This window comes from Lutjanus erythropterus, chromosome 20 (assembly GCF_056507025.1).
Source record: "Lutjanus erythropterus isolate fLutEry1 chromosome 20, fLutEry1.hap2, whole genome shotgun sequence".
NCBI classification, from domain to species: domain Eukaryota; kingdom Metazoa; phylum Chordata; class Actinopteri; order Lutjaniformes; family Lutjanidae; genus Lutjanus; species Lutjanus erythropterus.
The window spans coordinates 17,908,467-18,052,645 of record NC_139336.1 but is presented as its reverse complement, the minus strand read 5'-3'; the positions used below and the strand labels follow the sequence as shown (position 1 = coordinate 18,052,645).

Sequence of the window (144,179 nt, the reverse complement as noted above, 5' to 3'; positions counted from 1 at the left end):
ATTATTGTCTGCAAAAATAGCATATGTATGAGCATAATACAACAGCATAACAATTTGCAGTTTTAACCCTCAGTAAAAGACATTGTTCAGAATCAGATTTCTAAAAAGTGCATTTCCGTTTTATTTTGGACTACAATGCAAACTACTATTACCTCACCTTAATTCCCCTTATCCATACTCTTCTCTGCTGGGCTCGGATGTTCGGAGGTTCTCCACAAGCATGATCACAAAAAAAGCAAAACAGTTCCGCAGCATGTAGTGCAAAAGGAGGACTCCATCCACTGGAGTGGTGCAGCCAAATAAAACCCATGGACATGAGGAGTACAGCCAATTCATGTTATAATGTGGTCATGAAGAGAAAGGACATTCAATTGCATACATGCTTTGTGATTGCACATTGACCATTCTGAGGAAAATATTGGGGAGCCATGAATTGGTTTAGGTTGGCTGCTGTGGCAACCCGAGAAGTGAGCAGTAGCGTTTGCATGGCAATGGAGGTCAAGTTCAGAGGATCTCTGCCATGAAAAGCATACACACAAAAAAAAAGCGCTTGTGTGGTTCATTTATTTAGCTTTATGTGATTCCAGATGGCAGATAATAGCAATAAGCACTGCCATATTATTGGCTAATTCACTGCTCTGTTTTGCACACTGCTCTAAAACCTTATCTTCAGAAATGCAAAGTCATATTTAATGGATAATTCTTTATTAGAAACCCAAATTCCAAAATTAAAATTCCAAAATTGTTGGGATGTTGTGTAAAAAATAAATAAAAACAGAATGCAATGATTTGCAAAGACTTGTTCATCCATAATCAATTGAATACAGTACAATGTTTACCACTGTGTTACATCACCTTTTCTTTTGACAACACTCACTAAGCGTTTTGAAACTGAGGACATAAATTGTTAAAGATTTGAAAGTGAGATTCTTTTTCATTCTTGCTTGATATAGAATCTGACGGGCTCAACAGTCCAGGGTCTCTGATGTTGTATTTTATGCTTCATAATGCACCACACATTTTCAGTGGGGGACAGGTGTGGACTGAAGGCAGGTCAGTCTAGTGCCTGAACTCTTTTACAGTGAACCCACGCTGTTGAAACACATGCACTGTGTCAAGACATTTTATTGCTGAAATAAGCAGGGACGTCCCTGAAAAAGAAGTTGTCTGGATGGCGGCATATGTTGCTCCAAAACCAGGAGGAAACATGTTCATGAATTCCAAATTCAGTCTGAAATGTGGACTCATCAGGCCACAGCACACTTTGCCGCTCTCTACCTGCAGTGTCTCTGGATGCTGTTGATATATGACTTTTAATTTGCACAGTAGAGTCTGAACTTTTGTAGATGCATTGACAAACTCTATAATGCAGTTTTCAATGCGGTGCTGCCTAAGGGTTCAAAGGTCACATTCAATGTTCAATGTTGATTTTCTGTCTTGCCCCTTATGTGCAGAGATTTCTCTGGATTCACTGAATCTTTTAATGATATTATGGATCGTAGATGACAAAATCCCTAAACTCCTTGCAGCTTTGTGTTGAGAAATGATGTTCATAAACTGTTGGATTACTTGCCCGTGGCGTTTTCCACAAAGTGGTAAACCTCGTCCTGTCCTTGCTTGTGCCTTTTGAGGATTCCCTTTTTAAAGCCTAATCATGATGTCACCTGATAATTAACCTTTGAATGTTCCAAACGGGTGTTTTTTGAACATTCCACAACTTGTCCCAACTTTTGGTACATGTTGCTGTTATATTTACAAAAAACAAGGATCATCATTTGAACATAGATGTCTTTGCGCTGAACTAATTCAACTGAATATATGCTGAAATCTATTTGCAAATCATTGCATTCTGTTTTTGTACAGTGTCACGACATTTTTGGAACTGGGGTTTGTAGTTTAAACCAGCTGAAATCAAGCAGCTCTTCCTTGATGGTGTGTGACATGGCTTGAGCTGCTGCAACAATGAGAAGATGCAATTTGAGCCACACAGAAAACATGATACCTGTGTGTATGTGTATACTACAAGTGTGTAGTGTGTGTAGTAATAAGCACAAACACACACAGTACACACTCACAAACTAGTAGCAAATGCACTCGCACATACACAAATCAAAAAAACAAACATAATGCTTACACTCTCAGCACAGTGGTGGCAGGTGCTTGTTCTAAATTTAGTTGTAATGTCAGTGTCTTTGATCAGTGGGGCTGCTGATGGAGGCCACTGAAGGTCAGTGTGTGTTTTCATAAAAGATGCGGGGAGAGAACAGACAGCGTGTCGCATAAAAGCTTGTTGCTTTGTTGGAAAAGCAGATAGGAGGAAGTGAATAGTGAAGTGTGAAGTAATGAGGAGGGTGTTGAATCTTCTCAGGCAAAGCATAAGCAAATGAGAAACTGCACAGATGCTCACACACACAATGTCACCTTCTATCTATTACGAGAACACACAGGAACCAACAGAGGGTGGATTAAATAGGAAAATTTAGTTAGTCCAATGAACAACCTTATCTACTGTACACACAGAATATGTTGATCCAGCACTAATTTACTTTGCAAGATATGTTTCGCAGGAAACACAATTGCAGTTTTGTTAACATTTGTATTTTATTCCAGTCAAGAGAGAAGACATAGACAACAAAATGTATTTCTTCAATGAAGCGATAATATACAACGGGCTGTATGACTGCAACACAAATTTCTGCTGGTGGATTGATGTTTTTACATTTCATTTTTTGGACGGATTAAACAAACAAAATATAATTTGTTAATTAGTGAAGTTTAGAGCTTAGCTGTATTCCTATGTTAGCTTTTTTTTCTACGCAAAGCTAAGCTAACTGGCTGTGGCTTCTTCTTCTTTTGGCAGCTCCCCAAATTAGGGGTTGCCACATCAGCATCTGCCAAACCGGGACATGCGCAGCCTGGCATGGCAATTAAATTTTTGTGATTTCTCATTCCATTCAATCTCATTTTCTTTCTGTTCCTGACACAGTCCTCCCCATTTATCTGGGCTTGAGGCCAGCAATTAGAAACGCGCTGGTCTGTGCATCCCCAGTTCTGGGGTTCAGTGTCTTGCACAAGGACACCTGGACATGTGGACAGGATGAGGTGGAATCAACCACCAGTCCTGCTATCGGTAGATGACAGGCTCTACCTCCTGAGCCACACTTAACATACAACTACTATGCTTTTTCTTCTTTTCTGTGATTTATACATGTTACAATGTTAAATGTTCATATTAAACGGGGCAAAAGTTTGAAAAAACATTATAACAATATGTAAAAGTAATCTCTGTGAGCAAAAAGCTCAGGCTACAGTTCTGGTGTCCAATGTTTTTTTTTTGTATTTTTGTGACAAGCTAATCTCGCTCGTCACAGATTTCTTTATCGGTCATCTGGTACAGGTACAGAGAGCCCACAGGATACATAGGTGGTGCTCACATGCAGTGGGTACTGTCCCTTAGCAGGCTTCCAGAAGTTGGCCAATCAAAAGAAAGTGGGCGTTTAGGGCAGGGGGCCTTAAAGAGACAGGAGCTTAAATGGTTTGTTTCAGAAAGAGAAAGCTACTCGAGTTCCAGAATAAAAAATATAGAGCTTAAGTCCCCTTTAAATGATTCCTTTGAGGTTGGGGAAAGATTGATTTTGGGATGTACCATCAACACATTCGATCAGTTTGAACTTTTACAATATTCATCCATGACTGCAATCTTTTCCCAGCCTGAAACCAATGCTATGAGTTGCCAAAACACGAATCACACTTCAAGGTGTTTACACATGTGAACTCCTGACCTGATTGTCAGGACATTGTCCAAATTTGCCCTTGTAAGCACATAATAGGACATTGTCCACGTCAGACGTGTTCTCACATGTTGGAAATACTTAATATTCTTTAGGTAAGAGTCAGCGCCAAGGTAGAGCATATCGGAGCACTCACCTTTACTTTTGTGTTGATATCATTACATTAGGCTGCCCCCTAAAAGTCGATGATTTGAGTCATCGGTCAAGAAGGCCGCGTAGTTTCCAAACGCAAATACTGTGTGGCAGGGGAACAAAGAAAATGTGCTGAGAGTGACCCTTGTCTTGAAAACTTCAATATAATGTTTTGGTGTTGCCAGGGAACATTTATAATAACAGCAGCAGTTTTTCCTATAGCCCAAAACATGAAACATCTGAATGCAAATTATTCATATATATAAAAGCAATTTTGGGAAGACATGGTAAACAAGAGAAGAGGGACTACTTTGAAAGAAATTAAATTAGAAATTGTTTTAAAAACTCACCAAAGAGTGTCAGTGGGTTTTTTTTCCTTTGTCTTCTGCTGTGGTCTGTGTTTTTAAGTGTGTCTAAGACTTTCCATTTGGCTGTCACTTTCTATCTGCTTCTTATCTCCTAAGAACTCATCTACTCCTCCTGACAGCTAATGGAAGTGGTGTGGAGGTGTGGCACTAAGACTGCATATATGCAGGGTGGCCATAGTGTCAGCATGAAGGAATACCTTCATGTGACAGCTTTCAGGATCACAGGTAAAGGAGAGGAAGTTGGGTGGAGAAAGATTTTATAAAAAAAAATCTTTAGATTTGGGTCACTGTAGTCATTTAAGTCACAATGTAGGAAAGTTATGGAAGTCTTCAAGTACACAACAACATTTGAATGTTGAATGACAGCCAGCTGCAGAATTAGTGTTTTTTGGGTTGCATTTTTTTTATAGTACACTAACAAGACATAACAAGCTGCACTTTGTGTCAAATTAGATTAAAAATTAGCAATAATCAATTTTTTATTAGACAGTAAACAAGCACAGTTAAATCCTAATTAGCAATCTCACACCTAACAGCGCACTAATCAAACATAACAAGCTGTACTTTGTGCGAAATTAGACAAAACTGATGCTTTACTTCCATACCAGATAAGACCATTTAATGCCATGTCATGGAAGCTTTTGCATCATTATTCATTGTTAGACCCTTATTAAACTATCTAGGAGAGGAGTTCTGGATACATTTCAACAGAACTGTACTGTAAACCAAAGCATGCTTGTTTTCTCACTGATATTAGACTGTCCCAGACGGTAATTTGGGAAACATTTTTATTATTGTTAGACCCTTATTGGGCCCTTGGAGGATAATTTTAGATGATTTTTAGAAGATAATTAGGGACATATTACAACATAAAGGTACTGTAAACTAAAGCATATTGTTTCCCACTGTTAGATGCTTATAGGCTTTCTTAGAGGGTATTATGTGACACATTACAATCAGAACTGTAAAGTAAAGTGAAATCACATATCTGCTACTCCCTGCTACACTTACTATCTGGTATACTATGTTTATTAAACAGCATGTGGACTATGGCTGCATGTAGGAATAAGAAAAACACAGACACAGGCAGCTATCTTGAGCAATTTCTGATTTCTTCCTTCCTTTTAAGTATAATTTGACAAAATAGTATAGAACATATTGTTTCTAGTTTTTGTCTTATTTGATATAAAGTACAGGTTGTTTCATCTTATCTGTATACTGTAAAATAAAGTGTCAGACCATGGAGGCAGAGCTATCAGAGATGTTTGCTCTTGTGAAACAAACAAACTCCATGAGCATGTTTCTGATAGGATGACAACAGCACGGAAGAGTGGTGAAATTTATCGGTGGCGCCTAAACAAATTGGCAAGATGGAAAAACTTCAATATACTCATGCATAGGATTTAATGAAACGGATACTACTCATGCAATTGCTGCCAGCTGCAGGGCTCCATTTGCAGCTGAGAGGGGAGTGAGGATAAATCAGAAGTCAAATGCCAATACGCCATCGGCCAAATCTCTCAACCTGATGAAACACAAGAATAATCAGATTTGGAGACGCTTTTTGGGAGTGGAAGTTCTGCGGGAGTGGGAGTGTTGGGTGATGATATGAGCAGAACGGACAGAACAAGGAGCGCTTTTTTCCTGACTGACTGACAGTCCCAAACAAGGCTGTTCTCTGGGGGGATTGAGGGGTGAGGGGGGCACAGGGTCCTGTCCACAGACACAATCCCAGCAGCCTGGAGAGAAAAAAAAAACACAGAGGGAGAAATGCTCTTTGTGCAGGACTGAGGATGCATTGGTTGATTTGTGGGTCAGATAAGGGTAGAGAAATTGAGAGGCTGACAGATGAATTAGTCTTGGCAATTTTTGCTGTATAATGTGCTTCCGTGTTTGTTTTTGTACACACCAAATGTCTTTTTCAGTCAAACTTCATTTTACATGCATAACTATACGCTACAAAAATAAACTATTTCTTTTAACTTACAACAAGGTAGTGTCGAGGCTGCCCTAAAATTTTAAGCTTACAGAATTTGATAAGGCAAGATTGAGTGATTTTGTAATGATACAACAGAAATAAACATTTCTAGTCAGATAAACATAATGTCCATTGTACTTGAGAAAAGATGTTTGCAATGTTTTTATGATTGTGAATACAAGCAACCATGGCCATAGCTAGGATTTTAGAAATTTGGAGGTCATGAGTCCCAGGACACCCTCCCCAAAAGGTTGATCTGACACTAAAAATAAAGTGACTTGATTTATTCAGTAACCATTCAGATATATAATCTGTAAATTTTATTTCTCAGTGTGATGGTCTCACCAAAAGAAAACAGTTTTCTGCTTTGGGAAAATGCTGTTTTCAAAGTTCTCAAAGGGTTTTTAGTGCAAATGGCTTAATGGCTGCCTATCGTTTCTGTCACTGCCACAAATCATCCCTAATTTATTCATTCAATAAATCAATTTAGCCAAGAATATCTTCAAGAGTAACTTCCCCAAGTTTCCTGAAACCTGCAAATAGCGAAGGCATGTCCTCAGTGTCCTCAGTGGCAGCTACGACCCTGACCATGACTTATCTTAAAGTGTATTGATGTTTTCATCATATATGTTTTGTTCAAACTATAAAAAAGCAGCTGAGACATCTACGCTCATATTTTTTCTTCAGAAGCCTAAAGTTGTTTGAACTCTGTACAGTACATTCATTCAACTCATCATTTCAAGTCAAAAGACCTCAGGAAGAAGTTGTGTTAGTAAAATTAAATGTATGTTTAATTAACTTGAATACATTAAACTTTTACATTTATGTTTAGTTAATGAGAAAAAAATAGCAGAGTCCTCTGAATTCCTAAACGGTATTTACAGGACAAACACATATGTGCAGCATTTCTCTGTAAATGGACGTCCATGGTGAGAAATGTGTGTATCTGCATTGCCTGTCTCAGGTATTTCATCTCCTTGTTCATCATAGTTAGCACAGCGGTGTGACAGAAAAGCCCGAAAACAACAGCAGCAACATAGCTACTCCTCTGTCAAGCTGAACATGAGACACCTCGGCTGTCGTTACATTTGCACACTCTTATCACACACTTGCCATCACTTGGTCAGCTGCTGGCTGTTTGCACACATTTTTACAATGACATGCATTTATCTGTAAAGACTTAATGAAACGTGAGATTCCTCCTGAATGGGGTATGTAATAGTTGCAGACATGATTCATCCATCACAGGCACAGCATGTTTAGACAGGAGAGTTTGTTACACCAGTCATAATATTCTCCCAATTCAATACTGTAAGAATTTTATGACTGGATAAAAATAAGCTATAAACTCATGCAAATTATCATGCTGCAAAAAAAAAAAAGCAAGGTCACGCAGAAACGTTTGAGCCATGGCATGTATGGTCATATACTGTGTGTTCTATTGTTTTATGTAATCCCACTGTGTGTTTAAGTGTCCAGAGTTTCCTTTATACCAAACGTGTTAGGAAACTGCTTTATGTCTCATTTTCATTGTGAGAACAAGACCCCAACCAATATGTTACTTACAGTATATATAAATACAGAAAAACTCCAAAATAAAAGACCTGTTCCATTAACTTATACAATAACATAATTAATCATTATTTGTTGGGGGGTTTTTTTTAAATGAAGTATTTTAGACTTGTAAACTGCATTAATCATCTTAACAACAATAATAACAACTGTCTAAACTATTTTAAGACACAAACATAGCAAAATGCCGTAGGGCATATTAATTATCTAATTCATAATGTGAAAAATAATACAGATTATTGTTTTAGGAAAATTACGCTTAATTTTGATATTATAAAAATAGCCAGAGCAGAGGAAATCTGTATTTCTCCTTCAGAATGACTGACATGGTGCCCTTAACCCCCCTGATTTTGTGTAATACTTAAAATTAGACACCATTGGCAAACACGACCTTCATAAATAAATAGTTCCATCTATTAAAACTGCAAAGGCAGCACTGGGTGCTGACCCCAACACATTGGTATTTTTTAAAAGCACTAATAAAAAGAGAAACAGAAAACACTGATATGAAGTCATTAGGAACAAACTTATTCACAAAATCATGAAAAATTGGAATGATAAAAAAAAAATGTCAATAGGATTCAGGTTAAGCATGAAGTCTCTGCAAACACATGTTTTTGAATAAATAAAACAGCTGCCATGATAAAATGCCAAAATAGTTTTTCCACTTTTCATTAAAATAATCATTTCCAACAAACATTTTAATCCTGGCTGGCTTATTCTGGACAGGTCTTTTTATTCAAAGCCATTATAGATTTTCTGGGTTAATTATAAATTATATTCTTGACCGGTTTTAGTTGAGGATTGGACATGAGCACTGAATGTCACACTAAGGCTCCAACTTTTGATCTGATATGAAAACCCCAGCAATGATCAATTCACTTTCATATTTCCTCGTATATTTTCCCTGAGTTTTTTTTATTTTTTTTATTATTTTATGTTGAAGTTGAATGAAAGCTGCTAAGCCCCGTGTAATCTCCTGATAGCTATGTAGTGATTGCACTGTTGTTATTGTGTGATTGGCCCTGCAGCTCTGTCATTTCCAGCGGGCATGCATGCACCGACTGGAAACGAGCCCGCCATTATAAAACTGTGATAAAGCAAACACACTGTCCACACGGTGCCAATGTCAAACTGAGGAGAGGCTTTCAGATGATGTCAACAGGCCAGCTGTTTGTGTGACTCTCACTGATCCATACTGTGCAGCTCTGTGACTGGGAGACAGACAGACAGGAGGGGGACAGCAGCAGCAGCAGCAGCAGCAGCAGGAGGCTGCTGCAATGTGGAAAACACACCGGGGTGAATCTGCAATAAGGGAGCTCAGTTTGCTGGGATGAGTTTCTTTGATGCTATTGAATATTGTTTTGTTCTGGCGTTGGGAGCGGTAACAAAGTGTACAGCGAAGTGAGCGTGTGAGTGTGTGTGTGAGAGTGTGTGAGCATGCCGCCATACAGTATACAGTATCATGCAGCAGCAGCGCCAGGTAGGCAGCAAACACACACACACACACACACACAGCACCGTGGAGCAGACACAGCAGGCCCGAATCCGATAGAGTAAGCTCTTTACCACTTAAATGTTATTATTACTTTTATTTTCATGCTTTTAAAAACTTAGTAAAAAATAACCAATTCAATAACTTGCGAAATTAGAATATTCAAGAGTGATTTGCTGCATGCAAACAGGCCCCTTTTAGCAACGTCATTTCCTAATAATTGAACTTAGCACGCGCTCTTAAAAACATTACTTGTATTCATTATTATATTTAGCTTGATGTTGAACTACATGTGTGGTTTGAAATATAGGAGGAAAGTGTTTGTCTTGGATTTGCAAATTAACATGATACGCTGCAACCCTGTCTCCTAGAAATTACGTTTGCATATTAGGAAATTGTTTTCATAATTACGGTCAAGACAGGAACCCCAGACAAGTAGGCCTGCATTTACAGACTATCACCTACTTTTCCTAATTGTTTTTATTTGACTGCCAAAAAATGTGCATTTAAAGGAAGTATATGAATAATACAATAATGTCCTCTAAAGTTAAAATAAAAGTATGAGAAGATAATAAAGGTATTGCTCTTAATTAGTGTTTATATTTACATTTTTAAAACGGTAAAACTTTTTACAGTAAAATGTAATTTCTTCTTATTATTTTTATTCTTATTATTATTATTATTACTATTACTATCATTGTTGTTGTTGTTTATTTCAGATTTTGTTGTTGTAATATATACAGTATCCTGTCCAAGTGTGAGTGAAAACGTGGTGTATCCTGCAGTTCCCTAGCGCCATACAGTGGCGGGAAGACATTTTCAATGCGGTTTCTGCCCAGGAGTGATTTATGCTCCCCTTGTGTGTCACTTTGTAAGATCCTTTATTTTACAAGCCGAATATGGTTCCTTTTTTCCCTCCCACTTAAACCCCATTGATAAACTCTAAATATATGAATCCATCCGATTCTATTTCATACGTTTTTTTTTTTTTTTTTTGAGTTTCCTAATTTGAACTGTTAGACAATTATGAAATATTGCCCGCGCAAATATAAGATGAGGAGATATATATCTTGTCAAATAAAAATAAACTTTTGTTTGAGTTAACTTTGATGTGAGTAATCAAAAGCTTTTTAGCGCGAAAATCCGTTTCAGGAGGAGGAAAAAGCCTAATAGCCTAATTGGGTCTATCAAGTAAAATTGATACAATAACATCCCCTCGCTCGGTTCAAAGAATGCCCAAAGAAAACTGTGACACTTTTTTTTTTCGTCTAATGACCCCTGCAATTTTCTTCCACCCGGCGAGTGGAAAGGAAATATTACATGGGACCATTTGAGGATGGTTTTTCTTTGAAACAGTTTCTGCAGGTCGCTCCTGAGGGGAGTTTAAAAACATGTCGGCCCTAATTAGCGCTGCAGACATCACACACACACACACACACACGGGACCAGGAGATTGTTCTGTTCTGGATTTCAACAACAAAAAAGTCCTTAAAATATATTTTTCTAATGAATAATAAAACCTAAACTTTAAATTATAAAGAATTAGTAATTTCTGCGCGCGATTTCTAACGCTATTTCACGAGATGGATCAATTATAATGTTGTTGTTTTTTTTATGTCGCATTATATTTATTTCTCCATGGTGGTAGGGATAGTTTTTGGATTTAAAGTGCATTTAAAATATTCAAATGTCCTCCCTACATTTCTGCTTTTAAACATTGTTTGAATTTATTTTTAATCTTCTAAAAACATAACACGTTTGACGCAGTGAACGCATCACGGTTAAATAAAAGGCAAAAGGCCTGTAGTAAAAAATGACGGAGTCCCTTCATTTAATATCTCCCCCGCTGATCATTTGAACGAAGAGAGACAACAGAGCAGTCGCTCTTTATTTCTACCTCATTTCGAGGTATTTCCCTTTCTTTTTTCTTTCTTTCTTTCTATCTTTCTTTCTTTCTTTCTTTCTTTCAATTTTACACATTAAGCTCAGCCCACAGTCAAATATCATTCAAATTATATTATATATTATTGAATTATTATTATTTTAATCTAAAAACCTAATAAAAATCCATTTAAAAAAATCTTCAAAAATCAGGTCTGATAGCAGTAGTTATTTATGTTTAAGTTATTTTTTCTGATTAATATGGAGGCAAATTTAATATCAAGTCAATTTCAACAAAACACAACATTTCAGTATGCCAATACTAATACTAAAATAAATGGACAAAAAACATGATTTCTGCACTATTTTGCACTTATTGTTCACCCTCACGCAAAATGATACAAGCAGCAGGAATATGATTATGCGTCATGGCCGTTTCAATCACATTACATCAGTGATGATACCAGTATCATAGCAATCATTTACCCCAGTTGCCTATTAATCACCTTCCATTAGTGTCTTTTACCGGCCTTTCAGAGGGGCTTCCAGGATCCCAGTCCATGTTTGAGGATAAATGAGTCATCAAGCCAACCGCAAAAAAAAAAAAATACAATAACTAACTGCCTTTTGTTCCCCGTGTGTCACTCCAGTCTACTTTTTCATTTAGGCCATCGATTAAAAATACGTTTTCCCACCATCAGGATTGAACACAGGGACGGTGTCCCATGGGATCCCGAAAGGTTGTTGTAGGGAGAGGGAAGGAAAGGAGAGACGGGAGACTCATGTGCAACACTTTAAAAGAAGGAGGGTTCTCCATCTTGCTTTGTCAGGGGGCCTGCTGACATGGGGAAACATCTGCTGCATAGAAATAGAGACTGATGACTCAAATTATATGCAGTCAGAGGGTCTGCCAGCGTAGATGGGGAATGTAATGGCAGAGAATATGGATAGACAGCATCCGTTCGACCCCATGCCCCCATGCAAAATGTAACCTTTCCTCTTTCGAACCAATCTGACACATCAGGGTGTTTGTACGTGTGAAGATGACAGTTAATAAGCTATGTGCTCACCCCAAGTTGGTCCACCTTGTTGGACTTTGTTAGAGGATCATTTGGGACACATTACAAGAGAACCGTACTGTAAACTAAACAGTAAAATGCACTTTAGTTTACAGTACGGTTCATACTGTAAAATAAATTCAACCGTTATTGACTTTTAGAGGGTGTTTGTGAGACGGTACAACAGAACTATACTGTAAAGTAAGTGTATTTTTTTCTGACTGTTGCACTATAAACTAAAGTGTGCAGTTTCTCACTTTCACACTTTCCTAAAGGATAATTTGGGACACATTACAACAGAACTGCAGCATAGACTAAAATAGAATCACATATCTGCAAGTACCTAAAAACAAAGTGCACTCGAGAAAGATATACATCACCTTATATCACCTTAAGATGACGAGCTGGTATGTGCTCACCTCAAGCTGATCCACACGTGTCAAAGTGTACCTCACCTTGCGTGCTCACTGGGACGACCACAACAGAACACATATCAGCAGGGTTTGTTTGTTGTCTGTCTCTAATAATCAGCCTCTCTGCCATTTGATCTGGCAGCTGAGAAGTCTGGCTCTGTCTCCTGCATGTTCCTTGTTGTGTTGGTCCACTTGAGTGAAAATGGAATTTTTAGGGGCACGTTTCACCTCTTGGTTTACTCTGCAACAGCAGCCCGCTGATGCTTTTATGATTAGGACGACTAAATTAGAACCAGAGAGAGCAAAGCGGGGAGAAAGACAGACGGAAAGAGAAAGAGAGAAAGCTGCCAGGCGATGATCTCCCCTGCCTGCTACCTTTTCTACAAATGATACACAGAGCCAATAAACCACTTGTTTCAAAAAGATGGATGTTGTCATTGTTATTGTAATGATGATCTCCATATACAGGTCTCATAGCACGAGGAAGCACACTGTTCCTTGATAGCATGTCAGTTGTTGTCATTGTGGACACTGGCTTTAAGAATGTTTCATCAAATTTCTCCACCAATTGTGAATCCTAACAAAAGGAGGCAGAAAAGCAGGGAAGAGGGGGGACGTGTGCTCATGTTCTCGGTTTCAGTCATGCCAGTAAGCTGATTTATCTTCGCATAAGAGGCAGATCTTGAGAATATGCAAGGAGAGAAAGCTAATGGATCATTATTATGAGTTCCTCACTCCTCTATCTTTCTAATGACCGCAGGGCTGTGTGCGATTCTGGCTTTGATTCGAATCCCATTCTCCCAATGTGACTTGAGTGAACTAGCTCAGCTAAGACACAATTTTCAGGAGATTGCAGAGTAAGTGCCTCTGGCAAGACCTTTTTATTTATATGGCACTTGACTTTCTCTATCTCTCTCCCCTTTCTTTCCTGTTTGGAAGAAAGGGAGCAAAAAGAGTGTTTTTCTAGCGGTTATTGATTGGGTTTTAAAGGATGAAAATCACTATGAGATGCAGGTCGAAACAAATATTGATACTAAAAGCAGTTTGAAAAAAATGTCTTTAATGATCCTCAAAAAGATGGAGTTTATATTTAGTCAGGGGGCTTTGCGACATGTTCAGTTTTTCCCCCAAAATGGCTTCAAATATCAATAAAAACACAATGATCCAGTGCTGCTTTTAATCCTCTTGGAGTTTTGCCTTTTAAAAAAAATATTCTGTGTATTGATATTCAACAGATAACAAGTACACAACAAAGCAAATCCCCACCCAATCCACAACCAGTCCTCCCTCCTCTTATCTTGTTGCGGTTTCAAGAAAGAAACAGAAATCTTGAGACAATTAAACAAGCCACACCTAAAATTTTATTGCAGACAAAGAAGACTTCATTAATCCAGAGGTCTAACCTATGTTTTAACATTTGTCACCACAGACCTATTATCCTTAAGGTTATCAAAATATAAAAAAAAAAAAAAAAAAAGTTCCCCATATCTCAGAAAATTTTGACTGACTTCACTGCAGGGTGAAAACTCTGGAATTTGTGTGTTTGTGCATGTTTTAATTGACAAAACCAGTCAAAAGTGCACACAGTATTTCTCCTTTTTCAGATATTATTGGCATGAGAATCTGTTGAAATAAACAGAAAAAGAGAAACAAAAATATATATATATTTTACACCCCTGAGTTTTTCTATAATGGTATTGTATTTCTTATATTATAAAATCACTTAAATCTTGTACTAAAGGTGATTTTGTAATTTTTCTTGTATTTTGGGTTCCTGACAACTTTACACTTTATTAAACTGACAAAATGATAAGTCAGACATGCAGTTGAGTTTGTGCTGAAAACCATACATGTGGAGTTGGGGCTATTTAAAAGGTGCTAAAAACAGACAAAAATAAATGTGCAGATGGCAAAATGCACCCGGAGTTCAGTTAATGATGCACAGTTGGTTGAAATATGATGTATATATGGAAGAAGCAAAACGGGAGGAAATAAGTTCTTACTGTGCACAGAGACTTATATTTACTCCAGCTTTCCCGGGAATCATTCATGCAAATAAAATGCCAAGATTCAAGAGGAAAAATGTGTCTGGAAGAACCTTCCATCCTAATAACTTGCAGATATTTGATGGATTTCGTTTCAGTGTCATTTTGTTTACATGAGGACACTGACCTGGTTAAATGGCACCATTATATGTTTGTGTATTGAGGACATTTCCAACAAACACTTCAGTTTTAATTGCATTATGCTGTAATGTCTCCATTCTAATTTTTATAAATATTGCTTTCATAACCATAAACCCCTACACTATTTATTTGTCTGTCCATATGTGTATTTGTGCGTGCTTGTTTGTGTCAGTGTGTGTCCTCCTTATGACAGAGAGCATGCAAAGGTTATTGATTCATTTGACTGCTACCAAGTTGATTTTATTTTATTTTAAAAAGTCAAAATGGTAAAAACAAAAGAAATATGTAAATATTGAATAGTGGTGGATTGTAACTGTTTTTAGTCACGGTACAAATCTGAGTGTACTCTACTTGAGCATTTTCCTCTCATGCTACTTTCCATTTCTACTACTGTACTACTTTATAAATAAAGAGCTGATAAATATGTTTTGTTATAAATAAAATACCCATCAGTTTATACAAGTGCAGCTGAAATAATTAGATGGTAATTGTGACAGCATTTCTCACCACATTAAGAATTTTTACACCTCAAACAATCAATCGATTAATGAAGAAAATAATCAATCCTTTGGTTCTGTACAAAATAGTTCAATATGAGCTCCACCTCAGCCAACTACAACAGTAAAATCCAGTTTTTACGTGAATGAATGATACTATAATGACATAATGTGTAATAGTCACTGGGGACATTTATCTGCAGTGAGTACTTTTACTTTTAATATTTTGAGTACATTTTGCAGATTGTATTTAGATACCTTTACTTGAGTAACATCTTTGATGCAGAACTTTTACTTTCATACTTTTTCTCAAGTAAATGATCAGAATACTTCCTCCACCGCTAATATTGAACCTAAAGTCAAATGTTTTAACATTTCTAATAATGCAAATAGTTCATCTGTTGACTAACAACTCTCCCTTGTGGGCAGGGAGGACATTGCATGAGTATGGAAAAGAAAAGATTAGGAACCACCTTCCCCCTTTTGTTGCTGCTTCAGAGCATGCTGGCAAGACATGCTCTTCTGTACAAGTTCCATCACAACTAGAACAAGCCTAGAACAAGAAATTCATCAAGTGAAATAAAGAGTTTTATTTACACAACAATTTGAAAAAAAATAAGTGTACACACACACACACACACACACGTGAACTACACCTAACCAACTACTAAAAACTATATAAAAATCAATTGTTCTTCATGTGTTCAAGTTATTAAATAGAATTGTAATTGTAAATATAATAATAATAAAATAATAATCTTACAAAGTAACATAAACTGTATGTCAACACCATAAAATATATTGATTTACAATGTAATTTCCAAATACAAAAAATATAAGGCATTCCTTTTTAAAAAAAATATATATATATATATATTTACAGCAAAATAGTGTGAACATGTAGAAAACGTTACAAGAAGTACAGTGAAAATTATGTCACTGCACTTTTATTAAATCAAGATTCAGTACAAGAATACGCCATGACCTCAAGTAATATAGTTGAACAATAAGCTGTTGCTAAACAAAACACTGCAGTTGCTAGGCAACACACACACGAGTGTATAATTACCAGTGTGAGTGGCACTTTTCCATCAGCGTACGTAGCATTGAAATTCACAGTGATTCAGTCACAGGTGTGCTGTCCCTTGTTGGGTGTTTCACAGTTGCTTCAAACATGTTTCAGCCAATCACAACTGCAGGCTGGAATCTCCTCTTAATAATTAGGTCAAATAATTAATGAAATAATGAAACAATGAGGCTGGAGAGGCCGTGTTTTACATCTCAGAGGCGTTGATAGGCCTCATCATGATGCCAAGCAGGGGCTCAAGTATCCGATGGCTTATTGGTTTTAAGAATCAGCAGAAACACTCTGTGTGTCGCATATAATTATATTTTTATTCTGAAAAATAACAAGCAGTTTCATAAATAGTAAGCCTGTATGTACAGTAGTGATTATGTTTCAGCAAATGAATACTTATGTCTTATCAGTAACAGCAGTATTTTGATTTGTCAGTGATGTGATGATCAGTGATAAACAGCTGTTACTGACAGATCTGCGTTTACGAGTGACAGCTTTCAAACAGACGTATGTATGTGGAACGTGTGTGTTAATATGTTCAAGTCACACCCACACACATCTGTTTAGTGTAACTGTTTCCTTATCTAAAAACAGGCTCAATTAGTTTTAATATAGTTATCAATATCTGACAGAAATATCTTGCATCGTTTTAGCTTGAAAGCAGAATCGCTTGCGCTACATAACTGTGTGGTTTCTAGTAATTAGTAAAGTAATCATCATGAAATCTTTACTTTAAAATACTGATTATAAGCATCTTCAGTGGACAGAGGTATCAAACAAATATTTTTTTATTACACATTTTGCAATGCACAGCCTAACTAGTGTAATGCAATCATGTTTATGATTTTTTTTTAAATCTGTGATACCTTCAAACTTACTATACAGTATGTAATGTAAAGTCTTCTGTTAAGTGTTCATTTAAAACTTCAGTTCAGTTCGGTCTTAATTTGTCAGAAACTTGGAAAAATCAGACAGTGTTCAGTGTCTTTTCTGTACCAGAACTGTATGCAGGTTGTAAATATATTAGAAGAAAAGGATTTTTTTTTTCTGTGCCATGATTTTTTTTTCTTTTTACTGTGGTATTGAAAGAGGTATTGATCATTGCAGAGATCCCCAACTAGCTTTGCCCAGAGGCCATTTTACAAATTGACATGGGGCCAGAGGCCAGTTGATAAAAAAAAACATTAATAATATTTATCAGCTAATATTTTAAATAAAAGTTTCTTGTGTTGCTGCTAAAGCAGGAACGCTGCACTGAAGCAAGCATGTTTTGACTTTCATACAACAGTTGTCCTTTTGGAAATTAGACGCAGTGGTTTAGGATCGGTATGAGGTGGCAAAATAAAGGCAAATTGATCAGCCCATTTTTCATTTTTCAATCTTGTTTTCATTTTCAGCCTCTCCACGTTTGCTGTTTGCCAAGCAGCAGACATCACGAGTCACTGTAGGTGCAAATCACAGGGGAAGAGCGGGCCAGACCCCTCTTCCTGAGGAAAACAGTTTGAATAAAGTTATTTTTCCTGTTAAATATAAATGGGCCACCCAGGACCTGGTCAGGGGCCAGATTTGTCCCATGGGCCATAAGCTGAGTATCCCTACAACATTGTGTTTCCGTTTACACACACATACAAAAAAACAACTCACTATGTATTGAAGTTTAAAATTCTGAAATGGTGATAACTCTAATGAAGTGTCTTTAGTAGTAGAAGTTTTCCTAACTAGGACCGCGTTTATGTCCATTTGATCTTTCAACCTAACCAATTAAAGCTCTAATTGGCGTTCTAATTACTGGAGGTAAACATTTATTAAATATAATGAGAGAGTGATGAATCTGTGAGAGATTCTCTGTTTGCAAGCAGTAGCAGATGAAAGGAAATTAGGCAAAAGCAAAATAAACAAATTAAATGAATTAATCATCAAAATGTGTCCTGCTAATATGTGACAGGAATATTTATAATACACCTCACACCGGTAGGTTCCTTATGGCATATCTGTGGCTGTGATGTATTCATTTATTCCAGTTCATAAATAATGACGTTTAGAAACATGGACCTGATTTACAAAATTCCAGTGTCCATCCTTGGTTTTCTTCTGTCTACATTTTCCACTCAGCCTCCATGGATTGCTTGTGGCATACAGTCATCAGGGGGATTAATGTCCTTCAAACTTCTATATCCGACATAAATGACAGATTGTTTTCTCTCTTGCGTTTTGATGTGTGCAGGAGAGGGCCGTGCGGGGACCGCTTTGAAGTCTGCCGAGCTTTTATCTTCCTCTATTTACATTGGCTAAAGTGTTAAGTGGAGTTCTCGTTTGGCTTGAAGGATGTAATACCCTGGAATGAGAGATTTACAGGAAGGGCAATTGCAAAATTCACTGTGTGCTCCTTTTCGGGGGCCCCATCTAACAAAAACTATTTATGCAAATGCAGAGGCTGTTGGATGGAAAGCACTCCCAGACAAAATCAGATGTTTTCAAACGGGCGACCGTGCTGAGCTGGCAGATGTTCTGTCGCTTCAGCAGGGACCCTTTAAACAAAAGCTGTTGATGGCTCTCTGCACTGAGCGTAAGCCGCGCCAAGAGCTGCATTTCCTTGGAGCCATCTGGAAGATGGCTGAGGATCTGCTTGGCTGGAGCCGGCCTTGCACAGCAGCACCGAGGCAGTGAGGGCACTAATTGAAATGAATACTAATGGACTAATAATAGCAACTGACCTCCTCTATTGACGCGAGGGGAAGAGATGTTGATATTTTTTTACATTTCCTCCCATCAGTAAAATGTGGATGGATAGTGGTACTGTTAGACCACATTTAAGATGACATTTTGAAGGGCCAAATCACCCAATTATTGTAATTATACACAGTAACTGGAAGATTTTTCCTGTTTAGCTTTAAAAATGTAAATTTTCATTGCTTTGTGTACATGAACAAAATAATTTTAACTTTCATTATATTGAGTTGGTGACAGAAACCTCCAATCCTCACTAAATACAATAAAACGCATAACCTTGATAATTGCATGGGAGTCAATAGACACACCGCAGTCATTTTGACATATAGTAGAGTACACACAGGTGGTATAAGTGGTACTAATTAAGGTCCATTCAGGTCAAACAGAGTCAGGGTGCTACTATTGTGCATGTTGGCTCACTGTGTTTACTTTACTATTTCATGTCAAAATGACAGCTGTGGAAAAAGTCCATTCCCAGTGTCACTGACAGAGGCTGCTTCATGTGCAGGAGCTGGATTAATTCATGTTGCACAGGAATGCAACTCAGAATGCAACCTCAAATATTCAGTGTAATTCAAAATGTAAGCACAATCAAGTATATCAAAATTGCATAAGTTATGAATCTGTTAAAACGGTGTGTACGGATGCAAACATGTAAATAGTATACGGGGCCCTCATGTGAGGAAGGCTACCAATGAATGCCTGTGTACAGATGCTACAACCCTGCAAACGTCTAATCTATGAATCAAGGATAGACTTATAAGTAACAATGAACATAATCACTAGTTGCAGCTCTGAAGTCAAGTTGAACAGTGAAGCATGTGATTTAAGATGCCAAACCTGCTGACGAAGCCATTTGTAAACTAGTCACATCAAATTAAAGCTGGAGCTCTCAGTCCAACAACCTCCCAAACTCATGGCTCTCGCCCTGACCTGCACCACCCACAGCTCTCACAGAGCCCTGAACCCTCGCTGACCTGGCTGGCATATCAGGGGTCAGACAGAGACGGGACCTACCACGTTGTCCTTCCCTATATGACCACTGGCTAAAGGCTGCCATGACAGACAACAGACAGACAGCAAGGTATCCAAAGTGTGTGTGTGTGTGTGTGTGTGTGTGTGTGTGTTATATGTCCCCCTCTCTTTAAAGTTCAGAAAAATCAGCATCTACAAAGCAGTGTGAAGCTACAGCCTCCAGCTGCCTCCACTTCAGAGGGAGAGGGCATGTCAAAACAGCACATGGCTCTGCCCTGCCACAGTCACGCCTGCAAGTGGAGCACTCTCACAGGTCATCTGGAGTGACAGAATGGCTGCGGCCCAGACCCTTCACACACTTCTGCTCTGTCTGCGCTGTTTTGGATGGTCAGTTCTCTAAAGATCTGCATTCACAGCAACACTGATATTAACTGAACATGCCAGTGTGTTTTGTGAAGTAACTGAAGTAGCCATTTTGGTGAGTTTTGAAGAGCTCTTCTCGACAAATTAAATAACTCAGCAGTATTTACCGCCATGGCACTGTTGCTTTGAAGTCTTTCTATTTGTATTTTGTACTATTATAATAGATTTCCAACTTCAAATTTAACTTAATTGTCCCTGAGGAGAAATTTGTCTTGTAGCCTCGTGAAACAGAACACTCAGAGTCTTGGGCACAGAGATAGAGAAGGAACATAAAACTTAATAAAACTCATAAAACATGAATACATCATGTGACATCAAGAAACCTATAGAAGAGATGTAACAATATCATTATCATACATAGAGATAGACATCATGACAGCTCCCCGAAAGTGAAGCCAGAATGTATCAATCACCCCCTGGTGGCTGGCTGCGGTATAGGTCATAACCCAAATAAAAATTAAGACTTAAAAAAATATCCTTTATTAAAAGTATTTGTGTAAAACTCTCTCTGCTGCTGTCACACAGCAGAGGAAATGCACTGTTTCTGTTCCGACCTCAGAAGTGGCGCTGTATTGGTTGCACAACTGTGTGGGTCATAAGTGATGATTGAGATGGAATATGTTTATATGAGTCTATACATTGTTTGGTTTTGTTTTTTAGATAAATGTTGAATTATATGCCTCTAACAGTCAAATATCTATTAACTACAGTTTATTTAACTATCAATTCACCATTGATTAATGATGGTAATTATAAAATGTTACCCATAAAACATAATTAACTACATAAAACATGAATATATCAAGTGAGAACAACAAAGTATTTAGTAATAACCATTCAGTCTATCAAAAAAATAATTATTCAGCCTGATCTGCAGTGATATAATTGTGATTTAGTTATTCCAAATCAAAATTGAAGCCATTGTGCTGTGAATGTAGAATCTGTTGATAGTATGAATCTAATTTCATGCTACTATTCAGTTAAAAGATGTTGCTTTTTACATCCTGTTTCATGACAACAATAAGCCGGAATTTAAGTGTTAAGTCGACCTTTTCGCTCTCATAAGAGGGCTTTTTTGAACAACCTTGCTGCAGCATGCTGCGCACTGCTGGCAGAAAAGCGACATAAAATGTCATTGACTTCTAATTGTGTTTCTGCTAATGTTATGTCAAGCCAGAGCCAGGCTTCCTTTGTCCAGTCTGTAGGCCATTTGGCTGCAGCGATGCACTTGGAAAGCAAGATAACAGGTGAATGGCCATGGTCTAATAGGCCATCTGTGGAAAACACATTGCAGTCAATTAAGAGTCCACTGCCTCCAGTTGTGATGGCCATTAGACAGCCCCACCACGACAAGTGACTCTTCAGTGGCTTTTACTCTTCAGCCACTCCAGTCCTTTTCATTCATGGTGTCCTCGAGCTGCCCAGTCCTTCAAACACTGACTTTTTTGTCTAGTTTTGTTGTCCACTCTGCTTTTCTAGCTTCTATTAAAATGCAGTTTTCCACTCAAGGATTTTATGTGACCCTGATGGTCAAAAAAGAACCTTCTTCACTGCCGCTTTCTCTGTCTTATCCTCCCATATTCTCCTGCACTACATGACACAAAAGGAGCAAAGCTCTCAGCTCCCTCAAGAGGACATTCTCTAGACTCATTACATACATGCTAACTTAAAAGTCCATAACATTTGTTTGACAAATGTGTTTACTATTTTTCATATCAAGTTCTTCACTACGCCCATACACACACACACACAAACAGGCAGATGACTCTCCTATTTATGGTACTGCCCCTCATTTTGGACATATTTCAAAATCATGCAACAGTCGAGACAGACAGCACGCCAAAGAGGTTTTGAAATCAAACATCAAACATCCCTCTGTGACCTGGAGCTTCATTGTGAGTACAGACTGATGTGGCACTCCTTGCTTTGTGGCTCGGTGCCATTTCCTTAATCAGTTTTTTTTTTTTGTCAGTCTACACAGGTAAGGGCAGGTGAAGCACTTTTTAAAAAATGTTAATAAAAGTTTATTCCCTTTTGTCCCTGTGCTTTCCGAGAGAATTTACCGTAATCTGCTTTTTATGTTTGTGTCAGTGAGCTGAACACGGACGGCAAAATAAAACTCGATTATCTTGCTGAACAGGAAGGACAGCAGGTAGGTGACAGTCGCTTGACAGAATCATTCATTATTTTAATTTGCTTCAGTGAACCAGTCAGTAAACGTTGCTCTTCTTCAAAGGTCAGGATCTCATCTCATCTCCGCATTCACAATAACAGGAGTCATCTCATTGTTATTGCAGAGGCTCAGATAAAATCTCTTTGGTTGTTGTAATGTGCAGGGCAGATGTTAGAAAACAATGATTCACACCTCCTGACAGCACACTGTAATAAAAGGGCTTATCTTCACACAGCTTGTTATATGGCTCTATAGAATTATGATCGTTCCTGCTGAATGCTGTACTCACACCTTTTCATGTTTGAACTGTCATACTCTACCATTTACTATTTCTTAAAAAAAATATCTAATCAGTGAAAAATAACTGGAGGAAGAAATAATTGTTCAAAACCTAAGTGACATGTAAATTTTTAAACTCTGACCCAGATCTTAGTCTGAAACCAGTACTTACTGTAGCATGAGAAAGATCCTATTTTATGACTAATGAGTTATAAATCTATCATAATACTTCATAACTGCTGGTCTCTCCTTGACATGTTGCTGGCAAGGAGGATCATAGCACACTGTAAAAATAATACAGCAATTTAGTGGAATCAACTCTGTTCTCATTTATTTATTCAGATTCAACTCTTTTGAGACTCTTCTTTTAATAGTTTGGGGAAAAAACAATATATGTATATGTATATATATACAAAGTTATATAAAACTTGCTGAAAGCTGTTTGAATGAAGGGCTGTTGGTTCATTTTAATATAAACATGTTTTCTTGTGTAGAGCTGAACTAATATCAGGTTTATTTGTTTTCAGTGATTACATTTGTCTTTTCAGCTTCAGTCAACTTAAAAATGTAAGCCACAGAGGACACTAACATTTTAAGTTTAACAAAGAGTGTACTCAGTAAAGTGCAGATCTCTATCTGGCAACCCAAAAAAAAAATATCTGGATGTAACACCTTTGTAATCACCAACATTTTGAGTAGTAACTGTAATTTAATTACATATTTTTCTCAGTAACTGTGATGGATTACAATTACATTTATTTTGTAATTTCATTACATGTGACTAGTTACTCCCCAACGGTCCTAGTAGGTTAACCTTGTTAAAGCCAAACAGTTGATGATGACTTGGGGTCTCTATCAGCCGATCAAGAGGAATCTGTACAGATTATCAAATATTGTGAATTATAACTACAAGAGGTCATTCAACATCTTGTCATGAAGCCCTGTTGGTCAAACACGCACATACTCAACCCATCGCATAATCGCCGACACCTACATGATCTCTACACACTGCTATAAACACAGTATAAGTTTGGGGTTTTTTTTTTATAATGCATTGTAATGCATTATAGACACAAGTGTCATAGAAAGTGCACAGTATACTGCATGTATAAGCTGACTTTGAACAGTTAATCACTCAAGTAAAAGTAGCAAAACCTTGCTGTAAAACACCCCATTTACAAGTAAATGTAAAAGTATAACCCAATTTGGTACTACTTTAAAATAAGACTACCCTTACAAATGATTTATAAATGGCCTATAATTAGATTATAAATTATGTTGTAAGACTATAAATCATTAATTAGCTGTTACAAAACATTTGATAAAAGGGGCAACAGTGATTTTTATAATGACATTTATCTGTACTGTTAGGCCTCAGATCTCATTTCTTTGTCTTCTCTAATAGCAGCATTAATACCTGTCAGCTTCATCAAGTATTTGATATTTGATAAGTTATTAAAAATTTAACCACCTTCAACATATCTTAATAGTCAGAAAGTTCCACTTGGCATCAAACCGACAGATCAAATTACCAGCGGCATCTTCTTCAGGAGAGAAGTCCAAGTGCAGCACAGTTGGTTATCTTCTTTTACGTGGTGTACCGATCACCCAGTCTTAGTCATCAATAAATGGTGTTTCACTCTTTACAATAAGGCTCCTTTTTTGACAGTAACTCATTAGTAACATTAATTAGTAATAAGCAGTACATAGACATTGTAGTATGTAGTATAGTATAATGATCGATGTATGAAAACTGTTTTTTTTTTTTTTTATAACTGTTAATTAGTGTTTCTAAGATTTTATAACATAATTATAAACCATTAATAAATCATCTGTAAGGATAGTCTTATTGTATAGTGGTTCCTAATGGAAACAATCGGATATTTTCTGGGTAGTTTAATCTATGGAAATGAATTATATACTTTTAAAGTCATCATATGCTTTTAATGAAATTTTGACCTGAACTTGAACTAGTAGCTGTAACATAAATGTAATACAGTAAAAATACATTTGCACCTGAAATGTAGAAGTATAACTTAGTTTAAAGTTCTCCTGGTGTCTGTATTGGTTTTGTCTGGGTGCTCTGGTTTTCTCCAACAGTCCAAACACGTTCAGATTAATTGGCAACTCAAAGTTGCTCATAGGTGTGAATAAGAGCGTGAATGTTGTTTGAGCGTGAACGTTGTTTATCCAGTGTCAACTGGGATGGGCTCCAACCTTTCATGGTGATGGATGGTGGGATGGATGATTACCAGTCAGCAAAATAAAATATGATTGTCGAAGAGTCTGTGGTTTTTGCAGTCTTGCAGATTAAAAGAGAACACTGAACACAACATCATTTTCAAGAGTTTTAATAATTTACTAAAAAAGAGTGTAAAAGTAACAGATCTCTCCCACTAAAGTGGATCTGTTCGATATTCAAAGTGATGACAGATGTAACAAATTTTTGCAAACTTGCCCTTGTCTGTACATTTTGTGTACACTTGGCAATTTTAACCTCTTGGCTGTAATTAAATGAGTTTTTGTACTGTATACTGTATATCAAAAAAGCTCACAGCAAAAAAATACTTTGATATGAATCACTTGAAAGTAAACCAACCAGCATGAAATGTACAGCTTTAAGAAATCTCCAAAAAACACGGCTGAAAAGTGTATATACAAACATGCTAGGAATCTAACAAAGAGCAGACTGAGTGAAGCTGGAGAGACAACAGGCCTTTCTATAATGGTTTGCTTGACATCATTTAGGAGAGCCAATGAAATAAAGCATCATTCTTAAATATTTAATAACCTTGTTCAAATACCATCGTATTCTATTGCCTATTTCAAGTTTTTTAGCAGAAGAAGAACACTTTATAAATATAGAGTATACTGTATCTCCTGCATCAATTCGTTTAATTTAAACTCATTAAATAAAAAGGTAAAATGTTCAGTATCTGTAGAAAATAAAAGAAAAACAAAATCAATTTTCTTTGATAAATGTTCATACTGTGTCCACTTCTAAAGAGATGGTTGTGTCCATCACCCTTATCATTAAGTGCCTGCTTGGAAGAGGTAATATATATTTATGTATATACACATATATATATCAAATTCTATGACATGATATAATTTGTATAAATATGGCATCTTTACAATTGCATTAAAATGACAATTTTTATTTCAGATCCCAAGACGATTAACAGTCAATTGGGACAAAAAAAGGCCTTGTTTAAGTTTCTAATTTTCTTGTTTTAAATATTAAAAATAAGTCTCAATTCTTTGCAAATGTATGTCTTACATTATAAACAACACATCTGTCTTAACTGGTCAAATATTTTCCATTGTGTTCGTATCTACAACACTTTGGAAGGTGAGGAAAAAAAGTGCCTTTATCAAATGCTCCCCCCTTTGGAGTAAATGAGGACCCCTTTCAGAGTAAAAGTTTCATCAACCCGCCTGCAAACGCCCAAGAAGCTCAACAACAGTGCAGTTCTATACAAAAAAAAATGTAAAAGCGTCATTGATGTAACAAAGCCAGGTGTGTTTGTATCTGTCATCATGCCATTTTGCTGGTTGTACAATATGGAGTTATTATGTGGCCCTGCACAGAAGTTCCTTTTTCATACAGAGCTTCTCTCTAAATGTCACCCACAGATGCTTCAAATGCCACTAAGAGGTGTCGCCAAGTGGGACTTAATGCTGTTTTAGATCAGGAGAAAGTCGTGATATGTCAGTAAAATGGGCATAGTTGGACAGATTGATCCGTTTTCCTCCACAGAAGCACTGTAACTGGCATGGAACCAGTTTGGAAGGTACAAACTGTTCCGGGTTTGCAGGGTGCTGCAGTTAAAAGTAAAATTGTTCAGAACATTTTGCTCTTCTTATTCATTACATTCCATGCCTGGGAGAGTCTGACCTGCCCTGTCCTTTATTTGGCCATTAAATCCACATCTAGCAGAAACAGCCCGAAGCGCTCTGGCGCTCTCTGGTGCCCAGAACGAGGAAGCGTAGGCACGGAGGAAAGTGAAGGTAATCGTCAGTTCCCTTTCAGAGTTGTCCTTGAAGCGTCACACGGCTAAAGCATGTTCAGGATGGCGTTGTACATTTGGATCAGTACGGCAAAGTGGACAGGCAGGCAGGACTGGCGGTCCTGGGTGGCAGGGGTGCATGTCAGCCAGGACAGGGCGTTGTACTGCTCCAATACAAACCTGTGTTTGAAAAATAGACAATTTTATCCCTAAGAAATAGTAAGAAATGCAGACTTTTAAAAAAGTACATGGTTTAAACATATTCTAAAGGATTATCCAATGAATCCACCTCGATTTTCTTTAATCATTTAGTGCACTATAATCAGTTTTTCACTTTCAATATTGATATTAAATATTTATGGTTAAAAAAGTAATGATTGACCACAATATTTTATTTGATGACATTTGAAAATATTCTAATCAATTATTAATGAGGTATTTACTTTTAAGCAAGCCAATGATAATAAAATGTGTTTGGGTTTTTTTTTATCAGAAACCACCATCTCTTAACAGTTATGATGCGTATCCAAATGACTTTACTGATAAACAAACAACTTTAACACAACTGCCTTTGATGTCACCATTAGGATGTTACAACTAAAAGTAATTTACATATATTTGCTAACTAGGAAAATGCTTGATAAATGAGGCACACAACACTGTGGTTTATTACAATTACATTTGTACCTTTGCATATATATGAATATTAACATATTTTTGTTCTGAATTGCATTATTTGATGTAAAAAAAAAACACTTATGATACAACAGGAAGCTTTTTATATTAGTTTTTTTTTTTTTACTCTTTTTGTTTGTTTGCTTCTTTTGACTTGATGCAATAATAAAATAATAATAAAAACAAATACACCTTTCCTTAGCACACATTGCAAAACACAAGAACAGAAGAAAATAGTATACCAAAACTCTTGGCACATGTCACACAGCTGTGCCCACAGGTGACCACGTATGTAGGTAAAGTTGAGACATCTTTTGTTATGCAGGTTTTTGGTTTACTGCACCAGCAGGCACACTGCTGTGCAAGGGATTTCTTCAGTTTGTTACAAGAAAATAATATTATTGTTAACAATGAGACAGTTAATGAAATCAGATAAGACCACTGGCCACAGACCTTTTGTACTTTTTTGTACTGCTTTCACGAGCAGTTCTATCCAGCAGATGATAAAGAAATCTGCGGGGACCACATGTGTTTTGCGTTTACCTGAGCACATCAGAGGTGGTCTTTGAGTCTAAGGGGTGAGGGGTCCTCTTGGTCTTGTCTGACACCAGCTCATCTGACTGAGCTATGGAGATGTGGTGGTGGAGGGAGGCCTGGAGTGAAGACACAAAATATTGCTTGGTTATCGTGAGCAGCTGTTTGTGTCTTTAATGTTTAATCACATCATTAAAAGCACGACTGCATAAATCAGTTATCTGTATCGCTTTCCACTTTCTCTATCTTCCTCTCTGAAACAAAATAAAGCTTTACTGGCATTCTTCTTGTCTTTCTGATACACACACACACACACACACACACACACACACACACACACACACACACACACACACACACATACACACACACACACACAGTACCTTGAGGAAAAGTGGACACTGGCTCTCAGCCTGCGGGCAGGAGGCCCAGAACCAGTGAGGAAGTCCATTTGCCTGTGCAGTGGAGACGTAGTAGCCCAGAGCCAGCGGCTGCTGCTTCAGCTCCTCTGGTGGACTGTCCCTGGACAGCAGGCGCTCTCCCTGGCTCTGTACCCACAGGAAAAGAAGGGGAATTAATTACAAACCTCCCTTCAGATCCTAATAAATCCTGGGTCATGGGTCAAAACATATTAATCCATCTAGATATCTGAGCCTGTCTACTGGCATGAATGGAATTAGAAGAAGAATATGTAAACATGTAATGTCCAAAGGACTCTATTAAAGCCTGCAAAGAGTGCTGACAAATGTGCTTACAAAAGTGAATAATTTGTATATACATATACAGTTTTTTCTAATATTGAAAGATCTGTTTCAGATGTAGAGTACACAAGTTTGCTTATTATTTGGTTTCCCATGTTTTGAGTTCTGCTTGATCTAGAATTGCTTTATGTCACATCAGATATTTCTAGGTTATAACATGTGACCCTTGTAGATCGAAAGATTAATAGTATATTATTCTTAATTTATTATTAATAATAGTAATAGTAAGTTTTCTTACACCCTTTGAACTCAACAAGACCTCATGACCCCCCATGAAGCTTTGGCAACCCCTAGTGGGACCCTCAGGTTAGGAACCAGTGTTTTAAGTTTATGTCAAAGTTCCAGCAAACGCCATTCGAAGAGGAAAATATTGTTTTTAACCACCAATTTCTCTGTCTTTTATTAGGTCATAAGCTACTTTGAGTCCAACTTTCCTGCTCCAACATTTTGGAAAATAACAACACACATCTTTGCTTTTTTTTTTCTTGCAAGTCCATGCGGGACTATTGTACACAGCACAGGTCACTAACATGCAACAGTTCAACGTATAACTTGCCATTGTACAGCTACACTTTGCCTCGGCTGTTCCCACAGTTTGTCAGGACCAAATGACATATGCTGTAATATAGGTTGTCAACACGTCTCTTCTCCTGTGCCTCCGAGACAAATTCCTCTGCATCTATTATAGCTGGCAAAACTCTAATTCTGATTCTTGTTTGATAATAAGAAGCGTTGAGTGTCAGAAAAGGAGCTTAGATGCTTTGGAGAACAAACTCAAACCTGAACCTGAAGAGGTATGCACCAAAACACCTCTGTAATAAACACTTGTTAATAGCAATTATGACAATTCTTACTGTTTAAAGGTCATATATAACAATAACTTTTCTTTGGCACTGTTTCAGTATTACAGAGTTGCCCATCTTCTTTCATATGTAGGACATGTCATTGTTTTCTTCTGTACAAGGGTGTCATTTGCTACAGCTCAAGTCACTGTGGAGTGATTTCTTTCCACTAGTCCCTGACTCACCTTGGTGTGTTGGAAATGTGATCCCATTCCCATCCCCAACGGAGAGCCAGGCGAGGGCACAGGAGAGGTGTTCGGGGAAGAGTGGAGGTTCCCTGTGATCAGCATCATGTCATGGCCAATGTCGTTCTCCAGTTCATCAGGAAAGGGCAGATCGAACATGTCGTCTGAGGGAAGAAACAGAGATGAAAATGGTGTTAGTACAAGGCATAATGTAGTCCTGTGTAGAAGATGCCCGTGTTGGTGCAAAATAATGTATCTAAACCACTTTTGAACAAGGGTTTAGTTTTATCTATATGTCTCAAGACATAATAAATAATCTTGTAACTATATTATCCTTCTGGTCTTTACCGTTGTTGTCCTCAGTGGGGTAGGAGCTGGGAGCCAGCTGTGTGGTGGCAGAAGTTGGGAAGACAAGGATGTGTGTACAGGAAGCATCCTGAGGTGTGTTCAGCTGCGACGTCTGCAAGTTCAGAGCAGTGCTGCGGCCAAACACTGAGCCCATTGTCACTGCATCTATACACACACACACAAACACAGCAAAGGTGACGTGTCTGGCTGTAAAAAAAAGACATGGTCCACATATATGTAATAGCATTTTGTCTTATAATGTACTATTATGTTTAGATTCTAATTTACAGTATTTTCTTATCTGCAAAAGTATGTATCACATTTTTGTGATACATACTTGTGATACATACTTATTTTGAATATAATTAGACTAGAATATCTGCTTTTTTTGCATGCATCATTACCATAACCAAAAACATCACCACTGTGACACACTGTTATGTCCATCCTCTAAAAGTTTCACAAGAATAGGGCAGGCTACTAACCAGGCATGACCACCAGGGAGCCCTGTGGCTCCATGGCTACCAGACAGGCGCTGAGGATAGAAGGAGAGTCAGCTGCTGAGATCCCACATATACGACAAGCCTCCCTCAGCTGGCGCCCGATTGAGTGGAGAGAATGCTCCCCGAGGAGTGTGCTCCAGTCTAGTTGAGAGATATCGCAGGTGAGAATTTGTGAGAGAGAAAAAGATGAAAGAAACATAATTAAAAAGAGGGGAGAGAGATATTTCAATTATTTTAGTCATTCATTATCCAACGGAGGAGACCAAAACAAATAAGACATCGCTGACCTTTCAGCTCCCCGTGCCCCAGTCTGCCTAATCGACCAATCACAATCCTCCATGGCATTGAGGTCATCTGGATGAGACCTATACACCATTCCCACAGCTTCTGTAGTCCCATCTTCCTGGCTGAAACTTTGGGCCGTCGCGCTCTGAAGTGAATAAACAATGAAACAACACAGAGAGATCAGAGAATCATCACATGCTAAACACATTTTCTTCACTGGTGAAAAGGGAAACTGCGCGCAGAATTAGGATCATGAACAACTTTTCCGCACCTGTTGGGTACATCGATGTTGATAATGCAGGTTTCCAGGAGCTCCCCCTGCTGGTCAGTGCAGGACACCAAGATCCAGCGCTGGTCGTGTGACAGGCAGTATCCAACAAAGAGCACATTGTATTTGGGAGGGAGCTCTGCCCAAATTTCCCCTTGTTCTGGCTGTTTGGGACGGGTCGGACCGAGGATGAATGGAGGAGAGTACAGCTGCAGAGGGCTGGGATACTGGAGGAGGAAAGAAAAGTCAGTTAACAGTATGAAGTATTTTCAGTGTATAATTTGGCAAAAGTTTCTTACATACATTGATTCTTACATTCTTTGATTTAATGGATCATTGTTCACTGATTGGTTTGATGTTTTGCTTATTATGTGTGTTTCTTATAGACATTTGTTGTTTTCCAAAAACAATAATTTTTCCAAAATTATGTTAAGGGGATGTGTGGTTCCTTTGTGGCTTCTTGACGTCTCCTGACATACATACTTTTCATTCTTTACAATTTATGCAGTCTTATGTGTGTGCAAATTAAAAAATAAATACATGAAAATAAATTAAAATACCTCTGGACTCTTAAGCACAGAATTGACAGTGGACACTGGTCCAAAGCCAGTCAGGGATTTGATGTGTGTTTGATGGGGCAGCAGGCGTCTGCACTGGGAGTAACAGGAGAAGGCCAAAGAGCGAAGATGTTGCAGGTATAAATGGCACTCCCCACTGGCTGGCTGGAGGAGGTACTGACACGGCACTACCTACGTAACAAACATAGAGATGGAAACAAAAGACGATGATCACACAAGTGAATTCAATTTAATTCTTTCCAGTGTAAATCTGAGGATCTTCCTACCTGTAGCACCAGTGCAGGTCTCATTGTCTCAGGCAAAGTCTGCAGCATCTCTGTGTAGCAACGAAGAAGCCCTAGTAGCCAAATGCTACCTGCCTCCACCTCGTCACCCTCTTCTTCCTCTCCCCCTTCATTTCTTGCTCCACTGGAGCTCACAAAAGCGTCCACTATGTAAATAACAATAGCTGGTGGGTTGGTGTGGCTGTCCATGGAGTCGGCCACAGTGGGGATACCAATTCTGGACTGCTCAGAAGTGCTGAAAGAGAGTAAGAGAGTAAAGACATTGTACTATAACTGTGCTAGTTCAAATGTGTGGAACAAAATTTGAGAGAATTTCCTCAATAATTTGGTTCTTACAGTTCAGGGGTTTCTGCTGGTGTGCTGGCTGGTGGTGTGGCACTGGAAGGCCCTTTAGAATCGCTGGTTGCTCCTTGGGTCGTCTCCCCCGTCTGGTTTGAGGTCGCACCGCTCGGGGTTGGAGCGTTTCCTAAACTGGTGGCCCCTGGAACTGGTTCGCCATCAGGGCCCCAAGCTTGAGGCTGCCCAGAAGAGGCCGGCTGGGCTGAGGACGTGGGGTTTGAGGGAGGCTGGGTTTTGGGGGGCAACAGAAGACTGCCGTCCAGAGGCAGCGCTGACAGCTGGGGACCTGCATTTAACAGAATTTAAGGTACCACTTTACAATAAGCCTACCCTTAGAAATAATTTATAAATTGTTTATAATTAGGTTATTAATTGGGTTGTAAATATTTAATACCTAATTTTTTTAGCTGTTACAGCACATTAGATAAAAACGCCAGCAGTGACCTGTTGCTTGCCAAATTCTGAGCCCACATTTATCTGTGCTGTTAATCCTCAGATCTCATTCCTCACTTAGATTACTTTGTCTTCTCCATCAGCAGCATTTATACCTGTCAGCAAATATTTCTTAACAAATTACTAGCATTTAACCACCGTCAGCACATTCAACTTCATTCTTATCTTAATCTTATATAGTCATCAAATCATTAATAAATCTTGGCGGGTTTTATTGTTTACGATAAGACTTGGCCAAATACGTATGGCAGTAAGTCATTAATAAATAGTGATATATTTTACATGTAAGGGATAAAGTATAGTGAGCAGGATTATTTAAAGAATAAAATCAAGTATTTATCAAAGCTGTTATAACTTATAATCAGGCTCCCTTTTACCAGTTATAAATGGTAGTAACTCATTAGTAAGATTAATTAGTAGTAAGTTGTGACTGGATCTTAATCTTATAAAGTGTTTACAACCTAAATTAATAACCTAATTATAAACCATTTATAGGGGATGGTGGATACTTTCTTTGTTAGATTAGATTAGATTGTTTAAATGTTCTCACCGAGCTGTTGCTTGCAGGCGTAAGCGTAGAGTTTAAGTTTGTTGAGGTTGTCTGTGTGTTGCTGTCCAGCCCAGGGTCCAGTGAACCACTGGTCCATGTCCAGCTCCTCCAGCTTCTCCGGCTCGACTTCCTCCCCCACACGTACGAGGCCGTCCCTGGACACCTTGGCCAGAGGACGGTGCTTCCCAAGGCGGCACGTCTGAAAATGGAGTAAGGGCTGCTGTTCATTTTCTCATCAGAAACACATATTGAATTTCTACAGTGCATCGGATTCTGAATCTAATCTTCTACCTCGTAAACAGCGCTGAGCTCCTGGAAGAAGGCTCGTGCTGCAGCCAGCAGAGAGGGGCTGTTGGGACACAGCACCAAATACGCCACATCCCGCTGCCCCCCATAAGGCTCCAGCAGCAACTTCTCCCAGAAAGGTAACGCCAAGGGGGACAATGCCAAGAAGTCCCTCTCACGGTCATAGCCCAGCATCACTGTGGGGATGGGTAACGGCTCTGGTGACTCCTCCGAACCTGAGACACAAAGAAATAGCATCAGTTAACTTAAGACATTTTGTAGTATTACAGTTACAATGAAAAACTAAAACAGGTTTTTCTGCATAAAAACAAAGAATGTATTGACTCACCATAGGAGCCTCTTCCAGCCATCTTATGGAACTGCTGCCAGGTGAGTGGGCCTTGAACATGCTGGATGTTTTCCCAAGTCCGCCCTGTTCTCTTCTTCTGGATGGCATCCTGTAGGAAAGGCTGCAGAGACAGCAGCATACGAACCATATCCTGGGACGACAACATGCTCATGTCCACCACTGTGGAGATTGGCAGACACACACACAAGAACACACACACACACACACACACACACACAAAGGTTACATGAACAGATGCACAGATGTTAACATGATTCTATACACAAAAGAAACAAATAAACACACATAAAACACATCAATATAAAGTTTAGATAACACAAAGGCAGCTAGGAATACATATAAACAATATTTTCATATTTAAACTGTAAAGTACACTCTTAGAAATAAGGGTCCCAAAAGGATTATTTCAGAGGGGCTTCAGAATAATCCTTTTTTGAAGAGACTGTTATTAGTCAGTCTAAGGGCTCCATTAAGAACCTATTTAATCCAAAGAACCCCTTTTGGAAGACAGTTCTTCAGAGGTTGTTGAAATACTTGGCAAAGGTTTGTTAAGGGTTGTTCCATAATGTAAAAGGGTTCTTAATAGAACCCCCTGGGTGGGTTCTAGATAAAACTCTTGGACTATAAAAGGGTTCTCGGTATAGAGATAAGGTGGAACCTTTAGAAAAAGTAACATCACGCTTCTTACCGTTCGTGTGAGGCCAGGAATGAAGAGCGGTACTTCTGACAACAGCTGGATCTACTTTCCCTCCTGTGGGGTTATCCACATACTGCAGCCCCTGTTCCAGGGCATTGTAACACTCCACACAGGCATCACTCCCGTCTGCCCACTGCTTCTCAGACATCCAGCTTTGCAGCAGCGCCCCCTTGCGGCCATGGCAGGAGCAGCTGAGGGGGAGATGCAGAGACGCCAGGGACGAGATGGGCTGTGAACACTGTTGCTGCAGGAGGATCATGACTAACGGAGAGGCAGGGGCTGCATCCTGCGGCCGCTTGGCCCTGGGGTCTCCCATAGTTGGGTCCCGCCGGCACAGAGCCAGCCTCCTCTCGGCCGCGCGGCCTACCTCAGAAGTCCGACCATAAATATCCAGCTCGTCCTCCAAGAAGAGGCCTGTGCCGTGAGCCAGCAGCCTGTTCACGATGGCACTGAAGCCACACATGCAGCGGTACTGGTCCTCGCAGGTGGAGTCAGGGATATACACCCCCACATCTGCTCCTTTGACATTCATATTGCAGGCACAGATACAGCAGCTGTCAAAGTTGCGATCCTTGAAGACGTTGAGGACGGAGTCTGAGAGCAGGAGGACAGAGTACAGGCTGTGGGCCTCAGGCAGGGAGGGTCCCGGTCGAGCGAGGGGCTCTACAGAGCTGAGAGGCAGGCTGGTGGAGGGTGTGGAGACCGGTGAGCTGAGCTCAGTACCATCCTGCTTCACAGAACCCTGCCCAGAGCTGGCAGCGTTAATACCCCGCGGTGTGCGAGGGGTCCGTGGAGTGGGCACAGAGAAGCGAGGAGTGGCAGGAGATGGGAGGATGCCAACAGTGGTGCTCACAGAAGCAGTGTTGGCGCTCATCTGGCCATAGTCCTGGTCTGTGAGGGCGTTGACACTGGGGACATTTCTGGAAAACACACAATGAAGGAAACACAAACTACCGGTCAGACATATAGAAATAACCAAGATTACTCTAAGGATGGATTGAACCAACAAGACTTATTTTTAAACCCAATTAAATCACAAAAAAAACTGTAAATTATGTTGCACCAAACTTTAAAACTAGCTTTAAACTAAGAAATATTACATTTAAACCACAGTTTAGTTTTTACTCTGAACCTAGATTCAGTTTAATTATGTTGCACCAAAACTTTAAACTCCAGTTTAAACTGTGATCCAGTATAAACTTTAAACTTATACTTGAGGAGGTTTAACTTTTAAAATGACTCCTCTTTTGAGATGGATTGAGCACAATCATCAAGTTCTTCAGCACATTTTTTAAGCTTTAAGAAAGTATTTCTCAAAAGCTTGTCATAGATGACTACTCACGTGTATCCATCTTTGATGAAAGCATTATTTTGTGGATGCATGACTGTTGGGAAATGCTCCATTTTGGGCAGGAGGGCCCACGATGGACGATAGTAGCATTGCTCAGGGATCTTGAGTGGTGGTAGACTCTGGCTGGGTAGGCATGATAGTGGAGCAAACATGGAGGAGCCAATTTGTGACTGGAAAGAGAGGACATAGGAAAATATAAATTTATTATCATTTAGTAACACAGACACACATTTCACTGCTGTGAGTGTATTATTATTATTCTGTGTTCAAGTTATGTATGTTTGAAAATAATGAGTTACAGAGACATTAAACACACAATTATCTACAGGTTTAAACATTTTAAACTCTATTTTAAGTTTACTATCAACATATCACAATAAAAACCAAAATCTGTAACATTTATAGTCTCTTCATGTGTCTTGTTTTGATGATAGGGTCCACTCTCTCAAGTAATCACAATCAAATCTTTATTTCCTATTAGTTTAAAGAAGTCTCCTGCGATCACATCCAGTCCTAACATCAGCTAGTTGATTGTACAAAACTTCATGCTCCATAAACAATAGAGGCTTTAGAAAAACACAGTTAAAGTCTATTCCATGTACAGCTGTCATTAACTTAGATCCAATCAGTTCTAATGGTAAATTGAACCTTTTAATCCTTTGCGCATGTTTTGCGTATTGAGTTGCACTGACAATACTTGTTGTTTGGAGGAGCTTGTTGTTTGTGTTAACAAGCAGATGCCCCTAATAGTGGCCACTAAGTGCGTTCTGCTATAATTAGCACTTCCCAGCAGCTCACAGAGCCTGCAGTCAGTACAGATGTCTGACTCACAACACAGAGACAGACGATGAGCGAGCTGCAGGTATCAGTGAAACAATTCCAACATGATATGTGAACCTGACCAGCTGCTAGTCAACAACAAGTCTGCGTATCGGCTTTGCCTAAATGAGAGTTTTAAATCGATTTCAGTCATTTATAAAAGTAATTAAACAGCTGAAATCCCTGTTCCCTTAAAATACTGTAATTTTCTTAGCTTCCACACATAATGCACAACGCTAAACATGCTGCTTTATGAGCTTTTAATTGGAATTGATTCAGGATCTCAATTGACCATGTTAAAGGGATAGTTCAGATGAAATGAAGTGGGCTTGTATGTGGTGTTTATCCGGAGTCAGTTCATTACCTACAGCAGATGGCAGTCGGTATCAGAGAGGAGCCCCAGCTCAGAGTAAAAGCAATGTACTGCTGTGGACAGGGTCAGCAACAAAAGGTCCGCATAAAAAAAAATCAATATCACTTTAAGCGAATGCTATATTTAGGATATTTTCACTACTTTCCTTTCCTGCCAGACTGCCTGTTCAGACAGGAAAGTGCTGTTACATCAAATATCTCTCTCTCCAAACCAACTAAACTCCATGATTAAAAATCAGTCATTTACCCTAGCAGAGCACTGGAGCTGCTGGTCCACTGCTGCCTTTAGTTTGCTTGTGTTATAATGTGACTTCTGTTTTTTTAAAGGGTTAGTTCAGGTTCACACAATAATACAAACAAGCTAACAGAATGAGGCAGCGGTAGACCAGCAACTCCTGCTTTCTGCAAGCTAAAATTACTGATTTCACCTATGGAGTTTGGTTGGCAATATTTGGCTGATGTAACGGTGGAAAATGCTGTCTGACATAAAGAAATGAAAATATTCTAAATATGACATTTACTTGAAGTGATATTTATTTTTTTTAAATGTGGATCTTTTATAAGTTGCTAAAATACCATTTGTTTCTACCCTGTTCACAGCAGTTCATCGCTTTGCTTCCATGCTGGTACTCCTCTCTGCTTCTTCAAACCGTGAGGGACGTGTCCACTGACATCTACTATAGGTAACACATTGACCTCATATAACCCCACATTAAATTATTTGCACCATCCCACTGACTACCACCCCTCCTCACCTTGATATCCTCCTGCCGGGGACTGGCCATGCCCTCCTCAATCTCCATCCTGTATTCAGGGAGCTGGGTGGAGGCTAAAGGCGGCAGGTGGTCAGCTGCTCCAGCAGGTGGAGGCGGCTCTTGGCTCGGAGTGTCTCGGTATGTCATGATGGGAGAGAAGGCCGGGTGCTGCTCTAAAGAGGGCGGGGTGGGAAACATGCGCTGGAGGTCTGCTACTGCTGAAAGGAGAGATTGAGAAAGAGATGGAAAGAGAAGGAGGAGAAGAGGGAAAATGTAGTTTACACATATGTAAAGTGATAAAGAAAATCATTTCAACACCTAAAAAATATGCTCCACAAAGACTGAATGTAGAAAATATACATTAACACTGCAGTTACTTAGAAATATATTTGACTACTATTATAAAACTAAATACTCACTTGATGGATAAGGGACTGCAACTCTCCCTTCTTTCCCCAGAGGGCGATCTTCTGTTGATACTGGTAGCTTGGTGGAGTGCTGGGTGGAGTAAACAGTCTACAAATTATTACACATAAGATCAGAGGATCAGTTTTGTTTCATGCAGTAATTCCTAAAACACAACAGTGACGAAGGAAGCACTGAGATCTGAGTAAGAATAGTACCAACACTGTAAACAGGCTTTTTAAAACAAGTCCTGCATTCAAAATCTTATTTCAGTGTATGTACATAAATATTAATATTATTATTAATATAAGATACTGTCTAAATCCCACAATGGTGAAATTTGCAGTATTACAGCAGAAAAAGCAATAAATAATAATGAGTAATGAGTAAACGAGCATTATAATGGACTATAATTATTGATGCATTAATATGTTTTAATGTTGCAGCTGGTAAAGAAAGCTGATAAAGTTAATTTCAATTACTTTATATACTGCTGGGTTGTTTAATTTATAATAATACATCATAGTTGATTTATATTTTATAATAATAATATGAATCTGCACATTATTTAGAAAATAAACATAGTCAAGTAAAAAGTAAAATAATTCCATCCAAAATATTGTAGTAGAAGTGCAAATTACAACACAAGTAATACAAGCACCTCAAAATTTGATTAAGAAATAGTTCTTGAGTAAATATACATAGTGTACATGCATTCGACCACTGAGACATAACGGATAATGAGAGAGAATTATTCCAGTACCTAATATCAGTGCCTGTTTCCACTAAATCTTTAAACTAATAAAAATTGCACCTTTCTCTTGCACTAATTAAAACTAAACTGCATGCCTAGCAGTATACCTTACATGTATGTAACAACATAGTACATAAAGCATGATGCCTCACCCCCAACTCCTCCTCATCTTCATCAAATATGTTGTCTAGATCAGAGATGTTGACCACTAGATCTTTTTCTCGGGTCAGAGAAGGATTGGCTTTGGCAGCGCCGTCATCCTGTCCTGATTCATCTGAAATAAGACAAAAACACAACCTTAGGACAATATCTACATATTACTCATGAATGGTTTCTCTCAGTATACTGTAGAATGTGCCTATGAAGTCGATGGTGATGTCCCACCGGATTTTGGAGCCGAGTTAAAAATCGACATAGCATCCTTCCCATCAGGCAGTGCTCCATTGCTGGTGATTTCTTCTCCCTGCTGATGAATTAGAAGTTCAAACTGAAGGTGAGTAGATAATGACTGAATTTTCATTTTTGGGTGAACAGCCTATATTACTACACAGTGTTTTTTGGTTTTTTTTAAACTGTGTGTGTTGTCCTACCTTGACCTTCTTGCTGGCTTCTCGCCCTTGTCCCTTTAACCTCTTGGAGGAGGAGAAAGTGTACTCGATGTCTCCTTCCTTAAAGTCATAGGGATCGTCCCCAGGCTCCCGCAGTGCCTCCACGCCCGGCTGCTCGAACAGGCCCAGAGTGTGGATGTGGTCCCTCACCCTCTCCTCTGAGATTTTAAACCTCTTGAGTGTCTGTGTGTAGAGTCTGGAGGAAACAGACAGACAAATACAATCAAATAATGTGTAGTAATAGTTTGTTCTTTATGTCTTCGTGTATTATGGCTTGCTTTCTTTTTCATTTCTATCTAATCTCATACCTCCAAAATCATTGCACGCTTTAGCTCCGGTGCTAGCAGATTTTATTGTTAGTGTTTTATAGCTACTCCTTCTTTTGCCAAACACTACTGTTGTCACTCTCTTACCTCTTTAGCGGAGCTCCCTCAGCACCTGTCTCCGTCTTCAAATCCTCAAATTTATCAGAGGGGAGTTCAGGGGGTCTGACGTCAGTCTTATCAGTCCTGGGAGTCCTAAAGCCTCTCCACCAGCCAGCCACATTCTCCCTCTGCCTCAGCAGTGCCGTGTACACAGCTGTCTCACTAGCAATCACCCCCAGCCCTGAAGCCCCATCTGGACAGACGGGCATATCCACAGGCCCATCCAGGACCTCTGGGTCCTGCACCCTCGGGTGAGGGCTGAGTGTGGGTGGAAGTGGAGACATCGGCGAGTGGAGAAGGGACTCGGGGGCTTTTCTGCCGTTGGAGAGCGGTTTGGGATACTTGCAGCTTGGCAGAGCAGCCAGAGGCTCCAAGGGTGGCTCGAGCGCCACAAGACCCCCGAGCTGGGGCCCTCCTGATGAGTCCTGTTCCAAAGGAGTCTCCTGTGTGACTGATAGGCGGTGGTGGAAGGGGATAGTGGCTGGCCTCTTGGACTGTTTGTCAGCCTTTTCTGTCTTGTCACTGGTCTTGTGTTTGGGGAGGGAGGGGGGGTATAACGACGGGCCAGAGGACTGAGTGGGGTTGGCACTGGTCTGAGGGTTGGCAGAGGACGTGGTGGTCAGATTCAGCTTCTGCTGCTTCAACCTGAAATAAAGTCAAGTGGGTTAAAAAAAAGAAAAAAACAAAACATATGAATATAAATATAAACATACTTAAGAACCTGTTTTTAAGGTAACTGTAATTAAAGAAATGTTGAGTAACACTTTCTTTGACGCACATGTCTATAATGGATAATAATGCACTTATAATGTGTTATACTGTGCTTATAGCAATGTATAATTACAATCATTGATCAGCTGGTTTGAAGTCAGGGAAAGTTTGAGTAAAGTGAAAAAAGAAATAAGAACTCCAATTTGACACAACTAATGAGTGATGGTATCATGAAGTGTTATGATACCTTATAAGTCATTATAAAATGCTGTATAATATGTTACGATTATTGTTATAAAGTATTTCGCATGTTATGAGTTCTCAAAACCGCAATTACATTTTACTATAAACAGCATAACACATTTTAAGTGCATTATAATGCAGTATCGAAATGAGTCATCTCTGTAATAATCACCTTAAAAAGTTGCCAAGGCTCATAGTGTATTATAATTATGATAGTTGTAATACATTCTGACCATTTCATAAAGAATTATAATAACTGTTATAATGTATTATAGAATTATTATAATGTGTGACAACTATGGTTTTTGGGGAAACATTACATTGGTGAAATGTAGTAGTACTTCATCATCAAAAGGTTGGAGTACTTAATTTCTGTTATGACCCCTTAAATCAAACAAGGACCACTGACAATAACCAGCTTGTAATGTATTTTATCTGCCTATATCTCATAATGCATTATAACACTGACAGTAATGCATTATAAAATGGTTATTACATAAGATAAGATAATCTCCCAGATAATTTTTACAAAAACTAATAGGTCTCATTTATTGTTCTTATCTCAAATCAGCCAGCAAAGCCCTGTAATGTACTATTTTGGAGACAAAGATTGTCTGAACAAAGACTTAATAATTATAGGATGCAAAAGGCTTTTGACATGAACACATGAACACACAGCTCACACACTGTACATATAGGAATAATGCTGATATTGAACAGCTTGCGTGCGGCTCTGTGGTACCTGGAGCAGCTGCAGGAAGCTCTTGCTCCCAGATCGTTGAATTCCCACGTGGTCACTCCATTTGGCACTTCCTTCTTAGGCGTCACGTCAGTTGGCTGATTCGATCTGCGGGGAACAAACAGATCCATGAGGGCACCCGCTCAGCTGCATCGCCGCACTTCAATAATAATCGCGCCAAACGAACTGAGAGCAGCGGTCTAACTTACACGTACTGAGGCTGGTTGAGATAGCACTCCCTCCAGGCCTGGTGGACTACCTGACAGGTTAGCTTCTTCCCAGAATGCTTTGGGCTGATGCTGGCGACCCCCATACTGCTGTCTGGTGTGGGGACACTGGAGACGGAGGTCACAAAGCCGCTGTCCGCTGAAAAGATGAAGTGTGGGACAGATGTCATGATCCAGGATTGATTATTTACACCATAGTTTGTTTACATGAAAATAAATTATGGGTGCAAACTTCTAATACACGTCTTTGGCTCTCACTCCAAGCACCAGTGATATAACAATGTAAACAGATGCACGTCAAAATCGAAGGCCTGGCTAGTGTTGGAGTTTTCGCATATGATTTCTGCAGATGACAGCCTTGTTTTGCCTGTCTAAAATCATGTCAGAGGAGTAAATTTTAGCCTAAGTTAAAGCAAAATTGCCAATTCTACGTTGTACATTTGGTGCTTTGTCTTGTAAATAACCACATGCGGTGTCAGGATATGAAAAAACATTTTCATTTTCATTTCTGTTTTAAAGTGTTATTAAAATAAAAATCAAATAATCACTAATTTTGTTTGTAATGATCAAAAGATACACTGATTTGTTATATATGATTCATTCTTACATTCTTTAGAGAGGAGGAACAAACCTGACTCTTCGTGATATATTTCCTGACAGTGGTTTAAATGAATGCAGTTCAACATGTATATATAATGTTGTGTGTGAAGCCCTGCGTGTGTGTTTGTTACCGGAGCAGGGCTGCTGCGGTGACGTTGGTGGTGTGAGCGGCACGCTGCAGTGGTTTGGCTCCCTGTTAAGGCCCTGAGCTGCAGGAACAGGTGGAGGCTGCTCCACCGGTAGGTCCCCCTGGGCAATGAGAACTAAAGCAGCTGGGTAGGTCATCCTTACTCCACCTGAGGAGACAAACAGAGGGCCATTATTCACTGTTAAGAAACAACAGGAGGGAACGCTACCCATTTCCAACTGCAAGGCTTATTGAAACTGTCAAAAATGAGTCAGAAAGAAAATTATATATATCCCAGACATTTACGATAATTGGCCTAAAGTACTCTATATAGTATAAGCACTGCACTTGTTCCTTATCCATTACTATAATCACACACATTTTTACTCACAGCTCATATAAAACATCATTTAAGGGAGCAAAGACTAGACAGACGTTACTTTTTAAGCTGTAAAAAGCCACTGGTGTCCATGTGAGTTTTGATTATAATCAGGTCAAACCAACGCTGTGGGATCAGACTGATTAGACAAAGCTATTAGAGGAACTCCCCGGGGCTTTTACCTCGACTTCCCTCTCTTTCCTCCCCTCTCTTTCCCTGCTCTCTCCTCCCTTCCACTCGTTTCCCCATTTCCTCTCTGAGATGTGCTAAAAGACTTTGAGGACACTTCAATAGCACCCCATCCACCTACTAAATGACGTGCTACACAGAGCTGATGGATGCTCCGCATTTCGCCTCGTAGTTACTTACACCTCATGTCGATTAAAAACACGCAGAGTGTCTGTTTTTAATTCTGCATGATAATTAATGTGTAACCTGATACTTGTCTCACATCCAAACAGAATTTTAAAAGCTGCTATTCTCTCAGACTGCTTCAATAATCATTCAGTAGTTTACTGTGAGTGGAAGAGCTCTGACGTAACAGAGCGGAATCACAACTTCCATGAAATGCACGTTTTCTTTTTTTAAACATCACCAAAATAACACAATTTATGATCAGATTTTCAACATTATAAAATGCTGTATAATGTGTTAGTCCTTAAACAAATCATGTGTGATTAATGTTTCAGTCAGGAAAAATAATCAAATCTAGGCTAAAAAACAGGGAATTCTCATCAAAAACTCTTCATACTACTACTATTTTCCAGATCTGCTAAAATAAATAATCATGATAAATTTAAATTCTGCACTCCTCAGCACAACTGGGAGGACTGACAAAAATTTTGGAAGCACTTGTAGACACATGAGAAAACATTGTGTATATATAAAGGCATAACTTTAATAATATAACTTACTATAATATTATAACTGGGTTTCTTCTAGCCATGATCGTGTTGTTTCCATGGAGATGCAGGACTTACATATATCACTCCATAACTGCTTGGCTTCCAATTAATAACCGATGTTCAAAATGTTTGGCATTTTTTCTACTAGGAATTTACCAGTGTGGTCGATAAACATCCCCCCTGGAAACTTTCAAAAGTTTATGGCCGACATTTAACTCCCTTTTAAAGCAAAGGGAAAAAAACAAAAATGTCGTCAGACAAGTAAATGCTTAGTTTAGACAACCGAGAAATCTCAGCAAGACTCAAGTCCCAAGTAGACTCAAGTCTAATTAGCTTAAAGAATAACTTTAAATACCATAAAAATTCTGGAGCAAAATAAAAAACACATTTGATACATCAGTTTAATTCAGAGTTGGTGGAACATTATTGCCTGATCCTTCACTTATTATATGAGCATGAGATTGGAATAACTTATTGATCGTTCATTCACTATCATCATTTAGCTTATTTCAAAATGTTTTATTTCCTTACCTGTTTTCAATAACGCTGCCATAGACTGTCACTGTTTGCTAATTTTACTTATGATAGTGTCTTTAACACTTTTCTGTTATAGGTTGTATTATTTTTTTCCTTCATATTGTTGTGTTGTGTATTTTGTTTTGTTTTTTGTGTTTGTTTGATGAGATGATTCTAGGATTTTATCCTGCTACAATAAAATCTGCTTCAGTGTAACATCACAGTGATCTAATATGTTTTTATTGCTGCTCTCATACTGAAAAGATGGTATTGACTCTGGAAAAGGTCTAAATGCTGGACAGACCGAAACGTTTTCCGTGAAGCAGTAAATTCTGCGACTGGAGATGCATTTCTCCTGTCTCTGGCTCTCTTAAATCCAACAAACATCCCGACTTTTTCCATACCTACGATGACCTCCACCGCCACATAACAGTTGCGATCGTAGGCCTGGCTCGCTTCTTCTTTTTCCTTTTCTGCACTTCCTTCTTTCTGCTGCAGTACCATGGGGTAGAAGTAGCTCCACTCCTCCATCAACTTCCTCGCCGCTGGGTCGCTCATCTTGTAGGCCTGACCTGTTAGAGTGCCGCTCAGACCGTACGGACTCAGGATCACTGCAGACGGATAAAACACATGATGCATTTAATTATATTGAGCAGGAAAGACACACACTGAGGTGGTGAGTTTGCTAAAGTTTCCCTAAAGTTTGACCATAATGGCAGAAAACCAGAAACTTAACTACTGATTTGAGGTGGTGGAAAGTAACTAAGTATTAAATTTGTGCATAATTTTGAGACTTGTTTTTTAGAGTTGAAGGAAGAGGGAAAGATTATAACTTTTATTCTTAAATGGAACCTTAAAAAACATCCAAAGGAATATAATTAAATTATTGAATATAAGATTTGCAAAGTTTTTTGGATACCAAAGTCTAAGTTTTCTTTAGTATACATAAAATAGTCTGATGGTATTGTAAGGTGTGCTCTGGGTTCACTTAACTGTTAATAAGGAAACAGTAAATGGGAGGCTAAGTCCAAACTTTTTAATTGTTTTACTTTTTCACATTTCTAACACACAAACCATGTCGCAAACCAAATTTCATGAAAATCATTAAGTGAGTTACAGTCAATGTTGAAGTGAAGTTATCAAAAGAAGATCACACTGAATAGACTAAATGTGCGTGATTTGTTGGAGATACTTCAGAGATACAGTAGTTTTGGGGAATTTTACTGTTTTTCCCAGTGTCAGAAACTAATAAATGCCTTTAGACAGATCTTTGTTGTGTATTTGATGCAGTCTGAAGATACATCAAACAGGAATATTAGGCTCTCTTTGCTCAACTGTTGAGGGTCTACGGGATAAAATAACCCACAGACATCCAGATAGTGTATCTGAATCTGGGTTTTATTTAGGATTTTCAAGGTTTTTCAAAAATTGTGAATCATGATCTATATAATGTAATATTTAACAAACATAACATTCACATGGCCCATTTCTATACGCTGAGTACTTTTTCTTTGGATACTTTATGTACATTTTGTTAACAATAGTTAAGTCTGTGCAAGACATTTACTTGTAATAGTGCACTTCTGTAATGGAGTAAAGGATCTGAATATGTCCTGGCACATTGTATTGCACATGTCATTCATCATAGTGCATTTAATGCCACGTTTGTTTTGTTCTGTGTCCATAAGCCCTGGACAGAAAGACTGTGTTTTTGGTATTACCTTGTACTGGAGTGATTGAGGTCTGTGCGAGGCGGATGTGGTGATCTGTGATGTGGTACGCAGGCTGGTGCTGGGCAATCTCCACACTCGTGCACACGTTGCTCTCCCCATGGAGGAAGAAGGAGAAGGAGCACGAGAGATGTTCACTGTGGACAGACAGAGACAATACAGGCTCAGTGGAACATGCTGTAAACACGTCTCCTCTGTGTGTGTTTCAGCTCCAGAAACTCTTTGTCCAATTTAATTACATGTACATTTACCTTCACCACTGCTAACATAATTAAATTGAGATTTGAATGGAATCAAAATTACATTTAATGATGTTAAACCCGATCTTAAATAAACCCATAAATCACAGCTATTGAAAAACAAATGTACAACATGAATGACAGATGATGAGCGCTTTTCTCCGAACGGCAATTTGGAGAGCACACTCAGAATGTGTCTTTGTGAAAGCCTCGCTCAGCTCAGCTCCACCTACATTGATCATCTTCATCGTTTCCCACACAGGCTCCTTATTGCAGGTATAAATCCTCATTTGCTTATGACTGATCGCAGTGACTACATGTTTACATATGCAGCGCTCTCTTTATTACGCAGCCCTGGCATAGTTCATCATGCACTGCTCTTTTTTTTAATCACAGAGGAGTAATTGTTGGGACCTTATTGCAATCTATATAGCAGTGGGCGGGCTGGACATCATTAACCACCACGACGGCTTCACTGATGTATATTTTTAATCTGTAAAGCTCCTTGCCACCTTGGTTTATATATATATGAGACTGACAATAAAGTCAGCAGGTACTGTAATCTCTGTGTGATGATTACCCTGCTGCCTATGCAATATCTCCTTTGCCCTGAGGGAGCCGGACCTCCATTTGAGCTGTAATGGATCATCAAATTCAATAAAATGGCCAGTTCCACAGTCACTCATGGGCAGAGCTACACACAGTCTTGAGGGAGCCAAATATCTTATGGTGTTGACTGTGACAGCCTCCAGATGGCGCCGAGTGCACCCAAAGAGAGGAGAGGGCCAATTTCTCTGCTTCATAAACAAATAAAAAAAAAAAAAAAAGAACCACATACCCTCATCATAACAGGTGGTTTGAACACAGGTCTGCACAGTCACAGGAGGAAGAGCAGAGCTACAGCACACACACACACACGACACACACATGCATGCTTTCAATGTCACTGCCCTCCAACCTTGTCCTCAGTCCATCATTACACCATATGAAGAGCTATATATAGCTGCACGGGGAAGCTCAGTGGAACAGCTGCAAGTCAACAGGACCAGTCCAGATAACTGCACATACGCACATTCATAATTTATATTCAGGATATTTAACAACTCTACTGAAAAGCATAAATGCTGTAATTATCTTTGATTCTTCATGAGGTAATTCATCTTTACAGGTCTTTTTCAAAAATACTATGTTTAGATTTAGTTTACTGCAAAATATCTTGCCGACATTACGCATGTTTGTCACAAGCGTAAATCACTTCTGAGAAATCATAGCAAAAAAAAATGTGTTGATGTGCATATTCTATTTTCTGTATATTATACTCAGTATAAAGAATACTGGCTGAAAAACCAACAATAATTAACTAATTAACTAAAACTAACTTTTTCTGTGTAGTAGGGTATGTCGACTTCCAATATTTAAGTATCAGTTTCTTTAACACAACAGAAGAAAAAAGATTAATCAGATTCCACAGACATCTCACTGTTTCCTCCAACATATCTTGAAATATACAAATTGATGGATTAAAATCAAAATTCATCCACCATGTATCTGATAACCATTGTGCAATATCAAACCAAACCTCCTGAATTCTTCCACAGTCCAAAGATGAGTGGATCAATGAATCTGTAATTCCACATTTAAAACATTTCCCTGATTTATTTATTTCATATCTATTAACTTCATCTCTTGTATATGTTCTGTACATTAGTTTGTTCAGGTTTACATGCTGACTTTCACTGACTGTTGTATCTCTCGTTAAATTCTAATAATCACTCCATTTTAAGTTAATATAACTTCTATTTCAATCTTTGTTCAACAAATGTATTCTCGATTGCAAAAAAGGTCTACTGAATATGATTCATTCATTATTACCTGTTTCTGAATATAATTTCTTCTAAGTTGCTCTGCTGTATAAGGGGATGTTAATAAAAACTTTGTAATAAACTTTTGTTGCTTATACTTGAAAAATAAAAAGATTTTTTTTTTCTTATGTTTTTCAAAGGCTCTCTCACCAATTGCTTCACTGACTGATACATTGTATTTCACCATGTTATGTGTTCACAGCCCTGCACAGATTAAATAAGGCTGTGAACTGAAGCAGCCATTAGGATTTATTTCCCTCTTGTGTTGATAATTCTGTTTATATTGTTATTGTATATTTTTATGAGATGCGTGTGCACTGATCCAGACTGATGTGAGAACAAAAAACACGACTCCCTTAAGACCCCTCGTAAAAACCACAGCTCTGGCCAAATAGCAGGAATCACTGTTGGAAATGATCTGTTCTCTCTTCCTCCTGTTGTCTCTCTTCCACAGCCTTAAAGGAATAGTTCGAGTTCTTTCATGTGGGGTTGAATGAGGTGCTTATTGATTGTCAGTGCATTCCTACAGAACATGGCGATCTATACAAGATTGGTAGTTTGGAGCAGCAGAGAGGAGCACCAGCATGGAATCTGAACAATGTACTGCGGCAAAAATGTATTTTAGCTATTTACAAAAGGTAAAACTAAAAAAGCATCATCAGTTTAAGTGCACCCTATATTTGCAATAATTTCTGTGCTTTACTTTGCATTCAGATAGCTTTTTCTGTTGAGAAAGCCAAATACCGCTCTCTCCAAACCAACTCTCAGGCTTACCTCGCAAAATTCTTGTTAGTTTGTTTGTCTTATTGTGTGGCTACTGTGTGACTTTGATGAATCCAAATTATCATTTTAAAACAGCAAAGTCACATAACACAAACAAAGTAACAGATCAGGTAAAACTACTGATTTCACCTCTGGAGTTTTGTTGGCTTGGAGAGAGAGCAATATTTGGTAGTTTCTCATTAGAAAAGGCTGCCTGACAGCAAAGTGGTGAAAATATTCTAAATATAGATGTCAACTTAAACTGATATAAAATACATTTTGCTGCTGACCCCGTTTAGCTTCCATGCTGGTGTCCCTCTCTGCTTCTGCCAACTGTCATCTATTACAGGTCCCTCATACAAGCCCACTTCAAATAATCTTAACCAACCCTTTAAAATCAGACATCTTGGTGCTCTCAATTAATTCATTACATTTATTGCAACACAAAACCCCAAAAAGACCACTGATGAAAACTATTCAAGTCATTTAAAAATGAGCAGAGAAGGAATATTCAGTTGGATAAACAATTACAATTGATAAACTATGCAAGCAATCAGTCTAACCCGTAACTAATGTGCAACAATTATGACCTAGGAGCTTTTATAACTGCAATAAAGTGCAATTAAATGTGAGTCAGGGAGAAGCAGAACTACAAAAAGAGCATCAAACTGTAGGCTGACGCAGCTGGGAGATTGATGCTCCCTGTCCTTTTACAAAGGGCATTTTTCTGCACAGTAAGCGGGTGTGAGTGTGTGGACACACTGGGCTCCTTGCATCCTTGGGGACATTTGTGCAGTCGGCAAATGCGCGCATGTGTGAAAGTGTGTTTGTGTGTGTGTGTGTGTGTGTGTGTGTGTGTGTGCGAGAGAGCAGCGGACAGGGATGTGAGGCAGCTGTGTGTGCTGGGCTGTATGAGTACAGGTATTAATAAATGAAGAGGAGTGATGGCTGAGACTCGCCTCAGGGCTGACAGTACTGGAGAGAGATGGAAAGAGGAGATGGAGAGGAGGAAAGGGGGGGGTAGTGGTGGGGGGGTGGTGGATGAGAAAAAAAGAAGAAGAAGAGGAGTGAGTGGAGCAAGAAAGGAGGAAGAGCAGAGTAGAAAAAAAAGACAGCAATAGAAGAAGGTGGAGACAGAGGTAGAAAAATGAAATAAGACTGAGACGAAAAGGGAAAATAGAAGGATGGAAAGGAAATTAGGAGGACAGGGAAAGAAAGGATAGAGATGAGTGCAAGAGAAAGAGGAGGAGGTGAATAATTCAGTGCCACACACTGCAATCGCTGCACACATATCGATGAGATCAGAGTTTTAATGGGTGGCTACTGAGCACAATTTTATGGTGAAATCAATCAGGGAATGTAGCGTCAGAGAGCACACACACACGTCACTGTACATGTGTGTGTGTGAACGTGTGTCTATTTTATTTGGCTTCATATACATGTACAGCCTGTGCCTAAGCTTACATGATCGCGTTAACAGCATAAATTCAGGGTATTATTCGTGTGCAAATGTGTATATATGAAATGCATAAGCAGAATACAAATGAATGCTCATCAGAGACGAGACTGATCAATATCAGTATTGGGGCTTGATATTGATGTAAGGCATTTGTCGGGTATCGGACTCATGTCACTGATCCACATCAAAATTCCACAGTGCCTCATGTTTATGTGTAAATACTACGCTAAACAGCACAAACTGAGAGCTGCATGGCTTTTCAAGTCCACTGTGTTTTTGCAACGGATGCAACGGATACGAAACCCGTTTGTGTCGTCACCATACAGCTGGAGCGAAGAAATGTTAAGACCCCACCAGGCTTCAGGAGTAACGCATTACATGTAACAGGATTAAAGGATTATTAGCAGGATTACATTTTTTAAGTACACTGTAAAGTAAAAATCTTACAACTAATTCACTCAAAAAGTTATGTTACAGTTGTGAATAACATTTGCATTTTGGAACAGAAAATTGCAAATTTAAACTCTTGGCAATGCATCATGGGAAATTATGCAAATGAGGGCCGTCTCTCAGTGACGCTGGTGAAAAAAAGTGGATTGGTGTATCTCTAAAGCACATAATCCTATAGATATCCTAACAATATGTAAACACACACAAGCTGAGCTGCAATGATTAATTGATTAGTTGCCAGATATTAAATTAATCATTTTTAAAGGAAAAAAAATTTCCCATTTCAGTTTCTCAAATGTGAATATTTTCTGGTTTCTTTCTGACATTAAGCTGAATATCTTTGAGTTGTGGACAAAACAAGACACTGGAAGAATCAAACAACTAATTGATTAATCAAGAAAATGATCAACAGATTATTCGACAATGAAAATAATCCTTGCAGCCCTACATATAATTTGTATCACATGCATTTTTGAATGGATCTGGAAAATAAAAGGTAGCGACCATGTTGTGTTCCTGTGACAACATGTGTCTTTTCACCCCATCACAATGCCACCAGCCAGGCAGCCAGCGGGGGAGCTGCTTAATGTCCGACATGCATCATGGACTTGACACGCGCGCATCTGTGTGTACGATCACATGCACACAAAATAACAACGGTTATCTTGGTTGTCAGGATGCTCTCATGTCTGACGCAGCGGGGAAAAAAAATAAAACAAGATTAGATAAAAAGAGAATGAGAGCGAAAAACAGTAAAAACCACCATATGCAAGACACACAAAGCTTCTGTTTCCACTGTTGGAGGCATCTAAAGCCTGTGATGTGATAAGTGTGTTTAGATATCATTAACTACAATCATATGCACTATGCAGGCATGATAACATTTTCTTAGATTCTCTCAAATCTGGGGGATTAATCTCCTTAATCTGCACCTTAAATTATCTGTCTGCCACCACAGCAGCACTTGTATGAATTATCTTCAGCCTGCTGCTGCCTAACCCATCCTACATGATCTGAATCTGAATCTAGACCCTGCTCTGGTGTATGTATGTATTTTACTAACGTGCAGGAGGATTATGTGTTGACCAGTGTTTTTTCAGGGCTGATACTGATAGAGATTATTAGTGATCAATGAAATAGATATTCAGAACTGATACACATTTGCAGTAAAAATGAAAATCTGTCTGTCAAAATTTAGAACACAAATTTCACCACAAAATGTATTTTTTGAGCCTGACCTACATATATTGGACGGTCACAGCTACATTGGTCTTTATCAGTATCTGTGTATATGTTCTCCAAAATGTGCAGATATGAAAACCTTTTGAGCACTTTTTTAGTTTTATAGGCAGCATTTTATGTATATCTGGTGCCTTTCTTAATTCAGGTTTAACATATATGTTTCTTCTTCTATTTTGTCATTATTTATTTGTAATTATTTATAATTATTAAAAAATATTACTGTTTTAGTGCCCTTATATCATTTTGGAAAATAGGGTTTATTGAACACTGTAAAATACCCTGTTGCCATTACATATCTTTGTCACAAGTACAAATATATGTTCCTGTACATATTTTATATATTATAATCTGTATTAAGAATATCAGCCAATATATCAAAATTGAGATCTTTTTACCCCCTAACATCAATATCAGCATCGTCCCCAAAGATCCAGTCGGGCTCTGTTTATCTTTTTGTAAGCTCTTGTGAGCAGCATGCTCTAAAAGTCCTTCCACTGCACTGGCACACTAAGTTTATTCCATACAAACAAATCCAACCAAACCACCAAATGCATAATACTCTCAGGCTTATGCAGGTGTGTGCATATGTTCCTGCATGCGCACTCCGGTATTAACACAAGAGCATAAGGGGGGGATGTAGTCAGCTTGATGTATTATTCAGTGGCCCCAAGTGGGTGGCTTTAGCCAGTGTTGCTATCACAATGTTTGTGCTCAAACACCGCTCCGCCTGTTTATATGGATCCACAATGAAAAGGTGCCACACTCAAGGACGCCACTCATTGAACTTTTGTGTGAGCGCAAGAAGCTCAGAGAAAATATCAGTCTTCTGCAATTTCTTTGAGATTTTTCTTGTTAGTCCTGACAGACAGCAGAGAACCACTGTGAGCACTGACATGCTGCCAAGAGGGAAAGCCTAAGTCGCTAACTTCAGTAAGAGAATCGGTGTGAACTAACACAGGCTTTTACACTCATATCTGTGGTCCTAATTAAAAAAAGAGGAAAAGGATCTGTTGGTAGGCTGCTGCTGTGATGTATCACCATCCTCTCTATTGATCTATGTGTTTTTTTTCCTCCTCTCTCTGGTAATATTAGAAATCAGGGCATTCTATCTTTTTTGTCCCTAGGGAGTCCTAGAACAACATGTTTTAAAGGAGAAAATGTAAATATTTCAGTTATACAATTATTAAATGAGGGTACTCATGGATGAAAAGGTGGCACGCCTGAACTTTGATGTTCAAAGCACAAAATAAAAGACTTAAATAGCACTGTCAATTGTCAAAAAAACATGACGACACATCAGATACTGTCTCATTTCCCTGTAGCACATTAATATTTGTATGGGTCACAGTGTGTGTAGTCAATCATTGAGCCACTGCATAGACATACACTGCAGTATTTAATGCAGCCCATACAGCGGCTTCTCTATAAAAGCATTTTTATTGCGGATGGACTGATGCTCTTACAATTATAGCAATAGTAAAATATATCAATGACCGCAGAATAGGTGTTTTCATTGTTATATTTCCCTACACACATATACATTCCCAAATAATTTACAGTACACAGCCGTGCCTTTGAGCTGGTTTAAAAAAAACAAAAAAACAGTAGATTGATTTCTTCTGAAGTGAAAATGCACCTGAATGCGCCTTATCTCCCTACTGCTCTGCAGAAACAACATATCTAATTTTGAAAAATTCTGAAACACCTGAAATTATGCTGAATTCTAGCAATCAGAAAAAGTAGGAAGTGTTATGAAAGAAATAGGTCTAAATGTAACTATCACTGACTTCCACTATAGATTTCCATAAATTAGCTCGAGTTTCTAGATCTAAGTTTGCAGAAGTAGTTGATTGCAATATTAGGCACAGATGCTAGGGGAGATGGAGGGAACATGTCCAAAGCATGACTTTCAAAATAAAACAAGCGCTGTAGTGCTGGTCCAGTCATTGTGTGTCTGTGGCCTGTGATGACACTTCATCACAGGTTAGTTAATGACGTAACTGAGCAAATATAATGTGTGCTGATTGTGCCGGTAGATTGAGGTGAATCAGAAGAGTCTTAGTGATGGTGTAAATTAAGTTTTAATGTGAAATAATATGTCTCTACCATTAAAGCCCTGCAACATAAACATAGGAAGTGGGGCCAAAACAGACCTGTTTCCACTCATTGTTCAGTTCATGTAATAAAAAGTTCATGTAATAAGAACAAACTGCAATCAAAATAAGAACAGGCAGTAGTAAATTTATCTCACATGTCTAATTTGGATTGTCCAATACAGTAAAATGTAGAGGGTAGCAATGCAGGGATGAGTAAGGAGGAAATGTTTGTTTCTTTTGTTTCTGAAAAGTCGGCGACCTTGTGATGTGGCCTGACACCAAATGTTTGTTGCCTAGGAGATGGCTCATATCTCAATGTCACTGGTCCCTAAGGAGAGGAGAGGAGAGGTCAGGTGAGGATTTCTATGATTTTTAAAAAAGTAGTTTAAACAGGCAGTGAAACTTGCTTGTGTTTCATGGTCAAGTACCAGAGGACCGCTGTGTTACACTGTAAAAAATTAACATTATTTATGCATGAGTATATGGCCATTAATGTGAATAAAAGCACCTAGATTAAGTGTGTACTGTACTTGGCATGCATGGAATTGACTGAGCTAATGAGAGAGACAGACTCTAATACATCCATTGAGCTGTCTATAGTAATGATTAATTTACGACCCCCCACCTTCTCTGATCCCCACCTCCTCCCCACCACACACACACACAGAGTGAGCCTCCTCCTCCCCGCTCCTCCTCCTCTCTCTGTATCCCTGTAACTCTCTCTCGTGCTCCCCTCAGCGTCTGATGCAATCCGTTACCAACCCAGAGTGCTTTCCTCCCATTCAGACACAAAGAGAGCACGAGCGTTGTGCTGAGAGAGGAGTTGGGGGGTTGAGGAGGGAGGGTGGGGTAGGGGTGGGTGTTAGTGGGGTGGTAAGGGGTGGCAGAGGAGGAGGAGGAGGTTTGGATGTGTCCTGGATGTGCCAATCCTCGCCATGCCCTCAGGGACCGTACGAGATAAACACCAGATAAGCCTGACAAAGGCGGCAGCGCCAAGGCACAGGAGTTGGCACGGGTAAGGGGGCATGGCATGGATGTTGGCGCCGAAGCGCCCCCTGTTGGGGATAAATGGCACAGTGTGGGAGTGAAGAAGAGACAAAGGAGCTGGTTACAGCTGAGGCAGGAGGTCAGTGTATGCCTAACTGAGCAATGTTCCCTCATGGCAGGAAAACACTGATGGCGAGGGATCTGCAGGGGTTCTTACAGCTCGCACTGTCAAGTGTGGGGCAACGCTGCTATTCTGGGAACAAGGGATGGTGTGTGTGTGGGCATTTAGGACAGTATGTGTGTGTGTGCATGTGTACTGAGAGCAAGCAGTGGAGAAAAAAACGTCATGGTTCATTTACACCATGTGATACACGCAACAGCCGCAGAGTGCAAGCGTGAAAGATAGTGCAGACATCTCCATAAGATTTGTATTTGTTTTGTGTCTACGCATTCAAGAATTCTTCTCCCCTTCTCTTTCTGTGTCTCCTTCCAGGATGTTCAATAATTCACAGACAGAGCGAGGCAGGATTGGCTCAGCAGGGGGCGTACCAGATGACAACATATTCATACAGAGTTGTCAAAACCAAGAGGAATTACATGATGTACAAAAGAGACTCACACATGCAAATCTCTGCACTCACTCAAATGCTGAGTGTAATTCCAGAGCGTCTAAACTCAACATATGTTTGTATGCATACAGTATGTATGCACACACACACACACACACAGAGAGAGAGAGAGAGAGAGAGAGAACACAGTGTCTTCACACCTTCCTGCTGCCCACACAAACCTTAATTACTGATCTTTCAGTGACTCTCACCATTTGGTAACTTGTAATGCTGGTGGTAATTTTTTTTTTTTTTTGTACATTTTCTCCTCTCTTTTCTATTCAAAGCACATCTTAGTCATTTTCAAAGGGATAATTAAAGACCAACTTCCACTTGTCAAATAGGATAACACACCTAATAAAACGCACATAAAGATATGAAGAGTTTCAGGATGTCACAACCTCAGACAAAAAAAAAAAAAAAAAGAAAGAAAAATACATCCATACTAACAATCAGAATTGGGGTCACCTTGTGTGGCCAATGGGGGTGTGAGAAAAAATATGAGAAGTTGGAGAACAAAAAAAAAAAAAAACTTCGTAAAGAGTCATAATAGATTCTCTGAGTCTGTTGAATTTTCTCGGAGGGATTGAATCTGAACTTCAAAGGGTGAAGGAAAAATGTATCAGTACTAGTGTTGGGAGTAACACACCACAAAGTAATGCATTATTAATGTGTAATTACAGTTACTGTTATTTCACTACTTTTGGCGGTGACTAGACATGTAAGTCAGCCATTCCCAAACACACACAAAACTTTGGTCACAACTCTGACTCGGTCAGAAAAATGAAATTAAGAAGTAATTTAAATTCCATCGCTTTGTTTCAATAGTTCTTAAAAATTCATTATTTTTTAAAAATTTATCATAAATATTTTATGGTAACTTATAACTTATAAAACCAAAACTTAAAAAAGGTTTAATTTATTTATTTTTCAGATAATGCATGTAACATAAATACAATTACTGAAATTTAAAATAAGCTTGTTATGCTCAACTGAAAATAGTTGACAAATGCAGCCATTCCATGTAATCTGACAGTTCAGGCAATGTGAGCTCACTTTTCATCATAGTTTAATATAAGCTGTTCAGCATTTAACTATTTAGGAACTACTGTCACAACATGTGGTTTAACATGTGTATCCAGCACCGTCTGTGTTCTTCTCATATTAAATTTTACTGTCTAAACCACAGACAACTAAAGTGTAGCTTACTGGTAAGAACACTAGTTGCTGCTGCCCTGTGGTGGTTGGGAGTATTAATAACTCTATCAGTGATAATGGGTACAATGATAGAAAAAAAAAAAAGACAATCGTCACTGAAATTATATGTGCATCAATAAGAGAACCAAAGCAGACATTTAAAAATGTAACACAAAGGTAACTTTTCCTGGTAACTAATTACTTTTATATGCAGTAATTGCTAAAAATACATGTTTTTTTTAAATTAGAACTAACTAGCAGCTCTAAGTAATCATTAAATTTCAGTAATTAGTCCAACACAGCTCAATACATGGATGGCATGTATTAGCAAGTTTTGTTGCAACTGTATATTAAACTTTTTTAGTATAATAAAAGCAATTGCTTTTTTAGTCCACTAGATGGTACTGCATTTTTTTTCTGGTGACGTCATTAGAGCTCATGGCCTGTTGGGTTTTTATCACAGTGTTGACCGATATGTCTACTTGACTTTCTCATACTGCTGCACATAGAAATGACTAAAATTCGCATTTTAGACAGACTGAAAATGTCACCTTATTAGATAAAACAGATGTTGACAAAGTTTTGCTTAGTAATTTGCAGTTGGAAAAAGGTAAAAAGAAATCACAATATATGTTACTGCAATACTCAGCATATTGTAAAATGTTTAAAATCACAAAAATATTGCATTATGACTTAAGTGCCACGATTATGTTGTGTTGTGGGCCCTTTCATGACTTTCACCTCTTTTATCTTTGTTGAAAATCTCCCACAAGTGTTCGTTTGTGTTGAGCTCTGGTGACTGTGGAAGTTAACATGACTCACATCCTCTTCACTCTCATCAAAGCATTCAACACTGCGTCCTGTATGAAAGTATTTGAATTCATTATGTTTCTCTATTGATTTATTCAGATGTTTTCCTTCAATTTACGACCTACATGTGCAGTATATTTTACCTTGAGAGTGCTTTTAGGTTTAAAAAGTTCAGTCACGTCGGGCTTCCTCAAAACACTATGTACACAACGCAAGTGACACACACTCTCACACACTGTTGAGATGTCACGCGGTGTGCCTCACTGAGGGATTTCCACCTGCTGCTCTGAACAGCTAAACCTGACTTTGCTGCAGCACATCACAGCACACTGCACTTGTGTCAGCAACTTTCCAGAATGACAGTTTCCTGTGCGTCACTTAATTTGCACCACAATTTGAATGACAATGCAATTTATAGCTCTCCGCTTCAAAAACTACAAAGTAAATATAAATAGAAGGACGATTTCTGCGTCTGCTGCCTCCAAGCAAGATTTCTAAAATGAGCCATTTGACAGCTAAGTGGTTTCCGAGGAGCCATTTACTCGGATACTTAGCATTTGAGCGCGGCTATGTGAGAGATGTAAGGAATGCTGCGTCCTCACCAGCAGGAGGAGAAGCTGAAGTGGGCAGACAGAGCTGTGAGAGGGAACTATAATGGCTGGAGCAACAAGTTGAGCTACTGTCATCACACCCACCCCTCTTTTTACTCTGTTTCAGTCTGTCTCCCACACTGCCTACACAGTTACACAGCGTGACACTGACACACACGCACACACACACCCCTTCTCCTCAGCTGCGAGAGCTCGACTCAGCTCAGCTCTCACCTCTCAACGCCATTCACTGTCCGGGTTTTTAATAGTCTCACACCACGAGCCAGCCAGCCGCTAGAACATCAAGGAGAGGAGACCCGACAAATACTGAATCACATGAAAGACATTCACACTGCTGGGCTGTGTCACACCTGTAGGCACATGATCACACACACACACACAGTGACGCCTGTGGTGTATATTTCTCACAGACTAACATACATGAAACCTGCTGGAGAGGTCCAATGAAATATCTCAATGAAGCTTGTGTGAGTCCATGTGTGTGTGTGTGACGAAAGTTGTACTCACCTGTTACCCAAAGACTTTTCTTCCACTTCATGTGGCTTGAAGAACCACTTTCCAATCCTCACAAACCCCTTGTCCATCAAACATCTGCAGCAGTGAAGAGAACAGAGGAGATATAATCAGCTTTATTTTGTATTATCACTGTAGAGGGAAACCATCACAAAAGTAAGATGTAATACATTAATGTAATTTGTTATTTTAGCAGAAAAAAGGATTTGATTTAAAATTGACCCCCATTTTCTACTCAGAATTTGTAGGATCAACCTTCAAAACAGAGCTGAAAGCAGCGCAGCGAGTATTATTATTATTTTTTATTACTGTATTTTATTACAACATCATGTTTATGCAAATATTGTCATAAAAGTAGATCTGAAGCGTCAATAAACACTTCAGGTTGCAGTTATACCTATGAGAAACGGAAAAGGCGTGAGAATGCATGGCTGCACGTTTCACGGCAGACACATCTTCTTACCATAAGTGTTGCAATACAGGTGCACTTGCAGTGTGCAGCATCTCCCTCTTACATTTTATAATGCTTCATACATTTGTGGATATTTTGGTAAAAGTAATACATCAAACAGACAGTAATATTGTAAAGGAACTTAATCACTTCAAATGAAAGTAACAAGTAATACATGGGCCTATGTAATATATTATATTCTGAAAGTAACTTTCCCAGCACTGCATATGATCACAGGAAATTATCAGTTAAAGAAACACCTGAACAATACATATAATGCGAGGAATAATATTCTTGTGAAGCCTATTAGAGAGGTTTTGATGAAATTTTCATTGTGATTTTTGATGCCATAGCTTAAGATTGGTTTTTATAAAGGATTTCTTTCAGTTGTTGACAGTTTCTCGGTTTCTGTCCTCGTTATTAACTTCAAGTTAAGTCACATCGATTTTCTTTACATAGCTCCAATTCATGAAGTTATCTCCGGGCATTTTTGATATAGAGCAGGTATAGACCGTATCCCTTATAATATTATTTATAGAGACCCAAAAGCTATTTCATAACTTATATTAATGGAAACTGTTTAATTCAGTTTTATGTTTAGTTGACCTTGTACAAATTAAATCACTGGAGAAAAATACACCACAAGCAAAAGAGAATATTGGCTTTCTTTGGCTCTTTGCCTCATTGTGTTGCTTTATGATTTTATTTATTATGCATTAACTGCAGCAGGGACCGTCCCTCTGCTACATCTGACGTGGAGTTCATGACAAGTGCACAGGAAAAGCGAAGGTAATCTTTTTGCTAATCTGTGTGGTGCGCACACTTTCCAAAACCTGTCCTTTCATCGGATCAGATTTTGATCACTTCAAACAGCTCGGTCGTCATGCTCCCTATTTGGCTATCCCACCATCTGTGCTCTTCTTCACCTCATTTCGGCCTCCTTTCACAGACAAAACTCAGAACTTTGACTCGTCTCTGTGAGCAGGTGCCAGTGAATTCCCTGCTGGAGCCTCTGACCCGGGTCAAGGAATTACAAAATGATTTTATGGGCTGCTCTCCGCTCAGCCAGGCTGAGCCATCCAAAAGCTTTCAGCCTGCAGCTCTACCATCTTTGGTGCATTTTTATCAACGCATTTTCTTATCTGACCAGAGCCGCTTATTGCACATGAGATCTCTCTCTTGGTAACATTAACAAACAAATTGTGTTTAATCTAGACTGGTCACATTGTTGCAAAGTACCCAAACTGCTTAATAAGGTCAGTATTGGCCCCGGTACGAATTCATTGTATCGGATCAGTGCATCCCTAAGCACGGTCAAAGAATAAATTCTAAGAGGGTTAACAAAGCATTATATCCATGGAGCAAATACTGTGAGTAAATGCAGAATCTAATGCTGAAAAGCCTCCAGGCACAGCTTGTTCAGTAACTGCTAAATGCTGGCTCAAAAAATATTCTTGATCATACTGAAGCCAAGAGGTTACAACCAACTTCTCTCTTTGTTATACACCCAACTTTCTTGGACAACAAATTTGGCTCCTAGAAGCAAATTCTTCTTCTACTGCATGTTTTAGAATTTTTTAAGAAGTGTACACTCCTACACACATATTCATCAAGTGAATATGTAAAGGAAAATGTACTCCTTACCAAAATAATGCTTTTAAAATTATTTTATTTATTTAAAAATTATTTCATTGCTACTACAAAGTCTTTGATTCAGAAATAACAGACTGTCAAAAGGCCCTAATTGATCAAAAACAATGACGTATTCAACAAAAGCTGTTAAATAATAAGGTTTAAACTTGCATTCACTGATTTTTTTGGCTACATTGAGGCATTACAACAAGCTGTAACCATAGCACTGAACTACATTTGCTATATCAGATGAAAATGTTAGCAAGCAGTTGCCTTTTTACATTTCCAGAGGACATTGAGCAACATTTTGGAATTTCCTCTCCTTTTGGCTCTGTTTTTGGTTCCACCAACACCTGTGGGAAATATCTGTCTTGCTACTAAACCAGCGGTTTTCGAACTTTTTGTGCCCGAGGCACACCAAAGTGTAAGCCAAAATCTCAAGGCACACCTGCATTTATAGGCAGAGATCCCGGAGTGTGGGTGGGGAAAAAAAAATAATCAGGGCTCTTGATGTGTCACATTCTATTAATTCCCCCATCCGGTTACTGCCTGAACAAGTTTGCTTAATGGAAGATTTCTTCTTTTTTCGCTGTATTGGGAAATTAAAGCATACTAAGTACTTATTTTGTAAGTTAAAAATGAAGTCATAACTTTTTGTATAGTTGTATATTGAAATAATGATGTTAAAGCGATAGATCACCCAAAAATTAAAATTCACTCAATATATACTCACGCACTGAGTGTTACAGTTGACATTGCAGGATTTGGCTGCAACGCTGCTTTCTGCTGAAGTTCCGGGAATGTTTTGTGAACTGGAGATCTTCACCCATCCTCACATCAGCACAGGGCTGAGTAGACTGAGAGTGAATTTTCATTTTTGGGTGAACTATCACTTTAACTCAGCCAAAATGCATTTATTTCTCATTTAGAAAGTATTTAACCTGCATAATACGCTTGGACGTAATATAAGGTGATGCAGAAATGGCAGTAAAAATGGTCAGGAATGTTAATTTATGCACAAATTAACTCTTGCAAAGATTTTTTGTCAGGGCCGATTGTGAGCTGGGTCGCGATGGTTGGTCATTTTCAAAAAAGCTGGTTCCCAGAAAAAAGTTTGGGAAACACTGAAATAGAGTAAACTGGTAGCTGGAGAGGAGGTGCCCTTGAGCAAGGGTAAATACAGGCTAGGATAAATACCAATGCATGTTGATGACTTGATAATTTTATTTTAATTTTTTTTAATTATTCGTCTAAAGTGGTGGTTCAAGTGTCACATTACTGGTGATGCTGTATTTTTCTGTGGCCATTAAATTTTGTTGTAAGCTAGATGTGAAATTGAAAAGCAAAATGAGGTAAAACTCTACATTCATGACAGGTGTTTTTTGATGCTGGGTGTGTGTGCAACTCCAATTTGGGAGAGATTTGGCAAGATGTTGGCATCCTGTATGCTAACCAAAATGTAAACTTATATGACTAGATTTCAGCATTGAGGTACAGCTACATTCATGATTATGAATAGGCATACTAACCTAAAAACATCTTTTTTGGAATCACAATCAAGTCTCAGACACAGAGCGTCCCCATAACCACAGTAACTCACTGTCAGTCCATGCACATGGTGCAGTTGAAAAGGGAGACGTTGTGCTGTAGAGACAGTGACTCTGAGCGGCATGCATGGGAATAAATTACAATATAACAGATTTGTGAAAACCTGTAATTTCTCTAAGAGGGATTAATGTATTCTTGGTATACTGCACATATCTTTTCTTTCCGTCCCACTCCAAACTCCACAGCGGATACAAGCAGTAGATTATGCTTTCGTAAACTAACCTGTGAGCTGACTGAGGCTTTGTGGGTAATTTATGTCTATTGAAAACATTGCTGCAATGGGCTGCTATAAATCTAGTCTTACTGTAGTGCTGGAGACAGATGTCCCACTTCCTTAACTCAACAAAACATCTGTATAGTCTGATAACCAGCAGACTTCAACTAAACACAAAGCCCTCATCTCTGGGCTGTTTTATGCTGAAAATGTCAAAAAATTAATCGACCAGAGAGCTCTTATAGCTAACAAGCCTAAATTGGTCTTTTTCATAAGGAAGACTTAGACTGACAAATTCAACAATGTCCTACAAAATCCTCACAGTTCGCCCATAAATTATTACTTTTGTACTCATTCCTCTGCACTGTAGTTTTTAGCATCTGTCTTTTGTAAGTGTTATTTTTCTCTGCTTGTTTTATTGAAATATTCATATTTACTTTATTTGGAATTGCTTCATTAAGACTCAATTAACTAATTTAATTCTAAATAATGACAACTATAATAACAGTCAGAGGTCAGTTTCGTCTGTACGATATGTAAGAGAAAACGGAAGTGATCCCCTCCGTGTTGAAATAGTGAGCTATACAAGGAGTTAGCTTCAAGGTAATAGGAAGGTTAATTCAGCCTGCCCCCTATGATGATCACTGATGCTTAACTTAATAGAGAGCAAATATGTGCTGCTTCATTTAACAGATGGCTCTGACTCAGAAAGGAGAGCTTTGGGTACTTGAGCAAGTGATTCAGCACTCAGATTATAATTTCATTAAGGTGAAGCTGCTGGAAGAAAACCGACTCTATCTGTCAACATGACATGAAGTCCTTTTGTTTGACAATTTTTGTTTTTAGAAAATGCCGCGCTTGTTCATTAACAAAACGTAATTTAAGAGTTTACATTCAGAGTGCCAATTTCTACATGTTAAAGATTAATTTTCATTATTCTATACAAAACAGTAAGAACAAAAATGTTTAGAATTAATCAATTTAGCTTCCGAAGTCTCTTGTGAAAGTGTAGAATAACTTTTATTGTGTGTTTATTTTATTATTTTTACTGATAATATTAGTGCATGTGGGTGTATTTTAACTGGGGTTTGTCTTGTCTAGTACGGTCAGTTACTGTAATTTTATTAAAACACAAATTAATAATTAAAATTAAAAAACATATTTATATTAATTTAATGAAATGGCTTACTTAAACTCCCCTATTTAGCATTTATAGGTTCTAAATAAACACTATAACATAATATAAATTTTAATTGTTTATAACACACACACACACCTATTACACAGTTGTGTGCAGATATGAGGGCATTTTTAATTTTATATGTTCAGTATTTGTCAGCAATTATAACTTCTGCTATTAAGATACGTTTTATATTATTTCATGTGCTCTTTATTATATTGTCATTGTTTAATTTCATTTCATTATCATTATTTGTTTGAACAAAAAAAAAGTTAAATAAGTTCATTTTACTTCATTTTAATACCACTTTTCAGTGATGGAAAAATTTAAAAACTCAAAATTCATAGGTTATACACTCGATAAAGTGTACATTCTAAGCAACTACACTTGTACAGTGGTAGAGGAAGGAGATATTGTACTTTAAAAAGTTTAACAATATTTTTTAAAATAAGCCAAGCATTACAATTTTTATTTCAGTAAAAGTACAAAAATATTTGCATCAAAATATATTTAAAATACCAAAAGTAAAACTACTTATTATGCAGACTGTCCCATTCAAGAATAATATATGTTATAATATTGGATCACAGTTAAGCCCAAACTGCATTTGTTGCGAACAATTTTAATCAATTAATGCTTGTGAGTTACATTAATGAATATGAATTATTTATTAATTATATTTTGTATTATCAATCTGAACATGCAAAGTAACTAGTAACTCAATTTATTAAATAAATGCAGTGGAGTCAAATACATGTATGCAAAAATTTCACTCCTCGGGTAAATGCACTTGAAGATATTACTTTCCACCACTGCGCACCTAATATGTTTTTATATTCTGTGTATATCATTCAGCAGGCTTCGCTGTGCAGCTAATGAAGAGCTTCTGCATAATGATGATGGTTTTACCTCTCCAGCAGGTTGTGTATGGCCTTGAACAGGAGGGTCCGGCACTCGTAGGACAGCCCACACTCCCACAGCCCCTCCTCAGACACTGAAAGAGAAGAAGAAAATAATTACAATTATTAAATTATACATCTCAATATTTTAGTATCTCTCTGTAATAAAAATAGTTATGATATTTCCTGTGACAGTGAAACATCTGCACACACCAGCTTGAGGATAATAAACAACACATTTAACTACATGTGTCAAAACATGCGGCATGTGCTGATGAGAAAACCTGCACATCAGATCAGAAATTACACTGAAGATAAAGATGTGTGTGCACACACGCGTGGGCATGTGTGCACGCGTGTGTGTGCGAGGGTGCTCGGCTGCACAGCTGTCAGGTTGGCTGCAGCGACAGCCCAGTCAAACCCCATGCAGTTGTCAACCCCAGTTAGCCGGAGAGTGAGAGCGCGCAGGCTGACACACATGCTTGCGTGCTCAGGTTTGAGTTCAAACTCAACCCTGAGAAATTCAAGCAGCCGGAGACAAATGTGGTCAAAATCGGCCGCACTTTGACATGTCAGCAGCTGGTTCGCATGTGTCAAATGTGATTTCTTTAACCCCCCGCGACCCCAACGCTGCCACCAACCCCCATTGCGAGCTCCCAAAATGAACACACACAAACATGTACACACATTCTGGGGCCTGTTAACAGTGTTTCTCTTTGTTCTTTGCCATATACCTGCAGGGCTCCTGGAAGAACTGGAGGCTTGTGGGTGGGTGTTGTGTTTGCTTATAGGGTGGTGGCAAACAAACCAAGCATCACAGAAATACACAAGAAAAAAGGAATGAGAGACAGAGGCAGATCGCCTGGGGGATGGGTGGCAGAAAACCCCAGCAGAGGTTTTCCTCCTCTTCTCTGATTTTTTCTCTCCTTTCTCCTTCTCTCTGTTGCTTTGTTAATATTTCCCTCCTGATTTTTTTCCTCCTCTTGTTCTTCTTCTTCATACCAGAGTGAATGAAATTTCCTTACTCGCCAGAATTACCCTGTAACCATGGAAACGCTGGCGGTGAGAACATGGCGCCCTGGCATTCAATTTCAACACTGGTCTCCTCCCGCCCCTCACCCTCCTCCTTCTCCTCCTTTCCTCTGTTCTACTGCTTCCAACACCCCTCCACCTCCCACTTCCCCCCCCACCCCTCATTTACTCCTGCTTCAGGGCTCAGACAGGAAGCTCGCTCTCGCCAGCTCCTCTACAGAGAGCAGAGAGATAGAGCGAGCACCACGAGCAGAATGCCAAGTCTCCAGCAAATCCAGCTCATTAGCTCTCACTGTCTCTATATCTCCTTCTCTCCCCCTTAAAAACCACCTAACTTCTAACTTCTTCCCCCCCACCCTGCCAATCCTCCACCACCCATCTTCATTTACTCTCATCATGACTGGCTCCACCGCAGGCTCTTGACCCCCATTACTCCAAAAACTGTGTCACTGACTCGCATCCTCTCGACACTCCTGCCCAAAAGTCGACAGCAGGCACCCCGGAGAACTCAAAGGGATAGTTCGGATTATTTAAAGTAGCTGTATGAGGTACTTTTCCATAGTCAGTGTTTTACCTACAGTAGACCACAGCCACTTAAAAAAGGTTCAACTAAAAAAAGCAATGTCAGTTTAAGTGTACCCCATATTTATATATAATATTTTTAACACTTTCCCTTACCATTAGACAGCCTTTTCTGATGAAACCAAATATTGCTCCAAATCAAAAATCCCTAATTTTACCTCACAGAACATGAGAATCGCTGATCTACCATTATCTTGAAAAAAAAAGGTGGTACTGCAATCCAAATAATGAGCTGGGAACAATAGACGGTGCATTAACTGGGCTGAGGTTTTATTTAGTACACAGTGTATGGTTGAAGCAGATTGTTCCCCCCCACCTCCTCCTCAGACTCGAGGAAGCTCAGGCGGGCTGCAGGAGCGCTGCAGGAACGAAAGACAAGTGCGACAGCATGTCCTCCACTGTAAGTTGATCAGCTGTTTATAACTGTTAATTGTTTGTTTGTCAGTGTAAAAGTAAAGGCTGTTATCCTGAAAACAAAAGCCCACTGCTCTGAAAATACACTGAAGTTTGAGTTCAGCGACCGCCTCCCACACTCCATTAACATATTGCTCACTTTAACTGTTAAAAACATCTACGCCTTCCAAAAAATTATTAATGATTTCTTACGACTCATTAACAAACATTTACTCGTTTGGAGAACAGTTGGCATCAATTTGAACTTTAATTAATGTGAAATTGGCAAACTAAAATAGTTATTCCTGTCATGATCATTTTATAATAATTTACAGTAAATATTTTAGATTTCTAATTTTTTCAAGTGGTTAAAATTGCTTTTTTTTTTTGCTGACCCTGTCCACCACAGTTAACTGTTTAGCTCTGATGCTGGTACTCCTCTCTCACTTTTACTAACTGGCAGCTTGCCAGCCGGCATGTGCTGTAGATAGTAACCTAAGGGTAAATATTTTATACATCAAATAATCTGAACTATCCCTTTATAGGAAACTTTTCCACATTTGTCTCCTTCATTTCCTGCCTGTGTTTTTCCAGCTCCTAAAAGAGCAGGTAGAATGTGTTTTACAAATCCCAACAGTGGCAACAGCACATACATACGCCTGGAAAACATGCAATCCACATTAGACACTCCTGTTTATATTGTAGCTGTCAGAGAGCCAGCTCACTGCGCCATATCAACACATGGTGTGACAAATCACTCTTGCAAGCATACAAGGTCAGGCATCCGCACAAGCATGCACACACAACCGCACACCAATATTATAAATATAGAAAATGGAGTGTGAAATAAAACAATGAGCTGATACATTAAAGCAGCGATGTCCCGTAGGGGCGTGTGTGTGATGCGTACACTTGGAGAAAACACCATGAAACTGTCATTTCACCAGCAGTCAGTCAGGAACCGCCATGTTTGGAGCTTTTACTGGCTGTTAATCAGAGGAGGAACACAAATGGCCCAAGGGAGAAGTGCGCTGTAGACACTAAATGCACAGCTAAGTGCAATAGGGCTTTAAAGCATCCTGATCCATCATTCATCACAGGCTGAGCTGCAGGGAACTGCATCATGCCTGAAAGATCTTAAAGGAGCTGGATGTAATCAGCCTCAATTAGATAAAACTGAAAGCTCATCATTCTTTGGTTTTTACTGATTTTCACTAATAATTGACCAGATTTCTTTTAAAAGAAGATCTATTTAAAAAATGATTTCCACACAGATTTAAAGGACCAGTGTGTAACATTTAAGGGGCTCTATTAGCAGAATATGTTAGAAATGGAATAAAATATTTAGGAATGTTTTCATCAGTGTATAATCACCTGAAAAAAAGAATAATTGAATTTTAGTTATATATATTTATAGAGGGAACAGGTTCTCTTCCACAGAAGAAACCATGTTACACTGCAGTGTTTCTACAGTAGTCCAGAACGGTCCAGAAGTCATGTTTGTTTCTGACTCATTATGCACCAGACTCTCCGGACTGGAAATATTTTTCAAATCCAAGAGTTTTGCAAATAAGGAGCTAATTAAACTGCAAAATTTCAAATACTCAACAATTTGATATTTTTATCATGCACACTCGCTGTAGAACAACCCTAAAATCAGTGGCATGATTACTCATGAAGCACACACATACACACTATTAGTCGTATATACATTTTATCAACAGTGTGTTGTATTTTACAGTTTAATTAGGTATTTAGGCGACTGTATTGTGCAAGTGAAAGTAAGTTCACAACCACAGTTAACGCGCTGACAGAGGAAGTCATCACATGATCAAATAGAGACAGTGGAAAACATCAACATACATTATTCAGCAATCATCATTGCATATCTATATATAACAAAATACTAAATCAGAAATTATTGATTAAATTGATCATTTTTTTTATAATTTTATAGTTTTATTGATAGCTAGTAGCTGCATTTTCAGGTCATATATAACATATGGTTTAATTTAAACAGTGTTCTGGTTTAAACACAGGCGTATTTCAGAGGCATCAATCTGAATTACTTGCAAGGGCCTGTTCTCTATCCAACACATTGTTGGAAAGCCCACTCTCTCTGCAGGCCCCAGTGCAGCTGTGCTGTCTGTATTTAAACCCCTGCCTGAAATAAAATACCACAGATAAAAATGTCTTGGATTGATGCGGCCAAAAATATATTTGTTGTAGTTTATTCCAAACAGCCCAAAAACAGTTACACAAGGATACACATGGTCACGGTGTGTTTGTGTATGTGCAGCAGAGTGCATGAATGTTTGCCTCAGAACGATGAAACACATCAGCGTGGGAGGAACATCAGGCATCACACGCATTTACAAGCCCAGAAGTATCCTGGTTATGATGGAGTTTTTGGAGTATCCTGCTAACCTTTTGTGCATGTAAATATCATATCCTGGTTTCAGAAACCTGAATAAGTCCTTGTTCCAGAATATGCTACGGTGCTTGCAAACCCTCCCAATTTTCCCAAGAGACTGTAATCAAAATTAAACGTGTGCTCAGTAAGGCTAAATGCTGTTATCACATTGAGTTTTCCAGCCAGTAGGTGTCAGTTATAGGTCATCTGCAGACACATGTTTGCCAAAAAATGCGTACTAATTATTTTGTTATTTTCATTCTTTGAAAGTTAGCATGAAATTCTTCCTTGGTTTGAAAACCTCCCTATTTTCACATTTCAAGGTCAGCAAGTAGGTATGCTACAGAACACAGTGACAAAACTGCAGGCAGACAATCACAAATCTGGAAAATGTTATAATCATGTACAACCACATCACGTGTCTTCAACTGAATAAAGTACAAAGAGGAAAAGGACCATCCAGATTGTTACTAGCAGTAACTTCAAAAGCGAGCACCTGTGATGGTACGGGGGTGTGTTGCCCATCCGTGAAGGCCCCATTAATGCTGAAAGGTAAATACAGGTTTGGAGCGACATGTGCTACCATCCAGATGTCTTTTTCAGAGAAGTCCCTGCTTATTCCAGCAAGACATTGCAGAGACACCCTGTGCATGTGCTACAACAGCGTGGCTTTGTAGTTAAAGAGTTCAGGCACTAGATTGACCTTCCTGCAGTCCAGACCTGTCTCCCATTAATAATGTGTGGCACATTATGAAGAGCAATGTGACAACAGAGACCCTGGACTGTTGAGAATGTGCAAGAATGAGAAAGAAGTTCGCTTTTGAATCTTAAGTAATTAGTGTCCTCAGTTTCCAAACACTTAAAAGAAAAGGTGATGTAACACAGTGGTAAACAGGCTCCCATCCCACGTTTTTGAAACATGTTGCAGGCATCAAATTCAGAATGAGTGTACATTTGCAAAATACAATAAAGTTAATCAGATTGGATATTAAATGTCTTGTTTTTGTACTGAATTCAGTTGAATAATTGCAAATCACTGTATTCTGTTAAGTTAAGTTTTAAACAACATCCCAGCTTTTTTGGAATTGGGGTTGTATACAGGTATAAGAATATAACCGGAGTGTTTATGTTCCACGTAAACATCTTGAATATGATCAAAACCAAGATAAGACTCAATACCAGGATACTCATGTGCATGTACATGCTGTCAAAAATTGTCACAACCATTACAAATGCATGTGTTTGTGTTCATTTTCATGCATGCAGTGTGTGTGACAGCTGGATTTCCAAAGTGCCTCTTCTGTGCACATGTGAGCTCTGGGCCTGACTTTGCATGTGCATACAGTGAGGTAACGTCCTCACAAATGTGTGTTTATTTCACGCAACCTTCCTCCCCCCATCCCCGTGGCCCGATGCTCTTAACTGCCACGCCGCCCCAAACACAAACAAGCAGTGATGGAACTGGGTCGCCACTACCACTCTATATCTCCACCTCTCTTTCTCTCCATCCCATCCTCTGTATCTAACCTCCATCTCTCTCTTTTCCCTTCACTGTCTCATCTTTACATCCGTCTTCTCCCTCCTTTCACGTCCTCTGACTGTGTTGGTCTCACACCACTAGAGGGAGTGACCTCTCACCGCTGCTAACACGCCACAAAGATGGTATTGATCTAAGGGGGAGAGACAGTGGAAGTTGAGGTGTGACAACACTCTGTCTCCCACATGATGACCCCTCTCCACACGTTTCCTTCCTCCTCTGTCTCTCTCTGGCTCTCTCATTCACTCATTTGTCTCAGATCAATAACACCAGCAGTCTTGGCGTCCAGTGGTGTCTCTGCAGTGTGCAGGCTGTGTGTGCTCTGACTGGGCAGTGTGTGTGCGTGTATGGAAGATTGTGTATAACCCCACTGCCACTTTACTAATTAGCTGCCCTGCTGCATGTCTGAGCAGAGGTTGGGCTCTGATTGCTCTGTATGTGTGTGTGTTTGTATGTGTGTTGTGCCTGTGGTGCTTGTGCATAGCAACAAGACTTAGTGTGCTTGTGTGTTTTTACTAATAAGCAAGAGAGAGAAAAATTACAAGGCTGCACAGATGGACAGAAATGGAAACGGAGAGACAGAGGGACACACAGGGAGAGAGGGATAAGGATGATGATAATAATGATAATGATGATATGTCTCCTGAGCGGACGCACTAACAAATTAGTCGACTAAATCTTAATAACAGATTACATGAAACTAATGGAGCACATGTATGCATCTCTGTGTCCTGGTATAATGAATATTACAATGAATTTCAGAACTTCTCTATAATGAAATTTTCAAACATTGAAGCAACATTTTTTATCATATCTATATCTCCTATTATAAAGTGGCAGCTTCACAATCATTTGGATGCTGCCTCTGTTATTCCCACTCTATGTCTGTTCTCACACCGTACAACTTTGGTCCCAACAAGTCAGGGCTGTCCATGTCCATGCTTTCCCCATTTAATTGGACCATTTTTGAAGTGTTTGCACCGGATCATTTTACTGTCTGCTGGTTGGGTGGACCTATTTTGCATGCTAAATAAATAATATCTAGGAACATACATCCATATTTTAAATTAAATGTACACGTTTATATCTGGAGCTGGTTTTACTGGCCATTTGTCAGTCACACAGACCTGGCAACCCTGCAACAAGTGGATAACATTTTATGACACTGAGTGATACACCACCAACCGCACACTGATTTTGGTGATCATATTTTATAAAGAAATGGTGTTTGGTTTTCCTTCTGAGGTCCTCCGGCTGCTCCGCCTCAACTCTCTGTGATTTACAGAGTTTCCTGATGTAAAGTAAACTGCCGCGAAATGTAGCTGCTGTAAGTACGTTTGGCGGTAGTGCAGAAGAGACCGAAGAGGACAGTGACAGAAGGTATTAAGAGAAAAAAAAAGAATAACTGACTGAGAGGCTGGACAAGACTCATTGGCAAGTGCTTTGTGAAATGAAAGGCTGCAAGACAGACACCAAGCTGGCTGTCTTGCAGTTGGACTATAAATACAACTGTCCACCTTTTGAATTCAACTTTCTTGTTTTTACTGAACTAATTAATTGCCTTGTTTAAACCTTAAAAGACAGAAACAAAACAAAACTCACAAAAATGTCCTTGGTTTGTCCTTCTGCTGCTCCAACAATTACCAGCTCTGGTTTGGTCAAAATAAACTCTTATTTCACTGCGTTAGAAGTGAAAATATTCTCTATTCTCTACAGGCTGTTTGCCTCTCATTCATTCAATGGCTCAGTGGGTTTCTACTGTGTCACGCTGAGCAGTGGCTCTCACTTGTTCAGAACATTAAATGAGAAAAATAAAATGACAAAAATGGCCCCAGCAAAACACAAAAAATCCAACCAGAGACGGACATGCACATGCACATGAGCCCCCAACACGCTCAACATACACAGCCAGGTTTATAATGTGAGGTAAACACTGTGCGAGAAACTTGACACGTGTTAGTGTCCTGTAAAAGCTCACACTGCATTTTTATGACACTGCCTGACAGTGAAACCGAAGTGAGTGTAAGTGGTTTATCAACACCCTGAGGTGAAGTCTTATGACGTCACCAAAGAAATTTAAAAAGGTCAGAAAAGCTGACTTTTTCAAAAAAAAAGACAGGGCTTCAGATCAGCACGAAGAGAAGTACCTGTTGCATCATCAATACTCATTAACACAACCTATTGAGCGGCACATGCAGACAGTATTTTTGAGACTCCATCCACTTTCATTGCTCGACCAGTCTGATTTTTGCATCTATTGCCTCCATATAGAGGGTAAATTCCCACCAAGGACATGTGCTATTTCTGTGATATGAGCAAAACGTCTAACACGGCCGGTTTCCCATTTAACGCTCACATGGACATCGGAAGAAGTCCAATAGTGCACAGAGACGCAAGAAGCCCAGAGGGAATTACTTATAGCCTTCATCTATATAGCAATAGCAGTTCACTGTCTTTGTACTGACTGTTAATGGCAATAATATGCTGTGTTGACACTGACACCGAGCCGGGGTTAATGCAGTTTGGCCAGCAATGCTACACGACCCTCAATATAAAACAGACAATAGGTATAACTTGAATATATTTGTGTGCAGTAAAGAAAGGGAACCAGTGACAGCATGACCTGTTTTCCACATGTCAGGAGAACCTTTATGATGGAACTTATTATTCAGGAACTTTACCTCCACTTGACAAATCTGCTTCCAATTTGGGTTCTTTGGCTGTATCTTTAGTTTGAGGTGTGGCAGGCAAACATTAGAGTGTTGAATAAGTCTTTGTAGATGACAAACCTTTAAGTTCATCATTGGATCCTGAATGTTTTTGGTCAAGAGGCCTTAGTTTGAACAGTTTTTACATCATCACATTTGTTCTTTTTGCCAGTGTTCCTTGAGCTAACTAATTATGGGATTCTATTATTTTATTATTGTCACTGCCCCTGTCGTTCTGTCCGATCTATAACTCTGTAACACATCACCTCTGACCTCTGATCTCTTCAGATTGTTCCTAAATATTCAACTGAGATGGCTCATTTTTCCCCATATTCACTCGGCTTGAATTGGACTCGAGTCACAAATTTGATCACTTTAAACTCAAAACCTTGAGCCTTCTGACTTGAAAATACTTAACAGGTTACATCCTTTTACCACCACAATCTAATCAGTTCATCCTTGAATCACAGTGGACATTTCTTGAGATATTGTGTTCATGAGAATAGGACGGACAGATGGATAAACCGAAAAACATTTGTGTACAAAAACTACAAAAAAAAGTTGAGTTGCAGCATGCAAAGCGTGCAGACTGAAAATTACAGACAGATATGCAACAATTTCCAATTCTGTTCAACATTTGGAGAACAGTCAGTCAAAGCTCTGATGTTAAAATGGCATTACATTAGTGAATAGCACATTGTAACTTGTTTAGGACTTGAAGCTTTAAGACTTTTCCTGACTTGGGACTGGTGTGCAAACACTTCCTTGACTTTCTTGTGCCTTTGTATTATGTCCTCTTATAAAACTGAAATCTGTTTGTAAAATAAAATGTGATGAGCACCAAGTATTAATGAGGCATTTTTTCAGGAGGGTTCGCTGTCTACAAATGGACAATTCAGCTAATAGTCTGAAATGCTGACGGACACCTTCTGAAGTCATATTATTCTGGCAAAAGCTGGTTTGAGGGTTAAAAAAAAGGGAGAGCACCCTGACCTGTGCTCCAAACAGCTGATCAGTTACATCATATTATGGTTAAACTTTGATTGTAGATTCAATCCAAACTGTAGCAACTCTGTTTATTACCTTCTGGGGTGAAACAAGGGCACATTACTCAATAATTGCTACCATAACTCAGTGTGAATGCGTCAGCATCTGTGTTGAAAAATTAGCTCATTCGTCACCAGAGATACATTTCTGTGAAACTCAGTACAGTCTCCATCCTTTATCCGCACTGATTCTTCACGATTATAGGATCAAAGTGGCTTTTATGTACAGCTATCTTATTTGACAATTTCTCTTTCGCATTCATTTGAAACACTTTGACTGTCTCATGTAACAGCTGTGGGTTTTGAGCTTGGTAACAGTAACTACACCTTTGATTGAGCCCACTCTGTATAAATGAGTGAAATCAGCAGCTGTGGAGTTCAGGTAGAAGTTTAACCAATAAACATGTTTGTTTCTATGCTAAATGGTTGAGAACCAACACTGTCCTCAGCAATTTGTTATTACTCTTGTTCTGATCTCTGTTTTCAGTCACATGAGCATCAGGCAGCTGGCTGATGGGAAAGATTCCTTTACACAGAAGAAAAAGGATCAGGCAAGGTCAATTAAACATCAAGTGGCATCTGACACCAGTAACATAAGGACACAACATCTGACTGTGCCTTTTATACAGCAACATGTAAATGCAAGCCTGCACCACTGGCTGGTATGTAATCGTACATATCGATGTGCATGCTTGTAATGTTCAGGTCAACCATGTCTGTATTCAGTCTCCACTGCCTCACTGTGTCTCTCACACATACAGACATATACATGTCCTCAGTGAAGATGCAGATGCATGAAAGTGCCCATCATGGGTTACAGTTTTACAACCAAAGAGAATAACACGTGAAAAAAACAGTGAAAAAACCTGCACCCTCCCCACCCACTCTTCTCATGCTCTACTGACACCATTTCCTAAACTTTTCAGCAACAGCTGTCAACTCAACACAACAGTCCCTCTGCCATGCCTCTCAACATACCACCAACAACAGGAAACTCTGCGGGCTTTTGAATTAGACAGATTACAAGTTTTCTCAGCCTTTAAACTGAAAGCCCAGTGACTCACACTGACACAGACACACAGGTTAGATTTACAACTTCTGCTTTAACTCATGTTGGCAGGCTACTTATCAAATCTTCAGGTGTAAAAACTACAGCCATCAAAATGTAAACTTTACTCTTACCTCTTATGATGACACATTAATCTGTATCAATATAATTATCAATGATCCAATATCATCAATGCAAAGTGAAAACATCGATACATATCATCATCTCATTAATCCTTATTTAGATGGCACGTCTGTTTGACCCTTTGTGTCTCAGCAAACTAAAGCCAATACTGGATTTTGGGGCCTACGCCAATACCAATATTAGCGAGAAAAAAAAATCCAATATCGTTATATCAGCTGATATTCTATACACAGAATATTACATACATAATATATACATGATCCCTGAAATGTGGTTAACACTTGTGATAACGATATGTAATGGAGGAAGCAATTAACAATTAACTTAATTTAGTTAAATAATAAATGTTCATTTAACAATAAAGTTAAGTTTAAGTCAAGTTTAAACAATAAAGTTAATTTATCAAATAACTTTGTTGTCGGGCGGCACGGTGGTGCAGTGGTTAGCACTGCCGCCTCACAGCAAGAAGGTCAAGAAGGAGTTCAATCCCCCAGCTCCCCGGCTGTGGCAGGAGTTTGCATGTTCTCCCCGTGTCTGCGTGGGTTCTCTCCGGGTTCTCCGGCTTCCTCCCACAGTCCAAAGACATGCATGCTAGGTTAATTGGTGACTCCAAATTGCCCGTAGGTGTGAATGTGAGAGTGAGTGGTTGTCTATGTGTCAGCCCTGCGATGAACTGGCGACTTGTCCAGGGTGAACCCCGCCTCTCGCCCAATGACAGCTGGGATAGGCTCCAGCAGCCCGCGAGCCTTACGGAATAAGCGGTTACAGAAAATGAATGAATGAATGAACTTTGTTGTCCAAAATGACATCAGGGCACTGAAACAGTAAACTTTTGACTTTAATAAATGCAAATAACCACATATTATTCTGAATAAATAAAAAAAAAAAACACATGATAAACAAAAAATAAAAAAACATTCTGCATTGTTTTCTGTATCAGTTGGCAAACATATCTGTCAGGTGCTGAAGTGCACCTCCTTCCTAAACAGCCAAACAGTGCTAGTACCAGGGCAAGCAGCCAAGAAAAATATTATTATGATATTTATGCCTGTCTTGGAAAAATCAGGACTGTGGAAATATTTTGATTTTCAAAGAAAAAAAATCAGGCCAGCAAACAAAGCACATGGCGTATGAAAATAATGCGTGACTTGGCCAAGCATCTCACTCAGCAATCCGCAAAAATGTTGTTCTCGCTACTACAACGTTAGCAGCTCTGTTTCATCAACTTTAGGCTGGAAAAGTGTGCATTAATTCAACCGTGGTTTTCTGTCTGGAGATGCAGCGACTTAACCAGTGGTGAGAATGATGGACGTGATTTATTCAGCTATGAGTAGAAGAAAACTCCGCAGGCCACTAGCCTCATTTATGCCATATAGTCTTAGCCTAATAATTAGGGGTTTTGCAGTTTCAATATTAAATAACAAAATGAGCTTCGAATTTCAATCATCAAACTCAAAGTATTGTTTTTTCTCTTCTCCCCAACTTGCTTGCAAAGTCCAGCATGTGTCCAGAAAAAAAAAAAAAAAACACAACGTAGCTTACTGACCGTTAAATCACACTTGACACCATCTAAACTATTTAAATTGTATTTAAAGAAGACTTTGAAAATGTAAAACACAGTTGTCAGGGCATAAAACCAATGATATGTTGATCTTGACTTGATAGTCTCGCAATGGCAGAGCCGTCAGTGCTACAAAAAACATGTTTGAATCGAACAGTAGAGTCGAGTGGAATCGGATCAAATTAAACTGAATTGAATCAAACTGAATTGAATCAAATCAAATTGTGACCTTAAGGTCTAAATAAAATCATGAACCTTGACTGTTACTGAGATGAATTTTATAATTTTGTTAAATATTTTTGTTGTTAAGCCTGTTATGTGTGTTAATGGAGTCAATTTAAAGTAAATTTAAAGTAAACTTACAATTATCTATGAGTTGCTGTTTTCTTTTATGGTCAAAACTGTAACTGATTATGTTTAATGGGAATGTTATATTGTATTGCAATATAACAGACATATTTTCATCCCTCCTCTCTTATCAAGTCATCTGACCTAATGGTCATATTTCAATAAAGATCACTCAACAACATCATCAAATATACACATCCATGCATACAAATGTATTAACGAACAAGTCGAATGCACACATGGCAGGCACTGAGACCCAGAAAGCCCAGAAAGATGGACATAACGAGGGGCAGCAGTGACAGTGAGGAGGAGGAGAAGGAGGAGGAAGAGGAGGAGGAGAGAGCGAAGGGATGAGGGGAAAGTCTGGAATCAATTAGGTGACTGAGCTGGAGTTGCTTGCATAGTTGTGGGAGTGAGTCAGGCAGAGAGGCAGGAGAGGGGACCAGGGTGTGAGTGTTGTGCCATGACTGTATGTATTCATATAAACACCAGCACGCAAAAACAGCAACAGCATAATCCCGCTCGCTAAGTATTTGGTGGCACATCTAATTGTCCGTGTGAGTATCATTCTGTCAATCTAAATGTTTTCGGTCGCCTCGTTCCCCCCCAGTAGCACCACTTGGAGCAGAGGAGTCAAGTTGCAGCCAGAAAAAGCCCCACCTCTCTTGAGCTGAGGTCAAAGTGGAGGGTAAGAACGGGTGGCTGGCACCAGCCCAGGCCGTGTCAACACAGCAGCTCTCAATACTCCCTTTACACAACTTCCCCTCGTTACTTCTTTGCACACAGAATTCACTGCACTTTGTTTTCTACCTCTGGCTCCGACGATGGGGAGTTCATATTTAAAAAAAAAAAAAGGAAACACAAACAGGAACTTTGTGAGCACACGTTTGAGAAAAACTGGCTTACGTCTCGCTGTTTGTGCAGCTGAGGTTTGCAGAAAAAAATCTGAACTTGCAGATGTAACAATATGCACGGTGAGTGAGAGTATATCATGTCACAGCTTTAAGCAACACAGATTGTGGTGTAGTCACATGCTATTATGCTACACAACGTGTCGCACTACTGCCAGTGGTGACCTGGTGTGAATACTGTAGTCTGAAGCACCTCTGCTGCTGGCAAACGGCAAACACAATGCATACTGATGAGAGGAGGGAGACGACACAGAGAGGTAAATAAGAAGTGAAAATATACAGTGTGAGTGTTACTATATGTGTGCCTGCCTGAGTGAAATAGGAAGATTAAAGGGATAGTTCAGATTATTTGAAGTCGATATTATAATATATTGTGATTTTTGTTTGCTTTTTTTAAAAACTGGACCCACTGGAGACCATGATTCATATTTACAGTCTCTCTGACATTTATTTCAGCTTCATCATTGCTATAATGTGTGTAAAAGTGGTAAATAAAATACTCTTTGATGTCAATTTAGCTGTTCCTGCTCAGCAAGCTAGTGCTATAAGAATAATAAATGAAATTGAAAGTGTACATATAAAAGATATAGATGTGCTGCCCTCTCCCGGCATCTCAACCTAATATTTTTAAATCCACTGGGGAACAGAACTGGGAGACTGCTGTACCTCTTCAGTGCTGAAGCCAGAGTAGCTGATTGAGTGCTAGAACTCTAATGGTAATTCCCATTATGTCCATTATGTGTTAAAACCATCTAACAGACTAAGCGCTAGTTATTTAGCATATATAGAATGGATTCTGGAATTTAAAAATCGATTTCCCAATCATTACAAAAAAAAGAATCACAGGACTTAAAAGAATTATTTTATTTCTCCAGTCTAACTAAATATATTGTACAATTAAACTGAAATTGATTTTTTACCGTTGAACTACGTTTGCTGCTGACCCTGTCTGTAAGAGCACATGGCTCGGCTACCACGATGGTGCTCCTCTCGGCTTCTCTAGAACTGGGGGTGTGCCAATCGCCATCTACCGTACTGTCAATAAGTGCCTCCAACAACCCCACTTCAAATCATCCAAACGACGCTTTTAGCAGGACACTGAAACACATTCATACACAAAGCAGAAAAAGACAGACATTGACAGTAAACTAGGTGTAATTCTCAGTGGAGTCGGCCTCTCCATGTGCAAACAGGGATCTATTTCACAGACAAAGCTGCACATTTTACACACTCAAACAGGGGGAGGGAATCATCATGGGCACGCAGGAAATAAAGAAGAAAATAAATAATTGAAAACAACAAAGAAGAATCTCTACTCACACAATGCTGCACCACCGTGTTAACGCCAGGAAACACCAGCTGCTTACAGCTCAAATTTCCTCATCAAGCCAACAAGACAGGCCACACATATCACCATGTTCAAATTCAATTTGTGCTGTTACATTTTTTACAGATTATAAACTGTACATTTCTACATTCATCAGCTTGCCGGGAATTTTTCATTTATTTTTAATTTGGTAAACAGAAATGACACATAAGCTCCTTAATTTATTTAGCGTCTCACCAGTCAGCCCAGTGCTGATTTGGAGTGATACTGTGGGTAATTCCAGGGCCTGTCATTACTGTAACAGCATGTTGACAGAGCAATTTATAATTTACAGGATATTTACTGTATTAATGCAGAGTCAATGGTGTAATTAGAGTGACTGGAGAGGATCTAACTGGGGCTATTATACCAACATCACGAACAAAATGAGATTACTCTCTAATATAACCTGCTGTAAAATTGCATGAGTGTGTGTGAATGTGTGTTTAGAGGTTTGGGGTGAAGGGGGAGGACATGCAGAGAGAGTTACAAGGGGATAAAGTGGTGTGAAAGAGAGGCTAAGACAAAAATAGAGAAGAAAAGAGACAAAGAAGCAATGAAAAATAGCTGCATTAAACAGAAAGATTGCTGAAAAGTCATGACAGAAAAGGTATGGAAATGAAAATGGGCCCCGAGTGATGCTGAGAGTGAAAAAGGAGCGTGTTTGTGTCTGTGTGTGTGCGTTGGCCTCTCGCCAAGCCCGACAATCAAAAAAGAGACAACTGTGCAGAGAAAAGCCAACAGAATTATCCCACAGCCTTACATAATTTGACAGTCACTTAGCTCATTCAGCCCAACACACACATCCTCACACACACAAAGCAGCACCACACACACACATCTTTTTGATGTTTTGGATGCTGTGGATGGAGGGATGCTAAGTGCTAAGTGCCAAGTGTTTTCCCATAAGTCACTGGGAAATGAATAAATGAATGGGACGTGGTGTGAGTGAACTGTTTTGCACACATTGTCATGAAAACACATTTTGTCTCTGTGGTGTCACATAATCACAACCAGCCTCTTGGATTTCAGCACAGCATTAACAGTACAGTAACAAATAATACATAGGGAGTGGGAAAGTCTTAGACTGGGTTTCACCAACAAAGATTAATTTAATCTAAGATTAGTTCTACTAGGAGTTAAGCAAAACTAAAAGAAAATTAAGCAGAGCTCTGTTTCACAATTAAAAGTAATCTCCAACTTTATTGATGTAAACTGAAATTAAATAGAGTTTAGTCAGTATGTAGATGCTTACTTACCCATATTAAAATAAAAGTGCAAGTGCTGTCAGTACCTGGGGGGGGGGGGGACTTTTGGCTGCTGTGTATCCCTTAACAATTCATTACATTGTTAGCTGGGTAGCTAAAAAGTGAACAAAACATTACACTGTTTGCTAACTGGCTTATGTTCATTGTTCTCTTTATAAGGCAGTGATTTAAATTAAATCTCAGGTGTGATTTTTATGTTAATACTGGATCACATTTCGAACTGCATCTTAAAATTTTGGTGCAACAGAATTTATTTTAATCTAGGTTTAGGGTAAAAAAGATTGGAGAGAAGTTTTTTTTTTTTTTTCATTTTAAAAGTTGGTGCAACATGATTCAAAGTTAAACCATGATTTAATTTGGTTTAAAAATGAATCCTTGTCAGTGCAAACCAGCCTTATTACATTAATATCGATTGAGGCAGCAAAACAAAGCTTATTTCCTAAATTGTAGGACTGTTCCTTTAATTTTTAAAGCTGGCTTAAGCCTTGTGACCTTGTGTTTGTAATTTACAGGCCCAGACATAAAATGGGTATTTCTATATGTTGGTTTTAGTATTTTGTTGGATTATGTCCTTTGCTTTCATTTAATCTCCTCTGCGAATACAGTAAGTTTGCTGAGCACCTGAATCTCAATTATTGTGGGCCTATTCGCTGACCTTTATCCAACAAGATAATTATTAGTCAGCTGTATTATTATAATAACGTGTACTTATTCCCTTCACCTTTTGAATTTTACGGCTCACGAACTGTGTCGTGAAACTATCATCTTCTCCTGAATTTTCAGTCTACTGTTTCTTCTCAGAATTAATCCCGTTTGTCTGAACTCGCAGGAAGCAACAGATACTGTTTATTTCTGCTTACATAGCTGGATGTGGTGAGGATGAGTTTTATTTACAGTTTGGCATCACTGTAAGCAGATGTTTCAGTGCAGCTGCAGTGGTGGTCTGTGTGATGGTATTATCATGTTTCTTGGTTCCATGTACACCTGGATTTTATGTTTTTATACTTCATCTGGATAAAATCATACTGACCTGGCTGGATATTATTATCAGTTACGGTGGAAATGGGCCATAAAGGGGTTGCATAAACTGGTTAGAGGAGAGAAGAGGATCACTGTGAACTTGTAATACACCGCTGGAGGGTGGGGAAAAACTCGATTCACAGATGCATCGCGATTCTCTTTAAAGATTATGTCTAAATGCAGAAGGGTCAATAATTGGACATTTAAAAATGAAATTCTCCACATTATAATTTTGTAAGACTGGGCTGCAAATTTTGATGCATCAGGATGCGCCATTAACTGTTTTATAATCGCATCAGAATTGAATTAAATCATGAGGTGCCTAGAAATTCCCATCGCTAATACCCACACTCCTCTTCACATTTGCAATAAGTATGTTTCCATCCATTTGTTTATATGAATGTTTGTCAAGATACAATGTTATTCTGATTTTAAGGATTTTACCATAACATACATTGTGAAATACAATGATTTACCTTTTTTCAAAGAAAATTCTATGGAAAACTTTGTTAAAATCTGTTCAAGTCTGTTTATCTCACTTCAATCATTTTTACTGCAATCTGCCAAGTGTAAAAACCATAACCTCTGCTGCCCTCACAAGAAAAAAACTCAGGACCAGCTGACAGACAAAAATAGCAACTGATTTTATTATTATAGCACTAAAAAGCTCAATTCACATTTGCAATATTAATATAGATATAATTACAAAAAAGAAGGGGGAAAAAAAGATCAAAGATCAATGCTTTGTATGCGTGTATTGACACAATATTTCTGTGAAAAATACTGCAACACTATACTGTATCGAATTTTTCCCCAACCCATACTGAAGAGATGAAAAATGGCAGCAGACTAAATCATCTGTGTGAACCATTGAGAAGACAGTAACATTCCTCAAATACAGCTCATATTTCATCACATTTTCCATTGTTTGTTGTTCATTGTCCCCTCTACGTCTGCGGTGCTGTAATGGCACCCGGCTGGAGAATTAGCAACACCACCTCACTGCACCCAACTCCTAATATTCATATAACAGTAGTGGATGCAAACATACATTAAATTGCATTTTTATTTGCTGATTCTCTGGAAATTGGTTTCAAATTTGCAGCAAGTTTGGACGGAAACTTGGCTCATGAGAGAACAACAACCCGGCAACCAATTAACCACATGATGAGTCATAAAGTAGCACTCAGACATCAACATCCTTCTTCCTTTAGATGTTGACACAAGATAAGCGGCAAAGACACGCTTAACGTTAAATATAAGATTGAATAAACACGCAGATATTCCAGACAAAGACATGAATTCAAAAAGCCGAGCTGCTGAAGCAGAACTGAAACCTTCACCTCTCCAAAAACTGACAACACGCTCACACACTCGTCTTTACTTCACAGGTTTCACCTCTTATAAAGTCTTCTCCTTCTAACCAACCATGAACTTTACTAGACACTGAAGTCCGCCGTGTTCACACGGGCAGCCATGAAATTATAGGAAGGTGGACTCACTTTGTCTGACATTACTGTATGTTCAGTGGCAGTGTAACCACACAGCCTGTACTCAGGTCACACCACAGCACCACATCAGTGAGACGTTATTGACGAACGCTCAAAAACAACGTGTTTGACTCGTCGTTCCAGAGGAAGCGTTTGTGAAGAGGGCGACTGAGTGACTGTGACTAAAGTGGCTTTTTGTTTGTTGTCTGGAACTCCATCTCAAGTGCGTGAGGTGTGCTCAGGACCTTGTTATTTTGAGAGCTGTTCAGGTAGAGTGGAGTGATGCTTCCTTTGACGCCCATTCATCCAGTATATGTCATAATAATGTGTCAAGTATCAAGCAGCTCGTAGCGATGGGACACGCACAAGTAAAGTATTGAAAGGTAAAAGAAAAGAGTTTGTCTTTTTGATTTTTAAAGTATTTTTAAAGCACAATAATAAGACTTAACAAGCTGTACTTTGTATAAGAAAAACAAGAAAGGATATGTTCATTATTAGACAGTATTAGACCCTTTATTAGACCCTTATTAGACTTTCTTAGAGGGTAATTAGGCTAACATTAGCAATTATTTTAATTGTATATTTTACAAACCAAAATAACACTAAGGTTACTATAAAAACTGTTAGGTTGTTAAGGAGCAGTATTTAGTTTTGGTAAAGCAAATAACTGAGTTAGAAAAATGGAAACATGACTTTCCTTAAATTTAAATTGCATTCATTCAGACTGTTGATTTGAAATCAATCAGGTTATTAAGTACATCTGACTTAAAGGAATTACATTCATCTAACTTATTAACTTTTTGAAAAACTTAATCCTTTTTTGTGCTTTACCAGTTGAAGTATTTTTTTAAGTTGGTTAGTTGGTTTTTAAATTAGGTTCTAGCTGTGTTTGCTTAATGACTAATAAAGATAGACTGGACATAATATTTGTAGTTTTTGCCTCCTTTAATACAAAGCACACCTTGTTATGTCTTATTAGTGCACTTTAAAATAAAGTGTGACTGAAAAGAGTTTGATTTTTAAGTACCACCTGAAGATTTAAAGCATGCTACAGAGACAGAAACTAAATATTAATGAAAAAGCAACATTTTAACTGATGGACATTAAATTGAAACACTAACAGACTCAAATATAAGAGCATGATATCATTAATCACTTTAACGTTTGCCAGCGCGGTGGAGCTAGTGGTGTAAAAGGGCCGTTGTCTGTGGTGTTGACCCGCATGTTAAGCCACAGACACTTGAGCACCTCATTAGAAGTGAATGGGCCTCGAGGTGGGAGGCCGGGCGGCTATTGAGAGGCTTAGCAGGACTCCACAGGACTCCTAACTGCCACTAGAGGGAAGAGGAGGAGAGGAGAGACTGAAAGAGAGAGAGATTGACAGCAAAACTCTCTCGCTCTCTGTCTCAAGGATGAGCAGGGGATGGAGAGCTCTCCTCTCTCTCTCTCTCTCCAGGCAGAGCTGCAGTTCATTCATGACGGTGTCTGTACTGGTCTCCAGTCTGCTCCTGAGGGCACTTATAGTATAGTTAGAAGAAAGCTGCAGAAATGTGAAGACAACAAGAATAGTGTTCCCAGCGTAGTGCGAATCCCCACCAGTCAACAGATGGTGAAGCACCTACTGCATTGCCAACCAGCACAGATTTGCAAAGTTTGGCTTTTTGTTTTGTAAAATATAATGTAAGTTTTCTTGTCTATGTGTGTGTATTTTTAATGAAGTCTTCTTCGTTCAGTCTTCTTTAGAATGGGTCAGGGTTTCTGCAGGTTTCAACACAATATATTTAAGACTTTTTAATGGCCTTTTTAAGACCATCATGAATATGAATGAAATTTAGGATCAATTTTCACATTTACACATGCACAGTTTGCATTAATGGTTACTGGTTTAATGTTTGATTAATTTTGTATTTGTGATGGAGTAATCAAGACAGTTCTTTTTCAATGCAACTTTATAAAAGTAATGTTAACTTGTTAATCCAATTAAAACATTAACATTAAAAAATAAACATTTATACACACGTTAAGATCTAAAATTCAAATAAGTGGCTTTTCAACTTTTTAAGGACCCACAGAAACTCTGATGATGGGGGAGTTTATTGTAAACCAGTGTGTTGGGTTCAACTTTAAACTTAATAAGGAAACACTAAACAGGACAATTTTTCTGAATTTCAACATCACAAACAACCAGTCCGCTTTACAACAATATAATAGACATAAATGTCTGCATTTGTAGAGAATCTCACAAAAACTAAAATTCTAATTAAATTAGACTTGATGTTGGTCTGCATGTCCCAGTGGAAGTTGTGTCAATTCAGATGGTCTATGTTTTCACATGGAGTTGATTAGATGACTCCAGTATCTGAATTTAATTCCAACAAATACCCATGTTTATTTTGAGCTGCAACCTTTTTTACTGGTGATGGTTTGTGTGGTTGTGTGTGTGTGTGTATATGCATGAACATGTAGACACATGCACATACATGGTTGGCTGGTCACAGCTATTGCAAATTTGTGCTTATTCAGATTTATAACAAGCCACATTTTACAATTGTGTCAGAATTAAGGCGGTTACAGTCAACTATGTAGTAAAGTCTGCATCCCTCATTTGTGTACTAGCAGACCATGAATGCTCCAATGTGGCGACTGCACAGATTTAAAGCAGAGGTGGTGGCTAATGAGTCAAGATGGCAGGGATTTAATCATCAATCTATCAGTTTAAAACGCTCTGGTTTAAAATGACGCAAAACTTTTTCTATGGGTGTCACTTTTTAAAACCACAACAAAGGCCAAAATGTTGTCTGCGACAGACTGTGTAAGCCTTGTTGTTAGCGTAGCGGTTGCTGATGACTTGCGGCTCTACTGGCTGGTTAAGAGGAGCGCAGACCTAGCAGTTTGTTGTAGGTTGCATAAAGGTTTCATACAGGTTTTTTTAAGGCTTTCCAAAAATTCTGAATCACTACTACCATGAGATCCTTGAGCATACAGTCAAAAATGTGCACGAAAAATATTAGGCTGACACACACACACACACACACACACACACACACACACCTATCACATGATTGCCCCGAGGATTACGCCTGGCAGAGATAATAATAATTTAACAACAGTGGTGATGCTGCATTTTCTGGCCATAATTCAAACCACACAGATTTGAACAGAGTGGTCAACTGTGAGCTCAGGAACAAAATGTTCAAACAGAAATATATAATCTAATGTATTTAGTACATCAGATGGTTAAACTGATTGTTGATTCAGGTTTGTCCATGTTTCCTTTCTTCCTTAACCACTCTTGAGTGTGTATATATAATTTTGTGTATAATATGATCTTGTTTGTAGCATTGTGGCTGAAAATGTGTCTGATCTAAAATGGAAAAACAAACAAACCAAAAGTACAGTTTCCACAGGGTTGTGTGGGAATCTCGCTTCAAACTCAGAAATGATCATTTCTGTTTTTGGCTTCACAAGGTGTCATTATCCAGCGTTTTATGACAAAATTCTCCGGGCCTCTGTCATTTGAGCGAGAAATGTGGTTATAGAAGATTAAGGATAAACGGATACTGATGATGAAAGAACAGCCCATCGTGAAAAAAGGATGTGGGAATTCATTTCAGTGGCAGCAGTGATTTTAATCCCAATTGGTTACAACAGTGGGCTGCTACAAATGCTAAAGAATAAACACAAAAAAGTTAAAAGCAAAGCTTCACTGAATAAACCAAACAGCTACAAGTGTATTCACTATTCTGGCTTGTATTTAAGAATATTAAGTTCATATTGAGGAGCGAGACTGAACAAATAAACACAAAGAAGCAAAAGTTACATGAAATAGGCTTCATCTACAGGCTTTCAGAGTCCAAAAATTAAATTTTCATGATTGCTAATTGTTAAACAAACAGCTTAAGTCCCTATAGGAGAGTGGCTGTCTATTGTGCAGACATTGATTGTGTGGGTACTGCAACAAAATCAGCATTTCTATGCTGGTGATAAAAACGCCAGGGGAAAAAATCAATTTGGCCGTTGTAGTCACTTGATGCAGGCTGAGAGGCCTCACACACCAAACTGCAGATATCAAAGGCAGCTGGCTTGTCTTCAGAAAGGAGGATGGAGGGAAAACAACAACAGTATTCATTCCATTTAATCCCCCAATTATTTATTTAAAAATATATGTATATATAGCTTCATTTTTGAGTCATTTTTTTGTTGATAAATAAATTTGGCTTTAGTCTGCACATCATAATACTGATGTCCCGAAGCTAAATAAACCCAATCTTAAAGTCAGACTGAAATAAGATGTGGAGGAGGGCTATTCTTATTTATTTATGTAAACAACAACATGTTTTTTATTTGTTCTTGTTTCTTCCCTCAAAGTATTGTTTTGTTTTTGGTGTTTTTTGCCATCCATTCTAACTGCTGAAAGCTATACTCAAAACCTACTGCAAACTTCACTTCACTCTCTCTGTGTGTGTGTGTTTACTGTATTTATGTAGCCCATAATAAAAAAAACAAAAAAACAGATGTTGGCCTCAAAGGGCTTCAAAACAATGCAAACTATGCAACAGACAGTATGACAACAGCCGGAAAAACGGCACAAAACTAAACTGTGACCTAGCAGACAGATGCATGTTTAAAACCAAATAAAATCCCTAATACAGTGTGAGATCTTCATATAGGGGTTGTCAACTGGTGGCCTTTGGGCCCTTTAAAGCTTCTCATTTGGCCCACAGGATGGTCACAGATTAAAGAACAGCAACATTTATGTAGTTGCAGTGTTTTGAACTGGGCATATGTGGCAAATAAAAACATCAGAAAAATGCTGTGGTAAGTTTGTGTCAATTTTAGTGTTAAGTAACTGGCGAAACATGAGTTGACTTTTATTATGAAGTGCTCACAGGAAATGCAAAGTCTTTGTTAGCCTCACTTTGCAATATCAGTCATAGAAATTACATCTTCAGCGTTTGTTGACAGCGGATCAGTTTGAAATATTGCAGGGAGTGGGGAGCAGCCACAGTGAGCTGTAAGATGAAGAGCTGCAGGCGACAGGCGGTGCAACTAACTTCTCAACAACTTTATCAACAACTTTCACTTTCGCTGCTCACAGACTCATGCTGTGTGCAGCACAAAATCATATCACAGTTACTCGCAGAATGATGATGATGCCTCTTTATTAAAATTACAATACTTTATTTTGCTGCCCCCAGAATTCTGCGACCTTCAATAATTTTAAACCACCTTTGCTAATAAGGCCTAAACAAATGTGATTTCTTTTATTTAAAAGTCTGGCACCCACAGTGACGCCTTAAAATTTTTTTGGCACTTGGACAGAGGTAGTTGAAGCCCCATTGTGAGACACTTTCACTTTCTTTATTGCGCCTACATTACTGTGGGCAAGAGTGTCAGATAAGTACATAAAACGCCTTGTACTCTGCAAATGTGAAATGAAAGTGTACAACCTGCTGCAACATTAATATCAGCCACTGATCTTTACATCTGAAACATTTATGCATGCAGACATATCAAAGGCAGAGATGAGCTGCAGAGGAAAACTACAGAAGAAAAGTACAGTATGTTTTGAGGGATTCCCATAAAGCTGCGGTCTATATTAGCTCTAGAATATTGATCTTGAACACAAAACAGAAATGTCACACTCTGTCTCATTTCCCCTCCTCCCTCTCTCGTACTTCCCTCCACCCTCCATCTCACAGTTTTGCCCCACCCATCAACTCTGTTTCTCTCTTTTTTTGCAATTAACTCCCTAATTCCCTCTTCTTTCTCTGTCTTCTTCTTTTCTTCTCTTTTTTGTCCCTTTTTTAGTCTCTCCATCTCTTTCTGTCTCACTTTTTCTCCTCTACACATACACACAAACACACACACAAAGCTCTCTTTCTTTCAGTTTGTGGCTTTTCTTTCAAAACTGAAAGCTTGCAAAGGGAAAAACGTACACCCCCACCCGTTCTGTGTGCAGCTGGGAAACTTCACCCCTACCATCTCATCCCTGTCTCTCACACACACACAAACATGGTGCAGGGTCAGGAGGTCACAGGCCACGCCCTGACAACCCACAAGGGGTGGAGAGAAGAAGAAGAGGAGGAGGCGGGAAGGAAATCAGAGATTCTCCGTCCTTCCCCGCAAATTTACAGACAAGTAAACATGACTGAGGCAATTTTTTCCCCTGCTTCTTTCATTCCTCGTTTCCTAGCTCACTCGCTCGTATGTCTGCCCCCGTCTGTCAAGGAAAAGTCAAGGGGAAAAGTTTCTCCTGTATTTGCGGCATGAATTTGCAAGTAAATGTGTGACAGCAGCCTCGTACATCTGTCCATCCTGTCAGAAACAAGTCACAGCTAAAGAACAGACTGATCCTTTCTCGCAGATTTTGAGATGAGAAAGATGTGAACAGGAGGTGTGAAGTTACCAGTTTTTCAAAATAAGTGTATGTTGTTCTTGCTGGCAGGATGGCGAATAAGGAACTAACAAATAAAAAAAAAGAGAAAAAGAAACATGTGCAGAACAACAAACCAACTGCATATCTAACTGCCCAAAGAGAAATCGCAGATGTTCTCCTCTCCCTCCAAACAAACCACCTCTTTTCTTCTTTTTGAAGCATGAATTCCCGTCATACACACACACACACACACACACTCCCCTCCCTTTCTCCCACTACATGTATCTCTCCCTTGTCCTACCCCTCCCTCTTCTTCTTCTTCCCACTCTGCCCGCCCCTCCTCCTCCTCCCCTCTTTTTTTTCTTGCTCATGTTTTCTCTCTTTTTTTTTTTTTTAAAGCTATCATGGAATCGCCGCTTTCCACATGTGACTCATTTTTTCACCAGCCAAAGCCAGACAGGAAAAAAAAAAAAAAAAAAGTCAAACACTTGTGTCTTCTGACTCTGTGTCCCTCTCTCAGTAGGTGAAATAGTATTCCTTCAGGGGGCTCTCATAACCTCCACAGGTCTCCTCTCTTTCAGTGAGGTTGTTCCCTATTGAGACGTGTGTCAGCCGGCGACCTAGTTCCCGATTCAAGGAAAAATTGGGAGGCTAATTATTCATTCCCTCTGTTTGAGTTTTTGCTTCTGAGAACTGCTCTTACACTATTAAAAACAAGGGTTCCAAAATGGCTCTGTGTACCCAGAATTATTTGTTTCTGTCGAACACTTTCCTGAGAAAGTGTTCGACAGAAAGGGTTCATCAAGTTCTGCGAATGACTAACAGTTCAATTAGGAGCCTTTTTTCATCCAAAGAACCTTCAAATATTCAAATGTTTTTTCGTTTCAAGTGGTACTTTTAAATGTTTTTCCTCATCCTTAGAATATAATTTGTTTCTTCACAGAACCTTCAGAAGACAAGAGGCTTATAGGTGAAACCCTTATAAAAAAAAGTCTTAAACCAGTTCTTCAAGTATCTTGAATAGAATTGAAGATACTTGGAACCTTGGTGCTATCCAGTGAAATTAAATTATTTCAGAATCTGTTGGCTCCTGGATGGAACTAAAAAAACAGCAGGTTCTTCCTGGGGACTAAAGTGGGTGTGTCATATTCAACAGGTCGTTGTGCATTGTGCAACACTCTCTGTTGATGATGCATAGTCGATTAAAATAGTACCACTCAAAACTGGTGGAAATGCTGGCTGGTTCACCAGAGAGCACCAAGGTTTCAAGGATCCTGAGCAGAAACGGATCAAGAACCGGAGCCAGTTTGGCGGAGAAGGGCTCCCAGGTATCAAAACGGATTCTCCTAAGGAGGCGAGTCGAAAAACCCTATATGGTTCTAGTTAGCACCTTTATTTCTAAGTGTGTAAGACAAACCCTGAAGGAATAAAGAGAAGGAGTAGGCCTTGATTGGCAACCGCACACCCCCACCTTTTATTTGCCAAGAAACCGAGCGTGCTCGCAGACATGCGCCACCCGAACATCACAGAGAGCAACCCCAAAAACAAGGGAGGAGAGAGAAAATAAAGCACAACAAAGCCTGAAAAGAGGAGGAGTAGCAGGAGGAGGGGGTTGGATGGAGAGAGGGCTGCAAGGGGCGAGCGTCAGAGGAAAGACTGAATGCCAAGTAAAACTTGTTGACACAGAAAAAAAGGATTGGGAGTCGTTTTAGATCGGGCTCGGATTTTCTTTTTTTTTGTTATTTAAAATCGGATTATGAGAAGAAGGTCTTCCAACAGTTCTCTATTTAAAATTGTCATCAAGGTTCAGCTGATTCAGTTAAGGCCACATTCTACTTCACCTTCATTAGTAAAGGGACACATTTTAATATGAGCATATTACTGCATTTATGGTAAAGGCCAGTGCTGATGAATACCTGCTGTACACTCTATAAACAATTTTGCTAGCAGGTTGCTGTTCTTGAATGAATATTTCTCTTTGAGTTGACCTCATGAAAAATACCTTTCCACATTCACAGAGGTGTTTCTGCACTTTCATTGACTCTTTTTTATTCACTTCCTGCCTGCTTTATTTTACCCTAATTGACCCATGTGGCCCTCGTCTTGTTAATCTTTAACGCCTTTCATCCGATTTCTATTCACCGATTTACGGCTACAAGTCATAACCGTAAAAGGCCTTCCTAACGAAACCTGCGCGGAAAAGAAACGAACACTTTCACCCACATTATCAGGTCAGAAACACACTTTCCTGTCTGCTCGCTGGCACCTTTTCTCTCCGACAGTATTCAACATGCATCCTGGGAGGATTGGTTCTACGTGTTTGCACAACCCCTCATCATTTCTGCTGTGCATGCAGGGATCACTTTGGCACAACACCGAGCAGGGAGAGCAATGCTTGAAAGCTCTTGTAACACTGACAATCTCCCTTGATTTTCTTCTTCACACGTTAAATTGTCGCTGTACTGTATCATTATGATGATATCTGTAACAATGGCTGGGTAGGTGGGGTGGAGACAGAAGAAGAATGAGGGGAAAAAATAACAAAGGGGAGACACGAGGGGAGGGAGGGATTATAAAACACACTAACACCCAACTCCTTCCCAGATCTCACAATTTCACATAAGTATATTACGATGGACCTGAGAATGTGTTCTGAAAGTTTAGATATCACAGTAAACTGTATATTCAGCCGCTCACTGTCACCATCAGAACGATCAGGTGGTTACAGCTCACAGCAGACGAGTACATGGAGAGCCGGCACTTTAGGATCACTAGTTTGAGTCCCGGTTGTGATAATCAGGGAGGTGAAACGGACGCTGGTCTCCATTCACTTAACAACTGCTGTTGAGATGCACTCGAGAAAAACACTTAATCCGTCACCGATTCAAGGGGAGCCGTGAGTAGAAGATTGTGGCAGGACCGCACAGGATATGATAGCACTATTATGTGGATAGGTGTAAATATCTGTCATTGTATGAAGAGGTTCCTATGAACCTGCTCTGAAAATCTGAACAACAAATAAAACATGCACATGGCACATGAAAAAAACAATCTGGCATTTTAAAATATACACTTAATGAGAGCTAGATGAGAAAATCAATACCACTCTCATATATGTTTGTTAAATATGAAGCTACAGCTGCTAAAGGACTAGTGTGTAAGATTTACTGGGACAGAATGTGAGAAATATTATATTATATTATATTATTTATCTTTTTTTTTCATGAGAGTATAATCACCTGAAAATAACAATCATTGTGTTTTTGTTACCTTAGAATGAGATGTTTATGTTTACAGAGGACGCAGGTCCTCTTCCATGGAGGCTGCCATCTTGCACCACCATGTTTCCACAATAGTCCAGAATGGACAAACTAAACACTGGCTTCTGATAAAGCCCTTGCAGTTTTTGAGTTTCACAGTATCTGTAGGTTCTCCTACACACTTAGAAGGGTAGAATTTAGATGCTACTAAATTGTACACACTGGTCTTTTCAACGTGCAATATGTAAATTCTGCCGCTAGGGGCCTCTTGCATTGCAACCAAAAGATGGAGATGAATGACGAAGTCCCATGAGATCATGGGAGTTGTTGCTCAGGACTCAGCCAGGAATCATCTTTGTGGATGAGGTAACATATTACAGTTTTATTCATGTTACTTTTAGTCACATTCACAGACTTTCTTCCTCAGTCACTGACATTTACTAGCAACTAGCTGACAACTGCTCACAGGAAACACACCTTGAATAAATTATGAATTTCTCTGCAGATTGAACATTGTTAAAAACATTTGGGGTGATGTAAGAACTAAACCTGACAGAATATATAACATAGGTCTGGTGTTTTTAGACATTTTAATGTATAAATGATACATATTATAGCTTTAATTTAGTTTAGCATTAAGACTGGAAACAGGAAAACTGCTAGCCTGTTTCTGTCAAAAGGTAGCAAAATCCGCCTCCCTAATTAATATATAGACTATATACTTATCTGATTAATATCTGTGACTTTAAAAAATCTGGTGACAATATATCTATAGTATTCTTTTTATACATAAACATCCAACAGGCACATATGGCACTATACAGTCCTACAACTCTGCTGTTTCCAACCAGACAACAATACAGCTACATCAAATGTCACTACCTGGTGTACGTGTGATGCAAACGTCAGACGTTCCAGAAAGAAGAATCCTTATTTCTTCTAATAAGTTTTAGAGGAAAGGGACACATTTTTTCTTATAGCAGACTAACATACCCCAAGAACATTTGTAAAATATTCATTTTCCCTCTCTTTTCTCTTCAATAAAAATATCTTCAATTGTAATCATTTTTAATTCCTTTAAATATCATTAGAATGCAGGAAAGATAGTATATGAAACTCATTTTATTTCCTGTGGGAGGAACACCAGACCAAAATCCTCCCTTCTTTTGATATCTTAAGGTTTGCAAATATTTGCAATGGTGACACCGTTTCTAAATGTCCTAAAAGCTGGTTTGGCATTTCTGTACTGCAAATTCTTGTTACTTATCAGCCAACATATACAACGATACCGATATATCCGCAATAACCTAATATGGGCTCATTTATCAGTCTAAGTCTAATTATATCTCGATCATTTAATCTGCACAAAACCTAAGTTAAAAAGAAAGTTTCACACAGGGTTATGTGCCAGACAATTTCTTGGCGGGGTGCAGTGACTTCCTGGAGTTTTGTCATCACCATGAGGTTGCCAGGAAACCAGTGGAGACGAGAAATAGTTCAGCACTTAATCCTCTATAAAACTACAACTTGTCTTGTTCACACTTGACTGTATTTCCTAAAACGCCAAACTATTCCTTTAACGAGCCGGACTTTTCAGTGTTTTAATTGAGGAGGATGTAAATGATTGAATACCTGTACTGAATGAAATCATTTACCTTACGTGGTAGAGCTCCAGCTGAAGGTAAACTGGTAAAAGAAGTAAAGCAGAAGAGGAACAAGCACACAAAGATTTTTGCCAATGCCTTCCTGAGCGACTGTCACAGTCCGACCTCCTTTAATCAGCTGAGCAGTCTCAGGTGCACATAATTAGAACAAACACTTATCTGGTATAGACATAATAACACTTTCTCAATAAGATGCAGAAAATGTCAGGAATTCACCCCGCTCTTGTATTTCCCCAATGAAACTTTAAAGGGATAGACCATAGACTCTTTGAAATGATAGATGCCGGTCGGTACATTCCCAATTTGGAGAAGCAGAGAGGAGCACCAGCATGGAAGGTGAGCAATAAAAACATCTGTGGAAAGGGTCAGCAAAAATTTTTTATTTTTTTTTGGGTGTATCATTGTTATGGGGCTAAAATACCTTTTGTCGCTGACCCTGTTGCCCCTCTCAGCTTCTCCAAACTGGGGGCGTGCTGACCGGCATCTACTGTAGATAATACACTGACTATGCATAAGTACCACTTCAAATAACTCAAATTATTCCTCTAAACTACAGGCTCCAAGTGTAATATTTAAATGTAAAACAACACCGGTTTTCATCAACATCACTACCTAAGTATTCACACCAGTGGATCCATAACAGTATAATAACCTCAATCTAACCTGTATTTCTGAAGCAGGTGGCAAGTGGTGAAGAGGGTTTGTCTCCACAGGCCAGATTATGAGTTCACAGCCAGACGTGGACAGATGGAGGCAGAGGTTAGCCCTCCCTCCTGCGCTCTGCTACACACACACACATTTGGCAACCAGTTTTTCACAGGACAATTACCTTGCGACCTCTGCCAGCCCTCACACACACATGCACACACACTCTTGGCCAATTACAGACACACACAAGAAATGATAACAGTCACAGTCTAGCCACACACACGTAGAAACCTGTCATAATGTGTGCATACACACTCCACAACCCCTCCAGCTCCACAAAATATGGCAACCAGCTCTGTTTATGAAGGGCACAGCACCCAGCTGCAGCTTTCGAGCAGAGAAGACAGACAGACTGAGATGCTCTCCTACATATTTGGCAGAGGGTTTTTTTTTTGTTTGCCTGAAGTCATGTCCAATTCACACCCTCTCTCTCTGTTCTGTTAATTCCATTATCTCTGATTATTTTCTCATAAGCATTGCAGCTCTAATCCACTTGTTGGTCACATATCTTTGTTGCACCAGCCAACCATTGAGCTGATAATGGATGTATACGACCCAGGTTTTTAATTCAGTCCTATCTCACTTGCTCTCATTTTAACTGGTGACTGTAATGGCAGCAGAAACACACCGAATGATGCTGAAAGTCATTTTAAAGTAAGATAATGACAGAAAGGGGCTTTACAGGTGAGTGATTTGTCAGTTCTGTTAATGTAGAATGATACATTCAAAGACATGGTGTTTAATTATCTCTCTGCTGCCTTGTATCCCCGTGCTATTTAGCTCGTCGCTTTTTTAAGATCGTTTTGAATTAAGTATGCACATAATTTCTCTGAGACAGTGCGGTTAAGACTCTTGTCTCTGGAACAACATTCACCCCCAGCTAGGATTGATTCCAGTCAGAATCTTTTTCTGCTGGATTTCCCCTACTTTGTATTCCTCTCAGCTTTACTACAGTTTCAAGAAAGAAAAGGAAAACTCATGGTGGTGGAAGGCTGACTCTTGGCAAAAAAAACCCCAGATATTTCGTCTATGGGTGAGGTATACACACATATATAAAATAACTTGAAAAATAAACCATTAAAGGGATAGTTCGGATTATTTGATGTGGGGTTGTATGAAGTATTTACCAATAGTCAGTGTACTACCTACATAAGATGCGGGTCAACATGCCTGCAGTTGAGAGAAGCAGCAAGAGTACTGTTTTAGGAAGATAAGCACTGTACTGCTGTGGACAGGGCAACAAAGTGTATTTTAGCCATTTAAAAAAGGTCCAGCTTTTTACATTGCCGTCAGACAGCCTTTTCGAATGAGAAACGACAGTTATATAAGACAAAATATCACTTCTTCTAAACTACCCACAGGCAAACTCAGTCATTTTAACTTGCAGAATGCAGGAGTTGCTCATATTTCCCACTGCCTTGGTTTGTTAGTTTGTTTGTGCTATTGTGTGACTTTGGTGAATCCAAATGATCCTTTTAAAAAACTGAAGTCACACAATAACCATCAAACTAAAAGCAGTAGACCAGCATCTCCAATGTTCTGCATGGTCAAATTACTGATTTTGTAGTTTAATAGGTATGAAACAATTATCGGTTTTACAATAAACTGGGATAAAATTCCAGATCAATGAATAATAATAATAATAATTATTATTATTATTATTATTATTATTATTACATCTCTAGAGCCTGGTTGGTTTGAAGTGAGCGATATTTGGCTTATACAACAGTAAAAATATTCTAAATATGGCGCACACTTAAACTGATAAAAAAAATGCATTTCTGTTGCCGACCTTGTCCACAGCAGTTCATTGCTGCCTTCCTTGCTGCTCTCTCCTTCTCTAAACTGGAAGTGTGCCGACTTGCATCTGCTGTGGGTAATACACTGACTACACTTTATGTCAGCCCCCTTCAGATAATCCAAACTATTCCTTTAATGTGACATGGATCTGATTGGGATGCACAGGATGAAATCACTCTGATTATACAGTGTAGATGAGTATGCTAACACCTGCTACGCAGTGTTAAGTGAATGGCCCTCTAACTCTTCCTCCTGCTCCTGCATTCACCTTGACCACATGCTGTTTTGGTGGCACACAGGAGCACCGCCTATGGTGTTATCAAAGTCATCAGCCCTTAGTTTTCCACCGTAGAAAACTCCTAACTGGATAATGCAACACCCACACACTCCTCCTCCTCAGCGAGTCCATAATCAATCCTATTATAGTTCTCTTGTCTCATTGTGAATTGAGCATATTTGTGGGCTGACAAACCAACCTGACATTTCCATTTTTGTGATCTAGCTGATGCTTTTATTCAGAGTAATTTGTGATGAGTGCAACAGAGGAATAATTTGAAATTCATAAGTCACCAACCCACTGTAACAGCTGTAGGGTTCACTGCCAGCACAGCACATGTAACACTTACTAGCGAGTCCTTATTTATGATAAATAGCATCTGCAAATTTAATGAAAGCTTTGTTTGAGATTTTTTTTACACATTTTTGTTGTACAATAGAAATAAAAAGCAATTTTAAAAAAGCATATTAAATTAACATTAAAGGAACAGCACTGATTATTTGAAGTGGGGTTCATGAGGTGCAGGGCTGCAACTAATGATTATTTTCAATTATCGTCATTATCAGTTATTCTGTTGATCATTTTCTAGGTTAATCTATTAGTTGTTTAGTCCAGAAAATCCAAACTAACTTTTTAATTTACCAAAAAAGCGTTACAAGCAAACTAACCAAATAAGGCATCAGTAGACCAGCAACCTGTGCTCTGCCAGGTAAAAATGACTGATTTTGCCAACGGATTCTGGTTGTTTTGAAGTGTGATATTTGTCTTACATAAAGGCCTTTTTCCATCAGAAAAGTTTGTCTCATGACAAGGTAAGGCAGTGAAAATTTTCTACATATAGCGTCCACTTATAGACAGATAGGGATTTTTTTTTTTTTTTTTGATAGGCCTTATTTTAGGGAGCTAAAATATGTTTGGCTGCTGAGTCCGTTCTCACTGCTTTGAAAAAAACTCTACTGAATATCAAACCACATCACATTTCAATCCTTTTGAAAGTGAATAGGCCTTCAGTTTTGATAATATATGAATCTGTTTGGATAAAGCAAATAGGTAAGATAACAGGTTTATTAAATCAAGAGCATTTTGTGAGCAAGTAGATAAACAGAGACTGAGATGTGACTCAGATATAGGTTTTGAAGAAGAGGTAATGACTCATGCTCATCTAACTCAGGTGGAAAGTCATTCCTCCGCAGGGGAGAAAGGAGACAGCAAGGCCACTGCAGGGAGAGGGATAAATAATTGGACAATTGTACCAGAACAGAGAGCATGGACAGGAGTCTAGGTCATGACCTGAAAGTATGAGTTTTGTTTTCAGTATGGACAGCCACGCGCACGGCGGAGGAGCAATGTGACAGGGGAAATCAAGGGACACTGAGGACAATTCAGGCTGCAGCTTCTTGGATGAGACACAAAGACTGAGGGAAAAGACCCAGTAATGTGGTTTGTGGACAGTCTGATTTGGGAGATGTGGTAGGCTCAGATCGGGGCTGTGATGTGGGGCTCACACAGCAGTTTGTTATCTAAGCCACTGCAGTGTTGTCAGTATTGATAGGGAGGTCCTGCACGCGTTTTGAAAAGCGGAAAAACAGCAGCACAGTCTTGTCAAGGTTGAACTTAAGGTGGTGGACAAGCATCCGGCTGGAAATGTCAGGCAGGCGAGAACAGACAAACTCCGCTCGGCTCAGATGAAACTTTCTCAGTCCCCACGTGTGTCGTATTCCCAGCTGTCAGAGGATGGAAAGTAAAGGTAGAAGGCTGCTGTCTCAGAGCAGCAGGAAAAGCTACGTGATGTGAAGGGAGAGCCAAAGACTAGAGTCAAGAAAGAGAAGAGGGGAGGCTTAGGAGTGAACCCTGGGGAACTCCAGTGGAGGTGATGAGCACTAAAAACAGCTCCTCTCTGCAGTCGACAAGTTCTCATCAATGATTCGGAAAAAAAAAACAGATGAAGCATAACAGAAGAAAAATATGAAAATATAAAGTACTTAAGTTTTTTTTCCAATAGCTTTTTTCATTTACATTTAATTCATATTGACTTTTTAAAGTAAGCACTTTTACATGTGCGTGGAAATGAAAAATATTTGTAAGGAACATATAATGCTGCAAACAATGCTTGGGATGATTATGGGGAACATTTTATGAGGACAAGAGAAACTCCCTGGCACATGTAAATGCTCAGAAGCTATGCTTCTTCTACTACAATTTGCCCCTAATTGACCTGAAGAATTAAAAGCCTCAACAAGTACTTCAACAAGTACCTCTGCATATAGTTGTACTGGTGCAGAATTGTTGCACAGTCCATATAGAATATGTCAATTTTCATTCCAGCTCAAAATTTCACTGTTGGCCACCATATTGGTAATAACAGAAAAAAAACTGGTATGGGTCTCAAGTATCCCATATCGGTCTGGCTCTACCCATGAGTTGCTTCCATCTGTTTATTTGCAAAAATTAAATGGTGATTCCAGTGCACCTCCTTTATAACATATGCATGTAAAATAGGGAAAAAACACTAATATTCACTTGACTTACCACAAAGTAAGTAATGAGAAAATCAGTGCAGCTATACATAATTAAATCCTGGAATTCCCGATAATATTATCTTACAAGATGTGCCTGTCCTGATTTTATCAATAGACACTTCATTTATAAGGGCAGCTGATGCATTGAGGCTAATCTTTTTCACTGGAAAATAGACTGAGTTCTTAGACGCAGAACAGTTTAAACAGATTTTTATTCAGTCTTTATATGCCCTTGCATCAAAAAGTTTCATCTACAGTTCTTGATTTAACAAGACAGTGACACTGACTTCACAATCAGTAAAACTGACTGTTTGCAATGAAAAACAAATGTTTTACTCAGATACTTACGTGCAAAATTTATGTTTTTTTTATTTAGATTAATTTACTACATAAATAAGTTATAATAAAAACTGAAAACCTCATTTTTATCCCAGATGTTACAATGTACCCCAGCACATCTGCTCGGCTTTTTTGGTACTATCCAAGCATTATCATATAACATTGAGGTTATAGGATTTATAGCAACTCCTCTCTTTATTTTATTTTTAATGTACTCCGTACATTGTGCTATGTGATCTGGTAGTAAAATGTTACCACTGTGTCATCACTTTTCCATCTGGTACAATAGATTAACTACAAATTATGACCAAACTTAAATGTTAGCTATATTTGTGAACACCCCGCTGTTTTGTTTCAAAAGTAGTAAATTAAATCTGTACTTTGAAGGCTAAGTGGGTTCTCATTTGTTCTCATTGTGCCCGTCTCTGGTCGGTGTGATGTGGTTGCTGACTGCGTCTCTGTATGCAGCCAGCTGTGACAAAAGCTTGTTTATACCGGACATGACTCAGACACATTTTTTAGTCATTCGTCTTTCACATCAGAAACACCTTAATTTTAACTAATGGTGCTGTCTACAGCGGCTCTATACAGGTTCATGCTCCATCACCCCCCCACACACACACATACACACACCACAGTGACCTAAAGCATCTGTTTATACTTCAGATTTAATGTTAAAGGTCTCATTTAAAACCCACTGACTGGCCCTTTAAGCCATTTTAACTGGGCTTTTTTCAGATTATCATGAGTTGAAAATTTGATTCAGAAGATGTATGGTTGTATTTTTCTGTTTAAGTTGGGACACACACACACACACACACACACACACACAAATATATATCTGAAATTGTCAGTTGTTGAGCTGACAGTGGCTGTTTGGAAACTGTTAACATATCGCCCAACTCTAATGTGTGTGTGTCCAAGCTGTGTTGACACTGCACTACACAGCCTAAGTGTATGCAAATTCTGCTGGATGGTATACAACACTTCTGTTGGATAATCAGAAAGTCCAGATCATATGTTCAGTCACTCATTAACTATTTAGTGTGTGTGCGTGTGTGTGGGTGTCTGTACAATAACAGTGTGCAGAGAGTACGTGCTTGTGCGTACATGCATTCATATTTATGACTCATGTCCAAAATGTGTCACTTTCTCTGTGGCTATTCTGGAGAAACGCTGACGACTCAGTTGATTCAACACATTAATCCTGTTTCCTCACAAACTGTACTCACGCCCCCCCCACACACACACACGGCAGGCAATGTCATTTGATTTTAAGAAATGTGTTGAACGTGATATTTAAACACCGAACCAAAGACGATATCAAAGCTGGAGTGCAGTGAAAGAGGAGCAGAGAGGAAACACTAGATCATGGCTGCTCACACTGCTTTCTCAAAGGCATCATTTATTTAGACTTAACCTGCAGAGAAAAGGATTCATCACCTTCATAAGAATATCAAGTCATTCACCATTTGCTTTGCTATTGAACAGGTCTACCCTCCAGTCACACTTTCAGATTCACTGCTGCTTCATCATGACAACCACTATAATTGTAAGATTTTTGTATTAGATTTGGTTTTGTTTATTTCCTTGCAGCAGCATTTGGGATCCTTACAAACAATAACTAATAACTTAAAGGAGAAATATGAAAGACCCTAGAGCTCAAAGACAAGTACTGCAGTCCAAATAGTTGGAGCCATATACCGTCTATGGTTGATGTAAAGTAGGCTGCAGACTGAAGGGATGTTGAAGCTACACAAGAACAAGACAAGCACAACATTACACTTGATAACACTTGATAACTGTCAGTTATCTGTCGATGTGAAACTAAGCCTGTTATCTCAAAAACAAAACCCCGCTCACACTTGGAGTTCAGTGGCTGTCTTGCCTTACTTCGTACCAGACTCCATTAACATTTTGCTCAATTTAACCATTCATGCTCATTTGGTGAACATTCTGCATTGATTTTAACTCTAAAAAATATGAAACGGGCGAACAATAACAGATGTTCTGAGCCGGAGTGGAAATTTCAAAAGAAGAAGATACTGGCTGTAGGGTTGTTGGCAGCTAAGCGTGTTTTCTTAATCTCTGGTGACATATCATGCTCATTTTATGATTTATTACAGTAAATATATTACAGATGTTTCCTTTAAGGCAAATCAGCCATTTCTGCACTCTCACTTGATGCCCCTGAAAAGTGGATAGTTAGCAGAACAGAGCAGGGGAGGTCTTTATCTCTGTAGTAGTGACCAGCAGCAGCAAAACTATTAGCAAATATAAATAGGTTAAACACTTATCTTCCTTTCCTGTCTAACTGTGCAAACATCACATTAGTCTGTTTGCAGGAATAATAGTAACCAACCCTTTCATGCTTCTTGTGTTTTATTTAGCTAACAGCACTGATAGCTACTAGTGCAGCATCTGCCAAGCTGACTAACTGCCTTAATGTGTAACCTATTTGCAGCTAATTTAAATAATATCTGAACATTTAAATATCATTTTTCTGATAGTGAAGTTGTTAAAGGTGAGTGCCCAACACCGTGGTTGACAGGCCCAATAAAAGCCCTATAAGGTTACAGTACATCCCCTACATGTGCTGGCTTGGCAATTTCACTTGGTTTGAAGGTCTATGCTTCACTAATAAAATGCTTGTCTTGAGTTGAGAAGCTACAAAACAGTGGATAAACACATTCACTTTCCTAACAACAGAGGCCCCTGCTGTCTTGTTATTTAAACATATCAGCTCCTATACAGCTGAAAGTGTACATGAAACAGTAAAATAAAGCAGATTTCTGAAAGTACAAACAGCAAAACACGAGAGAAACTAAACCTAAAACCACAGAGACTCAGTTAGAAGCTACAAAATACTTTTAAAAATGTGTCTCTCTGCTCTCCTGCACAAACATAATTTGAGTCTCGCAACACGTGCTTGCTTGAGGAGGAGAACGGGGCTCATCACAGGTTGGCCACAGCTGGCCAGATGCCTCCGTAACCCGCTTGCAGGCTTGTCAGGCGCACTTTGGCATGGTTTGATTCAACATGGTCTTTCATCTGTCATGTTTCTGTCATGTTTCTGCATAAATGATAACAACATACAACAACTCTGCATCTCATGTAACGAAATTTTCTTCAACTTTCCGAGTTGTTGTTCTGACTTATATCAATTTTCCCAGTCGGGAACTAATTTTTCCTATTACTCCAATTATTACCACATGAATGGAGTATTACCCTGTGCGCTCCTCTTACCTGCCAATGAGTGTAAGCTGGTCCATTTGTCCTCTCAATTCCCTGCACATCTCTCTTCTCCCTCCACTGCCAGTTGAACTGAATTCACCCCTAATCCCACCTGTTGGAGTGCAGCACACTCTGTGTGCAAATGTGTCTCAGTCTCCAGGTCGCAACATAGTTTATATTGTTTATATCTTCCTAAAAGCTGCCAGCGGGTATACTGAAAAATAATGAATGTAGTGTAAATATAATGAGGTTGTATTCTTCTACATTAATTTAAAAAAACATAAACAACACTTTAATGAGGTGACTTTTCTGAGCTTGTTCATTTGTTTACTCCCCATGCTGGCTGCAGTCTAACCACACTGTGTATTTTAATATGTCTTATCAGAAATTGCAAAGCTTTTCTTTTTTACGCTGGACTTGTGAAATTGCATACTCTGTCTTTTTCTCATTGTTGTGTAAGGCATGTTAGGTAACATCCTTTACTTAACCATGGCAAACATACCTTCTGAAAATTTAATCCATTCACTCCACTAGCTGGCTGACGACACTGTGAGCTGTGTAGCCAGCTGATTTAAAAACATGCCAATCCACACTGGTTTAATATTTGCTGTATGACTGGAAACATAATTATCCCGCTGATTATTCACAGTAAATGTGCCTGACAAGCAGACAGCTTTAGCTGTTCAGTCAAACGTGTGTAAATCAGCATTTCTGAATGAATGAGTGTCTCCACTGTAAGAATAAAAGCACATCTAGTATGAATCTGGCATATAATGGTAGCCTAGTTAATTTGTTACAATAAGCAATTGATGCAGATAACTGAAGTTTATTTATTGCAGGAGACTGGGACTGTTTGTTTAAAAATATAGGACATCACAGTGAAACTTAAAATTTCACATTGTGATGACTTTTTGAATGTAAACTCTTAATCATTTTTAGCCAAAACCTAAGAAGAACTAGTGGTGGAAGAAATACTCGGATCCTGCACTTAATAAGACTGAGAATCAGATAAATCTGCCAAACTCTACAATGATTGACAGAGGAGCGTCACAGTCCAAGATTTGAAAAGTCACATGTCTACATCTTGCTGCTGGTTGTTAATACTGATGCATCAGTGAGAAAGTATCCTACAGTGTCTCGTTGTTGTAGATGTATAAGGTGGAGCTGATTTTGACTATTTTAAATACATTTACTGTAAGTAGTTTAGTCTAATGGTTTCCAAACTTATGAGTTGAGCCCCCTGTAAATTATCACAAGCTAAATCAAAGGGGTGATTTATGGGAGAAGGAAGAAAATAAAGCCAAATAATGGGACTTATTTGCCTTTGCCTTTTTTTCTTAATTATAGCTATTAAACAAATGCAGTGGAGTAAAAAGTACAATATTTTCCTATGAAATGTACGGAAGGAGAAATATAAAATTGCATAAAATAAAAAAATACTCAAGTAATGTACAAGTACATCAAAATTGTGCTAACATTCAATACTTAAGTATGTGTTTCTCTCTACTACTCAACTTCATGACACCACTTCAGCTGAACATTTTGAAAAGTAGAAAAATTATTGCACAAATATGTGATGTATAAACAATTGTCTACACTGTCCAAATGTTGCACTCAAACTGAAGGTTTTAGCTCCAAATTGCTTGTCTGTTTGTATATACAGTATCCAAGGTCAGCTCCTGATGTATTGTGACACTTTCAGAAAACAATTCGACCCAACATGCATCACTTCAATAGATTTTTTTTCACATAATAAGCGGGTCAGGCAGAGAACAGTTAGAGCAGACAGAAATCACACAAGGAGGAACAGACTGACACCGATGAGAAAAGAGAGGGAGAAGTCAAGGCGACATGAGGGAGGGAGAGTGAGAGAACGGCAGGAGAGTGAAATCTAACACATAAAACATTCCCACAGTGAGCAGAAACTCAGGTGTGGAGCTCCCTTAAGACTTTGTAAAACACTGATATTCCCCGTGTTACATTGAGTACTAATTTGGAGGAGATCCAGCTTCGTTTTAATTAACAATTATCAACTCCTTCCTCACACCCCAAGTGCTATTTTCAATTCTTAATAGGAATTAAAACCAGAGACCTGTGAGATTTTAAAGGAGAGGTAAAGAAGTCCTATTATCATAATTGTATGCAGCACGTGTGTGAGTGTGTGTGAGAGTGTCTGTATATATCTGTTGCAGAGAAAACCTGCAGAGTCTCTCCACATTAACATGGCATCTCCTTAACTGGCCAGTATGATGTTAAATTAGTGGTAAAAAAAATGTCAAATATTTGATAGTTATGAGAATCTGCTGCTTTATACTGTCTTAATATTACAGTCAATTTATGAATGGGTATTGAACTCAGGATTTTTAAGTAGGGCCCAGCTGATACTGGACATTTGGAGCTGATGCCGATGCCGATACAGGGAGTAAAAAAATTCAGATATTCAGCAAATATTCATGATATAAAATATAATACACGGAATAAAAAAGATGTACATTAACACTATTTTTGCATTGATCGCTCTAAAGTGGTTAACACTTAACTTAACTGTCCAAAATTTCATCAGGGCACTGAATTACTTTTCAGAAGTCAACACAGACAACACTCACTGCATTATTTGTAATGCAAAATGCAAAGCTGGTCAGGGCAACACGTCTAACCTGAGGAAACACCTGGTCAAACACAAAATGAAGTGTGTACCGTGTCTGATAGCATGAATGTGTGTTAGCGCCCATGGCATCATTGTTAACTGCCACATCTGTTAAAGCCCAATTAATGCTGAAAGACACATGCAGGTTTTGGAGCAACATATGCTGCCATCCAGACGATGTATTTTTCAGGGACGTCCCTAAATATTTCAGCAAATGTGCGTGCATGTGTTACATCAGTGCAACTTCATAGTAAAGGAAGCCTTCCTGCAGTCCAGACCTGTCTCCCATTGAAAATGTGTGGTGCATTATGAAGTGCAAAATACAACAATGGAGACCCCAAACTGTCAAGCACCTTAAGTAGTATATCAAGCATGAATGAGAAAGAATTTCACTTTCAAAACCTCAATAATTAATGTCCTCAGTCCCCAAATTCTGACTAAGAAAAGCTGATTTAACACAATAGCAAACATGCCTCTGTCTCAACTTCCAGGTATTTGTACTGGCATCAATTCAAATGTAAACAGTACCGAACCATAAGTAAACTGAATATTTTTTATGGTTTTGTATCTGACAAAACAAGACATTTGATTACATCACCTGAAATGGTGACTGGCATTTTCCACATATTTCTAATATTTTATATACTGATTCCTTAATTAATCAATACATTAATTGGCAAATTACTCAATTATGAAAAAAATCATTAATTGCAACCTAAATGGGATATATAATTCCCAACAGCTGAAATGAAAAATGTACTTGGGCCTATAATCACAGTAGTATTTTTTTTAAAATGCCCAAAAGGCTGACTTGACTTTAGTAACTAATTATTTTTCTGTGTAAATGTCTTAAATTGAGATTTGGAGACAAATATCTAATTAACACTCATTAGCGCAGTACATCTCCATAGCCCGCATAAATATAGCAACAAAATCTTCATCTTCATCTAGTGACACAACTTCAGTCCTAAGTAATCAATAGCTGTAAAATGCAATTAAATAGGCCAAGATTATTATTAACTATTAGACCTCGATGTGTTATTCAAAGGGCAAGTCATAACTGAAGGTTTAGTCTGCCATTAACAGCCTGCAAACTGGTGAGGTAATGCTAAAATTTCACACTGCTTCATACTTGTTATGTGGCTTCAGGTAATAGATTTTTGCTCTGGATGCCAAATTCCTGCAACTCCAAACTCAACACACTGATAACAGGGAAATTAGCATCAGGTTATATTCAGTACAGTACATTTAGACACTAGAGCATTTACTATTAAATTATTGGAGATATATTTGGGGGTAGCAATGAAATAGTAGCTGTTAGTGCTGCAGAAAAAACTCAATTGAAATGTACAGTGTATCTTTCTCTGTTACACATGCTTGTGCAGCCTGAGTAAAGGGCTCTCCCCAACGACACTGAGAACATCTGTCAGATATCTGCTGCAGTGCCTGAAAGGCCTTTTCACATCAAGTGAGCTTTAATAGGTAACTGAAGACTGAAATTCTCGCTATCGCTTCAACCTCTCCATCCAATATTCCTGCTTTTTTTTCCTCCTGACTGTTGTTCTGCTAAACCAAACCCAATATAATCCCTCTCCTGTTTCCTCCTCGCCCTGTCTTCCCGAGGCTTAGTCGATATGTTAGACTTCTCCACACGTGCACGGTGAGATAATGAAAATGTTTCTATAAATAGGGACAATAGTGCTGACAGTAGCACTCTCTCAAGTGAGATATCTCAGTGTAATTTTCACTAACACTCACAACCCCACACATCCACACACACACACACACACATACACACACAGAGTAAATGCTGGCGAGAAAAATCTCCTCCATTGCTGTGTGCTTCATCATAGTGATAGTCCTGAAGCAGCATATAAACACTTGAGTTGCAAAGCAAACACATTTCAGATATGTGCTATATGAGGCTTAAATATAGGACGACTCCATACACAACAGATCAATGTGCCCTACACGACAAACAGCACACAGCTTGACTCTGCAGCAGGCAAACAGCTTGAATCTACATAATACTCAATACAGCTCATGTAGAGCATGCAGGTATTATGCTACACCATGAAACTCAAATTAACTTCCCACTTATACACCTCAAATTCATGTTGTACATCTAGTTGCGTAAACCACAAGACAACAATTATTCCATGTAATCATTTTCAGGGTTCCCATAAACAAATTCAAACACTTTTCAAGTATTTTCAAGCTGCCTGCCAGACTCCATTAACATAGTGCTCAATTTAACTGTTATCTACTCCATCGAAAAGATTAGTGATGATTTCTTACAATTCATTGACATACTAGCTGTGGCGCTGTTGTTTGAGTAGTCAGTATTTCCACCCAGCATGTTTCCTTACTCTCTGTTGACATATCATGGTCATTTTATGATTTAGTGAGTAAATAAACTGCGTATTTCTCCTTTAAATCAGATGTTAATGTGCTATAACCCACCTAAATTAATTTTCATGATCAAATACTACAAAAGAAAAACACAACAAAGTTACTGGTAGACTTGGCATCCTCTGTGACCTGGCTGAGCCCATATAAAACAATCATTCAAACAACTACAAGACAAATAACTTCAATTTCAATAAAATCTTTTTCCTTCCAAGCCCACACCCATTGAAAGAGCAACATCCCGGCATGTTATCATCTCCTCGCCTCCCGCTCACTGTTCTATCAGAGGGCGAACATCAACAAAGACTGACAGATCACACTGTGTGTAGACACACATGCAGAGCAGCAAGCAGAGTCATCTTCATTTTGTGCAGAGGCACAAGCAATTAAGCTCACTCTGACTTGTTTTATTTCTTTATCTAAAAAGCAAATGATTCTGTCAGAGAGCAATTTATTATGAAAGTAATGCAATTACAAATCCAAGCACTTTTCAAACCTTGAAATCATTACATTAAAATTAAAGCTTCCAGGGATTTCCAGCACCTCTTAAGAACCCTGGAGCTAAATAATCCAACACCACACAATAAAAACCAACCATGAAATGATTCAGTCTGTGAAAGCCTCTAACCTGAACTTCCAGAGAATCAACAGAAGCTGAGGCAAAGACTGATGGGACTGAAAAATAATTGCGATGGAAGAAGCAGAGAAGCTTCATCCTTCATCTCTTTCTCACCTTCCAGCTCATGATGAATGACATCTGAGAGGTTGGGTTCTTCGCCCCACCAGAAGATCCACAGCTCCTTGGCGTCGGGCTTGATCTTGCGTCGCCAGACGCACAGCAGGTTGGCCTGTACGCAGCGCATGAAGCTGCGCAGGACCGGGTCGTCCTGGGCCGGGGCTGAGATCACCGGTCCGTACTCCCCGCCACTGCGGAAGCCGTAGCAACGCCATTTAATGCCCGTCAACTCCGCCTGAGAGAGAAGGAGAGAGAAGAATGACTAAAGAAACAGTTCATTGAGCAACCTTAAAATGACTAATACAACATTGTTATTATGTGCAGTGATTAATAAAGTAATTTCACTCTTCAGTCGAAATGCTAAAACAATTAGCTGATTCAATGATAAGTCAATCGACAGAAAATCCATCCGTAATCAAATCTAATAATCCATTAATCGCTTATCGCTTTTACTCTCTCAGCCTATTTTGGGGTTTTGTGCTGTTGGTTCGACATCTAAAGTCGTCATCTTGAGCTCTGGAAAATAGCACATTTTTCTCTATTTTGTGACATTTTAACATAAACGGCTGCCTGCTAGGCAGGTTTGAACTTGGTGTAAGCTCCTGACAGCCAGAAAAAATTATTTTGTCTTGCTTGTGGTTAATATTCGCAAATGACCACTGGCCTTTACCCTAGTTACCAGTTTCCCCAGTTGAAAGAATGTCATGTCTTAATTTTTTGCATCAAATTATGGAAAGTGATGTTGATAAGAGTATTGGAATCGATAAGCTGTAACTGTATTTGTATTAGAAACAACAAAACCCTAAAAATACCCATCACTAGTTAGGATAAGGACATGGATTTTTTTAAAATACATAAATAAAAGAACCATTACGTTACTAAATATATTAAATTACTATAATGTGATGGCAGTCTTATCAGTGTTAACCATGAAGTAAAGTCAGTGTACAGACATTTCTGTCACATGACAGACTGACAGCATCAGACGATTTGACTCCAACTTCCTGTTTACACAGCTACAATCCTTGTGTAAATGTTTAAATGTTTAACGTCTCCCTGCCATGCTGTTATAACCTTATTTAACCGATCCCTTCACTCGCCGCTGTTGATGCTGTAAAGACACAATAAAAGTGTGTGTAACTACGGCGGTGAGAGGAGGTGGAGAGTGACAGCGAGACATAAAGAACGGCCTTGAGTGAAATACAGGGAATGAACTACTACAGCAGAGACAGCACTGAAATATGGAAGGAGCAACACAGACTGAGACAGACACGAGCAGAGGAAACAGTGTTGGGGTCAATGGTTGGAGCTCGGCCCGGCAACTGACGTCTTCTCAATTTAATCTAATGGCATGATAGGTGTTCATGCTGCCTGTTGCAGACTTGGAGGCTCTCATCTGCGATATGTTTAATAATGAACCAGAAAAAAATAAAAATTCTATACCCACCAGAGCCAAAGAGACAGTAACACATGAACATTATTATCATATTGAATTTTTGGATTATTTGAAGTTGAATCGTATGAACTACTTCTCATAGCCGGTGCATTAACTACAGTAGATGATGGTCGACACACCCTGAGTTTGGGGAAGCAGAGAGGAGTACCAGCATGGCAGGTGCATGTGCATGTAAGAAATGTAAGAAAACACCTCACCTTGGACTCATTTTTAATTTTTTTTTTTTACCAAATGATTGCTTGATTGATCAGCCTTGAAAGTAATGGGCAGATTAATAGTTAATTAAAAATAATCAATTTGTACAGGAATAAGTAAAAACTGACTTTGGGCAAGGGGATTTCTGAACCACTTCTGCAACCAAGCAAGTGAAAAAAAACATTAACGTTGAAGCCTGTTTTACCCTAAAACCTAAAATAAAGGCCCACCTGAAACAATCAATATCAGATTAACTGCATGCTATTTTTATAATATTTTCATTGCTTTATCCTGCCGTCAGACACCCTTTTTGCAGTGGGGAACTGCAATTCTATAAGCCAAATATCACTATGCAAAACCAGTCATTTTACCTTGCAAAACACAGGAGTAGCTGGTCTAGCGCAGAATCAATTTGGCTAGTATGTTTGTGTTATTGTATAGCTTAGGTGAATATGAACTGTTCTTGTGACCCAAGTCACATAATAACTCAGATAAACTAACCACACACAGCAGCGGTAGATTAGCAAGTTCGGTGTTCTGCACAGTAAAATTACTGATTTTCCCACTGGAGTTTGGTAGGTTTGGAGAGAGCGATATTTGCCTTATATAGCAGTGGTTTCCTGTTGGAAAAGGCCGTCTGTTTGCAATGAAAATATCCTAAATAGAGTGCATGCTGAAAATGATATCTTATATTAGATGGGACCTTTTATATGTTGCTAAATGATGTTTTTCTGCTGACCCTGTCTATAGCAGCACATTGCCCGGCTTCCTACACCAGTGCTCCTGCTGCTTCTCCAAACTGGGATCAACCCGACAACTATCTTCTGTAGGCAAGACATTGATTACAGATAAGTACCTCATACAACCCTACTTCAAATAATGTGAGCTATTACTTTGACTGTTGTAAATTAACTTATGCAAACAAGCAAAATCATCAGTGACCCTGCGTTGCTCATGTGTGCTTTGGAAACTTGTTTTACGTTTGTCTCCTTGTGTTTGCATTCGTGCATGAGTGAGCCGAGTGCACAAAAGGCATTGTTGGACAGGACAGAGATTTGGCAGGCAGGAGGGCCGTCGCGCTGCCCTCCTCTCCTGTGTTCACCCAGCTGTGAGGATCATGTTTGGCACACTGGCTCAGGCACCAAGACATCCAAGACCAGCTGAGAGAGAGGAGGGGAAAAAAGGAGTACTGACCCATTTTAACACAGAGACAGGTAGAAAGGAGCACCTCAGAGAAAATTAAAGCCTGTAGTGTCTTTGAGTGGATGAAGAAAAAGAGGCTCTACAGCTTTGATGACTATAAAGAGGAGGGTCGAGGAAGCTTGGGTGTGTTTTCAGTGCAGGCACGCGTCCAAATCACAACTAGAATCTCACCGTGCTTTTGAGGAAGTCCATCTATGTACAAAAAACACGAATTATGACAAACATAAACATTATCTGCAGCTTCTTATAAGTGAGTGCACACTGAGGTATGTACATGACCCCCAGGAACATCCTGATTGCAGAATGTACTCATAATTATAAGCATGTCCCTCCTGTAATGACAGTGTGTGTAATGGGAGATATAAACATTGGCGCTGTGATAAGCCAAGGCCTAAAATTAGCCATGACAAGGTCAAGGATGCTGTTTCTCCCAAAGCAAAGAGGAAGACATCTGCTTGCACTGCCTCGTCACTCCCAGTCAATGTCAAAAGTTCCTCCACTGTTTGACACAGCTGTCTGCTGCTACTGAGGCAGGAGAGGAGAGCAGGAGAAGTAAAATGTCAGAAAATATATTCGACTCGATAAAGACGGACCAGTTGTTTGTTTTTATAAGGCAGCACATGCTCTCCAGTGAATTGATTGTCAAAGATCCCCTCCAGACATGTTTTTGAAGACATAAAAATACTCTGCTTAGAATAATAATTTGAGTCTGATATGGGTTCTCTACAAAAAAGTGAAAGTCTACAGCCACGCTAGCAGGTCTGTGAGGCTGTACTCAGACACAGGGAGGATTTGAGTTACATGCTAGCATGACCATGTTAACATGCTAACAACTAGTATGTTACTGTACAGCAGGTATAATGTTTAGTTTAACGTGCTTGCAATTGCTAACTAGCACTAAAAACAAAACATAGTTGAAGCTGACGGGAATGTCATTAATTCTGCAGATATGTAGACATAAACCGAATTTTTTGGACAAATTAAAATTTTGACCTAATTATGGTGCTAGATGAAAAGTTGAGGGCTCACCAGAGTTATTACAATTCATCCTAAGGGTCACATGAATGTGTGCATAAAATTTAACGGCTATCCACCCAATAATTGTCAAGACATTTCATTCAAAGCCATAAAAGTGCTTGAGATGTTTAAGTCTGGAAAACAGTCATGGACCGCATCTGAATTTCCATTCTTACATGCTATTTAGGACACTGTAAAAGTATCTGAGATTTGATCGAAACATGAATGTGAAACCCTCAGTATGTGAAGTGCACGCTATTTACGGGGAAATTTTATAGTGTGCAAGCGCTGGACACTTTGCCAGAATTTAATACCCCACAGTGCAATGCAGTAGTGATGGCAACAACAACATAACAGACAATGGCAGACAGCACCCAAGGCAGCTGTAGTGTAACATCAATAACACTTCAGTTTAAGTTCAAGTGTATGGCTTCACTTCGCTAGGTATGATATTTTTTATTTACTTTATTGTTTGGTCACATTTTTTTATGTTGAAACACTGTTGTGGTTTTATTAACTGAATTAACTAAGACTCTAGCTAATGTTAATTAAAAGGTTAGCATTTGTAACATTATGTTACATAAATGAGAGGGGTAGGGGGATGTAGCTAACTTACCCAGATAATTTATGCAAGGAGGCTCTAAAGTGATATGATAATTACACGCTGATCAGTGCGTCCCAAAAGATACGTACTACTGTTTTTTTTTTCTTCACAAAAGTATGTTGACCAATAGCATACATATTTGGTTTGTAGCGCAGATCCTAGGTGGGATGGAGGGGATATGTTCACCTCTACTTTTAATAATACTGAAGTTTTCCCACCAAATAAATTCTTTTTGAATATTTTTTTAAATAACTTTCCTGCTCAGTGGCATGAACAGCATGCTTTCTTTCCCATCGTAGGTTGAAAACTAAAACTGTAAAAGTGCTGGGCCAGTCATTATGTTTATGTCTGTGGCAGATACTTCATCACAGGTTAGTTAATGATGTTACACAGTAAATACATGTCTGCTGACGGTGCCTGTTGATTGAAATGAATTAGAAAGAAGTCTTATTGATGTTATAACTAGAGTTTTAACTGTGAAAAAATATGGGTCAACCATAAAAACACCTGTTTTTAGAGCAGAGTTTGGTTTAACAGTCTGCCTGCTTGAAAGACCACTGGGAGTGGTGTATATTTTAACATGAATAATTCACATAAACTGAGCTGACCTACCTTCTAATCATCAACCTTGTAAACAGCATAAAGTATTGTAAGACAATACTAGCTCATATAAAAGGTGGCATAATAAATCGAAATAGAGACAGCAGTTCCGCTTCACCCAGTCCAGGCGGATAAGCCTAACTGAATTTCACCACTGTCTCCCCCTAAGCTGTAGCTGGATCTGCGCTCCAGTGTACAGTATGCAATTTCAACCAACCTACTTTCACTGCCGTCCATACAGCCATGCTGCTAGCATGGCTAAAAATTCTTAGAATTACACCTACTCTTTGTCCTTCATGAAATGCATGCAATGTTTGTGTTTAAAAGTGGACAATAATGTCTTCGACTTCAATGACCTCAAAGTCCATTCTCAGTTTCAAGTTTCCACACCACACTTAAACACTTCTTAAACTGAGATTTAAAAAAGGCACAGAGAAACTTTAACCTCTTCAGCAGATGAACGTGAAAATAGCCTTCTCCTTCTTCTTCTTCTGGTGTCTTTCTGCACAGTGAAGGTCAAACATTCAACTGCAGTAACAATAAGCAAAACACATTCTTGAGCTTTAAGGCAAAGTCTGTTCACTTTGTAGTGCAGAAATATGACTTAAGATATAACATTTCCCCAATAACAAGGTGTATTTTCAGGTGAAATACTGTACTGAACAGCCAGAGGCTGCACTTTGTCTTCCACCACAAGCCCAAAACACAGGTGCTGTGTATTTGTTGGCCATGTGTACAGCACTACCCTAACACCCTGCTGAACTCCTGTGGAGGATTAGCTGTGGCACAGTTGCAGGAAGAGGAACAGGGCTACAGTCACATGCTCCCAAGCAGATCCAAACACATGCCTGCACACAAACACTACCACACACACACACACACATAAATGCACGCACACAACACACAGCAGCTGTGATGATGTGCAGACCAGAAGTGCTCAAAAACAGTGACATGCATCAGGAAGCAGACATATTTTCCGGCTGATGTTGTTATTTTTCAGTGGTGATGGCTAAAATCTGCTTGTGTGTACTTTGGTGGGCGTCTCAGCCCTCGTGTGTGTGTGTGTGTGTGTGTGTGTGTGTGTGTGTGTGTGTGTGTGTGTGTGTGCAGGGCTTCAATTTCTCAGCACACGTCACCTTCACTAAATCAGCCCTCTGATGTCACTGTGATACCAGTGCTAACAAACAGCAAATTCTTATATTTGTATGAATAAATTATCACTTGTAACACACAAGAGAAAGCAGAGGAAACCTGTAAAGCGTGTCGAGCTATTATCTCTGCAACTTTGGTGACAAATCAGTGTTGTGAGTAAAATAGTGACACCCAAATAAAAACAACCTTTTAATCATTTTAGCTGTAGCGCTATTAGTGTTAGTCCTAAAAGAATCAGCGGTGAAAGTTGCTTAAGTGCAGCCTTCAAACTTAGATTATGTAGATAGATTTTCAATCCAAAGATACATTATACCATGCATCGGTATTTTAGGTGGTAAATGAGGCAAAGCTGCAAAAAAAGAGGGTCAATTAGGATTTGACTCTCATTAATCTGGGAAGAATCTGAGTCATTTTGTGCCATTAGTGGTGGTGATGATGGTGTGTTTGGTGGGATGGTGTGTTTGGTGGTGATTTGGTATTGAAAAAGATTGCTCAGGAACGGGTATAGAAGCCAAAATATTGGTACCAGTAATGGAAATTTTTGAACAATACCCAGCCCTAAAGACAAATAAACACTTGTCTGTGCAATAAATCATATTTCCAATCTTTTTGTCATTTCTTGGACGATCCCCCAACTTGTTACCTTCTCCAAAGGTGGTCCAGGAGATGAGTAACAATACAAAGTAACACAGGGAAAAAGAAGAAAGGGAAACTGAGGAAAATGCACAAACAAGGATCTTTTTTTAGTTTTCGATTTTAATGCTCTTTTAAAAGTTTGTCTTTGGATGTCTACTTTGTATCTAATCTTAATCTGCCTTTTAATCTGTGTCTCGATTACCCCATAATGGACTTTGCTATCAGCCGACCCAACGGCCAGTGAGCATCGTATCTGCCGGTACTTTTGTTTTAGTAGTGGTGGTGGTGTGTGTGTGTGCGTGGTGAGTGTGTAAATAATAGATTCATTTTGTTGCATCAATGTTTAAAAAATGTTTGCAAGTATATGAGAACTTTGACCTATATACACATCTGTAAAGAGAGCAGGCAAAGAGCAGAGCCAGTAAGTATTCAAAGCAGCAAATTCCTCACTATCCCTCAGAGTATGAAAGAGCAAATCAACGATTATTCTAGGCAGCCATCTCTGTCTCTTTTAAAAACTACCACAGGGGTAAGAAGGCAAAGAGGTCAAGGAAAAAAGACGGTGGATTTAGTTTCACTGTCAATAGAGCCAGCACTCCTCCAAGTCCCTTGTTCTGCAGGTTAGCTGGTTCAATTTCTGATTGAGTGCAGGACCAAAAACAAGAGCTTTTTCCTTCCATTGCTAAGACGGACCAAAGCTTTGACCTTACTCTCACCTCTATTATCTTTCTTGTCTCCACTCTCCCTCTCATCTCTCAGCACTCTCTCTCTGTCACGGATGCCTATTGAATACACCCAGGAGTGTCTCACGCTCTCCTTCTCGTCTTTTCTGTTATACCTCCCTTTACGCTTTTTCTGGTAAACAGAGAAAAAAATAACAGCTAACCGTATGTTTTCAGAATATTTTTGTGTCAGCGCAGGGGAGGTGGAAGCTTGTGCTCTATTTGTAGTATTCTATTAAAATCCTCCTTTCCAGTTTCTTGCAGTGAGATGGATTCTTTATCATTTTACAAGTTTTTGCATTTTTTGAAGACTGATTTTAAACTGGAGCCAAAACTTTTTTTTTAAATCTGGGCCCTGTTTTAACAAATTGTGAATGCCTAACAGGTACAAAAAGTTTTGGAAGTGTGTTTTTCAGCAGGAATCAGGAAAGTTTGCAATGGCTGCAATGCAGTGCTTATGGGCAAATCAAAGTACATCCATTAAACGTGCTTGTTTTTGTCATCAGAGGGTATACATGAAGGTTTTGTGCAGACATCTGTGTACGCCCAATTTGTTGTGACATACAGGGTTGTCCTTGCAGCGATTACAAACACTGATCTACTGCACTTATGTGGAATATGACCTCCAAGCAAACTCCAGAAAGACTAACAGGCGTCCGTGGTGTCCGCAGCTGTACACGTCTGTTTCAGACTATTATGGAGCCCTAAACATCTGAAAACATGGAAGGGAAAGGGTCCCTGCAGAGATCAACCTTTGCAGACAGCCCTTTCCGACAGGTAACTCAAACTGTTTTATTGCTCTCTTCAAAGCCACCAGACTCCTTTGGCAAAAACAGTTATTTTACCTTGTAGAACACGGGAGTTGTTGTGTAAATTTCCATGTAAACTATATCGACTGCCAAGATGATTCATTTTGACTTTGTCCGGTTCTGGAGAAAGGTGTGACACTGAAATGATTCATGTCTCCAACTCATCAATGCTTAAATAGAACATCAGTCTCATCTTATCTATCATCTAGCCAGCAGACATTCACTTGTATGAAAATTTCATATCACAATTATTGTGACCAAAATTATCACAGTTATCATTATTATCGTGGTATTTTTTTTACATGTCCTGAAAATGTTCAAATAGTACTGCTACACACTGAAATCATTTCACCAAGTCTAATATTGAAACCTCTCAACAATTTGAAATAGCATCAAGTCCTTTGTGATGTCAGTTTTTCCACTGATGCAAAATGAACCCACGTTGCTCCTACACCTGCGTCTGGTAGACTGTTGCTAACTTTGGTTGATGCTGGACAGTATCAATGTGAGTTTTGTGTGGTAATCAAACACAGTAACCATGATAATAAAATCTGAAACAATAACACTATTTTTATTCTTATCTACTCATATTTTTATCGTGGTTTATCGTGAAACTGATTATAATTTCATCCCTACAAGCCAGTGACAAAGGAACCAAGATAGCTGTTGTCAAGGATACAGGCAGTCTACACATTGCAGATACAGAGATATAACCATGACAAAACTAGTGCTGATTGAAGAATCAAGTTTACAGTTATAGTTGGGATTTCTTAAGTTAAGATATGACGTCTGAGATGAGAGAGGACACAGCCATGAGTTCAGCAATTGCTTCTGTAATAGGAAGACAGGATTTTCCTTTGAGTGAAGCTTAAGATAGGAGAAGCAGTTTTCTGTAATGAGGCCCTAGATTCAGAAATGCTGGAATTACCCTTTAAAACCAGAGAATTCAAAATAATTTCCTGAATATAAGGGGAACTGAGCCCAGGCTTGGAAAACATCATCTGTATCCCAACCAGAGTTCAACGTCAGTGCAGCAGACATGTGCTTGTAATCAAAAGAAAATATGGAAGTCAGGACTTTAATCTTGAGCATACATTGCTCAAACAGAAAGTACTGGATAAAAACTCTAAACCACCATGTGACTTCAACAAAGAAAGAGGATCCCACTTCCAGTTTTCATACCGCAGGTTTATGAGACTGACACAAATATACAGTGTGTGTATATATATATAATATATATATATTAACTGCATATTGTTTAAAGCCCAGGAGCTTTACAATACAGAGGAAACCCCAGTTACTTAGATAGCAGAGCTGAGAGGAAAACACACTTGACATGCACTTTGCAGGAATGCTTCTGCAGACTGAAAATATTTTTGCTCCTCCTGTTCTTTCTCAAAAACTTGAGCGACCTTTTGAATGGACCTCTTCAACTTTCCAACATGCAGCTGGACATATGTTTGTGTTATACTTCCATGTAGGAAAGCACACACACACACACACACACACACACACTTTGACGCACTTTTTTCACACAGGGCCTTGCAGCTGCCTGGAACTGAGAAAGGAATGTAATGACAGCATATTTAAACATGATTCCGGACTTGTACACTGTAAAAAGTGTATTTCAGTAATAATTGAAGTAATTTGCTGTTTTGAACGAGTCTCACTCAGCTTTCCTCTTTTGAGAGGTCAGTCTTTTTTGTGGATTATAACAACTTATTTCAGTAAAAGTGAGTCAGGTTTTTCTAAGTCTTGCACATCTCATATCATGATGTTCAACTCTTTTCCGTATTTTTCCCTGGAGTTGCAAGACAAAATTAAATTTTGAGATCAAATAATGTATATTATCAATGTGCAGGATTCATGGGGATTGTTTGAATTCGTTAGTTATTGCAATCACAACTGCAGCTACTATTCCTGAAACGATACTAGGTTTTAAGGAGCAGTATTTCACTATTTTACACAAATCTGAAAAAGTGAAAACTGATCTGCCTTAAATGTAGGTTGCATTAGTGCAAACTGTTGATCTGAAAGCAATTAAATTATTAAGATAACCATTCGAGTTGATCAGAAAAAACTTAATTAATTTGTGTGTTATCAGTTGAAGTATTCTCCTAAAGGTGGTCTGACAATTCTCATTTACCAGCATAAAAAAATTACTTTCACTTTCATTACAAATGGCTTTTAATAATAATAACTCGATATATACATGAAGCCAACTAAAAGAGAGAGATGTTAAGAAAAAAAGAAACAATATACACTCTGGTTGGTTATATGCAGATGCCTGAGCTTTATTAAGGACACTTCTCTGTCAGAGTTGCAGCTGATATGAACATTTGCATCAAAGCAGAGAGGTGTCTAGTGCTCTATCAAAGCTGACAGAGAGCGTATGAGACCGTCGTCTGAGAGAGATGCCACTTCTTTAGGAATCTCACAACAGTGTAAGAGCCTCACAGTCTGATAGTCTGACAAAGGAGGCACTTTAGGCAATTGAGAGACAGCCTGTATCAGCAGTTTCACCTACTCTGGCACAAGTGAAACACTTATTCTGTCAGAGTGGCATAGCTTTCTCATCAACGTCAAATCTGTTTAGACACTTGACAAGCTGCCAATATTTAGGGTGTGTTCAGATCACTTGTGATGCCTGTGAGTCTTTAGATAAGACTCGATGTCTTTATCAGACACACACAACACTATCTATCTCTTTTTCATTTGATGTCAAAGAACAGGGGAAATGTAATTATTTCGAACAGACACTATGAGAGAAGTGACCCAATGCAACTTATTTGATGTTTCAGCAGAAACACTTTTAATCCTTTTAGATTTTAATGAAATCAAACCCTGTTTGATCCCATAGTTTGCATTTTTCACCCATAGCCATTTAATGCATTTTCATACATCAAAATGTATTTTAATCAATTTGCTAATAATATCAATGATTTGTTATTTTTTATTTGAGGCAATAATCAAAATAATCAGTTTACTCCAACTTTCATGAAATAGTTTGCATAAATATATATTTGTTAAACTGAATAAAGTGTTTACATTGAGTCAACATTTGTGAGATCAATTTTTTCAAGTTGATCCAACATTTAAAAAATGTTTTGCGTGTATATTTTCTATATTGTAGCTTTTATCGTTGGTGACTGCTGCTACCACTGCTTAAGTTAGCCATAATGTGTAGCAGCCAATATTACAATGTCATTGTTTACCTGCACAGTGTTCCTCATGCAGAGCAAAATTGCTAAACATTCCTGCAAGATTTGAAATGTTGACTGGTCTAAATAAAAAAAATAAATAGATTTAATCAACAAGGAAATTACCAATACGAGCTAGCAGCTAGCCTAGATTGCTATTGGATCACTTACATTCCAGTATTTGGCCAGATGTGAATTAAGTGGTCAAATGTTGTGTCAAAGACTTTCACATTAAAAACATCCTGACTGATTAGGGTTGTATTAGCTGAATTTTGAAAAACACTAAATACTATACTAAATAAAATGAACATTAAAATACTGCACAATAATTTTCATTTTTGATTTTTCAGGGAGAAAAAACAACATATTTTTGTCTTCGCCTGCTGCCAACCTGCATTTACTTTGTTTTACCCCTGCTTGCACCTGTTAATTTATATTAATATATTTGTTTAATTGTTACACAACCTTTTGTAGGTACTGGGGTAGAACTTTGCCACTCACATGAGGGGAAAAGCAGAAAAGTGACTGACTTGTTCATGAAAACAATGTGACTTTGGCTGCACTGTAAACAGATAAACTCTTGTCCGTAGTAACTGCTCAGAGTGTTTTCTGTAGTATTAAACCGCACTTGCTGTCACCACCATTAACCATGGCATCACCACATCAACCAGGATTGAAGTCTTGGGTATTATAACCTTAATGACACAATTATTCTTGAACACATCCAATCTGGTACACTGAAGCAGTTTAATGAAAAATCGGGTGCAAAAAAACAAGCACGGACAAAGAAAACAAAGGTTGAGTGGCTGTGCTGCAGAGTCAGCGGTGAGAAGTCACCAGTTAGAAGAGCAAGTGGCAGAAATCAGAACAGGCAACGACTCCCCCTTCATCAATTAACCCACTGAAATCAAATTAACCCACAAGGAGTAGCGCTCCCCTCTGGCATTTTACACCACAAATGAAGAGCGATGCACATTACTGCACTTGTGAGGGAGCGAGAGCGACACAAAAGCACCAAACAGGTGTAGAATGAAGGCCTCTGGGGCCGCAGACACTAAACAGATGCTTTTCCTCTGCCTTCTGCCGCCACCTTTACAAGTCCCTACAAAACAAGGGACCGTCATTTGATCTGTGTTCTGCTGTAGCATCCAGCCCTGGGAGGTGAGCAAGCCAAGCGACCTAATTAGAGCAGCGAGAGTCCCCAGGGCTGAGTGACGGATAGACCTGCCAATCACGCGGCAGAAAGCCTCCATCAAGCCATGACTTCTCACCTGACACAAAGAGAGGCGGGAGGCAGCAGGCAACGGCAGAGGAAGACCAATAAGGACAGCGAGACATTGTGTGCAGAGGCGCTGCCTGCCGCATCTGAAAGGGCTGACAAGATCCCCAGCCATTTGGCAAATAAAACAACAGAAAGCTGCAGTGTCAGGCTGCTTTTAAAACGTTAAGGGACGGGCTAAGGCAGTGGCCCTGCTTAGCCTAAATTATTAACGTGCAAATAAATAAACCAGTCCCTGCTTTACGAGTGTCTCTGGTGTAACTTAATTAACCGTGACAACCCACGGGGAGGGAGACATGAGCGAAAAACACAGACAAAGACAGAAAAACTGAGAATCACAAAGAAGGAAAAACACAAGACAGAGAGAAGAAAGTAAAAACAGTTGCTAGGCAACATACAACATATATAGGAATTCAGAAAGGTATTCAATTTTTTGAGATTTCTGTCTCCAGGGTTACAGTGGAAATATAACATTTCAAGCACTTCTGTGGTCCCTCAGTTTACTCTAAAATCACAAAGGGGTGTTCTGTACGGTACGTCTCTATACACTCTGAGAAGTAAGAGCTCCAAAACGGTCTTCCTGAAGGGCTGCGGTTCTACCCGGAGCCAAATGCTTCCGAAGAACCCTTTTTTAGACTAAGGGTTGTTGCTGAACTCGTTTACCAAGGGTTCTTTGTACCATAATAACCATGGAAGAGCCTCCTGAGGGTGTTCTAGATAAAAACCTTGAAATATAAAAAGGCTTTTAGTAGAACCCCATTGATGGGTTCTAGATAAAACCCTATAAAGGGTTCTCAGTAGGGTGTGCATTCTGGACAAAACCCTTAGAACATAAAAAACCCTGGTTGGTTCTTGTTAGCACTCAGAAGGTGGAAAGGTTCTGGACAGAGCACCAGAGAGGGTCCTGCGTGAAAGCAGTACACCCTAAAACGGTTCTCTGTAGAACCTGGGGGGTTCTGGGTGAAACCTTTCACAGATGTTTCAAGGTACCTTTCTCAAAAGTGCCACCAGGGACCAAAAAATAATTCTTCTATGGGGACAAGCCAAAGAACCTTTTATGGTTCTAGATAGCACTTTTATTTCTCAAAGTCTATGTTGTCCCTCCTGAGCAGAGCTACACCTCCACAGCTGGACTTCATAAAGTCAAATTTGGCTGCAGATGTTATCAAACACGTCACACATGCGTCAGGAAAGTCCTGGATCACCAGAAACAAGACATTAACTCAGTCACAGTGTATAGGATTACTCAGTGAGGTTCTTTAGTGAAAGAATGAGAGAACTCAGCGCAGTAATTGTACAATTAGCGCGGCATGGAAGCTTGTAAAATGCCTACAAGTAGTTAATAGTGTGATTGTTCCTGAAATTGGGCAAATGGAGCATAAGCGGTATGAAAAATACCTCATTTGGTTTGTAATTTCCTGCATTGATTTTTACCACAGGGATGCCATTTCAGATAAAATGACAGCACTGCATAAGTCAGCATGACTTTTCCTTGTTTCATTACACACCCGATAAACAAAGTATAAAGGAGAAAAACTGGAGCAGCAATGCCTCCATCTATGTGTGCGTGTGTGTGTGTGTCTGTGTGTGTGTGTAGGATGTACAGTAGGCAGGGCCGGGCCATTAACTCCACCGTAGGTCACACCAGAACAGGTTTCAACCCGCAACTCACCTAGCTGCTGTCTGTAATCTGTAGTTTGCTTACTAAGTGGGAGTGGCAGCCAATCAGAGCTTTAACACTAGAAGTCCTCTGCAATTCTGCAAACACATTTGATTCACACACGCGCGCGCACACACACACAGTATTATGTAATCCCACTCAAGTCCTCCTCTTCTGTCCATTCACTCTTAACAACAGACACAATGGCAGCATGGCATGTTCATATCTTTGCTAACACCTCCCTGCCTAAACACTTAGTCCTGTGGCTCCGTGCTCACTCACTCATGCCTGGTAAATAAACTCTACCAACCAACCTATTGTGACACACCTTTAGACTGGGTTGCACCACCAAAGATCTAAGATTAGTTCTAATCAGTTTTCAGCAAAAGGTTTAAAATGAGTGAATCCAGGTTTAAAATTAAGCAGAGCTCTGCTGCATCTCAGTTTAGTGATTTAAACCAGTATTAAATACAGTTTAATCAGTATGAACCTGCTTGCTTACTCAAACTAAAATAAAGAAACAAGTACATTAAAAAATAAATTGAAGTGCTGTTGAGACCTACCTAGGCATCACCGTTACAGTTACAGCAACAATAAGTGTGGCTGAAAGCGCGGTGGAGGAGTTAATGGTGGAGTTAGTTACAAAAATTGAGCAACCTTGGTAATGTGGAAGTGGTTTGGTTACAACAGATCAGATGTACAATAAACCACAATAATACGTAAGAAGTGCAAGAAGACTGTAACAAGAGGGGGAAACACAACAAACTAATTTCACCACCTCAAGCAGAAGCACCCAGCTGAGTTCGAAGAGAGGCAAAAATCAAGAGAACAGATCTCAACAGCTACTGTGGGTTCTAAACCTAAAAGAATTTTCAGTATTTTGTCATACTGTCAAGAATATTGCAGAAAGTAGTGTAATGAGTAGTGTAATATTATTTTTGTTCCATATTTCCCAGCCCTACCTAGTATGTATAAAAAAAGGAGAGAAAACAGAATGTTGCATTGTGTGCTAGCTAGCTAAAAACTTAACACAATATTATATTGTTTTCTAGCTAACTTAAACGTTAATGAAACATTACAATGGTTGCTAGCTAGCTAAAAGAAAATAACCTAATAGTACGTTGTTTGCTAGCTAGCTAAAAGGTTAACAAAATGTCATATTGTTTACTAGCAAGCTAGGAAGTTAGGTAGCCTAGTTAGCCTACTCATGATGGCTCTAATGTCTATTTTAAGAAAACTATGTTGGCCAAATTATGAACTGGAGTGAAAAAAGAAAAGAAAAAACAGAAGCATCATACAACCCAGCTGGTTTGAGTGCATCCCTTAACTTTCTTCAGTGAACTAGATTATTTTGCACAGTTTGTCTCAAAAAGGCAGCCATTTTAAAAGTAAAACCTCCTCAAGTCAAAGTTTAAAGTTAATAATGGATCACAGTTTAAATTTGCATGTAAATTTGTAGTGCGACAGAATTAAATTTAACCTAGGTTAAGAGTAAAACTGAGGTTTAAATTCAATACTTTTTTTTATTTAAAATTTCTTTAAAAGTTTGGTGCACAGTTTAAAATGAAACCATGTTTTAATGAGGTTTAAAAATGTATCCTTATTGGTAAAACCCAGCCTTATACTGCAAAGTCCATTTATTTTATGAGCCAAGCCAGGACTGAAATTGAGCTGTACAGATTTTCATTAGCATCTGAAAAATCATGGGTGTCTGCCTAATTCAAGATGAGAGAGAGCGCCGTTTGGCAGCGCCGGGAGAATCAATGCACCACAAATGGCTGTGAATCAACAGTCTGCACATAATGTGTTTGTTCTCATCAAGTACCCGTCTGATTGGTTGCAGATAATCTCTCAATGGAACATGAACACATGATAATTAGAATTTGCAACAGCACAGCAGACATTAATGTTTTCTCCCCCCCCCCCCTTGTTTTGTACACCCTTTAACCTGAGTGTGCTCTAACTGCAATTGAATCCCAGCCAACCATGATATTGGCAAAGCTGTCTGGCTTGCAGAAAATATTCGCCCAGTTACAAGCAGGGCAGTATCTCCCTTCAAAGAAATTCTCTTTGTCAACGTGTCTGCGGGCAGGTGAAGAGGCTGCAAACAGATTTCCCCGAGACAAAGTCAATGACCCGCCTGTGTAAAAAAAAAAAAAGCTGTATCAACCAATCAGGCAACAGGCCTCAGAATTCGGGTTCATTCCAGGGGCAACACAGATCCAAAATGTAAGACTGGAGGAAAGTGGTGTTAATCCGCAGGGGAAAACATAGGCGACCCAGGTGTAGTGTCTACACTGAAGATAAGTATATCACTACATGAGACAGAACAAGTAAATTCAGCTTCTGGTGGGAAATAACACATTTACTCAAGTATTAAGGATTGCAGTTGGGATTGGAACAGTATCAAAACATTTTAAAAAAGAAAAGAGGAGTTTTCAAAATAAAGAAAAATAATTACATTAAATATAAGATTAAATGAATTGATGATGTAGTTAGTTTATGTCCAACTCTGATTGTGGGCACTATATTTAAACTGCTTATATTGTAATTTTATAGTTTCTATTCTTAGTCTATTCCTGTTTTTGTTTCATAAACTTCTGTTTAATTATTTATTTTTTTTACTTTTCTATATTTATTTGGACTTATTTCTGTTTTCTTGTGCTGCTGCAACACCTGAATGATCACCTCCAAGGATTGCTTATCTTATCTTATCTTATCTTATCTTATCTTATCTTATCTTATCTTATCTTATCTTATCTTATCTCATCAAGTGCAAAAACTCAAGACTGGTGAGATCAATAGTCAAGTGTTATTTCTCTTGATTACAGAGCAGTGGTAATTAACTAATAAATAGATTATTGTTTAAGACTGATTTTCTTGTATGTATAATACTAAAACACACTGAGAGGGATGGTACATAATGAGTGGATTGTGAATGGAGGACTTTTACTTGTAATGGAGTATTTGCTGTATTTTTTCCCTTCAAGAAATTCAGCATAAAGACTACACAGCAGCAGCCACACTCTGATGATAATGTGGTTAATATCTATCAGTTTGTGCTCCAGCTAACCAGCTAACTTTCCAACTATCACAAGCACTCGATGGCACCAGCAGCTACTGCCCATTCCTACCAATCCTGCGTTCCCACTCAGCCTTCTGTCGCCCTGCACACATGCAGGAACAACCAGTGGGCGCCGAGAATAGCACACAGCTGGCACTGCAGGGCTTACATATTTCACACTCAAGCCACCGTGCTCCAAAATACTCCTACTGCCCATCCCGTCCCATTTCCAGCTCCAGGACCAGCGGTGGTTCCCTCCCTCCCTCCTCTTCCGCCCTCCTCCTCCTCCTCCCTGTCTGTCTTTGAACCGTTCTTCACCTCTGTGGCAGGACCCTGACAAGCCGACTGCTCAGATAAGATCCATGACTGCACTCTGTCTGGAGAATTTAACAGAAGAGAGTAAAAACAGAAGCACGAGTGAGGAAAAACCCTGTCTTCCTGTTCCCAGCACACACCCTGCCCTCATTCTGCACACTCTGAGAAATAACAAGCTAAATACAACTATTAAGGGTTCTTCGCCTTGTCCTAACAGGAGAACCCTTTTTGGTTCCTGGTAGAACCTCTTAGAAAGATTCCACCCAGTGAGTTCCATCTAGAACCCAACATAAAGTGTAATACCAATACGATATCTGTGGAAAGTTCAACCCAGAACCCCCAACAAGATGTTCTAGAGAGAAACCTTTTGTGGTGTAATGGTTCCACCAAGAACCTTTCTACCTTCCAAGGGTGCTAAAAAAAAAACCTCTGTAAAGGTCAAGGTTTGTATCTAGAACTCACCAAGGAGGTTCTACAGAGAACCTTTTTATGTTCAAACAGTTTATCTCAAACCCACCAAGGGGGTTCTACTGAGAATCTTTTTATGTTCCAATGATTTTATCTAGAACCCACAACAAGGGTTCTACAGGGAACCTTTTTATATTCCTAATGTTTTATCTAGAACTAAACAAGGAGGTTCTACCAGGAACCTTTTTATATCCCAAGGGTTTTATCTAGAGCCCACCCTTGGAGTTTCTCTCGGAGAACCTTTTTATGTCCCAAGAGTTTTACCTAGAACATGATGAGGGGGCTCTACAGAGAACATTTTCATATTCCAAGAGATTTATCAAGAACCCATCAAGGGGGCTCAGCAGAGAGCCTTTTTATGTTCTAAGTGATTTATCTAGTACCCATCCAGGGAGAACCCTTTTTATATTATGGTACAAGAAACCATTGACGAACCCTTGATGAAAGAGTTCTTCAAGGATCTCAACAATTCTATTCTTTGAAAAAAGAGTTCTTTAAGAACCCTTGATGAATAGTTTCTTCAAGAAAGGGTTCTTCAGACGCAAGTGTTTCTGGGTAGGACCTCAGCCATTCAGGAAGAACCCTTTTGGAACCATTATTTGTAAGAGTGTAACCCATGACAACGCTTGTTCACTTTCTGTTTCAGCAGTGGACTATTTGAGGAAGTCGCATCATGTGTGTGTCTGACATACAGGATGTCATGTTCACACAGGTGGGCCACCGCCGGCTTCAGTCCCATCGTGATGACAAGGGATTCCCGCCACAGTGACAGGGGCAGATTAGTGGGAGGCGCCACACACAGACTCAAGGTGAAGACAGTGCGAGCTGTCAAAATTGCGAGCGAGCGGAGCCAAAAGCACAGGTTGGGCGTGGGGGGCGGACTGTTTAGTGAGAAGCTACCAGATGGAGCTGCTCCATAGGGCATGCAGCAGAAGACCGGGGTGATGCCGTGGAAACCTGGACTGATCGTCTCCTTGTGTAAGAGGACGCTGGCACGGCTTCAATGTCATTCTTAGATATCTCAATATAAACAACACTTTTATGCTGTTAAAACTGTCATGTACCTGCAGCTGGCAACAAATGGCTGGTAAGATTATAGTGATGTTCACTTATCAGATTCTTTCATCACATATATTAAGTCTGGTATAGTATAGTATAGTATAGTCCTCTTATTGGTAACAGATCTCATGTAAAGAACAAATAACCTGAGTCTTATGTTAGAGAATGAGAATTGACTTATGTTATGAAGTCAGATATGAAGACTCTGAGTAGCTGACTCACTTGATACATGCTTGATATATGTTTCAGTCAGCATCTTGGCATTCGCTCTCTGCATTTTCAAAGTCTCCAGGAAACAACAACAGCCTCCAAGCAACATACATGATTAAAATGGCAAATTAGCAACTGAGTCGCTAACGGTACAAACGTAAATAAGCTAACAGTTATGACCTTTACTTTTGCAGTGACGCCACCATTTTAATTGTGATTGGTTTAGAAAAATACAAGCAAGGCAGGCCTGGATTGGTCTGGCTATGCAAGATGAGGCTCTGTGTTACATCAACATTTCAGCAGCGTCTGTTCTTCAGCAGCCACATTAATGATATAGTTAAGAGTTGTTTTGCTCAGTCTCTGCATGTGTTATAAGCAGAAACACTGACTTGCAGCTCTCATTTTAAATGTCAGTACAACTGATCCAATCAGGTTTCATATGTGTTCAGTTGTCTGACCACAAAAAACAGGTGTTATAAAAAACCATGACTCCAAATCACCAGGATGCTGATTTGCATGGCACTAATAATATCACAGGCCACCTGCATTTGGCAAAATATGGCAGGTAATTTGCGTTGGAAATTTTACTTTACAAATTACCAACATGTTGCAGGATTGAGATCACAGATTACCTCCTCAATGATTACAAATTCCTAGAGGTCCCAAGGTAATACTATTCTTGTGCAAACAGAGCTTTAGCCAATATATTTTTTTTTACATAAAGCCATAAAGTGAATTAACATTTTTAGGAGAATATCTTAATTTTTTGTTTGTTTGTTTGTTTTTTGTATTGTGACCAAAACATTATACAGTTGAAAAATAAACTTGTCACTTCTCTTTATTGGAAAAAAAAATTATGGCAACATGACAATCTAAATTGTATTGGCATTTCTGTACAGCAACATCTACACCAATATTAGCAGATATATATCAGCCAGAATCAGCTTAACACTGATTCACTGGTCAAGCTCTAGTTTAAACAATGTTTAAGATTAAGAGCTTCATTTGAAAACTTTGGCTTCTTTTGTTAAATGAAACAAAAACTTATTTAATTCTCAGGAAAAATTATTTTGCAAAGTTCAGAACTTAAGCCTAGATATGTTTGGTCTGGTAAAGAAGGGAAAAAAAAGAAAATCAGAACAAAAAATGTACTGCACTGTAAGTTAGTAAGTTTGCTGCATATATTAATGTCCAGGGATGAACCTTGATCTCAGGTTACTAACACGTAGTATGCTCTCATGTAATAGTGGCATATGGTTATACATATGCATCATAAATGTACCATGCATACTCATATCCATACATACAACCAAACATACGGCATGTATACATGCATGCACTTATGTACTCATGCATACATATGAAACAAGTTCCCAAAAAAAGGTTTTGTAAAGGAAAGATGTTTATATTCCTCAAAGCACGATATCAAAAATAATATTGTTTTGGTACCAACGCTCAGTTCAGCACTAGCTTGGAAAAAAATCAAACAATAAACCAGCCCTGTATAAACTCCAACTTTTTGACCGATACTTCGGCTCAGCAGATCACGACACACACTTCATCCAACCGCCGCCTCCTTCTCATCCTCGCAATAGCCACCACTATTAATAACGAGGAAATGCAAACAGTCTATATTAAAAAGGCACCATCCCTGATTACCTGCTTCTTCTTACAAGGCACGGCCGCTCACCTGCCATAAATCAAGACGTTGCTGTTAATGGTATTCCCTTAGCCTCATCTCTTAGCACTTTATTTCCATGCCAGACAGCAGCATCATTATTATACATGCAAGATCTCTATTGGAATACAGTTTGGCTAATGAGCACCCCCTTTTAGTTGATCACATTAGACCTGCACTTGAGGACACTTAATTACCAGTGTTGCACTCTCTGTCGAGGGGGACACAGGCAGTCCTTTAATTAAGGTCTCTGCATTCTACCTATGTTTGTACAAGCGTGTGTCCTTGAGATATAGAATGCATTCACAGCCCCAAATAAGAGCGATAAAACATGTGAGTGTGGGTGGAAGATTTAGTGTGTTGCATTTGTGATACATATGTTTGTGTGTGCATGTGGGTGCTGTTTTCCCCCCCCTCTTGCTCTGTGTTTGTGAATGCATCTGTGTGTCAGTGTGTATAATATGATAGGTGTTTGAAGTTTGTCTCCTGAGTCTGAGATGGTTTACAGTGTTTACAATCCACACGGACACACACACACACACACACACACACACACACACACACACACTGAGGCTTCCTGTGTTGTGAGGCTCTTTACTGTCTGCTTCCCTGCATTTCATATTCAGGCTCAGGGACTCTGGCTCGAGTCAGTGTGAGAAGAAACCTGCCGAGCAGCAGGCTTGGGGAGTAATGGATAACCTGTAATGGGATTACATCATCAAGATACACAAAAAAGGTAACTGTGTGCCATTAAAGTTCCAAAAAAAGATGTAATCAGTTACACTTAGTAAAAATGTGGACTATTAGGATTACAATTTTATAATACATTTTAAGATAAAGAACAATACACTGCCAAGTGCAGTGCACTGCAGACACATTACAACACAGGTCTCACAGCACCACTTTGGCCTCGACTGAAACCAGCTAATCTTACAGTCAATTAATTATCATGTCAGCTAATGTTAGCTACACAGTCCAACCGCTAACATTAGCAACACAGGCCAACTACTAGCATTAGTGACACAGACCAACCGCTAATGTTAGCGACACAAATAAACTACTAAAATTAGCTACATAGACCAACCGCTAACATTAGCTACACAGTCCAACCACTCATGTTAGCTACACAGACCAACCGCTAACGTTAGTTATATAGTCCAACCGCACATGTTAGCTACATAGACCAACCGCTAATGTTAGCTACACAGACCTACCACTAACATTAGCTACACAGACCAACCGCTAATATTAGCTACACAGACCTACCACTAACATTAGCTACACAGACCAGCCGCTAATGTTAGCTACACAGACCCACCACTAACATTAGCTACACAGACCAGCCGCTAATGTTAGCTACACAGACCCACCACTAACATTAGCTACACAGACCAGCCGCTAACATTAGCTGCTCACAACTCCCGCTACCAAACCTGTCAATACTACTACTACCACTAATACTACTGAAAAATATTTTGGAACATCACACTACAGTGACAGTTCTACTTTTAGCTGTCATCATCCAAGAACTGACATGTGTCATAAGTCATAATATTAGGCTGAACAGTTTCCCCATTTTTAGCACTGAGGTAACTCAAACGTAACAGAAATGAAGACAACATTTTAACAGGTAATTAGTAATTGTATTGGTAACCCTCCCAACCCTGCTCAGTAGTCCACAGAAAGACAGAAGACTGTTTTCTCTCTCTCATTACGTCCCTCCCTCTTTAATTTTCTCCACTGTTTCACTCTCAGCTCCTCTCTCTCAAATAGGCTGAGGCTAGCAGTCAGGAAATGCACATCAGTCATAATACTTTCCTAAAATGAAAACAGATTCCGCTGCAGTCACTCTTGCTCACTCCTTCAGCTGAAAACATTCCTCTGTTTCTCCTCTCGTCCTCCACCCTTCCCCTCCTCCTCCTCCTCCTCCTCCTCCTCCTCAGTCGTCGCCACTTCAACTTTAGCTCACCAGCTTGGATCTTTTTCTCCCACTTTACAAGGGTCTCGTTTGCTTTCTGTCACAGACGGAGGATCGCCACCACCAGCAGACGAGACAGTTGTTTTGTGGGTTGTGTGATCTCAGTGATCTCAAGTATGTGACACCACATGACAGTGATCTGCCTGCCTGCTACCCCCATAAAAAGTCTCCCCACAGTACAGGAGGGCACTCGCGCTTTCTGAGGTACTTTTTATTGATGCAGGTTGTAATAACAGCCAGTAAATCAGTGTGAGGGACGAGGTTAGTGCATGTTGGAATGCTGTTTAACAGGCTGTCAGACCAGAGCGCTCGCTGCTCAGCCACAAGACCTTTATGTAAGCCAATATGACCCAGAGGAAAAGGTTAAGAAATATCCCACCTCAGAGGCTGTATTCTGGTCAGTTCTGGACCTTTAAATAAGTGGCTCTCAACCTTGGGGTCGCGACCCCAAAGGGGGTTGTGAGTTCATTTCCAGGGGTCACCTGACGGTCGTGGAGAATAGAATATAAATAAAAAATACAATATTGCGGAAAATTGCATGGATTAAGAGCGAGTAAGTAGCTCTCGGCAACATCAGCCCCTTAATGACATTCAATATAAGGTTCAAGCGCTTGAAAATATGTAAAATACAGCTGGGCTCAAGAAATGTACAGCCACTAATGGTTAAAACTATAAAACTGCACAAAAAAAAACATTACCAACACAAATCACCATGTTCTGAGCACTAACAAAAAGTAACATTTTAATTTTGTGACATAAAATAGCAAACTTAATAAAGTACTCAGTGAAGCATGATGGGAAATGAAGGCCATAATTTAGACTGGGGAATGTTTTGTACATTACATCGCCTAAACCCCTCGGCTTAATGTAAGTCAACTTAAAGTCCAACAGCAGCACCATTAACTGAAAAACACAAGGCGCCGACATTTCAAACGGAGCCCTGAACTCTCACCAAACTTCAGAAATATCACCCAGACTTTCTGCAGTATGGATTCTTTGTGGGAGCTGTGAATAACAAGCTGATTGTTCTATTCAAAGGTAGAAAATCACTGCTCTAAATGAGGAACCACGTTTGTTTGATTGACTAATCCATTTTTCAGTCAATAAAATGGCATCAGAGTTTCCTGGAAACAAAGCTGACATCCTCAAATTCCCGAAACAACAACCAAATCCCCAAATGGGCATTATATTCACTAAGGGTCTAATGATTATCAGCTCTAATATGCAGCATTTTTACAAGTACCGCAATCATTTTTTTTATGTGATTGCCTATATAAACAAAATAATAATTGAAAAAATGTGCCACTTTGGCTGTGATGCAGTTGCCAGATCACACTCTTCATAAACTAAATATTTCCCACAAAGAACAAGCACTGGGGTGACTGGTGAGAAAAAACTTGCTTTTAATAGGCAGTAACCTCAAAAGGATTCAGGCAACTACCTAACTAACTTTTTCGAATACATACATAAATATAATCAAAATTTTGAAACTGAAACTGAAACATTTTCATTGTTACATTTTAATTTCTCATATTTATCGCATCCAAATCCCCAATACTGACAAATCAATACTAGATTACCAAAATTGTTGTCGATTAATCCTCCGCCAGTCTACTGATCAATGTATCAATTAACAGTTCTAACACTAAACTAAGTAATAAGTGGTAAAATGCATGAAGGAAATTAAAACTGACCAATTCTTCATATCAAACAGATTTTTACAAGTCTTCTTTTGCCGGATCAATACTCACACCTGCTGTGATTCACTCGCTTCCAGTGGTAATACCATCTCTTCAGCCTCTGCTTCTTAATCTTACAATACACATAATGTTTCTTTATCAACATCAGGATGCACTCTGCATCCCTGTGTCTGTCTCTTTGTCTCAGTCGTCCCCTCTAACCAGGACACTCGGTTTGTCATTAGTGTTTTGTTCTGTCCCGGGCTTCCCTGTAGGAGCCCTGCCAGTGAGCAACCGCTGTGGCACTGGCCAGTCATAAATATTCTCAACAAGCCAGCTGATGGATGGTCTCTTTCTCCCTCAGTTTGAAAGGGATGTTCACATAGGGGCCTGCGCGATGGCCAACAAACACCACTGCGAGTGAATGAAAGCTTTTCTCACGAGGGAATAACCTCGGCTGAGAAGTTGACAGGGAAGTAATCACTGTTTGGTGTCAGACTGAGTGAATTTAAGAGGTCTGATACTGGAGCGCTGGCGCACACAAATTCAAACAAAGATGCTTTTGAACAGCTTAAGATATTATTTTGAATCCCCTTCTCCCTGCTTGGTCCCTGTACAGTCACAAAAACTACTGCAATACATGAAAGGCAGAGGTGGTAAAAGTCCACTCATTCTGTACTACTTCTTGTGTTTTTTTCATCTTGTTACACTTCTTTTTTTGTCCTGTGATGTCTTAAGTTTTGTTACACCTTTTTGTCTTTTTTTTTTGTCTTATTATGTCTTTTATGTCTTGTTACACTGTGTGTAATATGCACTAATGAGTAAACCAAGGAATCATCTAATAATTCCCCTTAAAGGCATTAAAACTTTACAAACCTATTTTGAGTAGAAGGAGTAGAAAGTACAGATATTTGTGTTAAAATGCAGGGAGTAAAAGTAAAAACTTCATATAAATAAATACTCAAGTACAGATACCTGACAACACATACAGTAACAAAGTATTTGCACTTCCTACCTATGATGAAAAGGAAGAACTGACAGGGCTTTGTTTGAGATTTTAGAGATTTCCTCAAGATGTGTAACAACTTTAAAGTTAGTTTCTCTTCTCTAGCCTCCAAAAACATTCAAAAAAAAGACATCACATATGACATGTTTCTTTTGCTTTGGTGTGGCATGTGTGGTGTCACCAGTGGACAACCTGCATGATCACCTCAAAAGCCCTCAGGACCCCTATGTTGTTGTGGTTCTCAGCAGCCTACGCCTGAGTCAGGCTACCGCATGCCTTTCCACTTGGCTGCTTGTTGTAGTAGGACAGTTAACTCGCTGATTGCAGGATGAAAACTGTGAAAACACACTGCTCTAGCTCCTCCACCCTCCAAACCAGGCGGGTTTCTGCAGAAATTGCACTGCCTGTGGAATCAAAAAACCCTTTTTTTCACATAAAACTGAGTGTGAAAGTGTTGTTTCCGCTACTGTGTGCTTGATTCGTGCTGTCTGTTAAAATCTTCAAACAAAAAATCCCCCAATCTTACAAATTTTGACCAGGTGGGCCATTTCTTGTAGATCAACACATTCAGCTATTATTCACTTAAGATTTTGGAGGGTTTTCGTTGTTGATGTCTGATCTTATTTTGTTATGTTAAGTTACTTTAGTGTTATGTTCTCAACTGCAATATTTAAGTATCTTCCACTTTTTGTAAAAAGGCTATGTTTTCATGTAAATGAATTTGTAGATTTACACATATATTTGAACTAGTTTCTATTTTCAGACTGAGATAAATTCTATCTCTTGCTTTGAAATGTGAACAGAGGCACTCTTCTGTCCAAGTTAGTTGCTTGGCAATGCAACAGAGTTCCAGCTACATTTCCAGTGTAATGATTATTTCAAAGGGGGAGGAGGATAATGGCCAGAGAGAGCAGGCTGGGCTCTTGATGGGAAAAAATGAGTGTTTATGTACTGTTTATCATGCCAAATAGAGGAGACTGGGGAGTGATATAACACCAGGTCAGTTGAAACACTGTCAGTTTGGCAATATTATTAACATGGTACACTCCCATTTCTCATTTTAAGGTCACGTGAGAATTGTTATGTCTCAGTGGGCAACATTATGGATTTTACAACCAAAAAAACTGACATTCAGGTACGAAAGTAACATTTTTTATCAAGGTTATTTTCTGCAAATGTTCACTGTATTGGAGATACAATTTTTAGACTAACATAACCAAAAGAATAGTTTTTTTCCTAGTTAAATCTGTCATTTTGCATTCATGGTACCGTCAAGCCCACATACTAAAACAGCTATGTAATGGCTGCTTTAGGATAGGAATAGTTGTTAGAATTACAAGAATTTCTGGATGGTTTACATGGAACAATTTGCAAACTCAATGCAAAAAGAAGTCTGAGGCAAGTGTGTACAACGTCCACAAAGCTCACAAGACAGGGGCAGTCATCTACATCTGCCACAACTGACACTGTGACTGAACTCTTAAGTGACACATGAAAATTCAAAGTCCACACACTAAAGCCCCTTTTACACTGGACAAAAACATCCACTTACATCAACTAACATCTGGCTTTTGTCGTCAATGGGAAAGATTACAAGCCGGAATTCACTCTCAGGTCAAGTGACTCTGCAGCACTCACAGGTATTTATCGGCTCAAGGTCCAATCGGCAGTGATGTGGACATCTCACCTGGGTGGACAAGCTAAATTTCCCCCCAGGCAATAAAGGCTTGTCGCCTCTGTTGGTGACTACTGCTACTCTTTTGCCCCATGGATTGATTCAGAATGACTCTGTGAGTCAGTCCAGCATGGAAGAGTTTGCACCCACTTGAAAGTGTGTATTTACTGATGACGTGCTGTAAAATGATGGATAAACAATTTTTCGCAATAAATATTTTGCTATTGAAAACCTTTAACTATGAACAGCTAAATTATGAAATGCTGAGTTTTCATCAGCAGTAACTTAGCACAACTCTGATACAGCTGGAAGCAAACAACAAACAGTAAACTCAAACAGCGAGAAAGGAAAGCAACTAAACTTCAGACCACAGAGATTCAGTTAGAAGCTACAGAAGCACTTTTAAAAAAAACAGCCTATCCTCCTGCACAGACATGAGTTGAGTCTTGGCTTTCCGGCACACATCAGAAGGAAAAAAAACAGGTGATGGGATAAAGGTCAATCACATATTTTTAACGTTTAGCCGCTTTTTTAAAAAAACTGCATACAGTACATGCGCTAATTTTGGTGTAATGACTGGTATTGCTTCTCAATACATTTCAGGTACTGAACAAAATAATTCAGTACTAAGTAGTATTGAAACTTACCTCGTAACTGATACCTTTTTGTACACAGATCTAGAAAAGATTTACTGTGGTGGTGAAGTCGAGTGTAGTGCATTTAATGGAGCTGCAGGTCAGCATGCTGAGACACCACCACAAAGAAAATAAAGGTATCTAATTTAGTAGTCTACTGGTATTAGTGTCACTTAAAGGCTTCTGGCATTGGTAGAGGTATCATTAACAATCCCCAACCCCACGTCCATGTGAGTTTTGTTTGTAGTAGACAAATATGGACGCCGTGTATCAAAGTTTGAGAGATCTAGCATGAACAACCACTGAGTTACTACCATCCCAGGTCTCCCCTATTTATACCAAAATAAGTGATCAGTTTGTTTTAGTTTCATTTAAACTTGTATTTTAAGCGTTATGCGGTGTGTTTCGGGTTGTAATCAGACAATAAAGTATTGATCAAACCCTTTGCGCTGAGATATCTTTATTATAAACAGCCTAAGTGTTCAGATATGGTGTTTTTTCCCCGCACCACTAACCCGTGGTAATGATTACCTAATAACAACATCAGCAATTGGTTCACCTTTGTACGGCAGACACACATTTACGCGTGTGCCTCCCCTCCCACTGTCTTATGACTTGTCGATCAGTGCTGGCTCGCGTGTCTGAGCCTGTGCCGAGCACGATTTATTATTGATACTGTACCAGAGAGAAGATGTTGGAGTGGCAGTCCTCAAGGCTTGCCCCGTTAGCCACCCAATTCGCTGTTGTAGTCATAATCGTCCGCCGTTGGGCTCGTCAGCGCTGGGCATGTCGAAATCCTACATCGGTATCATCAAAACACCGAGCAGGGGGCTGACAAATCGGTTCCTTATAACCTCACAAGAGGTCCAGATAGATAATAGCTCAGAGAGGAATGGGCGTATTCAAAGAGGAGAAGTGCAGAACGCATCCATTAAGATATAATGTTGTAATGTAAATCCAAAGCGATCAAAACATGGTTACAATCCAGGTCAGGCGATTCCAAATGTGATCATTGTCAGCGGCGGAGAGCAGAGAAACGTATCCATTTCAATCCAGAGGAAGATCAGCCTGTTTCCATATTAGTCTTTCCGCTGATAGTTTCATCATTAAATGAGCATAATCCATGAGGGGAACGACTCCTTTCTGTCTTCCGCGCCCAAAAATAGCGAAATTAAGAGTCAAAACTTCCTTAAAAAATATGACACCGTCGCCCCTGTGCAAAACAATCAACTTAGAGGCAAGACATTACACGCAGGATATCTGATTCCGTCTGCTCCCTCCACACCAAGCTTGATGCACCACTTGTGATAGTTTTCGAGAATTGCATGAGCTATTTATAGCCCTTCTTTCTTACCACAACCGTTCCTCTCTCTCACAATGTAACCCAGCCTGCTGCCGAGCACAAACAGGCGCTGCGAGGAAGCAGGAATGTTTAATCCCTCTGTTGCTCTTGAATTAAAACGCACCGCGTAATAAGCACGGAAGCGAAGAAGAGGAGAAAAAGCTGCCCCCGGTGCTCCTCCGTGGCAGGGCGGACAAAAAAGTCGAGCGGGTTCCCTGTAAAAAAAAAAAAAAAAAAAGCCCCTGAATCATGAGTCAAAGAAAACTATTCTTACACTCCTCCGCCGCCACCAGGAAAACGAGCAGGCTTCTGTAGAAGAAGGTGGTTTGAAAAAATCCTTCCTTCCTTTCAGTTTTATATCATTACGAAACGTCCTTTCTCACGGCCACAATCTTGCACAAAAATATCAGGTTTTTTTAAAACGCAAGCAGAAGTGACAGTCCTTGTCACACAGAGGATATGTTGCACGCTGCAGATTTTTCTTTTTCCTTTATTTACCACCGCGATGTTTAAAAGCGCGTCCTCCTCCTTTTCTTGTCGAGAAATGATGATTTGGTCATTGAATTAAATCCTCAAACATGTGCACGGCTTCCTCCTCTCTTCCTCATTGTTTATCTCCCGCAGCGTGTTGTTATTATATTGGTAAATAATCAGTGTGCGTGTGGCCTCACTGTGTCATTCTCACCCTCCTGTGTGTCTGTTTGCTTTACGCGAAACGCCGCCGCTGTAGCGTTTTTTTTTTCCTCTCTCTCTCTCTCGCTTCGCGCACGGCACGATCGTCCAGCCCACCACGCATTGTAATGTAATGGCGGTCGGAAGCGTACTACCGAGACTCGCCTTCCCATTTGGCCAAGTTTGAGCTCACGTGATCAAAGTCTGGGATTACAGTAGTGTTTAGTATCTTTGATAAGAGAGGCTGGATGCCTGTCGTGCGCTCTGACTGTCAGCAGTCACACTCTTTGTTGTTAAAAACGTGTCTTTGCTGTTTTTCTGGCCATCTGTCTGTCAAAGATTATTTGACATTATGTGTTTTTTTTTTTCATCGCTGTGTGGTGTCTTTTCTGTGATGCGTTTGTTACATAATGTAACTGTTCTCACAACAGAGGATGTGACAGAATAGAGGTCAGAGTGACTTACTGAGCTCATATTGCGTTTCATAAGAGGCATCTATGTAGGTTAGTCTTACACTCTCATAAAATTCACTACATCACGTGACACTTGGAGCACTTGGTGGTCTTTCTTATTTAAAAATAATTTCATAGATGATAAATCAACAGAAATTATATTCAAATCATGCTTTGTCTGCAGTTATCTATATTGGTTATATCCAGGGCCGTAGACAAGATTTTAGAGATCCTCAGGTCTTGAGGAGGCGGAGTTAATTATTCATATTTTATATATTTGTTTATTTAGGAGCTACACTGCTGAATATTATAATATCAATAAATAGGGAAACTTACCTTATGAAATCACTGACTGTAAAGATAAGATGACATAAGTAAGATACTAAAATTTAGTAATTAGTTGCCGTTACTAGTTACTTTTTTCAACAGTAATTTAATTACTTTAGCAATTACTGCATATAAACATAATTACTTACTGGGCTAAGTAACTTTTGCATTACTTTTAAAGCCATAATATGTCTAAAAAATGTCTTTAAAAAAGCTCAAAATATGTTATATAATTTGTTTTGTTTTGTAGTATCACTATCTCAAATGTTTCCAACAATCCTCAGATGCAAAGAAATTCATATTTTATTTTAAGGTAATTGTGTATTTCATGATGATGCCATTTCTCCCAAACTTAAAATTCATGGCTGGTGGAGAAATACTGAACTCTTTATTTATTTAGTTATTTTGTTGGCCTACAAGTAAGGATGTTTAAAATAGAATCAGCCTTAAAAACATTATATGTGAGGTCTTAGCTGTAGAATTTAAACTCCATCCCAAGGGACTAAACCCCTCCCTGAAATCCAGTATCAAAAATACTGGACGTGACCCTAGTGGCCTCAGCGGTAGTTATTGTGTTACATCCGAACTTCGCGCTGACTTGAATTATACAGGACAAACTTTTTTTTTTTTTTATTCCTTTCCAGTATCCAGTCATGTGCATTGTTTGTTTACGTAGAGATGTTGTTGTAGGTTTTGTGTACACCGTCTATAAAAGACTTGTGCTTCAGTTGTTCTTTCTGTTCTCAAAGACTGCAGGTGGTGCCCTTTGAGGCTGAAGAACAAAAGATTATTAATATAGCCACAGTTTCCTGAGGTAGATGGAAGAGGCCATCCATGAGTCAGTGCATCAAATATTTGTAGTATTATGAATAATGAATTTGATATTATATGCTATATATATAGATATGCACTCCATGCTCTTGGATTTTCTTTATGCCTGGATTACAAAGGTAACTGGATTTGCAGGTTTTAGCTCATTTCCTTACATTTGTTCACTGGATTCTCTTTTGAACAATAAAAAAATCATCTTGTAAACCAAGTCACAGTGACTATGATACTATAGTGCAGACTTGTTTATCTTGTGTATGATTTTAGTCATGAATAAATAGAAAAGTGAAGAGTCAGTAGCCACAGACCTTTGCACATGGATCCCCCTCGAGGTCTTTACAAAGATTCACTCATCAGTTTATTCAGTCAGTAAGCTTTTTATCCCTCAATCACGTTGTCCCTCACTGAAAAATAAAAAACTTCACGTCAAATTGAATGGCTTTATCTTTTGCTCTCATAAATGTGCAATGATTTTTAAATGAAATGCCCACACTCTGTAAAAATTACCTACCTCTTTATTCTATTATCAGGCTCTCTTTCCAGGGATTTATTTTGCACGTCAGTGTGATTCAGCTGAGACCGTGTTTAAGACTGAATTAGTTACCGACAGTGACAAGACAAGCAAGGCTTTTCCATCGAGTCTGTACAAATAATAACAATGCTCTCTTGAGGTGAGATGTGATTCTTTATAGAAGCGCAGGTAAGAAGTGTCATCAGTGTGTCAGAGCTCCTGTATAATCTGAGGATGCAGCCTATGGTTAGTCAGGAGAGGAAATGAATAATGTAAAAACAGGTTTGGACTACAGTAGCTGCAGTTACATGGACAATATTTCTGCAGCCAGCCTGAAATCATTCTGACTGACTGTTTGTATGGATGCTAAATAAAGTGATCGGATAAAATGTGTGTTTACGTGTCCCAACTTTTTCGCCATGTGTAAAGTTGTTCTGTCCACTGTGAAGTGTCAAACCCGGAAACCCCGGATAACAAATGATTGAGCACAAAATTCTTGTAAATTCCGCATATGTCTTCTTTTATAGGCAGTTTACCAGCAGAGCTTCCCACAGAGGAACATGTATTGCATGCAAATGATTGTGACAACAACAGACAAGCCAGTAATAAAAGTTGACATTTTATTGACATTTTATTGCAGTGTTACAGTAGCTACTTATAGGCTGGGATGCACCACCAAGGTGCAAGGTTAATTTTTAAACCAAATTAAATCATGGCTTAATTTTAAATTCTGTTGCACCAATCTTTTAAACTACCTTAAAATTAAAGAAGATTAAATTCAAACTTCTTCCTTTCAACTTAAGTTTTAACTCTAAACGTAGATTAAATATAACTGTGTTCCTCCAAAACTCCAATTGAAACTATGATCCAGTCTTAGCTTTAAATTTACACTTCCTGCCTTTTTGAGATAGACAGAGCAATCAATCAATCAATCAATCAATCAATCAATCAATCAATCAATCAATTTCCTCAACCCGGCTTGGTTTTATGATATAGTCAATGGTTTCCCCCCCTCAGCTCATTTTGGTCTATGGGGAGCCCACTACACCAAATTGCCCTTTAAAAGTTTCTTGTTTTTCAACAATCCTTAAATAATTTTTTCCTCCAAAAGTTCTTTGGATGAAAAGGGTTTTTTAATGGAACCCTGAGTCTCACAAAAGAACCCTTGATGAACCCTTTCTTCCAAAAATGGTTATTCAGAACCAAACGCTTCCCCTCAGGAAGAACCCTTTTGGAACCCTTATGTCTTAAAGTGTAGAGCCCATGTAAATGCAGCTATTATTTGTAATATGCAAGTTGATTTAAGCTAATTACTGACGACAAAGACAATGAGCTAATTACTGTGTTGTGTCTAAAATTGACATTGGCATTTGAGTGAACAACTATAACAGCCATCATAGCCATGTAAATACATGAAACAGGATTT

The 144,179-nt window shown here is 39.0% G+C and overlaps 1 protein-coding gene across 6 annotated transcripts; it reads right to left on the bottom strand.

Moving 5' to 3' along the window:
* Positions 1-25,364: 25,364 nt before the first annotated feature.
* Positions 25,365-140,771, bottom strand: LOC146308352 (mediator of RNA polymerase II transcription subunit 13-like). 6 transcript variants are annotated; one of them, XM_084745495.1, is made up of 31 exons: positions 139,303-140,771; positions 110,319-110,556; positions 65,493-65,577; positions 59,493-59,576; positions 46,654-46,799; positions 45,337-45,543; positions 43,137-43,301; positions 42,388-42,544; positions 42,182-42,286; positions 40,474-41,130; positions 40,043-40,256; positions 39,837-39,915; positions 39,605-39,726; positions 38,713-38,809; positions 38,294-38,511; positions 36,339-36,517; positions 34,988-35,916; positions 34,279-34,458; positions 33,936-34,165; positions 33,645-33,843; positions 32,639-32,927; positions 32,285-32,537; positions 32,001-32,189; positions 31,444-31,667; positions 31,175-31,317; positions 30,870-31,028; positions 30,385-30,549; positions 30,037-30,200; positions 28,632-28,796; positions 28,258-28,367; positions 25,365-27,219 (listed from the first exon to the last, which is right to left on the bottom strand). In XM_084745495.1, exons 1-31 carry the CDS (start codon positions 139,372-139,374, stop codon positions 27,087-27,089), a joined length of 6,357 nt encoding a protein of 2,118 aa, XP_084601621.1. In that variant the 5' UTR covers positions 139,375-140,771; the 3' UTR covers positions 25,365-27,086. The 6 variants fall into 6 exon arrangements, with proteins under 6 accessions (XP_084601621.1, XP_084601622.1, XP_084601620.1 ...); XM_084745496.1 differs by having other exon boundaries at positions 39,837-39,918; positions 42,394-42,544; positions 139,303-140,769; XM_084745494.1 differs by having other exon boundaries at positions 38,294-38,508; positions 39,837-39,918; positions 139,303-140,768.
* Positions 140,772-144,179: the final 3,408 nt, after the last annotated feature.

Excerpts from the sequence above, each read along its gene's own strand:
- LOC146308352 (XM_084745493.1), bottom strand. The coding sequence starts at position 139,374 with ATGACTACAACAGCGAATTGGGTGGCTAACGGGGCAAGCCTTGAGGAC. Across the intron at positions 39,727-39,836 it reads TAACTCGGCTCCAAAATCCG|ATGAATCAGGACAGGATGAC; the intron begins GTGGGACATCAC and ends GTCTTATTTCAG. Across the intron at positions 32,190-32,284 it reads GACCTGCACTGGTGCTACAG|GTAGTGCCGTGTCAGTACCT; the intron begins GTAGGAAGATCC and ends TTTGTTACGTAG.